Below are 112,191 nucleotides of genomic sequence, written 5' to 3'. Positions count from 1 at the left end.
AAAGGGCCATCTTTTGGCCTAGTGGTCTTTATTAGATCAATGACCCCGACCATTTTTTGATGGGTTTGTTAGATCAATGGCCCCCGTCATTTCACTAATGTGCTACTGCTTCTTCTTGACCTAGACTTCAAAGAGGGCACTTGAATCAATTTACAAATGGGCTGGGCCATTTTAGGAAGCCCACTCTACTTGGGCTGGCTGAGGCCCGACCCGTAAGTTAGCAACCTTACACAAACCAAAAGGTCCAAAACAGCTGACGTCATAAGAAAAATAGAAGTTCGGGTCCCACAACAAAAGGACAAATCAGCCAACGTCAAGCGACAAAAACATTAGTCTTCGCCCCCTTACATGGCCCTGTTTGGAATGCAGGAATTTTCTGGAAAAGGTTGGAAAGGAAAAATATTTCTGAAATTTTCTACTTTTTTTTTACATACTAAAAGGACAAATTGAACCAATCCTTTTCGTGTTTTTATTTAGAGGGGCCCTCAATTTATGATGTTATCCCTCAAAATAAACCATATCCATATTATTTTACTCTAAATTGTCGAAAGAAGAAAATTTTCACAAGAAAATTTTTTCCGTCAAAAATGGGGCAAATATGTCATTTCCCATATTTTCCTTGGTAATTTTTCTTTCTCTCGCTCTCTCTATTCAAGGCCTTTCAGGCCAATCACCTTTTTCTCACCCATCTCTTAATTCCTCTCTTATTAAGTCCTCCAAGAAAGCAAAGCAAAGAGAGGATAATCATCTCTCAATCCTCTTCTACCTCCAGAATTCTTCAAGAGTTGTACAACATCAGGGAAGATAACCACCCTCTTAATTTATAGCAATGGCAAAGGAAACTAGACATGTGCAGACATGGATTGAGGTGGCACCAACTCTCTTCATTTCTCCTCAAAAATCATCAACTACTCTAAAATTGGATACGATTACTGAGGAGGGCATCCATTGCGAAAAACATCAAGATTATTGGCGTTTTTGGAAAAAATTTCTTTCCTTTTTCTCTTCAGCCTCTAATCTTAGTCTATGGGTTGAAGGAATTAAGAGAGAATAGAGACACCAAATGAGAGTAGAGATTTGAGAACTTGCTTTGTACTCATATTTTTGGGTTGGTTGTACTGCTAAAAATCTAGAATTTATCTAACTCATCTTCTCCCTCCATCTTTCCTATCTATCTTACATATATACGAAGAATGGTTATGGTCCTTCCTAGAAGACATTTATTGGGCCCACTTGTGCCCTCGTACATGACCAGATCCACTGATCCGAACATTGATCATGAATCCTTGTACATAATTTTTGTGGACTAAAGATTTTTAGTCCACATTGAGATGAAGATAGGAACTTATAATGAATTGAAGGACAAAATAATAAAAATATAAACATGAATTTTTAAAATAAATATTTTAAAACATATTAAAAGATAACAAAGTATAGAATATTTTTATTAGAAAACTTATAATTAATAAAGGAAAATGATTTCAGCGCTCCAATGTTTTGATAAACAGGCGCTCACTTGTTTGTCGTGTAGTTTTTAAAAGGCTTTAATAGCTTTTTGAGAACCGTAATATCCTCTGACATCCCTTTAAATACTACACGACAAACAAGTGGAGCACATATTTATCAAAACACTCGAGCGCAGAAATCATTTCTCTTAATAAAATAATCTACTAAAAAAACCCACAATTACTATGGCCTTTTTATTTTAATGATAAAACTGATTTGGCATTTTGTCCACTTGGCAGATCCGCTTATATTTGAGTTTTCAGCATGGGACAGTTAACCAAGGTCTATTTTATAGTTAAACGTATCCAAGCCAGACAGCCAATCCTATGAAAATATTATCCTAGAATTTCTATCCCCATTGTGAGCAACCTCAATGGGGATATCTTTTAATATTGTCTAAAGCACCTTTCTCACCGCTTGATAAACTAGAATTTCATGGAAAAAACGTTTACCAAACATATACTTAATTTTTTATGACTAAGAAAAAAAAAAGAATAAAAGGTTCGTAAGGTGGGCCCCATGTAATGTAATAGTCGACTGCACCACGTCGTATTATCCCTTACCCATAAGTACAAGTAGGTCTACATGACTACGTATCTAAATGATCTAAGCCATTCTTTTGTTATCCCACAATACCATAGAGCAATCCTAGCCACTCGATTCGTTGAGTTTTTCCTATTCGATTTCAGCCTTTTCTCGTCCTCTCCTCACTAGTACGTTCCTCTCAGGTTTCTCCCTCTCCCAACTTAATATTCCATGGAAAAAAAATTCACGACTGCCAAACATGGCTTCCATAATTCCTCACAAAATATACTTGATAAACTTCCCATTTTTTTCCTTCTTTTTTCCTTCAGTTTTGTACCACTTCGCACTACTGTAACACGATTAGACTTCCATCAGCCCTTCCATTTCTTCAACACCCCGAACAACCTCCAACGACCAGTCAAATGCCACGTGTCGTTGTAGTTGTCCGGGTCACAAAACTAACCCCCATCTAAGGAGAGCCTCTCTAACAAAATAACCCCTCTCCCTCTCTCTCTCTCTCATATGGTAAAAAAGAATGCCACCTAACCATCCAAATCTTCTTCCCCACCCTCACCATCCAATTCATTCACCAGCCTTTCATGGCTTGTAGGAATGGACACAGAGTTGGAGAAACTTGTGCTTTTCCCCTTACTCTCCATAGATCAAAATGCAAGCATACGAGACCCATATATCAACGATCTCAAATACACTAGCCTAAAAGACATCATTCCCTATTCTTCATTCACCAAAAATGTGCCCACCAACGAAGCAAATGGTTTCAATTCCACCAACATCTCAATCCGAAACCAATTGGTTAAACAAGCAGCCTCAGCTTACCTCCAATCTACGGCCATCCTCGTGACCCGTCACCAAAATTGTCTATCTAGGTTGTGGGACAATGTCACGAGCCAGGGTACCCTAGACTTATGGCGGGTATACGTCGAAAATCCGTTACGGACATGTATCCGATATGTTGCCGAACCGATATGTCGGCTAGTGGCATACTTAGCCAATCAAATTGGTGAAATTTTTGGTGCCAGAAATCCAATTGCATGAGAGCTCGACCCTTGCTTACCCTCACACCTCCAAAAGGAATGGCCTATGAATTTTGTTTTTAGAAATGGACATATATTGTCAAGGTAATTTCTTTACTTTTTCATCTTACTTTGTTAATTTCTGATTTCTATCCATGCTAAGAGTATTAGCATGCATTTGTAATTAATCTAAATATCTGTTTATATTTGTCTGTAAGATATGTTACCTTTACACAGTACATAGATCGGAAGATAGAAGACTATTCTATATGAGGGTGGCTTTTGTCATTGTGTACATAAATGGCACCTGATGTTCTTAAAAAGAAGGGAAAGTTGGGAATAATGGCAAGTGATACATTATTGAATACAATATAGACGATCATATGTAGCTTCTATGTATATGTACAATGCACATGAGGCATTCCAAGTGCATTTGATACACCTGGGACTGCCTTTCCTAAGTCTGAAATCTACTTGATAGCTGAAAAAAAAAAAAAGAAAGAAAAGAAATTCAAAGGTCCCCCTCTCATTCTCAGGATTCAACGGGCCTAATTGCCACGTTCACTGCTGCTGGGTGTCCCAAGCAATATAAAGGGGCGGATATATCACTTCCCTATATTCCGGCCCCGCCCCCCCCCCCCCCCCCCCCAACGCCTTTCTTCCCCCCCACCCCTTCTAGAGTATTTCTTCTTTTTTTTGAAAAGGAAACCCTTCTAGAGTATTTCTGACTATTCTTTTTAAACACCAAGGTGAAAATAGGGGGAATATATCATAGCCATGGGCCTCATTCCTGACGAGACCATGTAATATTTTTATTAATTATTTCATTCGTAGTTTCTGAACATAAAGTGTGCAATTGTGAAGATCAATTTGGTGATCCCCTTACATCTAGGACTGTCCGGGATGGGCAAGCTCGAAGCCCGCCTGTTCAGCCCGCTAAAAGCCCGCCCATAATTAAAATGAGAACAAGCCAAACCAAGCTTGGTCAAAAGTTGAAGCCCAAACTCTAATTTGGGCTGAGCTTGATCAAGGGTAGTCCAGCCCGTTATAGGCCCGGGCCCAGTAATATATTTACTATATAATTTTTTAAGATTTTTTATGCCCTTAAAAATCAGTAGATAATAATTAAATAGGTGACTTAAACATTAATATCATATAGGCTATAGTTCGACATTAAATAGGTTTTTTTTCTTTTTTATTTTGCCCCTCTTCATCCTACTTAATATGATGATCCAAACCGTTGAAGTATACAAATTGGGCCCCTCTTCCGCCCACTCCATACGAACGGTTTGGATCATCATATCCTATAGGCTATAGTTCAACCTCGGATTTATTAAATGAATAAGACAAAATCTGGCAACAAATCAATCGGTGTGGCTTTTCTCACATGCCAAAGCCAACAAATTTAATGGCTTTCAATTAAATTGGCTTTTCTATGCTTGCCTTAGTCTTTTCTCGTGCAGAAAATAAGAGGTGATGGGCAAGCCCGAACTCGGCCTGAAGCTCGTTGTGGGGTTTGGGCTGAGTTTGGGCAAGCAAATTTTCTAATTTAGTCAGGCCCGAACTCGGCCCGAAGCCCGTTGTATAGACATGGGCTGAGCTTGAGCACCTTATGCCCGCCCAAGCTCGGCCCGATTGACAGTCCTACTTACATCCACCATGCAAGAGGATCAAAATTATTCATTTGGCAGGCCACGTTGCAGATTGCCGGTGGAAAAGTCACATCAAATCTGAGGAACCTAGGGGCCGTTTTGGATACGAGGATTTTAGAATCCAGGTTAGTTTGAAAATAGTGCGAAAGAGAGGGTTCATGATGAAGTTGCCGTATGCTGTCCGGACAGCATTTCTTGGAATTTAAGTAAGAAATCAAGGTTTTAGAAATCTCTCCCCCATCCTGAGATTTCTAAAACCTGGAGACATGGAGCGATCTCATGCTCTCTTACTGTTGGAAAGAAGGGCGAGAAATTAGAAAACGACGGCGGGTCTCTTTCTTCTCTCGTCTGCATCTTACACTTTTGAGGAAATCCATGATTCTAAAATCCACGTATCCAAATGGCCCCCTAATGTTTCAACTAGTGGTTTACAAACTGAAAGTAATTTCTACGAATTTTTGGCAATTCAAATCCACACAGCTGGGATTTTTGGCAGATGAACGCCATAATTTCTAGGGAGAAATAAAGAAACTTTCAGTGTAGCCTAAGATAAAGAAGTACAAAAATCAATGGTTGGATTAGCGGAATAGATTAAATATACGACCCAGAATTGTTGTTGCCCAATAAGTGGTCTTTTTGGAAAGCGCATAGAACGGACTTGGTCCATTTGTGAACTGATAATTGAGGGGGTACCGGTAATAAACAACGGAACACAGCTGCTAACCACCATTAAACATATTAGGAAAATGATATGGAGACCTAAATTTAAGGGATTGCTAACTTCACTTGTGAGGATGTGGCAATAATCAATTTGTTGGGTCCCCTTTCCGGTGGTACTCTCGGTTTCAACTATAAGGCCTTGGTACGACGGTGGTACCACCACCCTTGATATTTGATCCAACAGTAGCTTCTAAAAAAGTAAGCTGTTGTTGGATAAAATTAGTGGTACCTCCACCGCATAAAAACTCTGAAAATACTCCTTCATGGTTTTGCAAAGTACAGACAGTCCAAAAAGCACCTAGACCCAAACCATAATTAGAGCATGGCCTAGACAAGGCCATCAGCAATTCTGCTTCCCATGACTTACTGCAAGTAATGGTGTTAGCAGTGACTAGAGGAAGATGGAGGAGTATTTTGATCTATAAACAGACTTGAAGAATCAATACATCGAGAGGGTGGAAAGTGACCCCAAAAACTTTAGACGAGAAAACACAAGGCAGACACCACTTCTTGGCAAGAACACCTACACAATCTCAAGATAATATGTCTACATTCATAAGATAAATAAATCTCCTAAATTCTCCCTCCAATTCGTGCACATCCAAAATGGAACTTTTTAACTTTCCTAACTTCCTTACCTACCCTACAAAATAGCAACCTAAATAAATCTCATATAATTCGGATAATCACAAAAGCTTACTTCTCTTTTATTGACCCTACCTTCAAACGACGCCTTTTCCTATTCCCTTACTAACTCCAATAGTTCTACACGTCTACATCTCTCCCTAATCTTGAGGGCAAGCTCTTTTTAAGAGAGGTGGGGAGGGGGGGAGTTTGATGTAGACACGGAGCCAGCCTTGTAGAGAGGGCTTCATTCTAGTTGAGAGTGTTGTCTCATTTTTGTGTAAGGGGTAATCTGTGATGAATTGTAGGGTGAAGAGGGAAGAGAAGGGGAAACAAGTGAAGAAAGCATGGGATGAAGATGGAACAAGAGAGCATGAAAAGTGAGCTGTGGTTTGGGTGCATGGGCAGCTCAGTCATTATAGCTGTCATTGAGCTGGCAGTCTTGTGGGGTCCATCCAACCAATTTCCATCATTTGCCACCTCAGCCATTACAGCTGTCATTAAGTTGGCAGTAGATGGAAGGATCTAGAACCCTCCATTCATCTATAAATAGAGAGGAAGACCTTTTATTTGAGAGTTTTTGTTTTTGTTTTGGATCCGTGATATTTTGGTGATTGGCGTGTTGTTGTAGAGGGTTGTGGCTCTCAGAGAGGAGATTTCCTCCATCCTTGGAGTCGAGGTGCAGTTTGCCATAGCTGTAAGAACATTTCCCTCTAAACTCCAGTTATTCCCCCAGTTTTTTCGAGCATGACCGTCCATCTAGGGCATTAATTCAGTCAGACGAGATCTATTCATCTCTTTTTGAATACCCTCCTTGAAGACTTGTTTCTATTGGACCAGATAATCAAGCAGAAAGAAATGCAATTTTATCGCGGGAAGATGTAAATCAGCATGAAGAAGTGACTCGGCGGAGGGTTTGGGATCCGCCGGTGCACTAATTGTAACTAATTAAAGAAGCAAGACAGATGGAAGAAAACACTCTGTTTCTTTTCTTATTTTCGAATGAATAACTTGATACACAGGCGTACCAAGAAAACCATAAACAACCCAAAAACCCCCTACCTCAAGGAAAATAAATAAAATACCCTTATTTTACAGAAAACAACTAAAATAACCCTTTTCATATAGAAATGAGCAAAATATTGCCGTGAGGTATGTGTGAATGAAAGATGAGGGAGTCTTGGTCATTTTAATGAGATTCAGTCTTGGCCATTTTTTATGAGATAAGAGGGTTTGGCCATTTTCTATGAGTTAAAGGTATTTTGAACTATTTCTATGAGACAAGGGTGATTTAATAATTTTCCATGACTAAGGGTATTTTGGTCATTTAACTATGAGATAGAGTATTTTGGTTTTTTTTTTCACAAGATAAGTTATTTGGTCATTTTATGTATGGTTATTTTCTAGGGTTTTTTGCTGATTAGTCCCTACATGGCAAAATAGTTGCTTATTAGAGCATATTCGCTGAACAGTCCTACTTTTAGAAATTATTTGCTAAAAGGTCCCTAAAACTCACAAACTTCAATTCTCTCAGTTTAAAATTTTTAAATGGCAAATTTACCACCAACCCATTTAATCCATTTTAGCGTTTTTTTATTTTCCTTCCAATATTTTTGTAAAAAAACTAGGAAATAAGGACCGATATTATCTCTTCCAACATTGACTTTCCCTTTGACATTCTCCCTTCTTCTTCTCCTTAGATTAGAAGCCAAACCCTTGTTCTTATTCCCAAAACAAAAGTTCAGAAAGGAAAACAAATCTAAAATTTCTTATTTCTTACACATAAAAAAATGATAAGGTAAACCAACCCTATTCAATTTTTCAGTTAGGGACCTACAGTTTATGATGTTATCCCTCTAAATTAATCAGACATAATTCCTCAATGAAAAAAAAAATTTCATAGAAATAATTTTCCATCAAAGATATTTTCTTGCAATCCAACCAAGATAGGAATTTCTTAGAAAAGTTAGAAACGAATAATATTCCTAAAATTTCTTACTTTATTTATCTATGAAGAAAAGATAACTCAAACCAACCCTATTTAATTTATTTTAGAGGAATTTTTAATTTATTTAATTCCTAAAATGTTTTTTGTTGAAGGTTTTTCGACGAGAATATTGGAAGAGATAATATTGTTGCTTATTTCCTAGTTTTTTTTTCAAAAATATAGAAAGGGAAATAAAAAAATGCTAAAACTGATCGATTAAATGGGTTGAGGGTAACTTTGCCATTTTAAAATTTTAAATGGAGAAAATTGAAGTTCCTGAGTTTTAAGGACCTTTTAGCAAATATTTTCTAAAAGTAGGACTATCCAGCTAATATGCTTTTCTTTTTTTTGAAAGTTTTTTTTTTTCTTTTCCATTCTTCATATACCCCAGCTCCGAGAATAGAAGTGGTCCGATTTGTTTTTATATGCAATTCAATCTTTCGTTTGTGTTCATGTTGGCGATTTCTGATGTGAATTCGTCGGGTGGAAAATTATTTCATGGAATATTCGTGGATCCAACTGTGAAATAGGTAGCTAATATGCTTTTCTTAGGGACTAATAAGCAATTATTTTACCATGTAGGGACTAATCAGCAAAAATTCCTATTTTCTATGAGATAATTGCACTTTGACCATTTTTTAAGAGATAAGAATATCTTAGTCTATGGGATACTCATATTTTGGAAATTTCCTATAACTCTATAAGATATGGTTATTCTGTTTGTTTTTTTTCCTATAAAGTGTATCCACGTAAAGTAGGGATATCAACAAAAAGTCGGGGGATCCATATAAAAAAACCTAAAAAGGAAAAATCCTTAAAAAAAGAAAAAAGAACAAAAACTAGAAAAATACTTAAATAAGGAAGAACAAAAAAAATGGAAGGTAAAGTCATGGCTTTTGTGCAAAGTCGAAAGGGTCCTGATGTAGTGGGATGGTTCGGATTGTTACAACCTCTAGCAGATGGTTCAGCTGCCAAAAATGCCCTTAGTGTGTACATAGTGCACCACAAGTGCCTACTACTATATTTTTAAGAAAAAATGCCAAAAAGATTGATAGAATTTGTCAATCCAACGTGCAAACCCCACCTTGATCAGATGATCCTAGACTCTTTGATCCATCAAGCACCATTTTAGGGTTCAAAGAAGAAAGGATAAACCATTGATTGTTGTAGTCGTTTATGTTACCCATGGGATGTCAGTTCCGCAAGGAATCAGGACCATAGGCTCCCTTTGTGGACCCAAAATCTACCTTTACACCTTGTTAAGATTCTAGGTAAAATGTTTCCGGTGGAAAATTTTTGTCTCGTGATTTAGGGAGAATTTATATAAGAGGAAAATGATTGTGAGCTTGAACCTCATATAACTTATATGAGCTTAGGGCCCAAACACATGGGTCCCACATCTTTTGTGGTGATCCAAACCATTCATTTGCAAGGCCCATCATAGATAGGGTGTGTACCAAAAATCAGCTCCATTGGATCATCCTAACCCCTCCAAAAGCGGAGGGCAAAAATGGGCAGATTTGTGGCAAACGGTGTCTGTCCATTTTGCCCTCCACTTTTGGATGGGTTAGGATGATCCTATGAAGTTGATTTTTTGTACACACCCTATCTATGTAAGGGCCTTTCAAATGAATGCTTTGGATCATCCTAACAATGTGGGCCCACATGTGTTTGGGCCCTCAAGCTCATATATGCTATATGAGCTTCAAGCTCACAATCATTTTCCTCTTTATATAATTATGGCCAAGGTTTATAATTTCGGTTTCGTACCCATTTTGGACCCCTCCGAAATTTAGGGCCTAAATTCAGTAATAATTAAAAAATATTATTTAATTAATTTTGAAATTTCGGACTGAAATTCCAAAATTTCAGACCGAAATTTTGTAATATATATATATATATATATATATATATATATATATATATATTCTCGAAATTCTAAATTTCGGTTTCGGTCCCGACCAAAATCCAAAATTTCAGTCCGAAATTTAAAACCATGATTATGGCTTATTTAGAAGGATATCATGATAAATTTAATGTCACTGTAAATAAAGCTTGAACTGTGGTGGGTCAAGTTGCTTTTTTATAACAATGGATAAGAATGAAATTTTGGGAAAAAAAATTCTTTTCCATACTTTTCCAGAAAATTCTTTTATAGCAATGGGCCCACTTCAACTGACTTTCCAAACCGTTAATTTCTTAGGCCACTACGTGCTAAACAAATTGCTCTTTGGATATTTTAGACCGTGTGCAGTTGAAGTCCAGTATTTTTCGAAATGTATAGTGGGACCTACTTCAAATTATGATCGAAACCATTCATTTCTTGGGCCACAATGTAAATAAGGCCGTACATGGATCATCACCACAGGATGATCCACAACATCTACAGATCAGAGGGTTAGGATCATCCTGTGGAGATTATCTACGTTGTAAGGCCTTATTTACGTGGTGGCCAATAAATGAACGGTTTGGATCATCCTTTGAAGTGAGTCCCACTATAATTTTCAAAAAATAATGGATGTCATGCGCACTCACCTATAAAAACTCAAGAATTTATACGGTGTAGGCCTGTATATTCTAGTATAAAGTGATACATTATTGAATACAATATAGACGATCACATGTAGCTCTACTGCTCTATATGTACAATGCACATCTTTGGTTGTATTTAAAAATATCATTCAAATCTCTAAATACACGGGAATTGAGAAGATGATACTCGAAGTGGAAGGTAGAAAATATATATGAGCTGGAAATACGGAATTTGGAAGTCTTGTTAATCTCATCTAGATAAATGTAAATAGTTAGTTTGATGTAAATACTGAAGGGGACGCGGTATATTCGCCCTCCCTTTTCCTCCCCCACACGCCTTCTAGAGTAATTTTTACTGTTCTTTTTAAATAACAAGGTGAAAATGGGGTCGGTGTAAAAGTCACATCAAATCTGAGAAACCTTGGGGCCGTATTGGATACGAGGATTTTAGAATCCAGGTTAGTTTGAAAATAGTGAGTAAGAGAGGGTTCATGATGAAGCTGATGTATGCTGTCCCGACAGACAGCATTTCTTGGAATTTAAGTAAGAAATCAAGATTTTAGAAATCTCTCCCCCATCCTGAGATTTCTAAAACCGGGAAACATGGAGCGATCTCCTGCTCTCTTACGGTCGGAACGAAGGGCGAGAGATCCGAAAACGAAGGCAGGTCTCTTACTTCTCTCGTCTCCCATCTACACTTTTGAGGAAATCCAAGAGTCTAAAATCCACGTATCCAAACGGCCCCCTAATGTTTCAACTGGTGGTTTACAAACTGACAGTAATTTCTAGGGATTTTTGGCAATTCAAATCCACGCAAAGCTGGGATTTTTGGCAGATTAAATATACGACGAAGAATTGTTGTTGCCCAATAAGTGGTTCTTTTTGGAAAGCGCATAGAAGGGACTTGATCCATTTGTGAACTGATAATTGTGGTACAAAGTTGGTCCATTTGTGAACTGATAATTGTGGCTTACCGATGATAAACAACATAACACAGCTGCTAACCACCATTAAACATCTAAAAGAATTGCTTAACTAAGCAAAATTTGAGCTTAAAGACAAATTGACATCAAATAATACACAATCTTGATCCGACATTGGATCCATCCTGTTTACAAAATGATGTCGAATAATACTTTTAATCTCTGATCATACACTACCCATCCTCCATCTTAAGCACATCCTCATAATCCGAGGTAGAGCTGACAATGGAACTAGACGGCCAGATAGATGGATCCAAATGTCCCGAATCTAAATGTGGGACATAGACAGAATTTATGGGTCTGTTGGAGTGTCCCAAATCCGAACCGACATGGCCAAAGTATGAAAATACCCCTTTCATGAAAAATCAGTTGTTTTTTTTTTTTAAAAAGAAGGTTTGAAAATACGATAAATTATATGGTGTAAGGCCTTACAAGTATAAGGCCTTGGTACGACGGAGGTACCGCCACCCTTGATATTTGATCCAACGGTAGCTTCTAAAAAAGTGAGCTGTTGTTGGATCAAATTGGTGGTACCTCCACCGTAGATATAGTTGTAAGGCCTTACACCATATAAAAATTCCGAAAATACCCCTTCATGTTTTTGCTACTTACAGGCCAAAAAGCACCTAGACCCAAACCATAATTAGAGCATGGCCTAGACCAGGCCATCAGCAATTCTGCTTCCCATGACTTACTGCACGTAATGGTGTTAGCAGTGACTAGAGGAAGATGGAGGAGTATTTTGATCTATGAACAGACTTGAAGAATCAATCCATCGAGAGGGTGGAAAGTGACCCCAAAAACTTCAAACGGGAAAACACAAGGCGTACACAACCTTCTTGGCAAGAACACCTACACAATCTCAAGATAATATGTCTGCATCTAACCATTGATGTGAAGCAATGCCACAATACAACCAGCAGTACTTCATGGCAAGAACACCTAAAGTCATAATATGCCTACCGAATAATCAGACAGAGAATGCAGGGGCACTCGAAAAGAGAGCAAAGGGCTCAATCAATATGTAATGAACAGTTGATCATAATATGTGCTTCACAAATCAGTGGAGATCGAAAGATACTACCCAGGATGATAACAACTCAAAGGTACTGATACAAAATACATGCAGCACGAGACTTCCTATGCCTTACCATTTAGAAACCCAGAATGGTTTCTTTAAATACCTGGCCTACTCGAAGACTTGTTTCTATTGGACCAGATAATCAAGCAGATGTTCCCTTATGGGGCCTACACGGTACCAATAACTCTTGGGGCTATTTGGAAATGTCAGCTCCAGAGAAGTTTATGGGCACTTGCATCATTCCGATGCTCGATGCTGACTAATCTGTTCCTGATAGTAGAAAAGTTGGGCATGGTAGAACTGATTGTGAGTGTTTGGATGAGGGCTCTGTTAGATGTGTGAGGCAGCATGTGATAGAAGCAAGAGAAAAACTTAGGTTATTGCTTGGTAAGGAGAGATTTATGGAGTTGGGATTCTGTGACATGGGAGAGGATGTAGCAGGGAAATGGAGTGAAGAAGAGGAACAAGTGTTCCATGAAGTTGTGTTCTCAAACTCTACATCTTTGGGTAAGAACTTTTGGGACCATCTCTCACTGGCCTTCCCTTCCAAAACCAGGAAAGACCTTGTCAATTATTATTTCAATGTCTTTATTCTTCGGAGAAGGGCGGAGCAGAACAGGTCGAATCTAATGAATGCCGACAGTGACAACGACGAGTGGCAAGGAAGTGAAAATGATAAGTTTGCAACATCGGGAGATGACGAGAATTCGGTGGAATCTCTGGTTGATCAAGGTGGAATTTATAACAATGATACCCATGAGGAGGATTACAATGATGAGGATGGTGACAATAGTTATGATAATAACGATGATGATGGAGGGATTAATTATATTTCTGAATCACATGTTAATCAGAAACCAAGTTCTGGCAAGCCATTTAACAGTTCTTATCCTATTGTGCAACCTATGGGTGATAATAATCTAGAAAACGGCTCGGAGGATCAAGATATCCGATCCAGGATGACTCATGCACATCTTATGAGTCTCAGCATAATGTCGCGGACTCTCTGTTTGGTTGCTGGGTTTTTTTTGTTCCTGGGAGTTATGTGGGAGAAAAAAAATACCCTGGGAGATAGGTGGGGAAAAATAGTCCTAGAAGTATCCTGGTAAAATAAAAATCCCATGTTTGGTTGACCGGATTATGGTGGGGAAAAAAAAAAACCTTTATTTGGTTGCTTGAACTGTTGGGTAGAAAAAAATTCTTCTCAAGCTTATTTTTGGTTCCTGAGTTTATTTTTGTTCCTGGGGTTATCTTGGGATGGGATGAAAAGGCAATCATTACAAAAGTGGGATTAAAAAATTCACCCCACAAGTAATCATTACAAGAGTGGGATTAAAATAAACCTAGTGCTAAAAGGCAACCATACATGGGATGGGACCAAAATTTAACTAACTCTCCCACATAACTCCCAGGAACAAAAAAAACCCGGCAACCAAATAGAGCACACCCACTGGTGTGGCTGTGATGCAAGAACTTGGCCCCCGGCCCAACGAATGAAGAGTTTGGATCATCCTATGATGTGGGCCCACAATACTTTTTGAAAATTATGGGACTTAAGGTGGACGGTGGCGAATTAAGGGGAGAGACATCCGATACAAAGTGACTTGAAAAAACATCCTAAAATTTAGGAGAGAGCATTAATTTCGAAATTCAGAAGAGAGAGAGAGAGATCATTAATTTAAATATGGACTTTAATTTAGAAACCAACTTAAAGCAAAAATCTCTAAATTTAAGGGGGCACTTTAATACATCTAACTAAACCTATCGACTTAAATTAAGGGGAAAATCCCAAAATTTAATTTACAGAAACACATATCAACAAGAGAAACCTCCCTAATTTCAGGGCGTAAGATATGGTGGAAACAAGTTTCTTATTATTAAAATTCTATAAGTTCGTCCCTATCATTGGAAAGGTGATGGTTTAGATTGGTTGCTTAGGCATTAAGTTACATTTTAGGTTTTCTTTTACTTATAAATAGATGTATATTAACGCATCAGTTTCAGTTCTACTAATTAAAATCAATGGCAGGAAAGTATAACAATGGAGAGGCGACATATAGAAGATATAGAGATGTATTCCATTGGTTTCTATTGCATTTGTTTCTTAGAATATGTACAGATGTTCTATTGGTTCTATTGAATTGGTTTCTTGGAAGATATTCAGATCGTCTAAAGGTTCTATTGCACTGGTTTCTTAGAAGATATAAACATCTTTTTAGAAGATATTCAGATCGTCTAAAGGTTCAATTGCATTTGTTTCTTAGAATATATAAACATCTTTTTAGAAGACATTCAGATCGTCTAAAGGTTCTATTGCATTTGTTTCTTAGAAGATATAACCATCTTTTAACGGTTCTATTCATGGTGCTCTTATCGACTAAGAAACCACCGACACATCTTCCAATTCCAACTGTAATCAGAGCGTTGATCGTTGCTGCTCGATTGAATCTAATCCGGCCAATTCGTAGCTAAACTATGTAGTTTAGCTTCTTCCTTCAATTCTTCAACACTTCCCCAATCATCCTTCTACCCATGGGATGTTGTACTACGGCAAGACCGATTATTGTTTTCTAAGGGACGTAGAGTCACACGAGACTTACATCATGCAACTCCCAGAGTTAATAGGCGCAGATTGCATTGGCTCTGAAGAAGGATGGTTGATCGTCCACCTAGACGCCGGTCTCTTCTTCTTCAATATTTTTTCTCGCTCGAAAATTCTCTTACCAGAGATCCATGGTTTCAAACTTTCCAATCATGTCGCGACCTTCTCCTCCCCTCATACTTCGAAAGATTGCATTGTTTTTGTAGCTAATCATCGTATTACTCCTACTAGTAATACTCTAGAGATCAACACGTGTCGTCATGGACATAGTGATTGAGAGACATACACTTGTATCCCTCATCCCAAATTCAAAGGCATTGCATCTCTTAAATATAGAGATAAAGATGAGCTTTTATATTTATTCGATTTCCAGTGGCTGAGGGTGGTGACTTTCAATCCTGGTAACAAGAGTTGCAGCAATCACAGGCTTTCCGAAGGAGACAAAGAAAATGTACAAATCCATGTGAAAAGGGATTACTTAGAACGTCTAAGGAAACCGAAACGGGTGGATGAATGGGGAGAGGAGGTAAATTACAGGATAAAGCTTTGTGGGATGAGCAAACGTGGGCCGAAGGGTGACATTTTTTATCCTCATGAGGAACTGGATTATGTTCGTTGGCCAGACAGGCAAAAGTATCAGTTGAAAGAGGTGTTGGTGGAGCCTCGGTTTATCGAGCTCACAGAGAATCATAGATGGTTTCTTTAATAATTTCTTTACTTGTTATATTTGTTAGTTTTTAAATCTAGTTGGACTATGTAATCTTGACGAAGGATATGTGGTGAGAGTTTTTTATTTCCCTTTACTTTTAACACTTCTTTGGTAAAGTTTATTTATTCTTGTAAACCTGATTAGAATATGCTAATATTCATGAAGAGGGATTTGCTAGGCAATTTCGGGGAAAGCCATTTCATGGCTCAGTTATACCTCTTAAGGGTTAAGGGTAAGATGAATACTAAGTATCTGTAGTCTCTTGCTTTAATAATGGCTATTAATTGCTAATAGTGATTTATTCTTATGCAAGCTTCTTGATATGTTATTGCAGAAATTCAATTAAGCATTCTTTTGAGATCTTGTTTATTACTATTAACTATGGATTAGGAAATGAACCCTTGGGTCATCAAGGATTAGATTAGAGGTTGTTTGATTAGATTTGCCAACTATGTAGTTAGGTTAGATTAGGGTTATCTTTTCAATGTTTAGCTTATCTTCCCATGCTAATCCCCTAAAGTGCTTTGGTCATCTCATTTTAGATATATGGAACTTTTTTTCCAAAAATTTTCATCACTACACTAGTACGGATGCTTTATTTTATAGAGAAAAATAATTTTTGGTTAATGTACTCCAAACAGTCCCTCACATGAATGGCTGACTTTGTGACTGGAAACCTTTGCTTTGTCAGAAATGTATGGGAATCTTCGATAGGATAATATTTCAGTTTAAGTTTTCCCTTCTTTATTTCTTCTTCCATTTCTTGCTTCATGTATCACACATTCACACTTCATCACTTTCCCGTCTCTCCTGCCCGTAATCCTCCACTCGGACCATCGCAAGGTAACTCATATGGTTCGAGTCCCATGACAGGGTAACATCCCATCCATAATCAATGCTATTGTCAGACCAGCCATTCACAAGGTGGCTTGTCTGACGTGCGACAGACCAGCCGCGAAATGCCTTTTGCGATGGACGCTAGCAATTCCCTCATAAATAATATGTAACCAGTCTTTTTGAAAGGAATGAAAAAACTTGTTCTAGAAAGTCTGATTTTGTGCACAAAGGAGGACTGATTCTTCCCTCAAAATGGATCAAGAGGCTCAGAAAATCAATTCCGTTATGAACCGGAATGACTTCTTAACATATAGGCAATCCTTTGTTTTGAGCTGCTAACAGTGGCACCCTTCTCTTTATTTTTGCACTGTTCTGGTTGGCTGTTTATTTTACAAACTTACAATTTTTAAAAAGCTAGCCACAGGCGGGATAAAAAAATGTGTGCTAGTATTAAATCAAAACAAAAGTGCCAATATCACCTGCATAATTGAAAGTATCAGACTCATTGATATAATATCTGCAACGAGGAGTAATTGGAATAAAATTGTTATCTTTCAAAAAAAAAATAATGATAACAAGGAGATGATGATCAAACTTTCAGGCTCCATTAGACTTAAAGTTGTGTTGAATGTGGGATATATTCAATACAATCAATTACAATACCTTAAAAAAGTAAAGGTCCATCATCTTCTACTGTGAAGGCAAGAAACCTTTCTTGTGGTTAGTGATTTTGTACACACGATAAAAACCCATTTCAGATTGCACTTCTCATTGTTGTTCCATGATTCCACCCCCTCTCTTTTTCCTTATACTGTTGCTTCTGCATTTCCTTTGCTGCCTTGTTAGCATTGCTGACCAGAACTCTTTGTGCCATTCTCCCTTGGCTTCCAAATGAGACTCTCACTTGTTCCATTCCCCTGAGAACTCCACCCCTTCTGATGTGCTGCCCAGGGGACTTTATATAAACCTTCTTTTGAACACTTCTTCTCAGTATACTATTTATCTTCCTTGCACTTTTTGATCCCTTGGAGGCCCAAGGTGTCATATCCAGCAAATCTTTTCCCCCTCTATTTTCATCTTCTTTGATAGTAGGAATCACTGGGAATGGGATGAGTGAGTTACGCCAAGGAGCTGGAACAGTTGGAATCTGGCGTGCAGTTGTGCAGATAGATGCTCTGCCAGTCCTCTTTGGGAGTGGCTCTTCAGTAATATCGGGTTTGTTTTCCTTCTGTACAGAATTGTTCTTGAGAAAGCATTCTGTTGGAGGGAGCTGTGGTTTGTTGCTATCGTTCTCCGTAAGTGGTCGGATGACATTTACTAGGTCCTTAATTAAGGCCGATGATGGTTTGGCAGCATGCTTATGGTATCCAAGTTGCTGGGTTGATGCTAGTGGGGGCTTCATTGATGTTGTTTGCTGTAGTTCTTCTTGTCGAAGTTGTTGCTGTTGCTGTATCTCTGCTAGTTTTGTGTCCACATGCTGTCTTGCTAGTTTTCTTTCTATCATCAGTTGGGATTCTAACTCCTTCAACTGCACAAACAAAACCATTCAGAGAACTTGTGTTCTTTCCCCATTTCACCAAAGATTATGGTTTCTTAAAATAAATGCAGAATCATATATTTTTCATGTGATTCAGTTCAGGACTGATCATGGTTTCTTATATGGTGCTAATTGGGAGACGAAAAAATCAAACAAATTTTTCTTTTTATTTATAATACAAACTTGAATAAGTAAACCAGGCAGTTATTATCTTAGATTTGATGCACCTAAGTTACTTCGAAAGAGTTTGCATGCAGAAGGAAAATTTGAGATTCAAATTGAAAGTTAATGTGAATTAATAATGGTTGTGAGTTTGGAAATTATACTTCTGTTGAGGATTGTCGGCCCAAACGGAGTCTTTTGACCTTATTGTTAGAATCAGGGTGGACCAAAACTGACTTGTTTCTGACTAGCTTGGCTAAAGCATTCTAACAAAACATCCTGAAACATTCGAAAACAAGCCCGAAACAATGGGGGGCCATTTGGATACGCAGATTTTTGAATCGAGGTTTTTAGTTTGAAAACAGTGTAAAAGATTGTTCATGATCTGGCTGCTGCATGCTGTCCTGGCAGAAAACCAGGTTTTAGAAACCTCTCCCCCATCATGAGATTTCTAAAACCTGGTTTTCTTACTTAAAATCCAAGAAACGCTGCGAGGACAGCATACAGCAGCCAGATCATGAATCCTCTTTTACACTGTTTTCAAACTGAAAACCTGGATTCTAAAATCTGCGTGTCCAAACGGTCCCCTGGGTGTTTTCATTTCGGACTAGCTTGGCTAAAGCATTCTAACAAAACAACCTGCAACATTTCAAAACAAACCCAAAATAATGGCTGCTTTCATTTTGGGGTAGCACAAAACTTATTTTGTTTTGATGGATGAAATGACTTGATCTCAGCCAAGATATTAAGCCACTGGCTGTGCGCGCACTTGTAGGGAGACAAATTTGATGATCGACATTGTTTGGCTAAGAGGTGGTTTGAACCGCACCATGTCTGTAAGGTGAGGTGGGAAATAACCTTAAGAGTAAGTTTCAGCAATTTTCACAACCCATTTAATTTGCAGGAGCTCCTTTTGAGAAAAACACACCGGCAACAGCAATAAGTTTGCTAGGGACTTGCATTATTAACCATCTGCCGACAATGGTCATTATGGCCTGCTAAATAACAATTATCCTCAAAAACCATTTTACTTTAACAGTTTAATTTCATCCTTCATTCTAAAATGTTTCAGGTTTTTCTAGTTCAGATTAACTTCGTAACTTTGAAGCATACTTTCCGTGATATGCAATGGCAGCAAACACTTATTATCTATCAGAAATAGATTCCGAAACATCTTGGCAATATCACACATGCTCAAATGCAGATTTACATGGAAAACCACCCGTCATTGAAATTGCATAAACGAAGTTGCAATATGAAATAAGAGCAAGGTTTAAAATTTCGGTTTTGGTCTCAGTTTCAGCCACCACTGAAACGGAAATATTTCGGCCAAAATCATGTAAAAATATGATAATAATTTCACTATTTTTAAAATTCCACCGCAATATCCAAATTTTAGGTGGAAATTTTAAAAATTTCGGTGGAAATCTGGTAAAGGGAGAAAAACGAAATTTCATTCATGGTTTTAAATTTCGGTTTCGGTACCGGTTTAGGACCCCACCGAAATCGAAATTTTGACCGAAATCCGACGAAACAAGAGAAACATTATTTTATTCCATACAAAATTTCGGTCGAAATTTCAGTAAAATATTTAATTAATTGAAAAAAAACAGGTTTTTGAGTGAAATTTCGGAAAAAAATGGAATTTCGACCGAAATTCCAAAATTTCGGACGAAATAAAATACCATTTCGGGTATATGTGATTTCAGTGTCGGTCTCGTTCAAAACCATGATTTCATTTCAGAAATTGGCCAAAGGCCAAAACCGAAAAATCAAAATGACACATTTCAGCCGAAATTTAAACCTTATAAGAGGAAGAGAAGGAAGCTTGGTTGTTTTGTCTTGACATTTTCAGAAGTCAAAATCAGAGAAGCATATGCTTCTCATACCTTGTCTTGTAAGGTCTTATTGCTTAGATCTCTTGCCTTCATCTTCAATTCTAGACCCTGAATGGTCTCCTCCATCTTCCTAATATACCCATCCTTGCTCTTAATATCATGCTTGACCTTCTCAACCTAACAAATGTAGCAAGATACAGCTTATTCAAAGGGATTAGAAAAATAGTAATGAGTAAATGATTCGAGTTTAACTGAAAAGTACTTTTAGGTTGATAATGTCAACTAATGGAGAATGTCATATATGGCCATTGATCTGAAATTAAGTGACTATAAGATTAAAAAAAAAATTAATCTTTGTGGTTAAAATCGCTACTTGTACCATCTGTTTGTATCTAGAAAGCTCGCTAATGTCGATCTGCTTCTTAGCAGGACCAAGCTCTATTCCCCTCACTCTGCTCGCAAAGTTCAGCGAGCACAGAGTCTCACTCACATCATTCTCATTAGGGCTGATCTGCACAAACATCAGAGTCTTCGAATCTCCTCCTGGAAAATCTCGAAAATCAGTGTGTTTTATGATCTTATAAGGTTTTACAAGGAAAAAATTGACAAAAAATACCTAGAGAGTCTTGCAGCAAGTGAGTGAGCTTGGAATTCCTACGCAAGTTTTGAAGAGATCAAAATTCAATAGAAATTAAAGAACTATGCAATTAGTAAAAGAGTTCTGTCTTGAGAACCTGAAAGGAATATGTGGGCTTTTAGTTGCAAGAGAGGATATCACATCACCAAGTGCAGAAAGAGATTTGTTGATGTTTTGTGTTTCCTTTAAACGGTCTCCTTGAACATCCGTTTTGGCTATTCTCTCACTTCCGGCTAGATCGACGAGCCATAACTTACTGTTCGTGCATTCTCCACTCACGAAGTTCGCCCCCTTCACCATCACACAGTGAATACTGTGAATAAAAAAGCACAACATACAGAAATTCAGTAAGCCTCAACAATTTCATAGCAATAAACATGATGAATACATGCTATGTCACAAATCAGGGGCGATGCCAGAAATTTTGCACAAGGGGGGGGTGGAGGGGAGGTTGAATTATAGTAATTTTTTTTCTATCTTAAAATTAAGATAGAAAAAATTTCTATCTGAAATTTTGCACAGGGGCCAAAAATTATAGTAAATTTTGCACAAGGAAGGGAGATAAAAATGGTAAAATTAAAATTTTAAACTTATTTTCTATCTTAGGGATGATTGGAAAGGGAGGCATATTTTTTTAAAATGGGGTTAGTATAAAAAAATATTAAAAAATAAAGGCATATTTTTTTTTTCCAAAAAATTAAGGGGGGCAATTGTCCCCCTTTCCTTTCAAGTGCCATCGCCCCTGTCACAAATGTCTCCGCTATTTTCAAAATATAGCGATTTTACCACGACATTTTGATAAAACGACAAAATCCCGAAATAATCCTGAGATTTCAAAAAATATAGCGATGTTTTTGTTTTAATCATTTACCGAGATAATATCCTTATAATATTGCGATATTTTTATGTTATATTTTTTCTTAAATTATACAGTTTTAAATTATTTTATGTTTACCTTTTTCCCGATATAAACCCGAAAACAAAACAAAAAACAAAAAAAATCTATGCCAAGATTTTCCATTGCCGAGAAATTCCTGAAAATGATATTGGTGACTTAGGAGTTAGGATACATGTTCTTTAGGCCTTAAAAGTCACAAAGAGAAAGATGCACCAGTGTGATCTACTGCTATGCTCATTTGCATTAGTTGAGCCCACAGCTCTCGCGTTGCTGCCTGTCTGTAGAACTTCCCAGACCTCATTCATGTTTGTCACATGGACTTCAACGAGTCCTGGAACGTGATGAACTCCATCCGCCACTTGCCTTATTTCCAGTCTAGTTGTGACAAGAAAAATGGTTGAATGGAACTTAGTCTGAAAATCTGCAATTTCATGTTGGTTATATAGGCTTCATTGAAAAACAAATGGGTTAGTTACCTCTTTGCCCCTACTCCAGGCTGAGAAGAAGAAACAAGTAAATCACGTATTTGTTCGTTATAAACTTCTAATACGCTTACAGAAATATCATATCGAAATAGACCCTGTCGCTCGCTAATGATCTGAAACAGTTCCTTGAGAGTCCTATAGTTAACTCCACGAGCTTCTTCGGTGCCCTCCATTGTAAATGTTTTTCCACTTCCTGTCTGCCCGTAAGCAAAGATGCACACATTGTATCCATCCAAAACTGATGTTGCAAAGGGCGCAGTGTCTTTGAAAACATCGGCTATTCATGAAAAGAATATGAGTAAATACATTATTAGTTAATTTGTAGCTGATTTAGAGCATGTATTTTGAATTTATTACCTTGATCTGCTTCTGTGCTGAATACGGAATCGAACTTGAAGACCTTCTTTGGTATGCCATTGGCTATTACAGTAAGCTCTCCATCTTTTGCGGTTTCAAAATCAATTGCCATTGAAGCTTCCCCTGCTATTTCTTCAGTGTTCAATGGCCGGCATCTGCAGAAAACTCTTATATTTCCTACACCAGAAAGAGCCATTCAGCTAGCCTTCTAAGTTTGTAATTTGTTTCAAACTATGTCAGTTAGTCAGATACTCAGCTAACCTTTCAGCTCCAGAACCTTATTATTAAGTTCTTTCTGTTCCTTTGCCCCTTCAAGGAATTTGACTTTGAGATTGTTGTGTTCCCTTTCTAAATCCACATGTCGATTCACTGTCCAAACAAAATATGGGTGTTTTTAAGTTCTTTTAGTCTCACTGACAGTACCTATTAAATAAATGATTCAAAGGAAAAACTAGAAGGCGTTGAAACTGAAAATTATTATTAGATTGGCATGTTTACTTGTAGATTGAATGGTGATTGTCATATGTGTCACATCTTCGAAGCACTTCCTACATTTCGATGCTTCCTCCAATAGTTTGAGGTGCTGTATCTTTAGAATCTGTTTGTTCCATTTTTTTCCACAGATAAGAACACGTTCAATGCAATTACCTACAATTGACTTTGTGTGTGGAAGAAAGTAGACTGTAAAAGGGTTTCAGTACCTTAAATTTCTCACTCAATTCACGTAGTGAAGAAAACCATCGGCTTTTCTCCTTAACTTGTCCCTCTACAGCATAAGCTGTCAAAACAGAGGACAGTTAAAATACCATCTTACACCAGGACTTATGTAAGCGATATTGTGAAGGAGTAATTTCTTTACCTAAGGAGTCAACATGCATGGATTTGCGCATGAGCTCATTTTGAAGCTCGTGTAGAGACATCCAAGCTTCATGGCATTCTTTGCTCTTTAGTTCATTCTCCTTCCTCAATTCTTCCAGGGCTCTTTTGGTTTCTGCCTGTTCCTTAGAAAGCAAATCGTAATCCCTTTTCAGCTTCTGAACTTCTCTTTCCGAGCTACAATTACAGTCATTACATCCTTCCTGCAGAAAACATCCATTGCAAGAAAAAAAGAAACCCACTATCATTTCAGCAAATAAAAATAATATGAGTAAAGATAATTACTACCACCAATTCCTGCACTCTTATTTGAGACCTTACTTTCTCTTCTCCTTGAATCACTGTGATGCATTCAGCTGCCTGTCTCCAAAATGTCTGGCCTAGTGCAAAAATTTGCCAGCGGTTTGTGAGATATTGAACCTTTGCAGCAAATTTCGTGTTTTTGATTGCGGTAGAAGTTTAGTTTTCAATCAAGTTTTTATATTATATTTTCAATGTCATGAATTCACTGCAATGCAAATGTACTTGTGGAAGCATCTTTACGTATTGAGATGCCGCAGATGAGGGGGCTTCCGATTACTCCTTCGAACCTGATCGATAAGCACTTTTCTTCATCAACAAAAGCTTTCAGATCAGATAAAACCAGAGGTTGATTAGAACCCACTTGGGCATAGATGTCTATGCCAGAAACAACCTGCCCAAACACCAAGAAGAAAGAAAAAATGAGTAATACATGATGAAACTATGATAAATGTGTGATTTGGAATGAAAAAATAAGTTATGAGTATGTTTGAATCATGGGTTCTCACCTTCTCTTCCTGTATAAAAACATCAAACACTCTCATTCCTGAAGGGCCTTCTGTGAATATTATCTCTGCGAGGTGCAGATCGATCAAATAATTTCCAGCTGCCATCATTTCAATTTTATATGAAAAGTTCCCAAAACGAGCTGTTTGATACAATTCAAAACCTTCACTGTTTCCAACCCTGGTTTCTGTTCTTATAACATCACCGCCTGTGAAGAAACCATCCTTTTGGAATTCAACCCCACTTGAAACTACAGCCCTATCTACTCCTCCAACATTTATGCAGACATCCGATATTATTGGAAGCTCGAGCGAAGCTTCCATGTATTTGTTTCCATTTGATGGTTGCATTTTTGGAAACAATGTCTCTGTTGTCGCAGAGAAGGTGTGCTTATTTTCTAATCCATCTATGCCATTTACTAGAGAGAGCTCAACAGAGGCAATGAAATTTTTTCGACAGGCTTTCTTAATCAATTTTGGTGTTTCTTCAAATTCATTGCAAGGGATGTCTGGTGAACCAGAACAGATAACCAGATCGGGCGATGTTAGGGAAAATCCCAACATGGATCGAGCTGAAAACGATACATGAACCAATCATTAGGGAACCCATATTAGATATTGTTGAAGTATAAATGATTAAATAACACCAACTCTGACAGCTTAATCTTGAGGATTAATTTGTTGTTTTCACATGGTATCAAAGCTATTGCCTCACAGCAGGTCCTGGGTTCAAAACCCAACAACTCCTTGATATTAAAAATCCACGAGTACAGCCAACTCAAAAGAGCAGCCACACGTGAGGGGGAATGTTGAAGTATAAACCATTAGGGAACCCAGATGAGGGCACTCATTAATGTGCATCAGAAACTTAATTTTACACATGTTTTGATGGAGAGAGAGTGTGTGTGTGTGTGTAAAACATGTGTGAAAGTCCCAAAACATGTGTAAAATGACTGTAAAATGAAGTTTCCAATGCACCTTAACGAGTAGCAAAACCCATGATTAAATAACACCAACTCTAATAGCTTAAGCTTTTGATCTAATTGGTTGTTTTCAAATGGTGTCTGAGGTTTAGCCTCACAGCAGGTTCAAAGCCCAACAACTCCTTGATCTTAAAAATCCATGAGTACAGCCAACCCAAAAGAGGGGCCACACTTGAGGGGGAGTGTTGAAGTATAACTGATCAAATAACACCAATTGTAACAGCCTAAGCTTTTGGACTAATTGGTTGTTTTCACAGATATTAAAAGAAAAAAGAGATTGGCTAGATATTTCACTAAACAGGAAAAAAGATAATGAAATTACAGCTGTTCTCTTCCTCTGGAAGTGGATCACTGGTCTTTGCCATTTTCGCCATTTCCGAGCTCTGTATTTGCCAAGAAACATCTGAAAAAGAATTGGGTCAATTCATCAGAAAACCCACATGGAAGCCAAAAAAAACGTTCAAATTTTGTTTCAAAAGAACAACTAAAAGATCAATCAAATTACGATTCATCGTGTTGCGCGGATGTATCCTGTTGGTTTTGCCCATTTCTTCTTGCCAACAAGCATCTATCAGAAAACCCAAATGTAAGATTTAAAAAAAAAAAAAAAAAAGATTCAAGATTTCTTGTAGAAAGTGGCATAAAGACGAGTTAATTTACTCTGGCTTGGGCTGTCCTCTTTCTTCATTTTCTCCTGTTCTTGCCGAGACACGTCTGTTAAGAGAAGTGGGTCTCAACAGAGATTTTCCATTGATAAATCATAAAGATAATTCAATCAAAAGCTGTTTTTGAAAAAAAGTTAGATCGTTGAATCATGGAAAGAGGGGGCTTTAGAAAGAAACTTTCCTTTGGTGCCGAAGATTTCTTGAAACGGTCGAGATCGGAAAACATTCATTCGTCGTGCGTTTGGCATTTTGAATTTTGAATTTTTACCGGTCGAGTAAAATAAAAGAGGAATTCTAGACTGAAGGGAGCCTTCCCAAAAAAAAAAAAAAAAAGGTGAAAGGACTCTCCTATTGGCTACACAGCCTGCACATCACCATCATGCATAGGGCTGCAACTCGAGCCGGGTTTTACCCGACCCGCATCGACCCGACCCGAAAATAGCTTGGGTTGGGTTCAGGTTTCATGGGTTTCAGGTCGAGCTGGGTTGAGCATTCAAAAGCCCGCATGAATCTCGGGTCGAGCCGGGTTTTACCCGACCCGACCCGAAAATAGCTTGGGTTGGGTTCAGGTTTCATGGGTTTCGGGTCGAGCTGGGTTGAGCATTCAAAAGCCCGCATGAATCTCGGGTCGAGCCGGGTTTGATGGGGCCCGACCCGACCCGAGTTACATAAGTTATAGTATGTACATTTTTTTCTATTGTTAGCTAAAAGTTAAAAGTGAAAACCCACGCACCCACTGTTATTGTATGTGAGTGTAATTTCTGCTTCTATGAGTTGAGTTGATTCAAGTGTTTGATTTAGCATTGTTTGATTGTAATTACAACATTTTTTATTACAGCATTGTTTGATTCAAGTATAATGTGAGTGTAATTACATCATTGTTTGATTCAAGTGTAATGTGAGTGTAATTTCTGCTTTTATGAGTTGAGTTGCCTTGCCAAACAAGAATTTTCCTTAAAAAATTGAGTCAACGTGAAAAAACCCGACCCGACCCGAGATTTATCATGGGTAGGGCCGGGTTTGGGAATCGTGGGTTTTCTGAAAAAAGACCCGACCCGAGTTGCAGCCCTAATCATGCATTACTATCGGCTGAAAAGTCAAACATGATGGTGATGTGCAGCCAATGGGAGAGCCCTTTCACCTTTTTTGCAAGGGCTGTCTTCAGTTTAGACTTCCTCAAAATTAAAAAGGTCTAGTTTGGAACTTTATAGGGTTAGAATAGTTAGATAAGAGTGATTGGTTCTCATGATTTGGTCCAAATCTTACGAAGTGTAACAATGACTGAAATACCATCGCTCTAATTTATTGCTTATCTGTAAAAAAACACATACAAATTCAATTATAACAAAAGACTTCCTGCTCTATACAATGTTTAAGTAAAAAGACCACTTGCCTTCTTCAAGTAGTTGATGGAAACTCTAATGAGAGTGGCTTTTGCTCAAGGAAAAGTGGAAAATACCCTTTAAGTGGTGAAAAGACAAAATTCCTTCTGCTTATTAGTTTGTTACTTAATAGCATTAGAGAGCTGTTAGGAAAATGGACGCCCATTTATTCGCTTTGACAATTGTACAACAGACAAGAAACATGTTGCTAACTTTCATATTAGGTTTCAGCATGTTAAAAGATCAGCCAATGGTGATGTTGATAGATTAGCCCGTGCCAGGGTTCGTAGAGAGGCGATGGAAATCTTTTATTTTTCTACCGCTATAATGTCAAGTTCTTTTCTTCTTGTTATGTTCTTTTTTGTTGTACCCTCGAACAACTTGGTCCAGGGCCACCTTTTTTCTTTTAAATAAATTTTTTTCCTTTGCCAATCAAATCTCATGTATGACGAGAAAAACCGATAAAGGGTAATTTTGTCATTTTCAATGAAATGGGAGCATTTTGATAATTTCGCAAGGGATATAAACCTTTTTGTTCATTTTCTAAGAGGCGTATTTTATTATTTTTTGTGAGATAGGGATATTTTATCATTTTCCATGAGGTGGGGATATTGTAATTTTCCACAGGAGGGATACTTTGGTAATTTTCCATGAGAGATATTTTCTCCTTTTCCATGATATATAGTTTTGTCTTATTGTGTCGCATAGGGGTATTTTGCTATTTTCTATGGAGGTATTTTGGTCATTCTCCCATGAGATAAGGGTACTTTGGTCATTTTCACGAGATATGGTTTTTTTTTCATATTCTATGAGATAGGGTATTTTGGTCATTTTTCCTTGTGAATGGTACTTTGGTTATTTTTCATGAGATACCGCTATTTTATTTTATTTTGTCAGTTTCCATCAATTTACAGCGAATTATGAAGACTGGTTGGGTCACCAGTCACCATTTCATAGTTATATAATCGAAGTACGAAGTTTCCCAAGGCAATCTATAGGCCATATGGGGAACTCTCGCTAATGAGTTATTTCAAAGTTTCTTGGGGTAGGGGCAGGTCATAAGAGTAACATATGACTGAAGCGTGACAACAGAGTTTTGTGACTCCCCCTTATGGATCGAATGCAGGGAGTATGAGACGCCTAGTGAAGGTGATGAATGGCCTTAGGCCTCCTCAATGGGATCAATGGTCAGGTGATAGGTGACGAGTAGGAACATGTCACTGCCTTAGGTTTCTTCAATGTCATCATGGGTCAAACGATAAGGCTACAAGGGCCTTTAGTGGTCTTAGCCACGATTCTTAACTTCATGTCTAAGAAGGATGCCCAGCGACCACGCCTTCAACTTGCCAAGGAGACCACATTGGTTAAGGCCATCAACTCATAAGCTAAATTCATCGCCAGGATAACCAAACAAGCAAGGATAAAGAGTTGAGGATGGACAGGGACCATCAACCTCGGGACGATTCTATTGGATGACTACCAGGTGATTCATGGCATGAAATTCTTGTACGCAGAGAAGGTAGTTCCCGTGAAACAACCAGTTACTCCAAAAGCTTAAGCTGATGGAGATGGCGTTATTTAATCTTTTATACTTAAAACTCCCCCTCACGTGTGGCCCCTCTTTTGGGTCATGTGTTGCTCAAAATTCTGAAAACTCTTATGTGGTTAGAAATCCTTTCATAAGAAGTTGTTACTCTATTTGAAAATGTTAATGACCTGGAATTATAATAGAGTATGCAATTGCTTCCGAATGAACAGCAATTGCATTCTCTGGTATAATTTTAACTTCAGAATGTGAAGGCTCCATACAGACCAAAACAATACTTAGCTACTTATTTTTCTTCCTGAAATTGATTTCCATTTGTCAAAGAGATTTAACGCGCTCTGAAATTTATTTGATTATATTCGAAAACCAATAATGTTTTATATTAGAAGAGAGGTCAAAGAATATACATTGCGAGCCAAAGAATATACATTGTGAGCAGGACATCAGTTTCAAGCCATACTCTATCTGTGAAATCAGTCGATCAGATGTTTTAATCTCCACATAATTAGGTAAAATACATGCAGCTTTGATTTTGATACCTGTTTGATTGTCCGAGCATAGAGGTTTCCCAATGGTACTTGCAATTCAACTTAGTCCCTGTGGCAGCAAAACTTTAGCTGAATACCTCGAAAACAAATCCGGATGTGCATGGAAGAACATTTATCTTTTCTAGCTTTATATCAGAGGACCACGATCTTCGAACTAAGCTCATCTATTGAAAGAAGGGGTGCCCAATTGAAGAATATTGATAGTTTTCACTTAAGTTAAATTTAAAGACTAAAAAAAAAAACTCCTTCCAACAAAAATATAGATAAATTTGGTATAGTCTGATATTCCTAATTACGCATGGTCAACACTGCAGATTACATGACTGTACACTAATATACAAATAAATTTGGTATGGTGTGAAATTACTAATCAGTATATGTAGCTTAGGATATATGAATGGATCTTTTTGGCCATGTATATGTTGTAATCCATAGTTTTCGGAAGCTCCCAAGTTGGGTCGAAAACTCGTTTCAGCAGCTAATTTTTCTTGCTCCCAAATTTAGAGGAAGTGCCTTCCCACACACTTCTTAATTAAGAATTTCCTTCCTATTTAAGTAACTATTATTTCCTAAAAGAGTGTTTTCCCTTTTTAATAATATCAAGGGAGTATATTTAGAAAAGAGTGCAATCAAAATGCATTAAACTATATCAAGTTTCAACTAAAACTCATGAGAATTCTTTTCCAGAAACTTAGCATTAAATCTAAATGAATAAATACTGTAAAACTATATATCCCTAAAACTTGTGATTCTTATCAGTTGTGAAGTTCTCTCCACTACTTATAACCCTAACCTACAGTAACCCTTCCTCCCTAACCCACCAGAACCCCATCTCTTTCTACATGCTTCTTGTTCACTTCCAATGAGGCTTATTATATGCTTCATATTTGACTTCCAATTATGCTTCCAACATGTTTCCTCTTTAATTCTCATAGATTATGTTGCTTTTTGCATTTTCTCTTTTTTCAACCACTCGTTACATGCTTCCACTTCTCGCATTGCTTAACACTATAGCAACCATGGTCTAATCATCATGGTTTAATAGGCAAGACACAAGATCCATCCTTTTCATTGTTAAAAACACATTTCATTACAGCCAAAGAAAATAAAAGAGTAAAAGATAGTTATGAACCATAAGGAACCACAAACTTATTAAAATATTTCATTTGACAAGTTTGTTAACTAACCAACTTCTCCAAAAGCTAAGCTTTTGGAGAAAGGCAGTATTTAATCTTTTATACTTTTAACACTCCCCCTCATGTGTGGCCCACTTGGCAAACACGTGGCACATGTGGTCCCACTTTGGGCCGACCATCGCATGTGGATTTTTGCTATCTAGGAGGTTTGAACTCGAGACCTTTGGCTCTGATACCATGTTAACTAACCAACTTCTCCAAAAGCTTAAGCTTTTGGAGAAAGGCAGTATTTAATCTTTTATACTTTTAACAAAGTTGTAGTCTTGCCTTCCCCCTATTCTATAATATAGCCATAAAATGTTCCTTTTTAGTAGGCAATAATGTCATAAGCATCCATCTTTTTCCATTGTTAAGAAAATAATACAGCCAAAGCAAATAAAAGAATAAAAGGATACATATGAAACTGAAATGAAAACAATCACAAGTCAGGTCACTCAATCAGAAGGCTTTATGATTTCAATTTCCTAAGACACAGCTTACAAGTATACCAATTTTCTCTTTCTTCTCTTCATTTTGTATAATTTAGACACAAGTAATGAATACCAGAGCTGATTATAGCATCAAGATTGACTGCCAAGCTATGATGCAAATAAGGAAATAAGCTATTTTATGGCCTGAAGCCAGTACTACAAGTCAGAAGTCAAGATAAAAGTTCCATACCAACAGTAGCATTTACCTTGATCTCTAACTCCATGTTCCTTAACATGTTATAAATGTCTTCTGACTTTGGATGAGACCGATCTGCCACACGGAACTCATGTACGTGACCATTTATCTCTAGCCAGCTACAGCCAGGGGTTTTCTTCAGTCCTCTATCTCTAAGAGATACCCTCATCTTGGCAACACTATCCCATTTCCCTGCTGCCGCGTATATGTTAGAAAGCAACACATAGTTCCCCGCATTTTTTGGCTCCATCTCCAAGAGCCTTTCTGCTGCAAATTCTGCAAGTTTCGTCTCTGAGTGCATCTTACAAGCACTTAATAATGGGCCCCACACTCGTGAGTCCGGTTCAAATGGTATTGTTCTTATAAGCCTCATGGCTTCATCAAGTTTCCCCGTCCGCCCGAGTAGATCCACCATACAAGCATAGTGTTCTTGTTTTGGTTGGCAACCATAGGTTTTAGTCATCTGATTAAAGCACTCCCAACCCTCTTTTACTAATCCTGAATTAACACAAGCTGTCAACAGTCCGACAAAGGTTATATGATCTGGTCTCAGTCTTGAATTCTTCATTCGATTATACAGTTCAAAGCATTGAGACCAATTGCCATGCTTAGCATACACACTAATCATTGAGTTCCAAGACACTATATCCTTATCATCAATTTCTTCTTCATTGAAAATCTTTCTTGCCATCTCTATGCACCCGCATTTTGCATAGCTGATAAGTAGAGCTGTAACTACGGAGACTATCAAGTTTAAACCATGCTTAATTGAATACCCATGAATGTTTTTGACCTGTTCCAGTGCCCCAATATGCACACAAGCTGGCAAGATATTTATTATCGTAATGGAGTCAGGCCTCTCTCCACGCATTATCATTTCACTGAAAAGTGACAAAGCATCGTAACAGCGATCATGATTGACATATCCTTTTATCATAGAGCTCCAAGATACCACAGTTTTGTTCATTAAGAAATCGAAAATCAATTTCGCTGTCAGTAAACTTCCACACTTAGCATACATTTCAATGAGCGAATTATGAACTGATACTTGACAATCTGATCCATTTCTGATCACATGAGCATGAATCTGTTTCCCATGCTTGAGAGATTCCAACTCTGCAGCTGAAGAAATTGTCGCTATTGCCGTAAATAAATCAGTCCTAACGCCCGATTTTCCCATCTGAAGCAACAATTCTAGTGCTTTCTTTGGATACCCATTTCGGGAATACGCATTAATCATTATGTTCCACACTACACAATCCCTCACATTCATTTTATTGAATACTAATCTTGCTATTTCAAGACTACCCAACTTTGAATACATTGTCAAAAGAGCAGTATTCACAGCCAAATCTCCCCCTAAGCCATTCAAAACAATCAAAAGATGAACATAATGTCCCGCTTCCAAGCATTTCAAATCAACACTCGACCGCAACAGACCAACCATAGTAGCCGAATTGGGTTCGACACCATCCAATCTCATTTTCTTAAAAACCTTAAAACTCTCCATTGGGTTCCCATTTTGACAAAACTCGTAAATCAATGTATTCCAATAAAGCAAATCTCTCACAGACATTTCCTCAGTCACTCGCCGTGCATCACCAATTTCACTATATTTGTCATACATTTCTACCAGAGCAGAACCCACAAGGGCATGTGATTCAAAACCAAGTTTAACCACATGGCAATGGATTTTCATGCCATTTTCAAGAGCAGAGAGATCAGAACATGATTTTAGAACAAAAGGGTAAGTAAGTTCATCTGGGTACATGGATTTAAAAAGCATTTGCTGATAGAAGAAAAGGGAATTCTCAGGTTTCCCATGTATAGAAAAATTTCTGATGACTGTGGTGTATAAAAGAGCATTTGGGTCATTGACAGACTCGAAGACACTTTGGGAATAATCGAGATATCCGAGATTCGCATAAGTATCGATGAGTTTAGAAGATAGAGTTGGGTTTTGGTGGAGGCCGTATAATATAAATCTGGCGTGGATTTGTTGGAGAAATTCGGTTTTGTGGCAGAAGTCCAAGAGAGAAGGTAAGGAGCTGAAAGTTTGGGTTTGTTGAGTGGGAAGGTGTTTAAATTTGAAATGAGGGTTGTTGTACCGTTGAATAGGTGGCAATTTACAGAGCCTATAGCGCATGGTAAGGGCTGCCAAATAGTAAAGAAAAGTGAAAAATGAAGCAACTCATGGAAAATACAATTTAAGCTCTAGAGCATACATACATGACTTCTCTCTTTTACTAATTGGTTGTTACAAATGAGCCCTTGAGGGCCCTGTTTTTTAGTCCAACAATCAGTTTTGGGCTCATAATCGATTATCAAAATCTAAAACAAAGAAGGCCTAAACATAATTTTGAGTCTAATAATCAGTTTTGAACTCAAAATGAATTCTCAAAATTCAAAACAAACATGACCTTTTGTAATCTAAGGCCCAGTTCATTTAAGATTATGACAAGCGATTGTGAGTGGTAAACCGATTAATGGACTCAAATTTAAACGTAATTTTGAGTTCAATAATCGGTTTGGCACTCACAATCATAATATTAAGGCCCTGTTCGTTTAATATTATGAAAAGTGATTGTGAGTGTGAAACCGATTATTGGATTCCAATTAAAATGTGATTTTGAATCCAATAACCAGTTTGGCACTTACAATCAGTTGTCATAATCATAAACGAACAAGGCCATGTTCGTTTTAGATTGTGGCCACCAGTTGTTAAAGTTGATTTTGAGTCCAATAATAAGTTATTTTGCTAACAATTGGTTATCAAACTAAGAGGGCTTAAACAAAGGTGGCCTTAAGATTGTGACAACCATTCGTGAGTGCCAAACCGATTATTGGACTCAAAACGAACAGGCCTAGTATATTAAAATAAGCACTTTGACAATCACATTAGAAATTTTGTAAGCTTTAGGCATTATAAGCATGAACGTTTCACTCATTTAAGGCAATTTTTAAAATTTTTGGGAAATGACTTGAACCTACTTTTTAAATTTGGATTTGCTGGGGAATTGGCATTAATGCTCTTCAAATTCGGAAAAAATGGATGGAGCAGGAGGATTCGAATTGTAATTTGGTGGGCCCTATTACGGACGAGAATTAACGACCATTTTCATCTGAAACACTGTAAACGGTCAAGATCATTGATAAGTACGATCTCAGGCAACACTGTGGGGCCTACTAGATGAAGAATGTACGTTCTCTACCGACTTTCGTTATCTTGCACCCTATAACAACAATCAGATTCTCCTCACTTCTCCTTTCAAGGCAAAGAATGTCAAGAGAAGCCCCTTTTTTCTCCGAAATCCACCCCTATTTTGTAGCGCGAAAACCCTAACCCTCTCTCTATCGATCGTAGAAGTCGAACGATCGAGATTCTCTGTCATTCCCGAAATTTCATGAAAATTTGTGGAAAAATTAGGTTTTGATTTTTAGAGGAACTCGGCGAAGCTAGATCTCGTTTAGAAACTGTGATTTGACGCTGATTGTGGCTATTCGGTGTTTCTCTGGGTTTTTGTGGGTTTGGATTTGGATTTGAAGGATTAGATTGGAATTTACAATCGAAGATGGTGTTTTAACGTTGAATTGAGGGGTAGGGATTGAGTCTGATGAAGTTTCTCTGAAGTTAGGGTTTTATTTATTCATGTATATTTAGGATTGAGGGAATTGATGGTAGGATTGAAGTTTTGGTGGTGATGGATGTGGAGGTGCGGAGTACATCTGGATCAGGTGGAGGAACTCTTCCTGTTCCTATCTATCGGAGGCGATCAAATGGTACTATTTGTTCTCCATTGATACTTTCACCTGAATCTGTATTTCTTTATATGTTCTGTAGTGCAAAAATGTTTTGTGCAAAAAATTTAATTTGGAAACTCGTAAAGAAAACATCAATGAATGCTGGCACTTAAGCCAGACTGAAAACATGTGACATTGATTTGTAGCTCTTGAATTGCAAGTTAGAAACCAGATGGGAAACACATGATATTGATTTGTAGCTCTTGAATTGCAACTAAGAACGATTTTGGGAGGACTTTAATGATTAAAACCAATAGAAAAAGAGAGACCCAGTTATGGAGTGTCGCTGCTTAAAATGCTTCTTAGAATCTGTTGGTGGCAATCTTGTTACTTGACGTAGTAAGAAGTAGTTTGTGGTTGCTAGATCTAGTGCAGAGGAAGAATACCATGCTTTGAAAAAGAGACCTGCGAGCATGATTGAACGAAGTACATTAAAGTAGACAGACTCTTCATTTGCAAGCATGTTTTATCTAAGGAGATTTGTTTTCCATTTGTTCATATTGGTCAACAACTTGCGACTGCCTTGATAAAAGAAGTTATGAAGTCTCATTTTGATTTTATTTCATCCATGCTGGGCATAATTGTTACTTATGGTCAGCTTGGGAAGAGTCTGGGGCATAAATGTATTTGTGGGGTATTTATTTATAAAGGAATAGCCCCTAGTGAGATCTATTCCCTTCTTTCCAATCTTCTTCTCTCTCTATTTTCCTCTCTGTTTCTACTTTGTGTTGCTACATCTTTTTCAAGAGTTCAAACTCTTTTTATTATTTGAAGAAAGGAGTGAAACATAAAATTATGCTGAAATGGATGCTAATATGCTGGTTTTGCAGCTTATTATAGGTTTACCCAGCAGAATCTCCCAGCTTGTAAACCTGTTTTAACACCAGGATTGGTGAGTTAATGACTGTTATGAGTTTAATATTTTTGGTCCACTGTTCACCTCATTTGTTGTGTTGCTTATTGATATTTTAAGTTGCCTTTCACAGGTGATCACCATATTTTTGTTGACAGGGGTCATTTTTATTCCTATTGGGCTTATGGCTCTTCGTGCTTCACAGAGTGTAATGTCTCCACTTATTTATATTAATCATGTACCTGACCGATGAGATTATTTTTCCTGCACTAGCACATAACCCCTTACAGTGGGATCTGATATGTCATAAGATTGTTTTCAATTTACAATCTATTTTTCAGGTTGTCGAAATTGTATACCGGTATGACACTGATTGCATACATGAATCATTTAGAAGCAATAAAGTGGCCTACATCAAAGACAGATCAATATCTAAGAACTGTACTCAATTCTTAAAGGTGATTCTGTTCTTCCCGTGAATCTTTTTATCCTTATTTCATTTTCCATATTAACCGAATCACTGGTTACTTTTTAGATGCAATTTCTCTGTGCTGTATATAAATTTCTAAATACCCTTGTTTATTTGATGTTCAAGATGAGAAAAGAAAAAGTTGGGATTTTTTAACACTAAGATTAAGTTTTTGTTATAATGATTAATTTTCTTTCAGATGCAAATAAAATTTACTTTTTTTTACATAATAAAGAATAAAAGCTGGAAACTTGCCAAATACTCACGCAATCTCTCTCTCCCTCCCCCCCCCCCCCCCCCCTCCGGTCGTCCCTTTCTCTCGGGTTGCCTAACCTGGGCCACATAGGCTACAAATAAGAAACCCCTACCTCTGCAGGTAGTATAAATTTAACTAATATTACAACCCAAGCGGCACGGACCTCCCCTTGTTCCAGAACCCCAACTAATGGCATTTTGAGAGGCCCCTTCAAGCTGAAGTGTCCCATCAAACTTGAAGATGAAAATCTTCAGACCAATGTGAGCTTTGCCCTCTTCTTTGTTTGCAACAGGAATACCGATGGGGCCTGAAATTTCCCACAGTGTGTCACCTTTGCAGTTCCTGAAAAGGCCTCTGATTCCAGAAGAACCTGGTTTGCCAAGCGAGCACCCATCAAAATGTAATTTGATTACGGTGGATGGCGGGGGAATCCAGGTTGCTGGATTCCTTCTTTTAGCCATGCGACCGACGTACCTTCTTCCGTTTTCTGAGAAATCAAGAGTGGAGACACCCCAGAACTCGAGTCTATCTGGATGAACAACTTGGAAGAAGATAGCTGACCTCCCATCTGATTCAGTTGCAGAAGTAGCAGTCCTGCTGAAGGTCTGTTGGTGGATGGCGGGTAATCCAGTTTGCTGACTTCCTTCTTTTAGCCATGCGACCAGCGAACATCTGTCCATTTTCTGAAGAAATCAACAGTGGAGACACCCCCAGAACTCAAGTCTTTCTGGATGAACAACTAGCTAGAAGATAGTTGACTTCCCATCTGATTCAGTTGCTAAAGTAGGAAGTCCTGCTACTTAAGCAACTGAAAGACCTTGACTTCCCAAGGTCTGTTGGTTTCTTCCTTTCTGCAGTGCCCAGATCACTGTGCACAGAACCACTAACCTGAGAAAATATCTCCTTTCAGAGAGAAGGGTCTCCGCGAGCTTTCGTCAAGCCCCAAAGAAAAACCTATAGAACGCCAAACTAGTGTAGGACCGATCTCCACACGTGCGAGGCAAGATTGCAATTGAAGAAAATGTGGTCGGAAGACTCTTGTCGCGATTGCAATGAATACACCTTTTCACCAACCTGAAGCCTTTGGATTTAAGAAAATGCAAGGTGTTAATCTTGCACAATGTTGTGAGTGGAACTTTAGTCATCTGATAATGTGTCAGTTTTGCTACAACTGTAAGTTTGAGAAGGACATGCTACACAATCTTTTTGAGCATTCTGTTTTTTTTTTCTTGAAATGGTGATAGCATCTATATTTCTCATCGATTATCTGTAATGTACACATGTGTTTTGGTTTAATTGGGTCACCCTGCCGCTCTCTTTGGTCTCCACTTCCACAGTCTATGAGTCTGTGAAAGCTACAAAGTTAGAACTTTGGAAGGGGCGGATTAAATGAACTGCAATCAACACTCTGCTAAACTGCTTCTGGATTTTTGGAGTCCAAATCTTTACTATGCTTCCTGGTACGCCGGTTGATTTCATAAATTCCCTCCCCCCTTTCTCCTTCTCCACACGTTAGCAGTCTATGAGTCCATGAAAGCTACACAGTTGGAACTTTGGAAGGGGCAGATTAAATGAACTACACAAGTCTGCAAAACGTGCTTTTGGATTTTTCGAGTCCAAATTTTATCCCATTTGATGGAACAACAATTAATTTTGGGAATCCTCAAGCCTCATCCCCAAAGTTTAGAATGCTGTTTGAGAAACACAATAATAGAGGAACATACTTTCTTTTGTAACTGTCCATCCGTTGTTTTCTAATAGAAAACAATGGATGGAGATCGTTGTTTTCCATTTGCAATCCACATCAATATTTAGAGCTGGCTGCTCATCGTTTTGTCCCATGCAGAAAAAATGGTTAGCCATTTTCTATAGAAGGTTTCCTTGTGAATCTTCCCTTAGCCTAGGTAGTTACTTGATTCTATTTTCTGTAGAAAAATATTTTGATGCTGCAGTCTTCTTTGGCTTTTTTGTGATTAATTCTTTGCTCATTCTTCATATTGATTGCAAATGGAACTGATTTTGCAGGTGCAGAAACACATGAAAGCTCCAATTTATATTTATTATCAGCTCGATAATTATTATCAGAACCATCGGAGGTAAGATGCTCTTCATTACTTCCCATGGTATTGCTGGTTCGAAATTCATCAAGTACTCGCCAAAGCTACATGTGTTGTTATTTGGTTGCTCTTACTATTCTTTCATTCCTTTTTCCATTCATGCTTTGTTTCTTTGTTGCTGATCCTTTTCCTGGTTTTTGCCCACGCAAACAATAAATTTGTCCTTACTTTTAGATCTTTAGATTATTGTGTGCTTGACCTTCTTTTTTATGATATATGCCATGGTGATCTCTGCAAGAGGGTTGGTAAAAATCCCTATTCATGGATGATGAATGTTGTGACCTTTTCTCATTTACTCTTTCATCAGCGGTCTCTTTATGGGAGAATCATTCTAATTGTATCTGTTGAATATCTTATCCTTGAACATTTAACATTGGCGTTTTTGTTTCTGAATGTTTGTGTAGGTATGTTAAAAGCAGAAGTGATCGCCAACTTCTGCATGGATTGAAGTACAATGACATAAGCTCCTGCCAACCAGAGGAGTCAAATAACGGGCTCCCCATTGTCCCTTGTGGTTTGATTGCATGGAGTTTGTTCAATGACACATACACTTTTTCTCGTGAAACAGCAGAATTAAAGGTTAATAGAAAAAATATTGCGTGGAAGAGCGATCGGGAACACAAGTTCGGGAAGGATGTGTATCCCTTCAATTTTCAGAATGGAACCTTAGTTGGTGGTGGAAAGCTCAACCCTAATGTTCCTGTGAGTATTAACTTTGAAAAGCTATTTATGGAACATGTTCTTTTAGAGTTTTGGACTTCTTAGGGGAAATCTTCAAAATTCCTTGGTTCACTTTAGTATAAAAATGCACTTGTTCTATTCAGGTTTTTTTTGGAAAAAATATCACAACCATTTGGTTAAGTTGAAACTTGATAAGTACGTCAGAAAGTTAAGAACTACTTTTGAGTACTGTCTCAAGGTTTTTCTTGGGCTATAAAATATTGAGTTACCGGTGTAACACGAGCGGACTCTTGGTCTAGTTAAGTCAATTCTCCAAGGTTTTCAAGTATTTGATTAGATTTGTAAAAGTTGATTTTATTTTTCCAAAAGTTGGCTTAGATCCTAGTTTTGTGATGTGGGTAGAATACGTGCCTTGGGAAAAATAGTCTATTTTCAGGCATTGTGTTAAGACATTTTGAAAGAACTTTCTTCCATATTATCAATTCTGCCTTTTGTTTAGTAAGTTTCCTACATCTTGTGTTCTGACATTTTCTTTCTTTTGTTTTGTAACTTCTATTATATTAAATTATTACAATAATTATAGCTAAGCGAGCAGGAGGATCTTATTGTGTGGATGCGTACTGCTGCTCTTCCCAGCTTCAGAAAATTGTATGGTAGAATTGAAGTGGATCTAGAAGCCGGTGAATTGTTATCAGTAAAGTTTGTTAACAACTACAATACTTACAGCTTTGGAGGAAAAAAAAAGCTTGTTCTTTCGACATCGGGCTGGTTGGGAGGAAAGAATGACTTCCTGGGTGTAGCTTATATTGCTGTTGGGTGCTGCTGCATTTTCATCTCCCTTCTCTTCATGCTACTTCATGTGAGAAATTCAAGGTAAAAACTCCATGTTTACATAGTTCTTAACCACCTCTATGAAAAATGGCCGAGAGGTTCATTGCCTTGTAGGACTTTTGCCTTAATAGGTTCCTATGGACATGGATATGCATGTTGATGTGTGTATAGGTTTTCCTTTTGTATTGTAACATTCCTAATATTTTTTCATATCTCTATTATCCTTTGGGTATTTTGCAGTACTATTATTATTTGTTATCATGGTCGTTATTGTTTTCTGCAGTGCTTTTTGTCTAATATTTAATATGCTTTTTTTGGATGTCTCAACACCTATAAGTCGCTGTATCGGATGCCCTCTATATACCTTTATTCTCTTCCCCATGTGTCCTTCCTCAAGTTACCTTGCTCCTTAAAATGAGATTGGTACCTGAAGATTTTGTTTTGTCATTCTAACATATAGTTAATTATTCAAGTTCCCAGGGATCCAATGGCACAAATCTTACAGCTATTGATGAGTACATTAGATTTCCATAGTATTTTTAAATTATGGGAAATGATATTTCCACCCCATTTTTGGCAGTTCCACCCTCTTTTTTTTAAATGAAAAACCCACCGTTGTGCTTTCCACCGTTGTTTCCTGTACACATGAATTGAGGAAAGAGAGAGACGAGAAGAATAAAAACAAAACCGGAAGATGAGAGAGAGAGAGAGAGAGAGAGAGAGAGAGTCTTTTTAAGAAATAAAGTGGAGCCGGCTACTTGTAGTTGAAATTAAAGTTTTATTTTAAAGGCACGTTAAAGGGGTGAATACATACTCATGGGGGGTGAATTTATGAGCGCCCTATCTAAGCCATAGTATTAATTTTAAATAATAATTCAAAAGTTCCTCATTTAATCGCACTTTGTAACAAGGATGCCCTCATTTTCTTAAAAGGTTGCCTTACATATGAACACGAGATTGAGGCAGTTTATATTTTTTCCCTTTTGGGCTTATGATCTTATTTTTAGGTCTCAAGGCACGTCTTTCACTGATTTATACCTTCAAGTATCATCATATTTCTGTACGAATGTATTGGCATGTCATGCGGTTGGCCTGTTGGTATTTGATGCGGACACACATGTGAGTTCAGGTGTTCCAAGTGGAGTAGTAGTATCCTTGTAATTTAGCAATCAATTAGGTCTGGCCAAACTAGAAGACACCAAGTAAACATCCCATGCGCTTCTCTGGGTTTTCTTCTTCTGCTAAAAAAAACCAATCTTCTTCCTATTAGTAGTACCTGCAATTAGGTTTGTATTTTCTTTCTATTTGCAGGCCTTATGGGGATTCAGCTTACTCACTTTGGAACAGGAAAGCAATGCTAATTAGAACATGATGTATCTGTCAGGATTTTCTTTGGTAAATATCATTAAAGATCCTTCCTCATACATTTATCCTTAGGCAAGAAAATCAGAGTAGCCCTCAAGATTCTGAGACGACCCCAACTGGGCATTGATGCTATTCTTCTGCCATATACTTGGTTTCTCTTAAGAAGTATTGTTCAAAGGTAAAAATGACAACAGCAGAATCCTGGTTATGCTTTCTCTGGTTTTATACCCAATCTTAAAAATCTACTGACTGAATTTTCGATCTTCTGGGTTAATCAATGGTCAGAAACTATGGCAAGCAAGCGGATGGAGCAGTGGGATCATGCGGAATCATGTTAGCTCGTTCATTTATGATTTCATATGGCTAATGTTGAAGTTTCGATTTATTGTTCTTATATATGTAGGCATGTTTTGGTGTTCTATGGAAAAAAATGGCAATAAATCACATATATTTTTTTCTAAATTCTCTTTTCATTGTCCCCAAAGTGAGTTTATGGTTGCAACTTTTCATTGAATCCCTGCAAACTTACATTGATAAGAAGAGAATGATAAAATGTACAACTCTTACAATGAGATGCATGAGAAACTTGACTTGGGCTCACCCACATGATGTTAGCATGATTTTTTTGGTAAATATCAACAAGTCCATATCCTAAATTTTTTTCTTCAATATTCACTTGTACGCTATTAATCATACAGTTGGGTTCTTTCGTTCATTCGACGGTGAGATTCTCTGCTTATTTCATCTTCATGACAGGATCTAGCAAATGAAAGGTCTTGATCCCTCTAATGTGATGTGGGTGGGTCTAGTAGACTTCCATGCACTTCTCAGATTAAGACCATGTAGGCTTCCATGCACTTCTCAGATTTAGACTATGTATAACATTCTTTGTGTGAAACAAAACAGGCTTTGTGGGTGTTTTAATATGGAAAGCAAAATTTTCCAACAATAAATAAAGTAATGAAAGAAATCAAAGCCGTTTACTGCTTTATAGAACTAGCCTAATAAATGTAAAAAAAAATCACTTAATACGTCAGATATATGGTCATGCATTAGAAGAGATAAAACTGAGAGAGAGAGAGAGAGAGAGAGAGAGAGAGAGAGAGAGAGAGAGAGAGAGAGAGAGCTAATGTACAAATCTCTATATTAGAAGAGATAAAAAAAAGTAGCAATTATTGTGATACTTCTTTGCTGTTGTTACCCTCTTCAATAATCATAGGAAATTATTTCGAATCTTCTTCCCCGTTGATATTTTCCTCAATAATTGTACACAATTTTGGAATATTAGAGGATTTTTTTGGAGAAATGAGCAGAGGTGGTGCCACTTCAATCAATGGCACCACATATCTAGCTTCCTTTGCCATCTCTGCACTGAGGGTTCTTCTACCTTCCTTTGCTATGTCTGCACTGAGAGCTATTCTCTCCTTGCTCTCCTTTGCTATTCTGAGAGCTCTTGACTACCTTGAAAACTTTTAAGAGATTGGTGAAGAATAGAGATACACTTCTCCCCTCCCTCTATTTTCTGTCCTCTTGTTGTATATAGAAGAGGACCTTAGGAAAGACTAATGTTGTGTTTTGAGGAAGAAGGGTAGGTAGTGGAAGAACATATACAGGAGAGGTGTGAGAAGAAATTAAATTGTGTGGCATTGGCTGTTTTAACTTTGTGTGTGTGGGTTCTAACCTGGACACACGTAATGGGCCCATATTATTCACTTGGTGGGCTCACCTTAGATTGCCCACCGCCCAAATTTTGATTTGTCATTACCCGTCAAATGAACGGCCAGAAATAGAGGCTCACACCGACATTCGACGACTGGAAATATACCTTGACAATGATGGTTAGGATCTTCCGAATCAAGACAAAATTTGAGCACAGACAAGGCGAGATTATCTTAATGGGCGGTAGAGATAAGTGATTGAAACACTCACATACGTGGTAGGATGTCCATTCTATTTGTAGCGTCCACTAAAACGTTTGGAAGTAACCATTTTAAATTTTTCTTTCAAAAATATCTGCCAGTTACACTTTTAGGAGGAATTTGCTAGGGACCATTGCAGAAAGGCATTTCGGGGAGGAATTTGCTAGGGACCATAGCAGAAAGGCATTTCGGGACTGGCTGTTGCACGTGAGAACAGCCACCACACTTGAATTAAATGAATGAGACAAAATCTGCTGAAAAGTGAGCCAATGTGACCGCTCTCACATGCAACAGCCAGCCACGAAATGCCTTTCTGCGACCATAGCAAATCCCTTGCTATAAATAGGGAGAAACCGCTGTACAACTCTCAGATATTCAGGCCATGTTTGGCAACCATGATTTTACCATGAAGATTTAGTTTATCAAGTGATGAGAGAGGGCTATGAAGGGTGGGAGATGAAGAGACTTGAGATTGCATCACTTAGCAGTCTGTAGCCCAGATTTTATATGATCGTGAATCTACAGCTCAAGTTGTATATGATTATGACTACGTTTCAAATCGCATTCAAATACAAGTCTGTAGTCTAGATCAGACTGGGCGATTATTTGATTATTAGATTGTGTGACTGGTCATGAATCTGTGGTTTAGATTGCTCTCTCCTGTTAGTATTTGATTGATTCCAATCCTGTGGTCCAAATCACGTGTATTCCTTATCGGTCTTATCAAATTGTCATACTATCTCGTGTGAAGTATAAAGTGCGAAAAAAGCACCTCTAGTGCCATATAGCCCACCACCCATGCTTCACATATCTGCATGTGGGCAGCATTGCACTTTCCTTTCTCCCACAAAGTGAGAAAAAACATGTAAATCTTTATTCATCTCTCTCCCCTCTTCTAAGTTGTTCATACGGGACTAAACTTTCAGTTCCAGCTTGGTTGCATGTAGAAAATAGGTGAAGAGAAGAGCGAAATAGTTTCCTGATATTTTTCTGGTAAATGTGTTGCTTGGTTTCTAACTTTCTATTAATAGGCTATAGGAAAAGACTGAAAATGGTTAAGTTTTATAATATCACCTTATACCACCACTTTTTAATGAAAAACAAATTACAAACTAGACGAAAATGAAATGTAATTAACCAAAACCAGAGGGAAATGAAAACCCATTTTTACTGGTTTGTAAAAATGAAAAGCAGACAAAATGGAATGTAATTAACCAAAACCAGAGGGAAATGAAAACCCCTTTTTACTGGTTCGTAAAAATGGAAAGCAGACAAAAATGGAAACCGGGCGTTATTGGAATCCGATGAAAACCAGGACAAGAAGAAAATGGAAGCCGAGCGAAAAATTGAAACCAAGCAAAGATGGAAATATCAGACAAAAATAACCATATGAAACAAACAACCGGTGAAACCTTGACGAAAATGGAAACTAGGTGAAAACCAAAACCATAAGACGATGAGCATATCTGTAAATCCATGGGTTCGTTTTTAAAAGACCATAAGACGAGAACTACTGTTTTTTAAAAGACGAAGAATAGAAAACCACTGTCTTTGAAAAAAAACTGAGAGAAGATAAAAACCAGAAAACCAAAGCCAGGAGACGAAGACTAAACCCGATGAAAACCTGACAAAAGACGAGAAGACGATGCATGTATCTTTAAACCCACGGGCTTTACTTGAAAAAAACCATCGTTTTTAGGTGTTTTCTACTAAACAGAGCAAGTCACTGACGTGACACCCCAAAAACTGGTATATTCGGGATATTGGCAACCAAATAGAGCTTTCCTACATGCCTTTTAATTTATAACATTTGAGAAAGAGCGATGATATTTTCACTCCTCATGCATTACGCTCACGCTCCACTTATAATGTGATTTGACGTGAATCCCCACCCCAATTTTTTCGGGAGGAAACAATTTTTTGAAAGGGAAGTGATAAATCCGCCCCGTTTGGACACTTGGGACACCCAGCAGCAGTGTATCAATGACTGCAGAGGGGCTGATGTACCTCATGTCAAAAGGATTCAATGGGGTTGATTGCCAAGTACACTTATGCCGGGTGTCCTAAGTAAATAAAAGGGGCGGATTTATCACTTCCCTTTTTGAAATTATAGAAACACATCTTTTAAATAATTGAAAGCATCCAGATTCCAGAATGGGTTCATGCACATTTTTTAGAAGGCAAAAAATAGGTACAATTACCTTTTTTTAGGAAGTACGATGACCCAAAGATTTACCTAGTAACTAGGGGCAGACTTATTTCCTGGGTGGCAACAAGGTATACCCAAGCCCTCTTTGATACTCTTTAAGCCCAAGCCAAACTCAAGTAAGCCAAAACCAGCCAAATGTTGCATTTTTACCTGGGTTGCCCAACTCAACTTCGGATCGGATCGGATCCACCTGTCTCATTCATGATCCGTTTAGATCGGATCATTTTTGGAGTTTGGGTCACATGCCATTTCGAATTAGACTGTCCATTGGAGGTCCTACCTATGTTGTATATCGTTTTGGGTAGGATTTTTAAATATTACAAAAGACCCAGCCCTCATAAATAGACATAAATGAGTAGATATATACAGCGTATTTCCATACATTGGTGCCCTCCATTTGGATCAGGATGTTCCATCGGATTTTGGAACTACGTCTGGGTCATGATTCAAAATAATTTTAGACCTTAGGATATGGATAGAATGGATACTATTCAGATCTAATTGTTGTGCCCAAAATTCTGTTCATCAACGTCCGATTCCTTTGAATCCATTGGATTGTCTGGGTCCACTGACACCCATAGTGGTAATGACAAGTTAAGCCTTGTCATTGCCTCGGTTAACATGGTTAAATAAATGGCACTTTTCTTCCATTGTTGCTCAAGAATGAGAGAGAGAGAGAGAGGCCCAATAAGTAGGGGTGCAACTTGGGTCGGATTTTACCCGACCCGCATTGACCCGACCCGACAATAGCAAGAGAGAGAGGCCCAATAACTCAATATGCCTACCATTTTTGCGAGGTGGCTGTTCTCTCCGGTAAAAGTTAGCCGCAAAACGGCTTTCCTCAAAATTGCCTAGCAAATCCCTTTTAAAAACCATGTTCTTGAAGCTTTAACAAGTTGAGGAATGATGGATGCAAGGGCGCCTTGCATGAACATCACAAAAAGTGCTCTTGATTGGATCCACCTCATTTTTAGTAACCTTTTAAAATCGGTTGAGAAAGTAAAATCAGTTGGACTCAATGAAGTGGATCCAATCAAGGGCCCTTTTCCGATTGTTCGTGCAAGGGTGCCCTTCCATCTATCATTCCTCTAAAATGTTATAGAAAATTGGACGGTTAGGATAGCCTGATTGGTGTGCTTAGTGGTTTTAAACTTTGCACGTCAAATACGTTGAATCTGTAAGAGGTGACATGTTTTAGGGCAACACAGTCTACTTTGCGTACTTTCACCATGTTGAAGGGGTGCAAAATGTCATACTTTGCATACGTGTATGAAGGAATTAAAAAATGAAAAACGAGGCGTACGTGTATGAGGGAATTAAATAAATGAAAAAAGACGAGTATGCGCACAGTGCGCACCTTAGACCTGGCCATTGACAAAAGCTAGAAATCGAGGAATCACGATCGGACGGTGTTAAAGGGCTATAATCTGTTATCGGACAGTTATTTATTGCCGTTAGATCATGATCATGTAGTGATACATTTGGACTCTTTGTCACCCTTCGATCACAATCTGGTGCTGATAAATGTTGGCGTTTTTGTTAACCATTTTTTTTTAGCTTTTAAATGAGTGGTTAATACTATCCAATGTGGAGATTTGGAGGGCAGTGATTTATCCACAGTAGGCCCTACAAGATGAATGGCCTTCATCAATCATCACTAGAAGATAGACTCACTTGGCTTACAAGTTACAAAATTCCTCCAACGTTTACACATTGGGGGATTTTTTCGCCCCACCTTAGGATAATGCGCCCCTCTTGTAGCGTGAATTGTAAGCAGACTTGACGCTTTTTAACGTCAAATCGCGATAACGGGGGGCGCATTATTCTACAGCAGGGGCGAAAAAAAATCGCCTCTTTGCCAGTTTGCCGGGCTCAAAAGCCGCAAATATCTAACGGACAGGAATAAAGCTGAGGGCATTTCCGAAATAATTAAAACAGATGGGGTTTTTTTTTCAACAAATGCACAAGATATTTCTACAGTGGGGTTTAAGCGTAGGGTTTTGAGGGATAGAGTATAAACCATAAAACGTTTGGAAAAACTCCTCAATCGCCTTTCAAATGGATGTGGTTTTCGTCACCCTTCCTTTGCAGAGATAATAAAAATCTCTAGAATAAAAAAAAAGATTGCGGACAAAAACAAAACCCTAAAAATCTCTCCACCGCCATTAAAAACCTCATTTTTCTCCTACTCTTATCGAAGTCTCTGCCCTAATCTCTTTCTCACTCTCAGTCTCTCTGCTTGCCTTGATCACATTTCCAGGTACTAATTTCTCTCTTTCTTATCCAAAACCCTCACTTTTTTTTCCTGTCGAGACGAGGATTATCTTTACCTAACTTTTTATTTTATTTCAGTCTCTGTTCACTTAGTTTCTGTTTGTAATTCTACGAATCTGGTGGAAAAAGCATTTGTTTTTATTTTAATTTGTTAGAGTTTAATCCAATTTTATGAGATATTAGTGCTTCAGTTGTTGATTTTGATCAAACATAGTAACAATACTGTAAAACTCTTTCTAGAGTTATGCACATTTTTTTTTTCTTGTTTTGGTGATGTTTGGAGTGATGATTTTTTCATATTGGATTTAAAACTGTGATGAAATGTCGTGTTTTATTGTTTTATATGTTTTTATCAGTTCATTCTTATATCTTGTTTTGATTTTTGGTATTGATTGGAAACAGTAGGATATTTTCAAGAGAAATGCTTTTTTCCCCTATCTTTTTTGGTTCGTGGACTGCTTGATCGGTATTCGTAACATTGCAATGAATTAATTGTGATATCTGATTGCATTGCTGTAATTTGGTGACCTTCAGATTTCTTCCTCGTAAAAATGGATTTTTTTTAGTGTTCTGCTGATGCTTGGAATGAGTAATGTTTTTTTTTTTTGTTTTTTTGGTTATAGTGTTGTAATCTTTGACGCCGTTAATCGTTTGGGAAGATAACATTTTATTTCTGCTTTTAATTATGTGAATTTGGCAGAAAATACTTCTTTCAGGTTTGAATAATTAGCCTGATGCCCTGTTCTGTGCGCTATTATCTTCTGACAGAAATGATTCTTCGTTATTGCATTTGAGTTTGATGGAATGCAGTGTTTTTGTTTTATTTTGGTTGCTGATTTTTATGTGGTCATGCATATCTTGTTGGTGCAATTTCTTTCTGTAATGTAGTTTCGTGTTTTAGTGATGCTTGGAATGGATTATGGAAAGAACTGCCATTGATTTATCATTTTTTATTGTTTTGAAACTGTATCAAGAAATCTATGAAGGACAGGAGGGAAAAACTACATGTCTTTAACGCTTTTGGCATTCATGTCTGAGATTTCATTGGCACTAAGGGGAATATAAAAAAAATAAACATGTCTCCATGTACACAAATCCAAATATCTGTTAATAAACATCACTCCATGAATAATTAGATTCTCACTAGATGAGCCCTAGCCTCCTGTTAGTTGGACTCTGCAACTCCAATCAGCCCTGAGAAAGGCAACATAACTTCCCAATTGATTGCCGAAAACACCTCCAATCCCGGCTTGGCCTGGGTTTCCCAAAAGCTGCCACATTAAGTTTGCTTAATTTCATGAAGCAAAGGTGCATTCCTCCTAATGGACAGAGATCCTATCCATTATGATAACCTCTCATTTCATTGATAGTTTTTGGAGGGAGTACCCTGCAACTCTTCCCTTCCCTTGGCCCAATTTAAGAGTGAGATTTTCACCTCCCAAATAAACTTAGCCACTGAGGCTTCTTTGCCTTCATACGTTTTCTGATTCCTTTTCTTCAAAACAATCCAAGTCACTATAAGGGGACAATTGCCCTTCAAAAAAAAAAAAAAAAAAAACCCATAAAGGGGACAATGCTCCAAGAAGGCAACCTTTTTTACCCAAATGTCAGCAAGGCCACTCTTCCACAATGCGAGGAGCAAGGGAAGACCTGGACTTTGCTCTTCGTTATGGACCATGCTGAACCATAATAGCATGGCATACAAAACTTTCCTAACAATCGAGAAATGGATGAAAAAAATGAGAGTTTCCTCTCTCATGCTGATTGACCAAGTGACAACTCTTTGTTTTAGGACTATCTTTTAGGGATTTCTTTTTCTTCAGTTTATTTATTTCCATCCACTTCTTTAGTGAATGGAGAAAATTATGTCATTATAATTTTGGCTTGACATACGATTTTTTTTGGGTTCGTTTTGTCTGGTTAATTTAATTGAAAGAGTTTTAGAAGTGAGCAGAAATTGATAAAATGAAACTGCTTGGAAATATAATTTTTATTATGGTTGTTGAGAAAGATATTGACATATGCATTTTATTATGACATATTTATTAGTCATAATTGTGATTATGACATTAGTTAATTTGCATTCTGATTTTCATCATAGGATAGTTACACTGGAATGCTATTGGGCTTATGGAAAATGACGAGGCTACCGAAAAGCAAGATAATGGAACTAAGAGGAAGACCCACTTCCAACTTAAATCCCTGGAGAATTTCTATTCAGGTACCTTCGTCTATCCTACATATACTGTAAGTTACTACTTTACTAGTTTGACTTGGTAAATTTTCATTTCTTTCTGTCCATCTTGGTAGTTTATGTTGTCTTCCAAATCTTTAATTCTGTGTTTCTTTGGTAAGCTTCTGAAAAGTGATCTTTAGTTGCCAGCATGTTTGCAGTTCAAATTGTAATTTGTTCTTCTTACTCTCAATTGCAGAGGAGAAATATCCCTCGCAGAAGGCGATGGAGGACTATGCTGTGTCACTGAAGTTGACATATAAGCAGGTCCGTGGATGGTTTGTTGAGAGGAGGAGGAAGGATAAAAGGGAGAGGGAGCTAGCTTGTTACATCGGGAAAGCCTCAACTAATAGTAGGGCTTGGGCACTGTATGGAAGAACTGCTAAAGGATCTATAAACAATATGAACAAAAAAAGTTCATTGGGATTGGGAGGAGTGCTAACCCGAACATATTCAAAATGCAAGGGAAAAGGATTTCATGTGTTGGACCTTTCAGGGGAAAAGTATGGTACATCAACTTCCAAAAAGCAGCAAGGTGGGCGTGAATATCGACAAAGGGCTCCTGGAGGACATATGAAGAATTCTGCTGCTGGAATCCAGAACAGTAAGCAAAGAAAACTGACTTTTCGGCTTCAAGATGTGTTACCTTCAGATTATATCCTGAAAAGAGTATTCCGCAAAGATGGCCCTCCCCTTGGTGTGGAGTTTGATCCTCTTCCTGCAGGAGCATTTGGAAAACGTAAGGGTAGTTTCTAGTTTCTACTTGTTCCATTGCTTCTCAGTCTCATAGAAATTACAATGCAGATATTTGAGTTTATACATTCATTTGTTTTTTAGGTAGATGATGATCCTGATTCCATTAGAAAGAGGAAAAGTACTGTTGATGATGAATGGAGTTATATATATGTGCATGTATGTATGTATGTATGTATTATACATATATCAGATATCCCATTAAAAAAAAAATACATATATCAAATATCATGTAGCTGACATGGCCTGGGGCACGTGGGCAGATGCACTGTATTAGTACAAAATTATATATTTTTGTTCCTTTTTATGCATGCGAATTGGATCTCTCGAAAACGCCAATTACCATTTACATCAGTTCATTTTCGTCATCAGATATCATGTAAGGTTGGCCTAGTGTGCCAAAGCTTTTCCAATATTTATTTCACCAATAATATCCCTTTGGACATTGTATATGATTTTGAGAAATACTCAGGTGAAGAACTTTAATGTGGAAATGCATCAAAGGGTCGTTAAGACCTATTACAAGAGAAAAAATATAGCAAAGAGGGGCCAACTAGGCCAAATTGGCGAGATCATGCTTACATCAGCACATGACATTGTTGATGCCAATAAGGAAACACGTTTTCAAAGCTGACTTGGAACCCCCATACACTTGCCTTGTGAATAAATTTTGACCATTTTTAGAATTTTCTAAATTTATTAGGATGGCTTTTAGAAGTATAGCTTCAAAACTCTGCCGCACCATCGTTGACTTGCCAGAGTCAAGTCCCTTTTACCTCGGCCATGTTTTGTCCAAGTATGTGTTTTGCTTTACAAAGTCAACCAAAACACCTTTGACTCTCCCGAGTTATGACAGCATCAACCAAGTACTCAATTGCATCACATTGAGGCGAATAGGATTTGTTTTGGCCTGCATCCGCATTTTGAATTTTTTTAGAAGTTTCCTATTTGGGATGAAAATCACGCTTACGTGTGAATGCATTGGTAATAGATTTTGAGGGGATTTTTTGGTTCTATAGATTCTTTCATTTTGAGCAATAGGCATGGTTTTAAACTTTCATTAACATGGGTTGATTTCGCCCGACTTGTGGTGACCTTCCTGGAGGCCAAAGTTAGATCGGTCCAACATTTGATTCCTTTTGGTGAACCCACATATTAAAAACCCCATATATCTGGGAAATATTAATACTATTCCATTAATATAATGAGTAAGCTGAAAAGTAAAAAGAACTGAAAGGATCAAGTTTCATAACATGTGAAATATCTATGTTTAGAATGAACCTTACTGTTCCATACATGCGCGACGGTGCATATCACTAGGTGTTTATGGATGATTGTCATGCGTATGTGATGGTTTCTAGGTGTGTATTCTTGCATTTTCTGAAGTTTCATCTTAAAATTTCCTCATTTCATGATTCTTATAGGATTTTCATAGACTTCCATAGATTTCCGCAAGGTGCTTTCACTTTTGTGGGACTGAAGTTTATACTGACTGGCATTTGAAACCTTAGGAATAGGTTAGGGTTGTTTTCCTATATAAATAAGGGCTATGTGAAGCTCCAGAGGACTTATATTGGAGCATCCAATCGTCAATTCGTCATTACGAGATTGCTATTTTGAACACTTCGTTTATAAAAATCTGCCGAGTTTTTCTTCTCTTAGATTGTGGCAACCACTATTTGTTATCCTCTTCTTTATGTGGTTTTGGTGGTTCTGGTCCGAAGATGCCTAAGGATTTAGTTTCAATCTAAGATTCATATCAGATTTTTATTTCTCTTCTTGAGCTTGAGTTCTTTGAGGGTCTACGCTGTTCTGAACCCTTTTGTTTTTGCATGGTAAAATTTCATCAAAGAAAGGGAAGACCGAGATGGTCTACCCCAAAAGGGTTACAGTGGGATAAATTACAAGACTAGTGAAGAAAAAATACAATGAGAAAAGGAAAAACCGTCAAGGGGGCATGAACTCAAACATCTCTATGCCCAATCTTCCAACCCCTTCCTGCGCTAATCTATCCGCTTCACTGTTATCCGACATAGGTAAAAGTGATAAGTGCATCCTTCAATCCGATCTTGCATCTCGTAAAAAAGGCACGCAAATCTCCAAGGAGCACAACCGTCCCTTTGAGATGTACGGTGTTCTGAACCTTCTTGGGATTGAGATATACTTTGGCTATCGAGTTCTTTAACCACCTTCGGTCTCTAAATCTAGCATTTTGGAAATAATTCTCTTTGGTTGCTTGCAATGTTCTCAGCTTTTTGCTTAGATTGTTATCGCTTGCGGTTTATGCCTTTCTGGCAATAGTTCCGTATATCCTAAAATTTCAGAGATCTTTGATTTATTGTACAAACCCTGATTTTTAGAGGAGACTTAAGATCAACACCTATGCTGAGAGTTCAACTGATCAAGTGCTGAATTTATAGAATCAATTCTATTGGAAGGCCTAACTTATTGATTTTTGATATTTATGGACTTATCATGATCTGAAATCCAGAAAATTTCAGAAAATTACCTTAATTAATCCTTGGTTAAGTACCCCCTTACTCGCATCACACTTGATTAGTGGTTTCGAATTTTCTTGATTATATATAGTTCTTTGCTTCAAATCCAGACATTTACAGCAAATTGACTTAATCACCAGCACTTTACTTGCATCGCACTTGCTCAGCGGTTTCAGGTTCTTCTGATTATATACAGTTCTTTGCCTCTAAAATTTAAGGTTATTGCTCATCTCCCATCTCCACCGACACATACCAGAAGTAATAGGAAACTTGCCATTGGAATTGATTACTTTTTTGATGTTGACATTGACAAAATGTCATTTAGATAAATTTATTGACAAAACAATAGGGCATTTAGACTTGTTGTAATAAGGACTCCTATTACAACAAGTTGAGGAGAAGATGAGAAAGCACCGCTTAAGATGGTTTGGACATATCCAACGTAGGCCTTTGGATGCTCCGGTGAGAAGAGGCGACTCGTGCCAAATTGATGGAGTAAAAAGAGGGAGGGGCAGACCGAAAATAACTCGGGTAGAAACAATGTGGAAAGACTTGATAGCTAGGAACATAACAGAGAACATGACCTTGGATAGGATAGAATGGAAGAAAATGATTCACGTAGAAGAACCCAACTAGAGCCAGGATTAGAGCCGGGTAGATTCTTTTCACCTTCTTCATGAAATTTTTCTAAATGATTCATTTAGCCAACCCCAACTAGTTTGGGACAAAGGCTTTGTTGAGTTGAGTTGAGTTAAGTTGTAATGAGGACTCCTATTTGTTTTTTGATCTGCTCCTCGACCCATTCATCTAATTTAGAACCTGTGTGCCGTTACTCTCATCTTTTGTTATAACTTACAACTTATAGGGCTGTTGTATTACAGGTCGACTCAATAGTGTTCTTTTCAAGTTGATATTACTTTCCATTGATAATTGATATTAATTTCATCATGCTGATGCAGTAGTGTTCTTATTAAGTTGATATTACTTTCCATTGATCATTGATAGTAATTTCAGCATTAATTAGGCCTTGTTTGTTTTAGATTGTGACAACTGATTGTGAGGCCCACATCTGATTATTGGCTGAAAATTCAACATTATTTTGAGCCAACAATCGGTTGGGCGGCTCAGAATCGGCTGTCATAATCTGAAACGAACAGGGCCTTTGTTATCAATGTTTCTTTCTTGTTGCTCCAATCAGCCTTGGATGTTTTCAGTTCTAACTCAAATTCTATTGATTTTGTGATCAGGTTCCAACCATTTTCTTACTGCTTGTCGAGACAAGCAAAGAGTGCTTGAAAGGAGAAAGGTAGTAAAAAAATTCATAGTTGGTTCACTTATGGGTCTTTTTTTTAACTTTAGGAACTTCAAGATCATCATATCATGATCTCCATTTCCGCATTCTGGTCATTTAATGCTTGGGCAAACAAGTTGGGTTATGTTTCTGATGCTTACCAGGCAATAATGTGGAACCTCTTTCTTCTGTTCTTGTGGCTTTATGTGATTCATAAAAATTCTTGGTGTCTGGCCCCATTTTTCCAAATAAAAAATGGGGGAGGTGAATATGCAAATGGATCAACTTTTCAATGATTCAAACCATTATTTGTTGGTCCTCATAATAGATAGGTCTGTGCCCCGCAGATCTACAGTGCACAGTCCTAACCATCATGATTGTGGGGTGTAAAATGGATGTCTCAGAAAGTTGAAAATTCAATCTTATCATTGGCTTCTGTTCATTTTCTTTGTGCTATTGTGTCATTCTCTTCTTTATCCCATAAATAGATCTAATCATCATCTCAAGTTTCAAAGCCACATGAAAAGCATTGCACTAAATAGCCTTGAAGATATCTGCTGTTGATATACGTCCCTTACATTTAGCACAATGCATTGTACCATCATGTGTCCATTTTTTTGTACACGGGTAAAGAAAAGAAGTAGATGATGTTCTGTCTTCTTTTTGCCAGAAATCTTTTCTCTGGGTTTTCCTTTTTTGTTTTTGTGTTGAAGAGTTTCTTTTATGCCTACAACCTCTCAGTGCTGATGCTTTGCGATGAGATTTATAGGATGTTACTGTTGACGAGTGTTGTTCGATCCTAAGTTTAATGTGAATGTATAAATAGTGGCTGCCTGTAATTTGTTAGTGCTAAATTTAATTGAACAGCCAACCCCAAAAGATGACAGAATATCTACTTATTTATCTTATGCTAATGATCTGAGTATGACTCTTGGTATTTTATCTTTAACCAGATGTATCCTTCCTTCTTTTTGTTACAAGGAGAAGATAAATCTCTCGATAGAGCTTTATATATTTGATTTGATTTATATATCCATCTATTCCCATAATTTGCTTATCTTGTGAATGATCTGGTTAATTTGATTTAAAGATTCATCTATTCCCATAATTTGTTTATCTCGATAGAGCTTCCTATATTTGAAAGCTCCCAACTCTCTCTCTCTCTCTCTCTCTCTCTCTCTCTCTCTCTCTCTCTCTCTCTCTCTTTGTGTGTGTGTGTGTATGTGTGTGTGTGTGTGTGTGTGTGTGTGTGTGTGTAGAGTAAATAATGAAGGATTTCTTTTCCTTCAGTTTTAACACATACATTACAGGTCTTGAAATTGCCTACCTTGGACTCCCCCGCTCAGCAAAGGAAGAGTGCACCAGTGAAGAAATATGGTATGGGAAAAGGTTTAATGACTGTCCGGGCTCAGCAAAGGAAGAGTTCACCAGTGAAGAAATATGGTATGGGAAAAGGTTTAATGACAGTGTGGCAGGCAACAAATCCAAATGGTGGAACCTTTCCTACTGGTGTCAATTTTGGTGTCAGACAAGCATCCAACACGTCCTTCAGTTCTACCTTTCTTTTTCCCTCTAAATTACTACGCCAAGAATCAAAAAGATCCAAGCATCAAATGCTTGCCGTGGTAATCATTTAGTTTGATTCGCTTTGCCTCTATGCATTAGTGACATCATCTCTGTGCCTGCAGTGATATTTGAACCAATGTTTTGTGTACTGAATTTATTCACGTGTGTCTCACGGCATTTTTTTTTATTGTAGAAGCAAAGAATGCTGGGGAAGAAATTACCAGATAAGAGGAAGCCTATAAAAAAACGAAAGGTAACTTTGCCACAACTATTTGAATGTTTTTGAAGTAAGGGTGAGTGTTAGGGATGCATTTGCAGTTCCTTACACTTTGCTTCTGCATTCAGGTGGAATGTAATAAGAATGAAATTCGAAAAAAGCCACGTAGAGCAGAGTGCAAACTTGCAATTGAAGGACTGAGATCCCAGGAACAATTAGATGCATTGACAGTAGTAATGGATGATGAGGAGCTTGAGCTTAGAGAGTTACAGGCAGGTCCAAATCCATTGACGTGCTCTGCTCATCTTGCTACAAATGGAAGGCATGGTTGTTCTCTTTGCAAAGGTTAGCTTTTGATTCTATGCTTCTTACAAGAATCTGAAGTATCTCTCTCTCTCTCTCAGATTCAGAATGGAAACATCTCTTTATATGCCTTCAAAATCTGATGTTCTGATGTTTTGGTCTTCAACAATAACCCTGTTCTTTTAGATTTGCTGGCTAGGTTCCCTCCGCAATCTGTAAAGATGAAGCAGCCCTTGTGCACACGACCTTGGGATTCTTCACCAGAGATTGTCCAAAAACTATTTAAGGTGAGCAGAATGCACAATTGTACATTGTCTCTCTTGAGTCTGTTTATCACTTCTTGCAATCTTGAGTTGCACCATCTATTATTGGAATAGTAAGACACTGCTCATATATATATATATATGGGAAATGTGTGCGTACTCGGTCGAGTAGATAAGCTTATCTACTCGGTCGGGTTAAAAACAGTGGGGGCCCACATTTTTGGGGTGATCCAAACCATTCATTTGAAAGGCCCTTACCTAGATAGGGTGTCCACCAAAAATCAGCCCCATAGGATCATCCTAACCCATGCAACAGTGGAGGGAAAAATGGGAAAAAATGGACAAACTGTGGACAAGCTGTGTTTGTCCATTTTTTCCCATTTTTCCCTCCACTGTTGCATGGGTTAGGATGATCCTATGGGGCTGATTTTTGGTGGACACCCTATCTAGGTAAGGGCCTTTCAAATGAATGGTTTGGATCACCTCAAAAATGTGGGCCCCCACTGTTTTTAACCCGACCGAGTAGATAAGCTTATCTACTCAACCGAGTACGCACACCTTTCCCTATATATATATATATATATATATATATAGGGATTTGCTGGCGTTCATCGTAAAAGGCATTTCGCAGATGCTTGTCAGAGCAGCCACAGAGGTTTACTTTTCAGCAGATATTGTCATCACTCACGAGGTGGCTGCTCTGACATGCGACAGTGCATCTGCGGAATGCCTTCTGCGATGGATGCTAGCAAATCCCATATATATATTTTGTTTACTTACCAACTTCTCCAAAAGCTCAAGCTGTTGGAGAAAGACATTATTTATCTTTTATACTTGAACACTCCCCCACACGTGTGGCCCACTTGGCAAACACGTGGCACATGTGGTCTTACTTTGGGCCGACCATCTCATGTGGATTTTTGCTATCCTGGAGGTTTGAACTTGAGACCTTTGGCTCTAATACCATGTTAACTTACCAACTTCTCCAAAAACTTAAGCTGTTGGAGAAAGGCGTTATTTAACTTTTATACTTTAACACACACACACGCACACACACACACAGAGAGAGAGAGAGAGAGAGAGAGAGAGAGAGAGAGAGAGAGAGAGAGAGAGAGAGAGAGAGAGAGAGAGCCAATACACCATCCATAATGTAGTAGGAACTGACACTTCATAAAACTGTTACCATGCTACTCACAGCCGACACAGCTATATCTACACGAGTATGTGCCTCGATGAATCCTGTTAAAATGACCGGAACAGTTGACTGTTTAAAGGATATATAATATCTAGTAAGCTAATGTTGCATATTCTTGTGAGATTTTGTGCAACCCTTACCAATGAAATATGGCTACCAACAAGGGAAACACACCTAGCCGTGCAGAAAAAGACGTGCCAAAGGAAACCATTTTACTGTGTTGAATCAGATTGATTTCCAACCATGGGCTTGCCACCCTATAGCATGAATCTGTAACCCAATATATTTATGTTGTTATGGCTACCATTCAAAAAAAAAATGTTGTTATGGTTGATTTGTTATTAGATTTTTCATGCAAGTTGGTTTTCTATGGTGATATCGGCCCATTTGGTCCATGCTTCTTATTTTTTACTTTGTCTGCTTGTCCCTTTCCACCAGGAGAATCCTCTGTGTCTGTAGGATTAACCTCTTCAAGACTTGAAGTAATCGATAATAACACTTTTTTTTTGGCATTCATCTTTTCTTTCAAATATCTTTTTGACACAAGTAAGATTTTGATGTTATTTTCAAAAAAAAAAAAAGAAGTAAGATTTTGATACTGTTTTGCGGAGACCTGCAAGCCATTTGAATTCCATAATTTGTGAGACCTGTTGTGTCCTACCAATCCTAGGTCTGCAGTGGAGACCATAGTTAGCAAGACGTGATTCAGCAAAAAATAAGGGGATGAGAAGAATTCAAATTTAATACGGTATTGGTTCAATAAACGTAGTAAAAAACGGTCAAATACACAGAAACACGAAAAAATCATTTAAACATTTACAATTTTGTCATTTACAAAATATAGCATCGGTAAAGTTGAAAAGTTGGCCAAAAACACATTTAATACGTTTTTTTTGAATGACGTACACATTTACTATGTTTAAAATACTAGTTAATTCTCAACAAAACTAATTATTTTTGACGTGCAACAACTCCAATTCCCATGGAATTCTTCTATTTCAAGACAACAAATCCTCTTAAAACATATTTGGAAGCATGTACTTATGTACTTTTTTTTATGGCTCTAACATTCGTTTATAACTGTGGCTGAGATTTTCTATTGGAAACTTGTAAATTTACCCTTTGCCGAAACTTTCAAGGACTTCTTTCAAGTAGGTGCTAATTTGTCATACCTTGAGCAGGTCTTCCGATTTTTGTACACTCACGCAGTAGCAGTTGATGTTTGTGATTTTACTCTCGACGAGTTTGCTCAGGCATTCCAAGATAAGGTCGCTGCTAAGCATCTTCATTGAACTTTTAACTTCGATTTCTCTGGCATTTTCTGAACACACATAAATCTTTTAATTTTTTTTGTGGGTTCATCTACATGTTTGTCAAATATTGTATCAGGACTCCTTGTTACTTGGAAAGATCCATGTGTCTCTTCTCAAACTATTTATGTCAGATGTTGAAAAGGAGCTTGACAGTGGATTTCATCCACGTGCTGCTAAGGACAGCAGATTTCTTGGGTTTCTCAACTTTGTAAGTTCAAGATCATGAAGGAAAATGCCTTTGGCAGAATTTATTTGAGCTGTCGATGCGTTTCTTGTTGTGCTTCTTTTTCCTTACTATATATGCTTATTCTCTAAGTGCACATTCATATTGGGTCTGATAGCTACTTTACTATTGAGTTTCTTACTATCTTTATTTGACATTTTTACATCATTATTCAGATTTTCTATACTATTTGATAAAGAACTGCTTCAATTCTTGAAACACATTAAGTCCTTAAAAATAAAATTCTGCTTGATCTCAAACTGGTGGAAGAACTTTCTTCTCTTTACTTAGGTAGTAGATGGTGTAAACTTAGATCTTGAAAAAATGAGGCTTACTTTGACATTTTGAAGTGCTTAATATACTTAGCCCCACTAATCGTGAGAAAAATACAGGGAAACATTTATTGTCACTTCCCTGGTGTGTGCTGTTTGTTCTCTCACACTTAAAGTAGTTAGCTTGTGTGATAATTATGAATTTTTGATAAACCATATGGTAATTTATTTCAACGTTAGATTTAAATATTTGGTTCTCTGTTAGGATTTTTTATTTATTTTCGGTTTAGAGAAGAGGGGATCTTATACTTTTTATTTATTTATTTTCTTTTTAGAGAGAGGGGATCTTAAACTCAAGATGGAAACAAATCAAACTATTCTATGGTACTGACCTTTATTAATCACCAGGGGTAGGGTGGGGGTGGAACACTGAAGCAGTAGGTTGTAAAAATGATGTTCTAAAGCTTTTGTTCTTATACCATTTTATTTTTAAACATTGTGGGGATCTAAGTACTCTTCTTCTTCTTCTTCTTCTTCTTCTTTTTATGATAAAGTTTAAACCTCAATATATTCTATCTAGTTATCTGCCTCTCTTTATATACACATCTATACATATTTATCTACTTCCCAATTTCCAATTGGTTGTAGCATGGGGCTTAATGATGCCATTTATTCTTCTGGAAATTTATGAACCAGCTATTTGAATATTTTCCCAATAATCTCCAATCTCGCAAGAACTACAATTGTAGATAGATAAATAGATAGGTAGATGGACACACAGGCAGATAGATAGAGGACTGGCACTTGGTCACTTTTTAGGATTTAGGGTTTAGGTTTTAGATTATGGTTTGCACTTAAGATTTAGCCTTGATTACAATGGTTGGGGAGCCACCTTGCTGTTAGGATCCTCTCGTAACATTGTTTTGGCTGAGTGGTTAGCAATGAGGTTGGGGCTAAGCACCTGTGTATTTTGATAGTCGGACACCTTCCAAGAGCAAAACACTGACAGGGGTTTCATGGTCATCTTGTGAAGATGATGATTGATGGGCCTTAGAAACCAATTTTTGTGGTTCCTGCACGCACTAGTTTGAATTTTAGTTCATCCTGTGCAATGGCGGGTATGTAATTTTGATGAAAAGGACATTATTATTATTCTCAAGGTAAAATAAGACCTCCTGGAGCGGTCATTCTGTTTTAGGATGAATTGTTGGTGCCTTCCCAGCACTACTGATATATGGGAAATGATATTTGTACTACATTGTTTTAGTATTGGCGCTCCTCCATTTTATACTGTTCTGATTATCTGTTGAAAGCTGTTAATATTCCAAAAGGCTGTCAACATTCAGTAAAAAATGTTTAAAGTGATAAATGTCGTTATTAAAACAATTCTGTGTGGATATCATTTTCCTATATCTATATTTATATATTACTTATGTGGGATTTGCTAGCGACTATCGCAGAAGACATTTCGCTGACCGGCAGTTGCATGAAAGAGCAGCCACCTCAGATGAATTAAATGAATAAGACAAAATCTGAGTCTATATGGCTTCTCTCTCATGGAACAGCCAGTCTGCGAAATGCCTTCTGCGATGTTCACTAGCAAATCCCTACTTATTAGTGGATTGAGTTATGCTGTTATTGTATCCAATTTGACCCGACTCCATCATTGTGTAGGTGGCACATATTTGGCATTTGACCCTCAACAATAGATGAGGCACACCGTGGATGGTTGATGCAGTGGCATTAACAACTGATATGTTTATGGATTGGTGGAAGTGCCAAAAATTATTTCACAAATAATTTTTGGAATGTCCGATAGTGTCCAAAATACCATGCTAACATCCATAGTGGTCTCCATATGCATTCATTCCTCACGAAAATTGGCCAATGTAGATATATGTAGATTTTTAGTATTTTTATTTAATTTTTGAGCAAAGTTTCAACAGGGCTTTCATGGGCTTTATGTAGGGAAAACATGAATAGTATGTTTAGGATGGCAACATGTAATATACTTTTGATTTTTATTAGTTATATTAGTTTATGTAGTTTTTTAATATTTTTTATTTAATTTTTTGGCAAAGTTTCGATAGGTTTTGATGGGCTGTATGTAGGGAAAAATGTGAATAGTATTTTTTGGATGACAACATGTAATGTACTTTCGATTATTATTTTGGGCTGCTCTAAAGTAGAAGTTAGGCTTTATGGGGTTGATCTAATAGTTGATCGATTATTATTTTGGGCTGCTCTAAAGTTGAAGTTAGGCTTTATTGGGTTGATCTAATAGTTGATATTGATCCTATACTAACGGTTTGGATTAAAGTATGGTTTTAAGGTTTTTTGGGACTATAAATATGAAGTTTTGATTTGTTTTTAAGGAGGTTAATGAATAGTTACGAGTTTTTCCTTTTGCGTTTTGGGTATTAACCCCAAAATATATCAAAACATCATATTTATTGTCCCAACACACCTTAAAACCCTAGTTTAATCTTAACCAGTTGTATATAATCAATCTCATCCTTTAAAGCAGCACCCTCCCCCTCTAAAAAAAAGTGTATTACATGTTGTGTTCCCAAAAGATACTATTCACCTTTTCTACACATAGGGCCGACCAAAACATATTAAAACTTGAGATTGTTTCACCCATGTCGCGACTAGGTGGGTCACCCCAAAATTATCCTTTTCCCTCTTTTGTGAAGGGCTGAGATTCAAAAACATATTTTTCAGTGAGATTAATCTCATCCCTTCACAAAAAAAGTGAAAGACTGATTTCAGGTGATGCACTTAGTCGTGAATCGTGATGGACGTGAAATTTGCTCTTGAAACTTTACCCAAAAATTAAATTAAAAATCACTACAAATCTACATAAACTATTATAACTATGGTAGCCAATTTTTGCAACAAACGGAGGCCCGTGGAGCTCACTATGGATGTTAGCATGACGTTCTGGAGACTTCCTAGACATCTTGTAAACTTGTGAAATGATTTTTAGCACTTCCATTGATCCACAAACATATTAGTTGTTAATTTCACTCCATCGATGATTCACGACCCCAAATTTTTACCAATATGTAAAGCATCAGCTGTCCCATCAAGGGCTATGTATGTCGACAATTAACAATTGTTAAACAACTAGGATCTCATCAGTCGATGAGATATTTGGATCATGAGTTCCATTGTGGTGTCCATCTCTTTGGCATGGTCCCACTTGCCATCTCTCTCTCTCTCTCTCTCTCTCTCTCTATGTATGCATACATGCTCATCTCAACTCAACTAAGCCTTTGTCCCGAACTAGTTGGGGTTGGCTAATGAATCCTTTAGAAAATTTTCATGAAGGTGAAAGGATCTACCGGGCTCAAACTGACTAAGTCTAATCCTAACACTAGTTGGGTTCGTCTACATGGATCATTTTCTTCCATTCTCTCCTATCCTAGGTCATGTTCTCCGTTATGTTCCTAGCCCTCAAGTCTCTCCTCACTGTTTCTACCCAAGTTGTTTTCGGTATGCCCCTTACAAGTGTATGTAAGGGCAATAATTCTCATTGTATGGTGCTTCTATTGTGCTAAACATCTGTTGGGAGTCTAAAGCACGAGTTTCTCCTCTATAATGAAATGAGCTAATGAAGCTTTGATATTATTTTTTTAAAATTTTGTTTATCATTTCTTTTGATGGGGAAATGGAAAGTTTATATTCTTTTCTTACAATCGTATGATAGTGGTATTAGGCCCAAGTTGCCTCAGTTTTGGACATATTGATTCAATCAAAAGCTTCACCAACTTGCTCAAGTCAATAAAAAACGTGTCATAAACTTGTCATAGTTGACTCTCTTGATTTGACTCTATTTTTACCCTGTGCGAGTTATTGTCCAACTATGCTTCATTATTTTTCAGTATTACTTTCCTAGAAAAAGAACAACTCGAACAATCCTAATGGCTTCTCTTAGAAAAAGAGGATCGTATGATCATTATTTGTGCTCGTCTTGAATCAAGCATAAAAAAAATGGGTAGAAGCATAGGCCAATGGATTAAAGATGGATCATGTTATTTTGGGATTTTCGCCATTCCAAGGTAAGTGATCTATTCTTTCTCCTTTCTCATTAAAGATTTGTTGTCTTTCATAAAAAAATCTGCATGATTCATTGAATATGCATGTTTTTGCGATATTTAGTGGTTTCTTAAATATATTATATTTCATTATTTCAATTTTTTGTTTTTTATTTTTTCATATATTATTGCATCCTTTGTTTTTATTTGTCTTGTATGTTTCTACATTGTTTTGAGTTTCAATTCATGTATTTGTGGTTCTATTTGGTCGTATTTTTTTCTTGTTTTTATTGTTGTTTTTTTTTTCATAATATTTTCATTTTTTTATTTTTCATTCTCATTTATGTGTGTTGATATTTAACTTTCATTGAGCATCATTCAGTGATATAGAGTACTAAGTTGATACTTAATAGTATATATTTTGTTGTGTAATTTGTCTTACACACATGGTTTGTTAATTGGTTCTTCACTTGTTCTAGACTTCTAGTTCTACAACTAGGTACTAATTAATGACAAACTTATGTTTTTTTATTTTTGAATGGTACCCAAAATTTTATCAAGAGGAAAGAAGACCGAGATTGTCAAAGTACAAAGTATGAGAAGAGAAAAGAAGACCACTAACTCCCCTTAAAACAAAGAATCAGGGAGTAAGAGCATCGTATAATGCTAAAACTTCTAGAAACTCCATCCCTCGCTAGACTATCCGCCACAGAGTTGGCGGATCGTCGAACATGCCGATACACTATAGGAGATGAACCAACCCATTCAAGCATCTCATCAAAGAACCTATCAAATCTCCAAGGGTGCTTTTGCGATCCTTTTAGCCATCGGATATCATTTAAGGAGTCACCTTCAACCACTATGTTGGCCATTTGATATTATGCCAATAGTTTTAAACCTTGGTGAGCTGCACGAACTTCTGCTTCTGACGTATCTGCTACAGTGCTACCCCAATTGGCCCTGTAAAGGCCCATATTACCTCCCCCATATCATTTCTAAGGACTCCTCCAATCCTGGCCAAACCAGGATTCCCCATGCTAGATCCATCAAAGTTCAACTTAAGAGTTAAGAAAACCCAGGGGTGGGTTCACCCATTCTTGAACTATTTTATGTTATTCCATTAAATTTTGATGAGGGCTTAGGATTTAGGATATAGAAAAACACAGACAAGCTAACAGATGCCAGGCTTGATAGACTTGCCAGCATACAAGGACCATTAGAAATTATAAATTACATTAAGTTTTTTTTTATAAGTATAAATTACATTAAGTATTTTTTTGAAAGATTAAATTACATTAAGTTAATCACAACTTTGATATTTGTTGAAGAATACTGGCCAAAGATTCCCCAAAAAACAGAATTATATATGAATCGCTGGTGGAAACAATAAATACCTTTTTGTATTTTTGGGACCATGTGAGTGGAGAAAAAAAAAAGAAAAAAAAAGAGACTACAGCTTATACTCACTCCATCACTTGTATAACTAAAACCTCTCAGTGTGCAGTCTTTGGCCAAACTGTTCTCTGAACTGAAGTACTGAGTTTGTAAACCTTTATTAAGACCGCACCTTACACTTACCGTGAAATATTCTAAATTGCTACCAAATATCCTTCAAGATTTTACTGAAGAAGCATGCATGAAACCATGCCTGGAATCATATTCACCCCTCGTATACATGTACCAATTACTTTGGAAGCTACGCTAAATTTCTTGCTGAGCAGCGTATTAAATGGACCTTGGAAGCTTTTCTGTTGATCTTATCATGATTGACAACTGACTACGGTAACAGTGTCAGCCTATTTTTACTTGTTGCGTTACTACTTAGTTCTTACATAAAGTTAGTGTAATAGATTCCTGTTATTTTACTGGTATTTACCTTTTTATATATATATATATAAAAAAGTATTGATTTCTGATGTTTTTACTATAGTTCAAATGGTCTCAGAAGCTTGGATGCTCAATTATAATGTTTACGCTGTGAAACTCTGCAACTTAGATTTTATCTGTTTGGTTTGCAGGTAAGACATCAGGAGTTGGATGTGAAGTTCTGGAATAGATCTTTGAATCCTCTTACGTGGACTGAAATACTGCGTCAGGTTTTAGTGGCTGCAGGTTTTGGTTCAAAACAAAATTCATTTCGAAGGGGGATTCTTAACAAGGTGTCCCTACATTTACTGCTTTGATGCATTCAGTTATACTAGTAAATTTTATGAAATCATGTGACTCATCATCAGCCATCAATAAAAATCTGTTTTAACCATGGCCCTTGAAAAATTCCACATTCATGGTTCTCATTAATTGAACTCCAGTTATATAGCTGCAAGAAGTATTTGTCAGCTATAAATTAGGTTAGATATCTAGTCATCATCCTAGGCTGAGAACTATTTTAGTTCTACAAGGAGATAGTGTCTCTACAATGTTACCTAAGGGGCCTTATGTTGATATCATGTATGACATTGACATTACACATTGATAAACAATCATAATGACTTACACTTTCTACTGCCACTGGCTGTATTTGATTACTAGTGTTAATGTACATGTCTTCCATGCATGGTTTCATTCTTATTAATGATTTCAAGGTTTCTTGCTATGTTAAGTTCAATGACGAATTGCATGTAAATGTGCAAGTCTTTCAATTCTTCATGCATATAAATTTTGCCTTGTCTTTGATCTCTTTCATCAACATTTTGTAGGGAGGGGATCGTATGGCAAAATATGGTTTACGTCCTGGTACTTTGAAGGGTGAATTGTTTAGCATTTTGTTTAGGCAAGGATGCAATGGGATGAAAGTTTCGGAGCTGGCAAAAGATTTTCAGGTAAATTGCGTAGTATGATGTTCATTCTTTGGATGAATAAGTGTTTTAAAAGGAGAAAGTTTGAGGCGAGGCATTCAGCCCATCTGAGTGTGAGGCGTGAGGCCTTCTTTCTGTTGATTTTAGGGGTCGGAAAATAGAGAGCATAAAAGAAAATAGTAGAAAAAGAGATGTCCTTCATAATCCAAGTACCAACCATTAAAAGACTACTTACCATACAGTGCTTGCAGTAGTTGTACAAATCCTTCAAAATATAATGTATTATAAAAAAGAAGAGTACATATACAATGAAAATCCTTGACCATCCCCTGTTTTAAAAAGGGTATAAGAAGAGTAACACAACTTGTAAATCAAATCAAGTGAGTGAATTAAACTTAAATGCTAGCTGAAATGCTCTGCTAATGACTTAGGGCCTGCTTGAGTTGTAGTGCTCCTTCCTTGAGAACTTTGCACCCGACTGCTAGGTCTTGATGAGAGAAATCATAAATTTGTCAATTTTGATTTTGTTCAATGGTTGCATAGATAGCATGAAAGCTGCGAAGCATGTAACTGAAACCCCAGACACTTGAAAAGTAAGTTTTATCCGAATGAAGATGGAAGCGGAGAAATCCTATAGAATTTTTTTATGCATTCTCTGCGCTGAACTTATATTTTCCGAAAGTAATAGTTAAAACTAAATATTAAGAAAAACAAAACACGGGTGGTTACCAAGCTCCTTATGTTATAATCAAAACCCGTGTACCTCATTCCTCACATAAATTGATAATGCCTCTGGTGCAGGGCCACTACGCCTATTGGACATTGGGGTTATGCCTCACCTCAAAGTGTTTGGCTCTTTTGCCTTTTAAATGCTGACCAGAATATAAGAATGTTGTTTACCAGATAACAAATGAAACTTTGGCATGCAAGTAACATAATCTTTGTTTTTTCTTTTTCTTTTGAAGATTGTTGAATTGGATCTCCCCAACACAGCTGATGGACTGGAACATCTAATCAGTTCAACACTTTCGAGCGACATTACTTTGTTTGAAAAGATCTCACCTTATGCATATCGTTTGCGTCCTCAAATTTCCATAGGAATGGAGAATTCCCAATCCGACACTGAAGACTCAGGAAGTGTCGATGATGACTCCGGGGACTCCAGCAATAACAGCAGTAGTGATGATTCTGATGAATCCGATTCCGAGGAGTTGGATTCTGCTATATGTGAAAGCAGGATAGTTAGGCATAAGGTCCGTCGTAAACAAAAAAACAACAAATTGATTGAATATGCCGAGATTGATGAGAGTCACTCAGGAGAAGCATGGGTGCTTGGATTGATGGAAGGTGAATATTCAGACCTACGCATTGAAGAGAAGCTTAATGCTTTAGTAGCATTGGTTGATCTCACTGCTGCCGGGCCCAGTATAAGAGTGGAGGTAATAAAAATTGCCCTAAACCAGTTCGTACTTTGGGGCCTTTTCTCATCAACCTATGCATGTTGACATTGAAAGTAATGTTCAAAATCTCTACTTTTCTCGTTTTATCTGAAATTTCTTGTGTGCTGCATTTCACATTGGGCATTTGATTTTCCATGCAAAATTGCAAATGATGTTTATGGATCATCTGGATGATCTTAAAGGTAGGGATACGGTAAATGAGAATGGATTTCGATGCGCTTCAGTTAGAGTTTTTAAGAAACCCTCACTTATTCATTGTTTTGTAACATTATTTTTAAAATTTCTGTTTCCTAATGGAAATAAATAATACTGTGCCGATTGTTGAAGGTTATTTTTTTGTGGTTTTAACGTGCATCTGTGGGTTAAAGTCCAATGGTCGTTAATTATGTCATGACCTGCTTTTGACAATTCATATTATAAATGAGTGACGTTTTTTTTGTTGTCTACTGAATATTGATCAACTGGTAACTTAATACTCGGTTGCTTCTCTCCTTGAAGACTTATAATTTGTTACCTGCTTTTTGCATTGATGACTCCCACCTTTCCATTTGGCATCTCATCTAGTCTGTTCAGCCATTTTGATGTTATTTACTATCTTACTTTCTATGAGATCCAGAAAAGCTAAAACCAAACTGCAGGGAACCACTAGTGATACAAAATTGGAATTTTTGTGGTTATGAACCTTTGGGTTTAGCACTAGATTTGCTATCACAGTTGGTATGATATTGTATGGTTTGAAGAATATTCTTGTGATCTCACACTGAGATTAAAGGAACGGCTTTATGCAGTTGCTTAAAAAGATTTTACTATGCTCAAAAGATTTAGATTGAAAGTCTAGAGGTTTCTATAGGAGGTGATGGCATTGAGGATAATGTTTTCCCTCCTCCCTCTATTTGCCCATGGAACAGGAAAATGAAATGGTAAAACCTTTACGGCAGATGAATTGATCTGCCTCCTCAGCATATTATGTAGAAGGAATGTGTTTATGAAAAAGTTATATAATAATTAATAAGGCAATGTTGATGCCATTGAGTCACATTGAACGGTCACTTAAATTTGTTAAAGAAACAAAAACAGCAATAGTTTTTTTTGATGGACAAAAATAGCAATAGTTACGAAATCTTTCTTCTTTCATTTAAAAAAAGCAATAGAACCAGGAAACGGCAGTACCAATGGGGATTAGCTGGCCTCAAACAAGAACAGAATAAAAAAACAGAAAAAAGAACAGAGCCTGAAAAGTAAAGTTGGAAAATAAAAAAGGCCTGAAATTTACGATTAAAGTACTGAATTCACTGCAACAAGGAAAGTTCCTGAGTCCCGACCTTCATGGCAAGCTAGGCGAACTTCTCCTTTGTGCTTTGTGGAATATGCCTGACAACATGCGGAAAATTCTAACTTTCAAAGTAGGGAATATGCCTGCAAACATGTGGAAAATTCTAACTTTCGAAATAGGTCAAGATTTCTAAAATGATGTTTGCCAACTTTCACAGTCCCATATTTGCTTGGGAAGAGACACCACTTCCACTTCGAAGGAATCCTTCTCTCAAATTGGGCCCCAAAAAGGTGTAAGAACCTCTGTCCAAATTAAAAATCATATCAATCCTAGAGGGATCCGGATTACCGCAGGAGCTTCCATTGAAATTCAGCTCGGAGGTACCAACGGCTGTAGCCTGTAGGGGCCCACTTTGCCATGATGGTGAACAACTTGTCCTCTCTTATCATGAAAATTCTGTACAGAACCTGCTGACTGGTATTGCCATGACTAGTACTATTGAATCCATTCTTTCTTGAGGTTATCAGAATTGTGAAAATCACTTACCATGCATGTTATTTCCTATGGATCTATATAATTGTTTCCTGTACCATTCTTTTCATAATTGTCATTCACAACTGTTCTTTTTGTGTTTACCAATTTTAATGCAGCCGGACTTAGGAAGATATGATGCACTTGGCTAGTTGGCTGTTTGTTTTCTGCATTGTTGTTGTGAATAGCTTAAGTTAACATCCTGTGAATTAGATGCAAGGATTACCATAATTGATGTGATTATTTTGTAGGATCCGGTAAGATCTATTTCAGAAAGTATCACAACCATCCAGCATCGTGGATCAGGAGCAAAAATAAAGAGATCATTGGTAAACCCACATGCATTCCCAAAACCATCCTGGGATCATGCTGCCTCTAGCAACCCAACTGGTTATCATAGGTCAGATGGTTCCAGAACAAAGCATACGGAAGCATTAGAGGAATCAGGATATGACACGCACCCACTGCAATCCATATGTTTAGGATCTGATCGTAGATACAATACCTATTGGCTCTTCCTGGGCCCTTGTAATGAAAAAGATCCAGGGCACAGGAGGATTTATTTCGAGTCTTCTGAGGATGGTCACTGGGAGGTGATTGATACTGAACAGGTATGGTATTCCTTCCAGTGCTCACCATTCGCCAATGTATTTCTACAGTCCTATACGAGTTTCGCTATGTCACAAATATCGTTCTCGGGGATTTCTCTGCAAGGGAAGATCTTGGGATATAATTTTTTTTTCCGGGTTTATATCGGGAAAAAACGATAAAAATAAAATTATCTTAAAAATATATAAAAATATAAATTTTATGAAAAAAGATAAAATAAAAATATCGTAAAAATATCGGGATAATATTGTGATATTATCATGATATTTTATGATAAAATGAAAATATCTCTATATTTTGAAAATCTCGGGAGTCGGGATTATTTTGGGATTTTGTTGATAAAAACGCAATCTTTGAAAATATCGGAGATATTTGTGACATAGGAGTTTCGAGTTGATGATTCATTAGAAGATTACTATAATTCATCAATTGGTTGTGATATTCCTGTTCTTAAACTGTATTGCAGGCTTTTCGTGCTTTGTTGTCAGTTTTAGACTGCAGGGGCACTCGAGAAGCCAACCTTCTTTCATCTCTGGAGAAGCGGGAGGCATTTCTCTGCCAAGCGATGGCCGATAACATGGCTATTTTAAATGATCAAAGGCAGCTTACAAGATCTGAACGATCTGACATGGATATCACTAGTGGAGATGGCTCGTCACCAATTTCAGATATAGACAACAACCTAACCCCTACTGAGAACTTAACCGATCCTTTGGCTTCGGCTGGTGCTATTATTCTTGAACTTGGGAGGAGTGGGGAAGAGAAAAGGCGAAGTTGGGACCGGCATCGTGAATTTGATGTATGGATTTGGAATTCTTTCTACTCAAGTCTTAATGCTGTAAAATACAGTAAAAGGTCTTTCCTGGAATCACTTACTCGCTGTGAAAGTTGCCATGATCTTTATTGGAGGGACGAAAAACATTGTAAAACATGTCATGCTACCTTTGAGCTCGACTTTGATATGGAAGAAAGATATACCATCCACATGGCCACATGTAGAGAAAAAGAGGATGTCGGCAATATTTTTCCAAGACATAAAGTTCTGCCATCACGCCTGCAATCCCTGAAAGCTGCAGTTCATGCAATTGAGGTGGCATTTTAACTTGTTTTTGACTTATTATTCACAGTAGTGCTTAAAAAACTTTAGATTTCATGCTGTTGTCTTGAAATATCATTGGTACTTGAAATTCATGGGTTGGGCATTCATACTTCTTTTGTCTGGATTAAGGCTCATTAAAATACATGTATATGTAATTGTGTAGAACGTATCCATCCCAAACAATTCTAACTCTAGTACAAGGCAATAGTTTTCTACCCACTCAAACACAAATCACTCTTTTTCTCTACCTGTTGATGTCATACATGGCCACTCTATAAAACCCATCACACACACACACACACACCCATACAGTTTTATGATTACTTTGAAAATATACGAGTCATATAAATGTCATTTCATGAAAGTATCATATTGAGATAACAAGGTGTATGCAGAGAAATAGAAATCATTACCATTCAAAAAAAAGAAAGAAAGAATAGAAATCATTAGAATTACATCTTGTGTATTGCGTCAAACCAAATTTAAGCACAAAATGGTAGCTTTGGGTTTTCCTAATAGTTGTGTATGCATGTGTGACGCCAAATTTTCTTAGAAATGGAGCCCCCTTATAATAGAGTTTGTACTCATATTCTTCATTAGGTCTAGTCCTCTGTGAAAGTAAACTAATTCCTCCCTTTTTCTGATTTTCTGCAGGCGGTTATGCCCGAAGGGGCCTTAGTGGATACATGGAGGAGGTCTGCTCACAAGCTTTGGGTCAAACGGCTCAGGCGCACATCCTCTCTGCCTGAGTTTTTGCAGGTTTGGTTTCTGACTAAGAGTTTATGGCTTCTTTCCTATTTCCATCACTTGTTTCACTAAGAGTTTAGGACTTCTTTACTATTTCCATCACTTTTTTCTATGAATGATCATTAAACACATTGGTAAGGCTTCTAACATGCTACATTTTTTTCCCCTCTAATATCTTCCAGGTTCTCAATGATTTTGTTGGTGCCATCAGTGAGGACTGGTTGTGCAAATGTAATTTTGATCTAGCTGTCAACACAGCTGTTGACGAGATTATTGTATTTTTCCCAACAATTCCACAAACAACATCTTCGGTTGCACTTTGGTTGGTCAAACTGGACACCCTAATTGCTCCTTATTTGGAAAGAGCTCAATCTGCAAAGACGCCAGGAAACAAATCTAGAGTAAAAGGTATGTCTTCATCTCGATATGTTTCTCAGTGAATTTATTTTATCAGTCCTCAAAAACTTGGGTTTGATTTGGATATTGATCTTTTAGTCCAGAGTTTGACTCATTTGAGCCACTGAAAAACTTGCTGATTTTATAAAAGAAATTGAAGTTGAGACATAGTTCTTGGAGAGTTTTTAGTTTTAATTCTTGGCGAAGAGGCTACTCCCCTATTCTGAATATCAGATGCTGGATAGACTTGTTTGAGTAATCTGGAAACTCATCTAATCGGGTTATACTTGATTATAGACTCAACTTAAAAGGGTATTTGAGTTTTTCCGAAACTTAGAAAAAGTTTATTGAAAGTGTGATAACTAGTTCTTGAAAATTTTATAACTAAGCTTCTTAAACCCGATAAACTCGATAGTGGATCTTTTCGCTTAAAAAAAACTTGAGAAACTCGATTGTGTACCCATCCTGGTTAGGTCCATCGTCGGATTATTGTTGAATGAAGCTATTAACCTTGCACCTGTACATATGCTTGCAGTAGTGATTGTATTTGCTTAGTCTAGTAGTAATTGTCTATATTTATTATTCATCTTCCATAGTGTAGCGAAATAATCATTACTTTAGTTCAGAGTTAAAAATTTCATTTGGTTGTCCTTACTCTTCTGGGATGTTAAAGTGATAGGAATCTAAGGCAGCCCTTGAATTGAAAGTGTACTAGAGGAGGCAAGTAATCAACGCCAATGCTCCTGTCTTGATTTGGCATTAGAATGGTGGAGGAGGGGCCAATGTGGATGATTGCCTAGCTGATGCAGATATTTGTCTTTCCTTCTAGCTGTAAGGGTAGTTTCATCTTTAATTTTAATTCCCTCTAGTCACTTAAGTGATCCAATAGGGTCTACATATATTTAATTCACTTAGGTGAACCAAGGGACCACAAAACAATTGCAACAGGAGGGAAGGTCCTTTTTCATGGGGTTAGACTCCTATTGTTGCAAGGAGTTCATCTAGAGTTTTGTTTTACCTGTTTAGTCAATAAAGAGTCCAATTCATAGGTGAATAAGAGTCCAAGTCTTTGGGGAGTTTTATGTTTAAAAAGTTCCAAGCTTAGCCTTGCCTATGTGGCAGCTTGAGTGTCTTATTAAGTTTTGAAGTAGGAGTATGATTAGAGTCCTAAAAGCCCACAACCGGATTTTCATGTTGCCCATAAATATGTAAGGCCTATGTCCCTTTATGATAAAGAATTTGAATGATATTATCAACTGCTAGCCTGCTACAACCTTGCACTTTGGAGTGTGATACTCTACCCTAGTTATGACTCCTAGGAAACATAGAGTGATTCTAGCTATTCTCCTCTCCCTTTCTCCTTGATTTAATCTCCCTGTTCTCAATTCTTGAATTTCTAAAGTGTTCGCTTGTGCTTACTGCTCAAGAAAACCAATCCACAACTCCCTGTTACCCAGCTGATCACTAACTTGCTTCCACCCTCTTTGGCCGAACCTGTTTCCCTTGTTTTTCCACAGCCTACTTTTCCCTTTAGATCGTTCTTGATCCTGATCTTGAAATGGTCTTGATCTACTCAAGGGATCTACTCAAGGGAATGCTGCAGCCAAAGAGATTGGAGATTTCAGTGGCCAAAGTGATGCAGAGCCTGTTAAATTTTCAGCCAACTAGGGAGAAGGTCAGCCACCTGCACCAAACCCTAGGATGACTACTAGGGCTGCATGAGTCAGGTACCCCTAGTCATGAGATGCTAGGGTGGGACTGATCTGATCATGCCGATTCCATGGGATATATCAAAAAGTACTTGCGTGTAGGTGTTACCCGAATTTGTTGGCTATATCGATCGTCAATTATTTATTGATTGGCCTGATACCATTGACCAATATTTCAACTAGTATGACATGTTGGTCGATCAGATGGTTAGATTTTCCAGGATGAAATTGGTAGAGCATGCCAAAGTTTGGTGGAGGAATCTGGAGATGAAACAAAGCTAGTTAGGGCATCTGCCGATTACCCTTCGAGATGAGATGAGGATTCATCTCAAAGATGAGTTTTTACCACCTGTCTTTTATAATCTCTGTGATCAAATGTTTACATTTTTCGAGATAACTTGTCTACCATTGAGTGCATGAAAAGGTTTGATGGACTGTCTATTTGGTGTGAGACTTCTGAAGATCCAAAACAAACCCTTTCTCGTTTTAAGAATGGGTTGAGATCTAAAATCCGCAAGGAGATGGCCATCATATGCACATACAATATGGAAGATGCCTTCCAGATGGCCTTGAAAGTAGAGAAGAACATGAGGCAGTCCACTGTGAAGAAATTCAGCACCCAAGGTAGAGAAACCATAATTAGGAGAGCTTCAGATGTGGGGAGAAATCTTAGGCCAACGCTCAATAATGCTAGTAACTCCTAGCCTTGTGAATCCAGAGATGCACAAGCTGTTCAACCGAGAGGAAAGGCGCCCCTAAACGAACAAGCAAGGAAGGACAACAAAGTGACATGATGATGTTGTTTCGAATTCAACATGAGCATTTTCTTAAAGGAGCTTTTAAGAAGCTAAATACACATAGTGCTAGGCGATACAAGATCGTGAAGAAAATCAGTTTAGATGCCTATGATTTGGAGCTTCTAGACAACATGAGAATCAGTCGAATCTTCAATGTGGAAGATCTCATTACTTATTAGGTACCCATGTTGATTCTCAAGCAATGCAATCAACTCCACAATTGCCTTCTATTCCTAAAATCAAGGCGAACACCGGAGATGTTCTATATAAGCAACTTATTTTTATTAGGACTGGTGGTTATTAGAAGTTCTCCGTGAAGTAAAAAAGTTGTCCCTTATCAGAATGCACCTGGATTACCACGGAGAAATTCCAACGTCCCTGCCCCAGTATCTATGACTAGTATAATACCATGCTTTTAATCACCAGGGTTGACTTCTTTTCAGCAGGGAGGGGGGATGATAGGAATCTAAAGATGCCCTTGAATAGACACCATTTAATAATAATAAAAGACGTTGAATGTTTGCCAAAAGGACTCAACAACAAATCCCATGTCTTGATTTGTCATGAAAATGATGGAGGGCCCACGTGGGAGATTCCCTAGCTAATGGGGACATTTATCTTTCCTTCTAGTGTAAGGGTAGTTGGGTCTTGTATTTTTAATTCACTTAAGTCATTTAAGTGACCCAAGAGGGCCCACATATATTTAATTCATTGAACCTAGGGTCATCAAACACTTGCAACATGAGGGGTAGTCCAATTTTGTGGTGTTAGGCTCCTATTGTTATATTGAGTTTCTTTAGAGCTTTTTTTACATGTTTAGTTAATAAGGAGCCTAATTCCTTGGTGAATACAAGTCCAGGTCTTAGCAAAGTTTTATATTAGAAAAGGTCCAATCACAGCATTGTCTCTGTGGCATTCAAGGTTTTATATTTCAGTTTCTGTTTTGGTCGCCGCAGAAATCAAATGTTTCGAGTTCGGTGGAAATCAAGTAAAATCAACATTTTCCCAAAAAAAATAATCCAGTAAAATCAGGAAAATGTATGGAAACCAAGGTTTTAAATTTCGGTTTCGATACCGGTTTCGGACCCCACGGAAATCGAAATTTCGGCCGAAATCCAGCTAGACAAAGAAAACATTATTTTATTAAATTAAAAAATTTTGGCCGAAATTACTTAATTTCGGTAAAATATTAAATTAATTAAAAAAAACAGGTTTTTTGGGTGAAATTTCGAAATTTCGGACGAAATAAAATACCGTTTCGGGTTTATGTCATTTCGATGTCGGTCTCCACTGAAATCAAATTTCGGATTTCGGTCGAAATTTAAAACCATGATGGAAACATATGCATATGATAGAATTTTAAGATGGAACTTTGGGAAATGCTAGAATAAACACAAATACACACTTGAAACCATCACATAAGTAAGACATCCATACATAATGTTTTAATAATGTCATTCGCCTAGTGACATGCGCTGTCATGGATAATTCAGTTCATACCACATTTTACATATAATTCATATCAATATGTATACATACTATATCGGTGTATCACTATAAACTATAGTGTCCTAAGAGCCCACCGCCAGATTTTTGAGGGACTTGTTTTACCTGTAAATATGTAAGGCATATAGCCCTTTCAGATATATAATTTGACCGATGTTTTCAGCTACTACAGCCTTGTGCTTTGGAGTGTGATGCTCAACCCTGGGTGTGACTCATATGAAACCGGGAGTGATTTTAGTTATTCTCCTCTCCCTTTCTCCTTACTTTAATCTTCATGTTCCCAGTTCTTGAATTTCCAAAGTGTTCACCTGTGCTTATTGCCCAAGACAGCCAGTCCACCACCCCTACCACCCCTACCACCCAGTGGGCTACTACCTTGCTTCTACGCCACCTATTTCCCTTATTTTTGTACAGCCAACTATCCCCTTTTAATCTTTCATGATCCCAATCTTGAACTGATCTTGATCTGTTCACATATTCAAGAAACAATTTTAAAACCTTGTCTCTCAGTCCTAAACAAACTCCGCCTTTGATAACTTGGGAGAACTTGATAACGCTTTTGATGATACAACCCGGAGGTTTGTTCGTAGAATCCAAACATAAGAGGTAAGAGTAGTTATGAAAAATATGAAACTAGGTAAGGCTAGGGGGCCTGACGATATTCCTATTGAGACTTGGAGATGCTTGGGTGATGTCGGTTTGGTTTGGTTAACTAGATTATTTAACAATATTTTGAAGACTAAGAAGATGCTTGATGAGTGGAGGAAGAGTACATTAGTACCTATTTATAAGAATAAAGGAGATATTCAGGTTGCACCAATTACCGGGGAATTAAGCTAATGAGTCACACCGTGAAGCTTTGGGAGAGGGTAATTGAGCATAGACTAAGAACAAAGACTAAGGTGTCTTATAATTAGTTTGGCTTCATGCCCGGACGATCGATTATGAAAGCTGAGAGATTTAGAGAAAATAAAAAAGACCTTCATATGGTTTTCATTGATTGGGAACAAGCGTATGATCGGGTTCCCAGGAGTGTTATGCTGTGGGTCCTTAAAAGGAAAAAAAGTGCCTACTAAATATGTTGATGTGATTAAGGATATGTACGATGGAGTAGTAACTAGTGTCAGAATCACGGATGGCACGTCTAGTGAGTTTCCAAGTACAATAGTACTGCACCAAGGATCAACTCTAAGCCCTTATCTTTTTACGCTAGTTATGGATGAGCTTAGAGAGGGTATCCAGGATGAGGTGCCGTGGTGTATGTTATTTGCAGATAACATAGTATTAATCAACGAAACCAAAGCAGGAGTAAATGCTAAGTTAGAGTTATGGAGAATTACTTTGGAATCCAAAGGTTTTAGACTGAGTAGGACTAAGACAGAGTATATAGAGTGCAACTTTAGTAAGGTAAGGAGGTGGGACGAGGATGTAGTAAATATGACTGGACAGGGGGTACCTAAGAGGGATATCTTTCGCTATCTTGGTTCAATTCTATATAAGGAAAGAGAGATTGAAGAGGATGTTAACCATAGAATAAGAGCAGGTTGGTTGAAGTGGAAGCTTGCCTCAGGAGTTCTGTGTGACCGTAAAATCCCTACCAAGTTGAAGGGAAAATTTTATAAGACAGATGTGAGGCTAGCCATGTTGTACGGCTCTGAATGTTGGGCCACCTAGAAGCAGCATGTGCATAAGATTAGTGTAGCGGAGATGCGATTGCTCAAATGGATGTGCGGCCACACAAGGTTAGATAGAATTTAAAATGAAGACATTCGTAAAAAGGTGGGGGTGGCACCAATTGAGGAGATGGTTTGGACATATCCAACGTAGGCCTTTGGATGCTCCAGTGAGAAGAGACGACTCTTGCCAAATTGATGGAGTAAAAAGAGGTAGGGGCAGACTGAAAACAACTTGGGGAGAAACAGTGAGGAAAGACTTGATAGCTAGGAACATAACAGAGAACATGACCTTGGATAGGATAGAATGGAAGAAAATGATTCATGTAGAAGATCTCAACTAGAGCCAGGATTAGACCCGGGTAGATTCCTTTCACCTTCATGAAATTTTTCTAAAGGATTCATGTAGCCGACCCCAGCTAGTTTGGGACAAAGGCTTTGTTTAGTTGAGTCTCTCAATCCTAAACACCTACCCCAGTCCCTGAGCTCCCTACCAGCAAAACTATAAACCAAAAATCCATATTCATTCAACTACCCAACAGTCCTGCAACATTTAGGAGAACCCCAAATTATCATTCCCTTCTCGATCTTCCCAGGGATTCATGAACAGTCCCAGACCAGACCTAGAGCTATAGTCCCTAACTGTCAACCTAATACACCAAACCCATTCCCCATCCCATCAGCCATCACAACCAGTTCCTTTGACTGGCCCTGCAAACTTTCTTTCCAGTCGCACCTCACAGTATAACCATCCTATTTAAACAGTCCCAGCAGTCCACCAAAGTTGTCTCAACAGGTCATTCTATTTATTATTCCAGCAGTCTTTTCTATTAATCCTGTTAAAGTATAAAAGATAAATAACGCCTTTCTCCAACAGCCTAAGCTTTTGGAGAAGTTGGTAAGTTAACATGGTATCAGAGCCAAAGGTCTCGAGTTCAAACCTCCCGGATAGCAAAAATCCACATGTGCCACGTGTTTGCCAAGTGGGCCACACGTGCGGGGGATTGTTAAAGTATAAAAGATAAATAACGCCCTTCTCCAACAGCTCAAGCTTTTGGAGAAGTTGGTAAGTTAACAAATTCCACCACTCATTCCTATTAATTCGACTGTCAATCTCACCAATTCCCTAAGGGACCGTTTGAATACGCAGATTTTAGAATCTTGGATTTCCTCAAAATCATGGATGGGAGACAAGAGAAGGAGACCGTCCGTCGTTTTCTAATTTCTGGCCCTTCTTTCTGTTGAGCGAGAGTAGGAGATCGTCCTGTGTTTCTAGGTTTTAGAAATCTCAGGATGGGGGAGAGATTTCTAAAACCTGGATTTCTTAAAATCCAAGATAATGGATTGTAAAATCCAGAATTTTACACCGCTTTCAAGCTAAAACCTAGATTCTAAAATCCAGGTATCCAAACAGCCCCTAACCCTCCAGTCCCCTACCTCTTTGCTAGACCCCCAAACCTTAGTATTTACATTCTATATTTACTGCTACGATTTAAGTCGGCAGACTTGAGCATATCTTCTCTAATCAGCATGGTTTTAAATTTCCACCGAAACCGACATGAAATGACCGAAATGTTTTCGTTTACATCCCCACCGAAACTGAAACTGAAACAGCCAAAATATCGAAACCGACATGAAATGACCGAAATGTTTTCGTTTACATCCCCACTGAAACTGAAACAGCCGAAATGCATAAAACAAAACAAACCAAAAATAGTAAGTGTACTAGTGGAATACTATATCAGTATGTATTACATAATATATGTATATAAATTGCTTGTAAAATTTGGTGTATGTATTATGTATAAATATTTATATGAATTACATGTGAAATTGGTATGCACTAAATTATCAGATATGCGTGAGTGCATGTCACTAGTTGTTTGATGTTTTTGAACCATTATGGATGGTCCTCTTGCTTATGTGATGGTTAATAAGCGTGTATTTGTGCTTAGTCTAGCATTTTATGATGTTTTATCTTTAAATTCTATCATTTACATATATATGTTTCTATGATGTTATAGGATTTCCACCAAAATTTCCCAACTGAAACGGAAGTGTTTCCATTTCCTTGGCGACCAAAACTGAAACCGAAACTAAAATTTAAAACCTTGGTAATCAGTCATACATCATAAAGACTGCCCTCCTATAATTTATTAATCTGTATAATTGTCCTGTATTAGGTCCTTTACTAATATGTGTGTAACATAGACGTCAAGTTCTCAACACAAGGTATGACACATCACAACAATTGAAATCCGAAAACACTGATATATGTGTACTTCTTTATGGTAATCTTGGAAGTTGTATTATTATGCAAATATTAAATGAGAAAGCACAAGGCTGGATATAGTTACCGGAAACTTCCAGGTTGGATAGGAAGCTCGCTTCGCCAGAAACTCGCTTCGGAAGCTAATTTCTTCTCACTTCCCAAATTTAGGGGAAGCACGCTTCCCAGACGCTTCATACATGTTTCTTCTTAATTAATAGTATGCTTCTTGTAAGGTGATTATTTCTTTCAGAAAGAATAGTTTCCCCTCTTGATAATGCTGAAGGTGAGTAGAGTGCATTTAAAACTTGAAAAGTCATCTTTAGTTTCAAATGAAATTATGTGGATCCTTTTCCCAAAGCTTGACATTGAATATACATGAATAAAACATGTGAAATTGTAAATTTTCTAAAACTTGTAATTCTAATTAGTTGCGAAGTCTTCTTTTCTACTTGTAATCCCTTACCTATATGAACCCTTCCTCCCTAACCTGCGGCAATCCTACTTTTTTTATCTACTTATTCCAATGAGGCTTCTTACATGCTTCACATTGACTTTTAATGATGCTTCCCACACATTTTCTCTTTGCTTGACTTAGAGCTTTTCGCTTCCCGCATTCTTTTTTCTAAATCCCTCACTTTCCGCTTTCGCTTTCCACATTGCTTCTCGCACTCGCTTCCCACTCTTGCCATTTTGGGTTGGAAACATGTATCATCTAAATAATTAGGGTTACATGAAATAAAAGCAACAAACCAGAAAAAAGAGTTTGTGTTTTTTGCTCCCACGTATTCAGCACTGAAAATAAGGGCATTATTATGCTGAAAAAGTGTTTTCCCTCCCCTCTTTCAATGGTTGCACTCTATTTCTTTCAGCTCGACCCAACATAAGCAATAGCATTTCACTGCATTATTGGCTGTCCTACTGCAATTTAAGTGTTTTCATCAGGTATTTGATTTTTTGCCACTTTTATTGACATCGCAACTTCTGTTGCTCTTCAGGCAGGATTACTTCAAATCGATAGTCTTCATCTGGAGATCAATTGGATAAGGATTTTTTTGTTTGTTTTGTATAGCTGAGGTCAGGGGTGGGAAACCACCTATCAATCTGTTATCAGATGGGCATAGCCATTCCAAGGTCTTTCAATGTTGTTGATTTTTTATCAGGAGGTTAGTTATCGAGCAAAAGACTGCAAGCTATGTTGGCCCGGAATCAAAGCAACTATCTCTGTTTTTTTCTCAGGCCCCAATGGAGTAAGTGTTTTGTACCCTGTACAATAGAGTTCTTCGGGGATGTTCCAATTTTGATGGCTTTGGTAAAGCCTCTGGTACGAATCGTATCACCTCGGCTTCCCTTTTCAGATTTCCCAGCTCACATTTCCATTTACTGTTACAATGTTGACGAACTTATAGGTATAGATGGCAGAGGAATGTTTGTACTCATGGTTCATGTGAAACTTGAACCTCTTCTTCTTTTGTTTCCATTTGATGTGATTATGTAAGTAGCAATAATCTTGTAACTTTGGTTGGTTCAAATGGAAATCTTCAGGAATATTGAATATCAGTTTTTCAGATGCTTTATTTTATACTAAAATTAATGAAATATTGCTTGTGACAACAAGCAATTGGTATTATGGTCTCGTAGATGAGATTGTCTCTTAGTTTTGATAATATTGTTTTAATTCATGATATAAAATGAATGACATGTTTCTTGATTTTATACTAAAGAGTCGTAGATACTTCGTCTTTTATACATAGTATTTGCAAGGACGATTGTATATCTTCTTTGGTTCTAGTTACAGAATAACAAAAACCCTTCTGTGCTTTAGCTATGAAGCCTATGATAGAACTCTAAGGATTATTGTTGCTTACCAGTGTGCATTAATCTTTTGAGAATCACCTTGTTGCTTTATTGAGGCTGATCAATCATAACCCTTCTGTATAACATATATTATATTTTGATAAAAAAAAAAGAACAAAAAAAAGGGAAATGATATCTGTGCCAAGGTGTTCCGATAAACAAGCGCTCCACTTGTTTGTCGTGTAGTATTTAAAGGGATTTCAGAGGGTATTATGGTTCTCGAAAAGTCTTTAAACCCTTTAAATACCACACGACAAACAATGGAGCGCATGTTTATTGAAACACTCGGCGCAGATATCATTTCCAAAAAAAAAAAAAAAAGGTCTTAGGATGCTCTAATCAATTTAAGAAATGCAGTTCTTAAAGGAAGATCAGCTAAAGTAGAAATGCTGTTACTTTTCCAAAAAAAAAAAAAAAAAAGTAGAAATGCTTTTTGATTTGACAGCTTATATCATGTGGCTCTGATTAGTGCCTGTACCTGTGTATAATCTGATAAAGAGACCAAGATACTTGGACTGGTATCAGAAAGTGCACTTTATTTCTTATGTGGGTCTCAGTGTCATGATCCAAAATAGAAAGCAGAACCACCCAGCAAAAGAAAAGTTGAGATAAGTGTTCATTGAATTCAAAAAGTATTCCGAGTGTAGGTTTGAATCAAATTGCTCTTAAAGTCCAAGAAACTTAAACATCATCAAAGATTCAAAGTATAGAGAGGAATACGGGTGTGATTCTCTTTGAAAAATCAAAGATGATTGGTAGAACTTTTTCACTTTCTTTTTGCATGTGTTTGTTCACGTCTTTGAAGTTTAGAACCTGAGTAGAAATTTTGAATTTGGCAAAGCTCGCATGTTGCGACATATATTAAGGGGAAGTACGGTGTAAACCGTTTTTTTTTTTCTTTGGCTCTTGCTTCATGCTGTCAACGACTCTGATCTAGTCCGAGTGACACTCGGATGTGAGATCTGGATCGTTCAACTGGTGAACTCTCATGGTGGGGCACATAACTATATAGTACACTCCCTTAATTATTATAAACATCCCCATGGCAGAACTTTTCACTCGAGAGAATACGTGGTTTTGTGACTAAACTTTTGAGAAAATATAGAGCCAACGCTTAAAAAATGTAATGTATTTAATCTATAAACAAATTTACATGTATATGGCATTTAATAATATCTATTGAGAAGTTTACATGTATAATATATTTAAGGACCATGGCAGAAAGGCATTTCACGGCTGGCTGTTGCATGTGAGAGCAGCCACAGAGGCTCACTTTTCAGCAGATTTTGTCTTATTCATTTATTCATATGAGGCGGCTATTATTATATGAGATTTGCTAGGGACTCACTTTTCAGCAGATTTTGTCTTATTCATTTATTCATCTGTGGCAGCTATTTTTATATGGAATTTGCTAGGGACCAGACCCATTGCATCTGAGGTGGCTCCTCTCACATGCAACAGCCAGCCGAGAAATGCCTTTCTGCGATGATCCCTAGCAAATCCCATATATTTAATAACTGCAAAGAGATTAGAATCAAATCACATGGCTTGTGTGGTCCTCGAGCAGCATTGGTTCTTCCGATCACTACCGATGGGTACCGCAAAGCTATTTCTCCTTAACATCTCAGCGTATCTTTAACCTTTGCGGCATTGATCAAATGTTCATTTATAATTTGTAGGCTCACTATCGCCCCTCTGTTACAGCCTGCGCCCCGAAAGCTCGCACAAGTTGAGCCTCGCTGCCCGCAGCTCAAACTCCGCATCCTGATCCAGATCCAGCTACGGACTTACTAGAGCTACTACGCATCCTAGAATTGGGGAAGGCGTCTAGACAAGGTCTACATTTGGAAGTATATGAAGAATGGAATTATAGTGGCCCACAAAATGGACGATTTTGATCGCTACCCCACCACATGGTATACAGTTTAATTGCCTAGAAGAAGGATAACCCGAGCTATCGCTACAAGAATCTCTCAGAAAAGTAAGTAGAAATGAAAAAAATAGGAAAGTTATATGTACTAGATGAAAGGTATTGGGAACTAACAACTCGAAAGAGGTTACCACAACTACCATTGATCCCATTAAGACACAAGTAAGGAATTCCGCTTTATTCTACCGGATCAAATGAAACAAAACTGAAAACGACAGAATTTTGATCTGTTTTGGCATTCTAACTTTTCTGATCTGTTTTTAATTTTATGATTTTTTAGCTATTGTGATTATTTAGCTAGTAACATAACAGAGAACATGACCTTAGATAGGATAGAATGGAAGGAAATGATCCATGTAGACGAACCCAACTAGTCAATTTGAGCCGGGCAGATCCTTTCACCTTCTTCATGAAAATTTTCTACAGGATTCATTAGCCGACCCAACTAGCTTAGGACAAAGGCTTAGTTTAGCTGAGCAGAGCTGAGTTGTGATTATTTAGCTAGGGATATTTGATATCTTTTAACATTTTCAAACGAATAATAGGAATGGAGTGCGTCTGAGGGAAAACAAAAATAAACACCTTTACGCTGGTCCTCCTAAATGAAACCAGAACCAGCTGTAAGCCATGTGATTCACTGATTTGTCCCAAGCTATGTGGAGCCCACTTTTTAAGGTGCTGCTGCTGGATCAACTATCAAGGGTGGTACCGCCTACACTGATCTTCATGTGCATCCACCATATAATTTCTCTCTATTTACAAAAAATATCACTAGTCGTTTTCATTTTATGCTACTTTTTACAGGCATGCTAAATTGAAGGGCACCCTTCGAAAAACCCAGCCTCGAGAGCACTCCCATTGGATCAATCTTATCTATAAAAGACAATGAAAAATGTTAAAATAAAGCAAATTGATTTGGAATAGCATCACTAAAGTGCATTTATAATAACACTGAAACATGAGTAAAAGAATAATAAATGTAATTTGGTGATGTGGATCTAATGGGGAGCCCTTGCTGCTGAATTTTACAAGGGCACCCTTCAGTTTAGCATTCCTCTTTTTTCAATTCACAAAAACCTACAACAGACACGCCAATCATACACTTGTAACCTACAACAGCCAATCCAATCATACACATGTTGAGTAAAGTATGGAGTGCCGTTATCAAAACAAGCGGGAGCAACATTTAACCAGATGCTTAATGTGAATCTTTAAAGGTGACGGGTACCTCTGAGGTGGGACCAACAGGATGAACGGTCTTGATCATTATGGCATCATATGAGTATCCATATCGCCTAGCTTCTCACTGTTACCTATATAGCTACATCTCCCCCAAAATAAAATAAAGGAAATGTTTTCAGCACTACTGTATTTTGATGAGGGCACTCCTCACTTTATTAAAAGTACGGTATGGCCGGCACCATAGGATGATCCAAACCGTCCATTAGATGGGCCACAGCCTAAATAGGTTATGCCCCAAAAATCATTTGCATAGGTTGATCCTAACCCTCCGATATACTGAGGTTTAGGATCAACCCTCTAACATTCAGATCGGAGGGTTATGATCAACCTATGAAAGTGATTTTTGGGGCACAACCTATTTAGGCTGTGGCACATCTAATGGACGGTTTGGATCATCCTATGGTGCCGGCCATACCGTACTTTTAATAAAGTGAGGAGTCCCTCATCAAAATACAGTAGTGGATAACATTTCCCTAAAATAAATATGAATTTTTTTTCCGAGATAGCTTTGTTAATGTCATTTTCTAAAACCAACACTTTTCTAACATTGAGGGAATTTTTTATGGGAAATGTTATCAGCCCTACTATTTTGATGAGGGCTCTCCTCACTTTATTAAAAGTACGGTATTGCCCTTGCCATAGGATGATCCAAACCGTCCATTAGATGGGCCACAGGCTAAAAAGGTTGTGTCTCAAAAATCATTTTCATAGGTTGATCCTAACCCTCCGATCTGAATGTTAGGGGGTTGATCCTAACCCTCTATAGATCGGAGGGTTAGGATCAACCTACGGAAATAATTTTTGGGCACAACCTACTTAGACTGTAGCCCATCTAATGGACGGTTTGGATCATCCGTACTTTTAATAAAGTGAGGACCTCAACAAATACAGTAATGCTGATAACATTTCCCCTTTTTTAATTGGCTATTCTTTTGGGACCCACTTCATGCTTATCTCTTCTGCAAAAGGGAAGTGATGTATTTGTCCCATTTTTTACTTGGGACAACCCCCTCTAGTGTATTTGTGAGAACTCTTTTACACTAGAATGGGCTGTTCAATGTAAAAAAAGGGGATGAATATATTATCTTGGATGTAAAATGGCTTAATATAATAACTGAGCGACAAAGGTGACTGACTTGCTGACTTGCTGACTTGCTGACTGTTGACTTAATTTCGTCCTTAAATAACACACTCTCATCTCCCTCTCTCTCTCTCTGCTTCAAGCCCTCTATTTGTCTGTCTTTCCTGGCTTCTTCTTCCATTACTGAAATAAATGCCGTCTTTTCTTTTATTTTCTTTACTCTTTAGTTTGGAAAATCTTCCTTCTTTCTTTTCTCTGTTTTCTTAGGCTTTGATATTTGTCAAAGATATGGAGATTGAGTGAAAGAGCTCAGTTTTATTCTTATTTTCTCTCTATTTCTTATAAACTGTCAAAATATGGAAGGTGGAATTCATCCAGGAACTGATGCTTCTGCTTTCAGAGACTGCATCTCTCTTGCATGGAGAAATCCATATGTTCTTCGCCTCGCATTCTCCGCTGGAATAGGTGGTTTGCTCTTTGGTTATGACACAGGTATTTTTTTTCTTCTTCTGAGGTTCCTATGTTTCATGTCTCAGTTTTGATGTGGTGGGTTTATGCTTTCTATCTCCAACTTAATCCTTTTCCTTCTTTTTTAATTCTAATTTCTGGGTTTTTGATGGTTTTTTTTGTAAAAATATTAAAAACCTGAAACTCAATTTGTAAGGGTGGTTAGATTTATGGAAGAATTGGACGGTTTCTAAGCAACAGATTAAATAATTGAATTAGATTTACTGTGTTTGTACTTTGTAGTTTATTCTCTTTCTGATATTGTAAATTTTTTACTTATAGAAGATTTTCTAAATTTTGTTCTTCACTTTCAGTTTTATGTATTTTTTCCTGGGGATAATTACATTTACACCCCCCTCTCGTTTCTGACACATCCACTTCCACCCACAAATACACCCCTTTTTATTTTCTTTACTCTTTAGTTTCAAACGCTTTGGATTCAGGTATGGGCCCACATTATTTGGATGATCCAAAGCGTTCATTTGATGGGTCCTGACATAGTAGGGTGTGCCCAAAAAATCAGCTCCATCGGATCATCCTAATCCTTCAATCTATGGACGAACCTTCAGCTGAGAGGGGGCCTGCCTCAAACAAATTGAAACTACAGGGTGTATTTGTCACGTTTTAAACTATAGGGGTGGAAGTGGATGTGTCGGAAACTAGAGGGGGTGTAAATGTAATTATACCTTTTTCCTAATTATTTTGATACAATGTGAATAACCCATGTCTTATTTTATTGAGAAAAGGGAACTTTCCCAAAACGATTGCTCCTATTTTTTATGCATTAGAATATTGATTTTAAAGACCTTTTTTCTTAAAAAAATCATACTGGTATGTCCTCATGATTCGAACCTAAACAGTAAACTTGGGCTAATGCTTTCAGTAAAATTCGTGTAATTAGGTGTTATTTCTGGGGCCCTTCTGTATATTCGAGATGACTTCCCGTCTGTGGATAGAAGTACATTTTTGCAGGTGAGATTACATCATTATATTAATTTAGGGAAGTGTTATCAGCACAACCTTATTTTGATATTTGCACAAACCCAGCTGTCTTTTCTCCTTTAATTGGCGCCCGATAGCTTTTTGGGAAATGTAACAGCCTTTTGAGAGCTGAACATCGGGGCAAAATCAGTAACCTGGGTTTATGTACTTTGTAATAAAGCCAAGGCTATTTTCGTCTTTTGAAAGCATCTAAATTGGTCATTACATTGCAGCTGACTAGGGAAACCACCACTTTCTGTCTGTGTTCTTTTCTTACTTTTTGCCATATTCCTTTCAATACCCACAATGCCGTTTACAATGACCAAAACACCCCCCTCCCCCAGCACCAAGGAGATTCAATAACCATTGCCACAATTTTTTCAAGAGTTCAACACAGAATACCTCTTCATCTTTTCTATAAAAAAATATCCTCATCAAGTAAATGCATACTGTTGAATACCCCTTTATCTTTTATAGTGACCAACATGATCTCATCAGATAAATGGACTAATTCCTGCCATAACCTTCAATACCCGAAACACCCTTCTCATCCTGCATATTCCTTCTTGGTTCAACCCAAATTCTCTAACCACCATGTTTGCTTGTTTACTTTTCTCACGAATCACACTTTTCTTTTCTCTAACAAAGATTTATCTGTCTCATTCCCTGAAAAAAAAAAAAACAATTAAAGGAGATAATTGTGAGCATGGCGGTTGCTGGGGCGATCATAGGAGCCGCGGTAGGGGGATGGATGAATGATCGGTTCGGGCGAAGAACTTCGATCTTAGTAGCAGACTTCCTCTTCTTTGTTGGCGCCATTGTAATGGCCTCAGCTCCCAGCCCTTCAGTCCTCATCGTGGGCCGAGTTTTCGTTGGCCTGGGTGTTGGAATGGCATCAATGACATCCCCACTCTACATCTCAGAAGCTTCTCCGGCCAAGATCCGAGGCGCACTAGTCAGTACCAATGGCTTCCTCATAACAGGAGGCCAGTTTTTATCTTATCTTATCAACCTGGCCTTCACCAAGGTAAGAACAAAATGATAGTTTTGATGTTAGAAGATAAACTTACATACTACTTTAGGAGGTAACAGTGTAATTTAGATTAGTTTAATTGGTGATTAATTAATGGAGCTTGCTTTCAGGCACCTGGAACATGGAGGTGGATGCTCGGAGTTGCAGGAATTCCAGCTTTGTTGCAGTTTGTACTGATGCTATGTCTTCCTGAATCACCTCGTTGGCTTTACAGAAAGGTTTTCATCTAGACTCTTATTTCAATCTGATTTGTTTCTGCCATAAATTACTTGCATTCTACCAGAAGTCAGAAATGCATACACACCATACTTGTAATATTCAATAGTGTTTTGAAAAAAAAATGCAAAATGTTCAAGGAAAACATTTTATTTCCCCAATTTTTTTCCAAATTTGTTCAATGATTAGGGAATTCTACGAGAATGATATGCAAAAAATTTCAGAATAACATTTCACATTTCAGTTTTCCAATTTTCTTTTTAAATCTCCAAAATTTTCCCAAAAGTAGACTGTTCTTCCCCAATTTTTTCCCAATCCTAGCTTTGTAATAGTTAAACTTAAACAGATAGGACCCAACTGCCATTAAATTTTGAAAATGATAACTTTATTGCCATTAAATTTTGATATCCACCATACACAAAAAATTTCTAAGAATGATTGAATGAAAACCATAAATGACACTATGACAGTACAGTTTCCATAAATTTTGCGATAAACCAGGGCTCTGTTTTAATTTCTGAATTTCAGGGAAGGGAAGAGGAAGCGAAATCCATACTGGTGAAAATCTACCCACCCCATGAAGTTGAAACAGAAATTCAGGCTCTCAGAGACTCGGTCGAAACAGAGGTCAGGGAGGAAGGTTCTTCTGAGAAGATCAACTTAATCAAGCTATTGAAAACCAAGACAGTGAGAAGAGGGCTTATCGCAGGGGTTGGGCTTCAGATTTTTCAGCAGTTTGTGGGTATAAACACTGTCATGTATTACAGTCCAACCATAGTTCAGTTAGCTGGTTTTGCATCAAACCAAACAGCACTTCTACTCTCACTTATAACGTCCGGTCTCAATGCCTTTGGTTCCATTGTCAGCATTTATTTCATAGACAGGACAGGGAGGAAAAAGCTCCTTATTATCAGTTTATCTGGTGTTATAATCTCACTTGGACTTTTATCAGCTGTTTTCCATGAGACTACTTCACATTCTCCGGATGTTAGTAGGTTGGAGACCGCACATTTTTCGGCTCACACTTGCCCAGATTACCAATCAGCTTCTACTTCTTGGGACTGTATGAAATGCTTGAAGGCTTCGTCTCCGAAATGTGGGTTCTGTGCTTCCGGCGCTAATAAGGTGAGAACACAATTTCAACCCCCCAAAAAAAATTAGCAAAAAGAAAAGGGTAAAACATTTCCATTTTTATGGTGATTTTTCTTCTTTTTAAAATGTTTTATGTCAAATAAAGAGATGGGTATTTATTTTCTTCTGTGATTGTGTTTTTTATTTTCTTTATGAGCTTTTTTCTTCGAGTTAAAAGCATCTTATTGATAATTCATCTGAATTCCAAACTCCTTGCTCTTCCATCTTATGAACTTTTTCTTCAAACTTTTTTTTGAATGATTCCAGATTTTCAAGTTATGTAGCCATCATTTCTTGTTTTCATTTTTCTTATCACTTTTTTTTTTTTTTTTAAATGGAATTTTTCCTTATATTTTTCTTTTGGGTATTACCAGGCTTTGGAGTTCCTTCATTGGATTTTTTTTTTTTTTCCTTCTGAGCTGTTCAATTGATCCACAAGGATTTTAGTGTTAGTCGTAATAAACACAATTATCTTTTATCTCAGCTGTTTCCGGGAGCGTGTTTGGTTTCAAATTCGACAGTGAAGGATCTCTGCCAGGGGGAACACAGGCTATGGTACACAAGAGGGTGTCCAAGCAATTATGGTTGGCTAGCATTGATCGGATTAGCATTATACATCATATTCTTTTCTCCAGGGATGGGGACTGTCCCATGGATTGTGAATTCTGAGATCTATCCCTTGAGATTTAGAGGAGTCTGTGGCGGAATAGCTGCCACTGCAAACTGGGTCTCAAACCTAATTGTCGCACAGTCTTTCTTGTCTTTAACAGTGGCAATTGGGACTTCATGGACATTTCTGATTTTTGGGGTAATCTCTGTCGTCGCACTGTTTTTTGTGCTCATTTTCGTACCAGAAACCAAGGGGTTACCGATCGAGGAGGTGGAAAAGATGCTGGAGCAAAGAGCAATACAGTTGAAGTTTTGGAAGAAACGATCAGATAAGCTCCAAAAGAATTCAGATGTATGAACAGGAGACATGTAGTTCCAGAATAATTCAGCTGTATGAGGGTGTCATTGGATGATATGTCAAAGGATTTGTACACTTATATAGAAAACTACTAAAATGATAATAGCGAACAAAAGACAGCGATTGAATTCGCCATATTGTACATTAATATCTAATGTTAGTGAAAAATAAAATATTGCATGGCATTTCTACATAGTAGCAAAAACATCAATACTTAAAATTATCTGCAAATATTAGTGAAAAATACAATATTGCATGCAATTTATACAGAGTAATTCATCAACAGTTCAGATATTTTTTTTTAAATTATCAACAGTTCAAATATGTCATTTTTTATACACAATTTCATTTCATCTCACTTCATTTCAGGAGTTTTTCTATAGATCGGACGGTTGGGATCATACTGTGGAGATGATTTTTGGGGCACAATCTATTTCCCTTGTGGCCCATCAAATGGACGGTTTGGATCATCCTATGGTGTATGCCGTACAGTACTTTTTGATAAATACTGGACTATAGGGGGCTTACACCATATAAAAGCTCTCATTTCAGAAGGTAGAAATAACCATAAGACCATTTCAATAACTTAAGCTCATGGCCATTCCATATTGAGTGAGTTCTATCATTCATGCCTATTTTTGTCAAACATGATTCAAGTTGAATCTAGAGTTGTCATCAATTGCATTCAAATAAAAATGTTGGATTTGAATCCGAAGTTGTACAATTCTAACAATACATGAAAATCTCACCAAAACTTGGTAGTTCCCTTCTCTTTAACAAGACAATAATGTCCAGCATGTGTTAAAAACCACAATTCCTCCCAAAGTGCACTCCACAAAACCACTACCAAAGGCTTAAGATGCATAACTCAAGCAATATGCTCAGCCAAAGTAAGGATTTTCACATGCTTTTTCTTTCTGAGCTCATGGGGTACGGGTCCAAAAACTCGAGTCCCTATTGGCTCCCCTTGCTTGTTGACAAGGACAACTGCATTGTCATCAAACTTGATTTCACTGCCATCACAACGCCCTCGTTGCATGGCAGCACGCACAACAACACCGTAGACCACCTCTCCCTTCTTAACTTTGCCCCGTGGTTGCGCTTCCTTTACAGAGGCTATTATAGTGTCTCCTAATCTTGCTCCCTTCTTCCCCTTCAGAGCTTGAATGCACATGACCCGCTTTGCGCCCGAGTTATCCACAACTTTGAGGTTAGTCCTCATCTGTATAAATGTTCTTTGCTGCTGCAAGGAAAACCTTTACCTGATTTTCATCTCATAGATATGTATAGAGATAGAAAGATAATAGATAAAAGACTGCTTAAAAAAAGTTTATGAACAAACCCATAATTCAGAAAAGATGATCCAATATTAGTGGGGATCAACCAACATCATGAAATGCCAATAGTGGACGCCACAGAGCTCCATTCATCAAAAAAATTGACATGCTGGGTCATTATGATTTACTGTGATTTTTATTTTTTGACAAAGTTTAATTAGGATTGGGTGAGCCCTGTTTTAAAGAGAAACTGAATAGTGTTTTTAGGACAGTAACAGGCAATAAACTCCCTAATTTTATTTCAATTGCTCTGAAATATAAATTAAGTTTTTTTGTGTGTGTTTGTGTGTGTGCGTGTGAACAAAGGTCTTGGTCCTAAAAAATAGATACCTCAAGGGGGAAAAAGGGAAAGACTTGAAGGAAGTGAGTTAAGGTTAGGGTACAAGTTAGGAGAATTCCATGGTTGGTTATGGCCTTATGGGTACAACTTTAGGGATTTATAAGTTTCACACTTTTGACCTTTTATCATGTAACATTAAATGTACTCAAAAATTATAGTTACGATAAATTTTTTAAGAAAAGTACACATAAGTTTTATCTCAAATTTAAAATGAAGGAAAGGATTAAATCCACTTTTTAAATTCCATTTAAAGGAGTATTTAAGTTTTAAATATACTCCTTTAGCAATTAGCATTACCAAAAGAGAAAACACTCCTTAGAAAAAATATAATTCATTCAATAGGAAGCGAGAAGAATTTAGAATTTAGATTCCGAAGCAAGCTTCAACCTACTAGAAATCAGAAACTGCTAATTTACTTAAATAAGTGACAAGCTTGAGAAGCCAAAATTTGAAGTGCTAAGGTTGGCACATAGAGAATGGAATATTGAATACACCAATATAAGAAAACTAAAACAAACCTGAGAATAGAAATTGCAGCAACTCAGCTTTGTAATCATTTCTTGAGAAGCTCTCAGTAAACCTGATGAATTGTTGCCAAGGCTCCCCCACAACGAACGGCCCACTTCATACAAATGCAATAAGATAGAGTCAGTAAATTCCTTAAAATATCATTATCCCATCATGCATGTGTGTCATTTCAATTCCCATGATGATGATGATGATGATAATACTACCAGCAACCAGCACGTAAGAGTGTGGAATCAACATCCAATCACATCCTTTTTTTTATATATAAAACAGGAACTTTATTAAAATCAAAGGGCTGCCGAAGGTTGAGGTGACCCCGAAACAGATAATACAACCAGATCACATTTTATATGTGGGTTTCTACCATCAACCACATCAAGCAGGAGCATGGCTTCAAACACTTCATCATAATTCAAGGAAAGCTGCACCCAGTGCTAGTCCTACATGTTAAATGTTTTCTTGGCCAATGTTTACAGAAAGGAGCAAGGAGTTAGATCACTGAAAGAATGAGCCGCATCATGGAGTTAAAATGAGTGATTAAAGTGTTTTATGAAGTCCTCAAGTCATAGGGGTAGCGAGGTCTTTTATTACTAACATATTCAGTTATTTGAGTTTAAGAGTGTTTAGAATGGGTCCATTCATGCATTACCAAACAGGCTTTCCTATTTGGGAAGTTGGAGTTTTTTTTTTTAATGGTAAGGGAACTTGGAGTTTTTAGAAAGTTAAAGTGAGTTTAAAGCCTTTAGAAAGTCTTAGTGTCTTTTATTTAGATAATGAAAAGGGGTCAAAGGAAGTTACTTTCTAAGTATATTAATCCTCAAAAATTAGATTAGAAAGTGATTAATTTGAAAAGTCTAAGAATAGAAGTTGCTTAGCATGAATAGCTAATTTCTAATTTTCGTGGGATTGTCTCTCTGAACAGTGCACGCTAAGAGCCCCGCAATATATTTTCAAGAAAAATATATTGTAGGCCTCTTAGCCATCTCTTAACCATCTCTTAGCCATATTTGAACATGAAATGAGAATAAAGATTTTGAAGCTTCTGATCTTGCGTAGATGTGACATCCATTGCTCTAAGAGATGAGTGCAATGCTCATGATCTAGCTATTAGTGTGAAGCCGTTTGTGCCAGTGCGATGCCTCAACAGCAGTCAGTGGCACAATGAATAGGTTCTCTCCTGTCCTGGTGGTTTGTGCCCAAACTACAGCTTTTTGGCTGGTCACTGTCTCATATCCATAGAGAAGGACATTAAAAGGAGGATAAGCTTGCAAACCATGGAGAGGAAACTTGAAAATGTGGACTTATGATATGAAACCATATGCAGGATCTGTAATTTCCAGATTTGGTTCCTTATTGACCATACTTTTTTCTTTTTTTTTCATAATATTCAATTTATTTTTATTGGAAACTAGAGATTCCAAAGAACTAAAAAAGAAAGAAAGAATGCTTGACATAGTGACAGTGAAGATCGCTTGACATGGTGAACAGTGGAGATCCAGCAATGGGGAGAAAAGGAAACTAGATACAGCTTTATAAGTCAAGAAAGCACGTTTCCTTTTATCAAAGAAGATGTGGGGCATACAGTATCGATAAAGTAGAAGAACAAATGAACCACATTATCGATATTAGACATCTATAATTGTGGCACTAAACATTAAAAAATTTAAATAGAAAAAGATATGGCAATAGCAAGTAGCAATTACACATGGTGATGAATTATAATTCATTCTTAAGCAAAAAAAAAAAATACACCATTTAGCAACTTATGATAAGATGTAATGTGAGAGAGAGAGAGAGAGAGAGAGAGAGAGAGAGAGAGAGAGAGAGAGAGAGAGAGAGAGAGAGAGAGAGAGAGAGAGAGAGAGAGGATGACAAATACCCGTTGCGCATTTAGAAGGAAAAAATGCAGTCATATCTGCAGGTACAGGCGACAGCAACAGAAAAAAGATCCTGCGTCTCTCCTCTCAAGATGGAATCTGGTGATGGCAGTGTTATATCCACCTATAGCATCTGCAAGAATAGGCATATAGAATATCCACCTATGAACAAATGGTGAAGAAAGAAATACGGCGATATTCTTGAAACTAGGTTTCTTTGAGCGAATATGTAACAAGAAATCAAATGTGACACTTTTACTAGGTTGCACAGCAACACACTGCTGCTTAGTTTTATTGTTCTGGTCTACAAAGCCAGTGTTGACATCAAAGTGGGTATCACCACAATGGCATGTCTCTCTTTTGTTTTGAAACCTTATTTCACAGAGAACAAAACAGGAAAATGCTAATGTCAAATACAATGTTTAGAATGAAAAATTGACCCTATTCCATGCGTATTTGCCTTCAACTTATGAAAATGTTGAAACACCCGAGAAACATCAAAGAAGCAGATCCTATACCTCATAAAAAATATAAAAGAGCAATATTTGCCTTCATATTATGAAAATGTTGAAACACCCAAGAAACATCAAAGAAGCAGATCCCATACCTCATAAAAGGGAATAAAAGAGCAAACAACAGAATATCAGAAACAATTGAGCACAAACCTTGCGTCTACCCATATACCCCAAACCATGCAGTTCATCAGTAGAGTGCCCAATGTGGGAAAAAGAAGTTTTTTTTTTTTTTTAAAGTAACAAATTTATTCATCAGCCAATAAACGGATTACGACTAGGGGACGAGGCATCCCCCTCATGCAATGGCAGCTACGCCGAATCCATTTTGTGAGTGGCATTTATACTCTCATGCCAGCCCAGGGAACTTGAATCCCATGTCCCTTTACAATGTATCCCACCCTATAGATCATCAATATTAAACTCTGTTCTCTCACGATGTGGCATCTCCAAATCCGCAACTTTTCCCAGTATCAAGTTCAACATGCTGACAACCTGAAGAAGCACCCCAAAACTCCGCAGATTCCTTGATCAGCCACTCCCTCCTGGAGTCCGAATTAGAGAGACCAGCACCATCAACTATGGATAGACTTTTCTAAATAACCGGGAGCTACCATTCAGAGATAAAACCAGCACTTGCTTAAGTAGGCTTACAGAACGCAGGCATCCTGAGTTTTGAAAACCCAGTCTGTGCAGTTGACGACTGAGATTTTCCTCAAGTCTAGAGATATTGGACAGCAAAAATCAACTGAGGCTTTAATGTACAATCCGGGCCCAGATGCACTGAGACACTGATTTCCTTGGACTTGAAAAGGACCAAGTGAACAGACAACTGCAGAAGCTTCTTCTGGCAGGGGATTACGTGACTGCTGTAATTCTAGAAGCTACAACCGACCAGCAATGTCCCTGCAGGGGTGCAACTAGGGTCAGGTTGGATCAGGTTGAGGCCAACCCTAGCCCCACCCGAGATAGCATTCCCTCAACCCTAACCCCGACCCAAACAGAGTCTCAGGTTGAGAATGGTCAACCCTAAACCAACCCCTCTAACCGATTTTTTCCAAATCGGGTCGGGTTGGGTTAGGAACACCTACGGCGAAACAAAAAAAATACAAAAAAAAAGAATATAATCCTAAGAAATCATGATAAAATTAGAGGACGGAGGTCGGGTTCGGGTTGGGTTGGGTTGCCCATGGCCTAAACTCAAAGCCAACCCGAAATTAAATTTGGTTGGCTTTTCCCAACCCCTACGCAACCCAACCCGAAGAAATGCCAACCCAACCTGAGCCAAAATCGGGTTGAACTCGTCGGGTTTGGGTTAAGCCCGACCCAAGTTGCACCCCTATGTCCCTGGGCCCGATGTGGGAAACAGAAGTTGAAATGAACAATAAAGCAAATCCAGCAGAGACTAAACCATGTTAGGCATAGCGATCTAAGTCACGTGTATCAGTTCTGTAATCAATGGTACGACACTAAGTTACTTGAGTAAGCAGTGGCCTCATGGGTACAACACATTGTACACTTAAGATTGACATGTGGAATAGAGCAACACAAGTGACACATTTGGAAACTCAGTTACCTGGAGGAAGCCCAAATTAACAACTCATTGAATCTAATGAAACTAACTGAAGCCCAAACTAACAATTCAATGAATCTAATGAAACTAACTGAAGCCCAAACTAACAATTCAATGAATCCAATGAAACTAACCTACCACCGAGCTGGGTCATGCGCATGAGTTTATAATCAATGGAATTATGGAAAAAATATTTCCAGGGAAAAAATCCATAAAAAAATCCAAGGTCTAGTAGAGTAGAGCAATTTTCCTACAAAACAAGGGGAAATTTTCAATTTTGGCCCGTTTGTTTCAACACTTCAAACAAAAGGGGCATAAAAGTTTACAGAGGTAAAAAAATGAACCAGATAATCTTTTTTTTTTTTTGAATGGCAGCAAACTTCATTAAAACGAAGGGGGAATAAAACCAAGATGGTCAATACAAAGGAGGGAAAAGAACAAAGAGAAAAAATACACAGAAAGCGAACAATCCTCCCAAAAAGAGGAGAAAATCTCAAGGAGGAAGGAAATCAAACAGCTCCAGACCCTCCTTCGGAACCCCAGCCCTGGCTAGCTTATCAGCATCCCCATTTACAGATTTCCTAACATGTTGGAATGCTACAGACGAGTCCCCCACTCGATCTTGAATCTCATCAAAGAGCAGAGAAAAACTCCATGGATAAGCATATGAACCCCTAAGACATCGGATAACATTTAAGGAGTCCCTTTCCACCACCACTTTGTCCATGATCTCTCATCTCCAGAAGCTTGATGTCATGATGTACTGCCGCACCTCCACCTCACTGGAGTCTCTATCCCCTATGGGTCCAGAGAACGCCCATTTCACTGACCCCGACTCGCCCCTTAGGACACCACCAATTTCTACCAGTCCCAGATTTCCCAAGTTGGACTCATCGTAGTTGAGCTTTAAGAGGCCTTGAACAAGAGGCTCTCATTTCTGCAAATGTGCCCTTGCTCAAAGCTGAAGCAAATATCTCTCCACCCGTTCCGTAGGTCGAAAGCACACCCAATTCTGACTTAAATAGCCTCAATCTCCCTAGAAGCACACTTGCCTCTTCCTTCGTTGAGACTATGCATATAGGTCACGAATAAGATAATTTCTCCGTTTAAATCCTTGAAAACTACAACAATGCCCATTGGACCTGGGTTGCCAGGGGAGCAAACATCGAAGTTCAACTTAATGCAATACGGAGGGAACATGACCACTGAGCTTTAATTTTATTTTCTTTGAAAATCTTCCTAGAAGAGTTTCTTGCCACTACCTCAACAAAGTTTTAAGTGAGTAGCCTCTGAATTCTTTTCTACCTAAGGCTCAACTGATTAGATCCAATCTTCAACTTAATCTTTAATGTTAATGCACTCAGTAAGATTGATATTTTCCTGAAATGTGTGCTCATTTTTTCCTGTTTTTTTTGGTAGAGAAGCTGGGATCGAACTTGCGACCTCAAGTTTTGAGATACAAAGCCTCAACCATTGAGCTACAGGCCTCAACCATTTTTTCTTTCCAAAGGCCCCACAAAATAGTCAGAGTGATTATCTTCAATATGATCCTGCTCGAGCTTTTAAGATGTTTATATTGCCAAGGTTTCTATGCATCTTTAACTGATTTTGGATGCACCCATGATACCCCAAAACATTTTTAAACCTGTGTCCATACCAATGTTGTGCATTTGCAATGTAAATAAAAATAATTGGTTGATTCTTCTTCCTCTCTACGCCTCACATCTGTTAGCCAGCTGAAGTTTCCTTCTCTTTATCCTGTCCAATATGTTGATCTTACTAATAATAGCAGTCCAAGAGAAGTCTTGTACTTTGGTTTTTAATTAATATATCACAGGTTCTAAACAAAAGGTATGGAAGATGAGAACTTATCTTACCTATGCCTTTTTAAGCTTTGTAGTTGTATTGTATATGTCAAGTGGGTATAATGATGTAGCATCTACCATGTATGCTTCCAATTATAAATTACTTGTGGCAGATTATAAAGTCCTTGTACCAGCTTTCAATTAAGATGAGTAACAACTAACAAGGGCAAAAGAAATAATAATTTCTCAAAAAGGATTTCATTGGGCTACTCTTGGAGGTCGCAAATTTATTGAAACTTGAAGGAATTCCAGTTCATCTTCATCCATGAGAACTCTGATTTTCTATAAATAAGAAGTATGAAAAGAAAAGGTGAGCCCATTAATTGAAGTGAGCTGGCAGGAAAATAAGAAGATGGCAAGAGAAACGAAACCATTAATAATGAAAATTGCTGTCAGAGGACAGTTTATCATAACATGTATACTGTAACAGTGAGAAGATTTGAAGGAATCAGCCTAGGAACAGTTACTAACAAAACAAATAAGGGAAAAAGAAAAAAACAATTGGTCAAATATTCTTCATAGAAAGGGGGGCAAAAGCCATAGCGAGAGATACCTCAATGCGACCGCCGGTGAGAGATCCTTCTTAGAGCCGATCAGTGCCGGAGAGAGAGAGAGAGAGAGTTGCAATCCTGGAATAGGGTTTTTAAATTGAAATCCGGGGATATTGAAATTGCAGCTGACCCTATTCAAGGATAAGAGTTAAGACAGGATAGCAAACCTTATTCTAGGACAAGCTATTCTAAAGAAAGCGTTAAGCGCCCAGGGAGATGATGGGGTAGGTGCTGCCATTCCCTAAACGCCACGTGTACATCAGTCTTCATCCTCATATCATTTTTTCAGTTCCATTTCCTAATTTTTAGGGTTGTTTTTGTTAAGTAAACTGGTTTTTTTTTTTTCTTGAGTTACATATATAATCAGGTAGCTTGATGGGAGCATGTTGGGATATTTGGAATGTCTTTGGCAATTCTTCCTTGGAACCTTCTGTCATGGTTCAACTTGGGAGAGGGATACTCGGTACTCTCATTAACTGTCCTCTTGCTCAATTGGGATCAAATTGACTAGATGACGCGAATACACCCATGTAATTTGTGAGTTTTGACAAATTATTGAAAGGGAAATGATATGTTTGCCTCTTTTTTACTTGTACAGACTCCAGTAGGTAAAAGAATAGTCATAAATACACTAAAGGGGGCTATCCCAAATAAAAAAAGGGGGGAGGAATATATCACTTCCATTATTGAAAACTAAACATGTGTACCGGCCTGTTTGTAATAAAGTCTCATTAAGCAAACCAGATAACCGCATTTTTTGCCGAGTTTGTTTCTGTAAATTTGTTTAGTTCTTATCTTTAAGCAAACGAGACACATCTCAAGAGGCCAATCATGTTTATATGCTCTACATGCTAACATGGCGGATGCAGTCATCAAGTTCATCTATATATTGGGGGTGGACGCAAAAGCAAAGATGAAAAGTAAATGGATGTGGATGGCATATAAGGAATTGGGCACCCTCCCCTTAATGGCTAGCTTTCAAAGGTGAGTTCTACCTTATTCCCAACACCATAGATAAATCAACTAATTGCTTGATCTATAACCTTCATCAAGGGCTTTTGATTTGTAGGTGACAACTACAGAACAAAATAAAGAAACAAAAATACACCATCTCATCATTTGAAGTTAATCCTTATTTAGAAAAGGGATTTGTTAGGCAATTTTGCAGCAAACCATTTCGCAGCTCACTTTTGCAGGAAAGAGAAACCACCTGGAGTAGATTTTTATTCATTTATTAATATTAATTTACCTAGTGTGCTTGTTCTTTCCTCCAGAAGTAACCATTTCGCGGCTCACTTTTGCAGGAAAGAGTAACCACCTGGAGTAGATTTTTATTCATTTAAATCATCTGATGTGCTTCTTCTCTCCTACAAAAGTAAGCTACGGAATGGTGTGCCAAATTGCCTAGAAAATCACATCAGAAAAAAGCAAGAAACAAGAAATTGATCAATAATTAGAATAAAATGAAACAAAGAATGGAAGTAATTAAATTGTCTTATGCTTTTAAGAGAAATCCCTATAAAATAATGGATTTGCTAGTGCCCATCGCGAAAGGCATTTCACAGATTGTCTGTTGCATGTCAGACTAGCCACACATGCTCACTTTTCAACAGATTTTGTCTTCATTCACTAAGTGGCTGCTCTGACATGCAACATACCATCCGTGAAATGCCTTTTGCGATAGACGCTAGCAAATCCCATAAAATAATATGGATGGTCATACACAGACGTATACATTGCGCAACACGACCAATAGTCCTTTTTATTGCTATCGGACCCACCATGATCAAATTATCCTAGCCCATCGGTAGGAATATTGTCTTTTGGGGACTTTGTCTTGAAAACATTTACAATTGATTTTCGATAACACTGATCTTGCCTGTGGAGCATTAATTTGGCAAGAAAATTGGGCCCACCAAGTTAAGGTGTGGCCCATTAGCTCAACCATTTGGCCCACCACAGATGCGTAGTACACTAGTACGTGGAGTAATAGGCATATATGGACAGCTAAACTAATTCATACAGTGTCATTGCATGGGAACCCAGATGAATATATGTTATTTGAGTGTGGGATTTATTTCTTTTGAAAGAGAAATGTTTAGATGATGTTTGTCCGTGGTAATGTCAACGCAGTAGGAAGTCCAACGTATGTCATGCTGACGGCAATGATCAAAGTAAAGAAGGCCTAAATTTGGCAATGACAGAGCATGTTTTTCATCATAATAAATTCAATCTTCTTGTAATCACGAGTCAAAACTCATATAACTTTCTACGTGTACATGCAAAAACACACTCACAAAGAATGCAAAAATGGCCAAATTTGCTTATGGTTGCAATTTGGGTCCCCTAACGGGCATAGTTGATAAAGAAAATTTGTCTTTCATTCATTTTGTATATACTCTATTCTGTTTTCTTTCTTATACCTTCCCTTTAATTAGAGGGAAGTTACCTATCCAGTTAGACATGTATGAATGTACTATGTTGGGTTTATACTTGTGTACAAATACCTCTCTTCTATTCTTGATTCTGGCATGGCTTTCATCATGTCATCCTAGAGAGTAATTTAGTATAAAAATCTATTGAATCTCGATTCTTCTCTGGGGAATTACTAGCGTCCATCGCAAAAGGCATTTCACGGCTGCTCTGTCGCATGTCAGGCTACCACCTTGTGAATGAAGACAAAAGCTGTTGTCTTCGTTCACGAGCTGGCTGGTTTGACATGCGATAGACAAGCTACGAAATGCCTTTTGCGATGGACCCTAGCAAATCCCTTTTTTTATATTTATAATGTCTAGTCTTCCCTGTGACTCCTACTTCCCTCCTTATTCTCAGTTTTGGTTTCTTTTCTTTTCTCTAATTTTGATATGTGCAATTGGTTGCTCTGTGTGAGTGATAATGTTGATTATCCTTTCATCAAACGCATCAACCATGCCTAATTGTGTCATCTTTTCCATCTCTTTACACTCAATCTGGATAGCACTAACTATCTACTGTGGGAAAAATTAGATGGAACCTATCTTTCTTAAGATCTCAAGATCTATTGTTACAAGGGGGTCGAGGTTTAGGAAATAACTGCCCCATTCCGCTTAATGATACACTTAATTCACAAAGGGCAGTGATACATTCACCCCATCGAAAGAAGAATACAAACCCTTTTAACAGAAATCATTAAGCTTAGGCCACATTTGGATACCCACAAGATTTGGATTTGGATTTAGTTGACAATTTGAGCTGGATCAGATCCTAAAAATTTCCAAATCAGCTACGACAGTGCAAAAAATCCCGATTTTCAAATCTGTTCAGTTGTTCTGCGAGACATTATTTGGAAATCAATATTTGTGGCAACTCCCTTCACCGTCGCTGCTCCTCGACGTTGCTCCGGCAGCAGTGAGACATCCCTCCCTCTCTCTCTCTCTCTCTCTCTCTCTCTCTCTCTCTCTCTCTCTCTCTCTCTCTCTCTCTTAAAACATGTTCATGAAGATGATGGATGTATTTTGTATCCAAAACTCAAATCCAAATCAAAATACAAATGCATCAGGTATCCAAACGGGCCCTTAATGCTTTTGGAGTTAACGCTTGCTCCTTCAGCTTCAGCCCTTAAAGATATCCTAACGATTTCCGTTAAAGGGGGTGTATTTTTCTTTCAAGGGGGTGAATCCATCTCACTGCCCTTCACAAAATGCTCTCTTTGAATTGTTTAAAATTTAAAAGGGGCAAAGAGATTTCACGTTTTTTTTTTTTGGTGAGAGAGAGATTTCACGTTTTTGGCGGACCAACATGCGAAGGCTTTGGGAAAGGACAAGTGGACCACATTTATTTTAGGAAAACACGCGCTTCTTCTACATCGAAATTTGGCCATGCATCGTGCCTTTATTACTGAAAGTCGCGCAAATAAAAAATTGAAACAAGTGTCTGCCTTGGAGCAAGCTCAACAAGGCCAAGCGCACTTGTCCAAAAATCATGGCATATAGCTAGTGCTACCGATTTTTTTGTCTTTTTTCTTCCTATTTATCATTTTTTATTCCTTCTCACACCAAATTTTTTATTATTTTTATAATGGGTTTTGCTAAGAAGTGGATATCGGGGCGATTTTTAAGAAATCTTTGGCACTTGAGTGGGAGACATGGCTATGATTTGGGTAAGAATCAGGGCGCAGACATAGGCACATATAGGGCTGAAATTCAAGAAATTCGAAAGAAGGAAAAATAGAAAACAGGAGTGGATATATCGCTTCTTTCCCAGTGATGTTGGCAAAACCATGTTTTGATAATTGCACTAAGTCATCTTGTCTTTTTTTTAAACAGCTGTCAATGTTTTCACAGTTCCCAAAATGCTATCAAAAGCTAATTGAAGAAGGAAAGACAAGATGAGTTTGAGCAGTGACTAAACGACAGTAGTGCCAATATCTGTATCCTAAAAATAATGTTCACTTACACTATTGAAAACCCAAATTAGCTGTTAGGCTCTTCACTAAAACCCAACGTTTCTATCCACTTCGTATGTAACTGGTGCACATTAGTCCGACCAAATGTTGTTAGGAACACCTTGATCGGACGATCCTAGGTCCTTGATCCATAAACCTTTTTTAGGGTTGCACTAAGAAAATCTCAACGGTTTATATGTGTACTCGCTTGAGACCAAAACCATATTGGTCACCTTCTGATGTTTTACATGATCAATGGTCTCGAATGGACATACATGTCCCATGTGGATCCAAAAACTACCCCTGATTTTGAGTCCAAAACTGATCATTGGGCTCGAGTTTACGTTTAATTTTTAGTCAAATAACCAGTTTCTGACCTACAATTAGTTCTCAAAATACAAAACAAAGAGTCTCAGGGCATGTCCTGTACTGAAATTTCAGATGAAATCCCAAAATTTCGCCCAGGAAAAAAAAGAAAAAAGAGGCAAACTTTAATATTTACGAAATTTCGGAAAAATAATAAATTTTCATAAAAAAATTAATTTTTTTCCGAGATTTCGCAAAATTTCGGTTTCGGATTAAATTTAAAACAATGGCATGAACAACCTAAGAATTTGGACAACGCATTGTAAAATCAAAGATTTCTATTGAACTTGATTGATTACAATTAACCCTAACTAGTACTTATATATAGCACTTTAGGAGAAAAAATAAATAAAGAGAAAGATTACTATGAAAAGAGAAATCCTAATCTTAGCAACTACCCTAATCTTAGTTGCTAATCTAGCACTCCAACTACTAAATCCATACACATCAATCCAACAATCAAATCTTAGATCTCTCTCTCTCTCTCTCTCTATGTAGAAACCGTTTTCTTATATATATATATATATAATAATGACATCCCCTACCACTATTTTATGAGATTGACAACCAAACACAATTTACCACTACTCTACACTTCCGGACAAATCCAATGCTTGTCTCCTCCCTATTGATTACTTATTTCATTACTCTTCCGGTCTATGCTGTGCAACCAAACAAACCATAAGAGAAGGCTTGATTGATTAACGGCAAGGATCATCTGCTCAACGTGTGGTCAATGGCAATAAGCACAATTTGTGCCTATCAATCAACATATCCAATGTCGCACTTGTGGGGCCTAAAAAAAGTTACCGTTTGAAAAAAAAGAGGCTACGCTACCCCTAGTGATTCTAGTTTGTATAAAAGTTGAAACTTTGAAAACCAGAACCGAAGAACCACATAACACAAGATCTTAAGGAAATCCAAAAACGGCTGAATTGGTACAAACAAAATCCGATACCGATTCTGATTCCTAATTCGGGCAATCCAAAAACGCACTGTGTGACAGTGATAGACTAGAAGTTATGCAACTAAAAATAATGGTGTTGAAAAGGGAGCTAAAAAGTGTAAAACAAAGTCATTAGTGCGATTATCAAATTATGGGATTAAGGAAATTAGGCCCCTCCAATTTTTTTTTTAAAGTATAGATTGCTAGAAGACCAATGAAAAATCGACAACAAGCATGTATTATATCCATACAAACATCATATTAAATTGCGTTGTGATTATTTTAATAGAATGCGTTTAAAGCCTTAAATGACATACTTTGCATATAATATAATATGATTACAATTAAATAAAATGCTTAGGAATATAAAAAATGCATTAAAGTTTGTGATTATTAAGGGAGAGTGAGTTCTGGACTCGACATATGGGTGGCGGTGAAGAGTGAAGACCATTACTAAAATAACCATTGCATTTTACCAAAATCTACCAGAATGCCCCTATGTCCTTACCAAGCAGAACACATGCTTAACTACCTAATTAATTATTAATTCATTTTGTCAGATCCATTATGTAAATATACGCATGATGCAAATAATAAATAAACCACGAGTGCTGAAAACGAAAACATGATTTTTTGTGGTCCGGCAAGATTCCTATATCTATGAGTAGGGGTGCAACTCAGGTCAACTTTTTGGAATTTGGGTTGAGTTTTTACCTTAAAATCGGGTTCAAGTTCAGGTTGATTCCAATTCATTTTTCAGCAAAAAAAATCAACCTGGCTCAACCCAAATTATACCCTATCTATGAGAGAGAAACACGATCTTCCACTATATAATAAGGAAATAGAGATTGCAAAGAGATTCATATTGGTCTCTTAAATGATCCCGACCCCGATCCTCACCCTCTCATTCTTACAACACGAAGATCACCCCAAGAAATCCTCACCTCTAAGAGAAGAGAATTTATATGATGGGTGGCCGTGAAAACGCGTGAAGTCTAAAAAAAGTAGGTACGGCCCACTTTTTTTTATGATCCAAATCGCTCATCTGTTTGGGCACAACTTAAATAGGTTGTGCCCAAAAAATTATTTCCATACGATGATCCTAGCCCTCCGATATGTAGAAGATTTCATAAATGATTTTTGGAAATATAAGTTCGGATCGGAGGGTTAGGATCATCCTATGGAAATGATTTCTGGGGCACAACCTATTTACTTTGTGCCCAAACAGATGAACAGTTTGGATCATAAAAAAAAGTGGGCCATACCTACTTTTTTAGACTTCACGTGTTTTCACGGCCACCCATCATATAAATTCTCCTAAGAGAAAGCTCATGAAATGCCAACTCTAATTTCCTCAAATCTCTCTGCATAAGGTACAATAATTTGGACGGAAAATGGGCATAAAAAGTTTTACCCCTACTTGTTCACTTAAAAATGGGTGCAAAATTTGTTGTACAACCATTTTACGTTGAAGAAAGGGATGGTACTACTAGTCTCTAGTGAGAAACTAGATGCAATCCTTTGCATAACATTTTCATTTAGGATCAATTACTGTTACATGCTGGACAATTGAAAAAATGACGAGAAAATGTTGAGTTTTGAAAAAACACTAAGAAATGCTATTTTATTAAAAAATGACTTTTTAGGACGAAAATACTCCTAACCTTACTTTATCTTTCTCTTCTTTGTTTTTACACTTTATCTTTCCGGCGATAGAAGCCTTCTTCTCCTACGAAACATCTTCATTTCTCCGGCATATGCTCATTTGTCTTGAGAGGTTAGAAGGAGTTCTCTAGAGACGCCCCTTTCTCATTTTCTTTTTCCTCCTCCAAATATCCAAAATCTCATTATCTTTGTAAGTATTTCTCCTTTTCTAGTGGCTGTAGCCAAAATCAGTTGCCCAAAGAGCTTTCACTAGGCAAAAGGGTAGTGGAGCCAAAATGGTACTCGCACGGGTTATTCATAGCCAAAAAATAGGTTACTTGAAGCTAAAAAAATGTAACTCAAATAAAAAATCGATAGCTCAAACCAAACAAAGTGATAGTCGAAGCCAAAATAAGAAGCAAGGCACTCGAAACAAAATGTAAGTTAAGCAAAAATGATAGTGGAAACCCAAAAAATGCTAGTTAAAGCCAAAAAAAAGTTACTCCAAGCCAAAAATGATAGTCGAATCCAAAAAATGATAGTCGGAGCAAAAAAAAAATGATAGTCGAAGCCAACAAATATTTCTCGAAGCTAAAATATATTAGTTAAAGACGAAAAAAGTTCCAAATGTTACTGGAATTCAAAAGTTTTAGTCGCAGCCAAAAACATGTTAGTCAAAGCAAAAAAACCAGTTATTCGAAGCCTAAAAAAATTTAGTCGAAGTGAAAAACACAACGGCGAATATTACAGGAAATACATTTTTCACTTCGACCAAGTAATTTTTGGGTTCGACCAAGTAAATTTTGGCTTCGAATATCCTGTTTTGGCTTCGAGTACCTGTTTTTGCGTTGAGAAGAAGAGGGGGAGATCTCGAAACCCTTCGACAAATTTTCTTTGGCTTCGACTAATTTTTTTAATTCCAGTAACATTCAGAACTCTTTTTGCCTTCAGTCAAGTAGATCTCGTTCAAATATCAGACGGTGGTAAACATCACCTACCTTGGACCGACCACTCTAGCAATCAAAACAGGGTAGTTCTACAAATTCTAGCATAAAGATTTTGTCTTCTCTGAAAATAACTAATCATTTGATGTCCATTGGATAGCACGAAAATGATGAACATATGACTTTGCCATAGCATCTCTTTTACAAGTTTAGAAGTTAAGAGAGGTAGTGGAGTTTTCCATTAGCCACAGTAACACAACAAAAAATTATCAAATGGGGTTTCTCAACATGTCCATAATCTAATTTCTCCTTCTCATCTTTCAATTCTATTTTATTTCTCTGCTCACATGACGATATAAACACTGATAGATCGGTGCTCTTGGCTTTCAAAAAAGGCATAGTTGTTGATCCTCAGAATCCCTCAGGACAAAGGAACATCTGCTGCCAGAGAAATGAGATGTTTCGCCGGAGAAGAAGGCTTCTATCGCCTGGAAGTAAAAGAGTAAAACGGTAAAACCAAGAAGAGAAAGATTAAAGTAAGTTGAGGGGTATTTTCGTCCCTAGCAACATTTTAACAAAACAGCATTTCTTAGTGTTTTTTCAAATTTGCAGCATTCAAGAGTAATTGATCCTTTCATTTATAATTACTTGGGAAGCACGAAGCACTCTCCCTCTATGATTTGTTGTCTTTAATGGTACCCCTGACCAATTGAAAAGACATGAAGTCCTTATCAAGGTTTACAAAGATCTAATGACCCATATGGTTTAGGGCGTGTTGGAATGTATGTCTTATGGTCCCTACCATGAAGACCATAGACTAAATTGAGTTGTCAAGGAATTGTAAATTCATGATTAAGGGAAAGTGAGTAACAATCACATTGAGAAATTATATTAGAGGATATCTCTTCGGATGATCTAAACCAGTCGGTTGTTGGTCTCTGCCGTAGATAGGAAGTGCCCCACAAATCTTCTCCACAGGATGATCATAACCCTACAAAATTTTTAGGTAACAATAACATCATTTTTGAAATTTTTTGAGCAGTCCATTTTACACCACATATATCCCTACGTTAAGAACATTAGATTCTTTGGAGAAGATATTTAGGGCAACTGTGAAGATAAATGAATGGTCTAGATCATCCAAAGAGATGCGACCCGCTATACTCCTATGATCCCAACCGTCCATTTGATGAGCCACGACTTAAATACATTGTGCTCTAAAAATCATTTCCATAGGATGATCCCAACCCTCCCAAGATATAGAGATTTTCAAAAAATGTAGTTCCTCTGTAGATTGTAGGGCTAGGATCATCCTATATAAATGTTTTTTTTTGGGCACAACCTATTTATGTGGTGGCCCATCAAATGGACGCTTCGGATCATCCTACAGGGTAAGCTGTATAGTTCTTTTCGAAAAATAATTGACTACACAGGTGCCGTATAAAATCTAAAGACTCCCATAGTCAAAGTCTTCCTGTTGGACGGTCAGGATCGTCAGATGGTACAATTTTTCACGTAATCTCATCTTCACAACATGGCCCACCAAACAATCGTACCTATGTGTTGGTACTGTTTCATTGAATGTGGGGGAAAGCAGTAAAAAGACGAAAATGCATGTTTGGGAATTAAGAATATGTGAAATTTAGTGGCATTTATGTTATTTCTCTAAATGACAGGAGTAGTCTTATAATATGCATTATTAAAAGGCAGAACGGCGGAGTGTCGGGCCTTTTCCGATAAGCCCGGTGATTGCTCGAATGGGCGTGGAACAACGAGTTTTCACTCAGATTTCGGATAAAAACCGCTCTTTTTTTCTCAACTTTTCGATTTGCCCACAGAAATCCAACCTTTTTTCCTTCTCTTTCCCTGCAAAAATCTCGACAAGGGAGAAAAGAAAAATTTAATAAACGAAAGCAAGGGTAAGAGGCAACATGTGGAAAGAAATTCGTGGATTTTAGAGCATAAATCCTTCAATTTAAGGCAAAATCAATGGCGGTTTCATGTCTGGAGCGGTTAATTGCAGGAAAGGTAAAAATTTTGCAGTAGATTTTTCATGGCTAGATATATTGACTGATTTTACTGAAAAGGAGTTTGGAGTAGAATAGCTTTGAAGCTGAAACACGCAAGGATATTAGCACACGAAATATGCGTTCGTGAGGGAAATCAGGAAACTAACACGTAATTTCTTGTTTATTTTATTTTATTTTGTTTGAGGTGAAGGAATGCAGATTTTAAGCTAATTGATTTCGCTTTAATTTGTAGGTCTTTAGCTGTTTTGAAGTAATTTTTTGAGTTCAATTTGTAGAGTGAGAGAAAAATCAGATCTCCGAGGCTTTTGATAAAGTATTCCGTTTTTTATTTCATTTTCTTGGTTGTTTTGTGAGGGATCGATCTTTGAATTCATGGATCTTGATTTTGCAGGAACAGATCTGTGAGGTTCTTCTAGTTCTATGGTCGATTTGCGGAGAGTAGCGAGCTAAATATCCAGATCGAAAGAGAAAAACGCAAATCCTTCATTAACTCACAGCTTCTTCATTATCGACATTTTTACCGACAGGTAGCTTTTATAAGATGTTCAAAGCTATTAATTAGAGCTGAAAAGGCAGAAATTTAACGTGAGATCGATCATTATAATCTTCTCGCTAATACTTCTCTTTCAGTGAAATATCCGACAAATTTTACGTTATTTCCGCCCTTTTTTCCACAGGACGCTTAAGGCTGCAGCAAGAACATAAAATCGGAGCTGAAATTCAAGGCCAGGTGAGCCTTTTCTTACATTTTTTTCCTGACAAAAAAATGAAAAGGAAAATTTTTACGCCTTAGTTGTTGGCCACTTTCTCAAAGCTTCCTCATTTCCTCCATTTGTTGACCTTCAGGTAGCTAGCTCAAATCTTGCAGCAAAAAAGATGAAGATCGTAAGAGCTGAAAATGGCAGGAATTAAAGGGAAGGTAAGCTTTTTTTTAGGTTTTTTCTTCATCTTTAAAGCTAGGGTTTAGAGAATAGAGATCTAGGCTAAAAGAACCGTCCGATCTCGATCTCAATCGCTTTAATTAAGCATCTGATGTTTTTTCTCTTCTCAGTCTCAGCGTGGCAGAAGACTGAGTGGTTTCTGTAATCAAGCAAAGGAAAGAAAGCACAGCTCATATTGCTTTTGAAAGT

The 112,191-nt window shown here is 37.6% G+C and overlaps 7 protein-coding genes across 16 annotated transcripts in view; 4 read left to right on the top strand and 3 right to left on the bottom strand.

The window, feature by feature from the left end:
• Positions 1-17,378: 17,378 nt before the first annotated feature.
• Positions 17,379-26,335, bottom strand: LOC143884224 (kinesin-like protein KIN-14Q). Of its 2 annotated transcripts, none has more exons than XM_077387671.1 (19): positions 26,220-26,335; positions 26,032-26,087; positions 25,877-25,939; positions 25,694-25,774; positions 24,392-24,960; positions 24,108-24,276; positions 23,904-23,962; positions 23,566-23,785; positions 23,408-23,484; positions 23,205-23,304; positions 22,968-23,075; positions 22,707-22,883; positions 22,341-22,626; positions 22,078-22,239; positions 21,064-21,279; positions 20,946-20,983; positions 20,709-20,872; positions 20,381-20,506; positions 17,379-18,320 (listed from the first exon to the last, which is right to left on the bottom strand). In XM_077387671.1, exons 1-19 carry the CDS (start codon positions 26,282-26,284, stop codon positions 17,547-17,549), a joined length of 3,510 nt encoding a protein of 1,169 aa, XP_077243786.1. In that variant the 5' UTR covers positions 26,285-26,335; the 3' UTR covers positions 17,379-17,546. The 2 variants fall into 2 exon arrangements, with proteins under 2 accessions (XP_077243786.1, XP_077243787.1); XM_077387672.1 differs by having other exon boundaries at positions 24,126-24,276.
• A 3,116-nt stretch (positions 26,336-29,451) lies between these two features.
• Positions 29,452-33,591, bottom strand: LOC143882654 (pentatricopeptide repeat-containing protein At4g19191, mitochondrial-like). The gene is made up of 2 exons (XM_077386114.1): positions 31,385-33,591; positions 29,452-29,561 (listed from the first exon to the last, which is right to left on the bottom strand). The coding sequence occupies exons 1-2, from the start codon at positions 33,518-33,520 to the stop codon at positions 29,550-29,552; spliced, it is 2,148 nt and encodes a 715-aa protein (XP_077242229.1). The 5' UTR covers positions 33,521-33,591; the 3' UTR covers positions 29,452-29,549.
• Positions 33,592-34,611: 1,020 nt separating this feature from the next.
• On the top strand, positions 34,612-42,209 carry LOC143884222 (putative ALA-interacting subunit 2). Of its 3 annotated transcripts, XR_013252773.1 has the most exons (9): positions 34,612-35,154; positions 36,006-36,067; positions 36,162-36,236; positions 36,370-36,486; positions 38,779-38,849; positions 39,275-39,572; positions 40,135-40,424; positions 41,820-41,925; positions 42,033-42,209. XR_013252773.1 is itself a non-coding variant. In XM_077387669.1 (8 exons), exons 1-8 carry the CDS (start codon positions 35,076-35,078, stop codon positions 41,752-41,754), a joined length of 1,053 nt encoding a protein of 350 aa, XP_077243784.1. In that variant the 5' UTR covers positions 34,612-35,075; the 3' UTR covers positions 41,755-41,831. The 3 variants fall into 3 exon arrangements, 2 of the variants coding, with proteins under 2 accessions (XP_077243784.1, XP_077243785.1); XM_077387669.1 differs by lacking the exon at positions 42,033-42,209 and having other exon boundaries at positions 41,694-41,831; XM_077387670.1 differs by lacking the exon at positions 42,033-42,209 and having other exon boundaries at positions 34,613-35,154; positions 41,767-41,899.
• Positions 42,210-47,875: 5,666 nt separating this feature from the next.
• LOC143884221 (Homeodomain-like transcriptional regulator) lies at positions 47,876-82,816 on the top strand. 2 transcript variants are annotated; one of them, XM_077387668.1, is made up of 18 exons: positions 47,876-48,135; positions 50,256-50,370; positions 50,582-51,121; positions 54,881-54,939; positions 56,235-56,549; positions 56,684-56,743; positions 56,836-57,052; positions 57,197-57,297; positions 59,650-59,736; positions 59,858-59,989; positions 66,335-66,475; positions 67,013-67,135; positions 68,077-68,550; positions 70,627-70,986; positions 71,451-72,074; positions 72,738-72,842; positions 73,013-73,238; positions 82,179-82,816. In XM_077387668.1, the coding sequence occupies exons 2-18, from the start codon at positions 50,280-50,282 to the stop codon at positions 82,199-82,201; spliced, it is 3,678 nt and encodes a 1,225-aa protein (XP_077243783.1). In that variant the 5' UTR covers positions 47,876-48,135; positions 50,256-50,279; the 3' UTR covers positions 82,202-82,816. The 2 variants fall into 2 exon arrangements, with proteins under 2 accessions (XP_077243783.1, XP_077243782.1); XM_077387667.1 differs by having other exon boundaries at positions 50,251-50,370.
• A 4,606-nt stretch (positions 82,817-87,422) lies between these two features.
• Positions 87,423-92,310, top strand: INT2 (inositol transporter 2). The gene is made up of 6 exons (XM_077387664.1): positions 87,423-87,782; positions 88,699-88,769; positions 89,470-89,805; positions 89,922-90,029; positions 90,556-91,152; positions 91,643-92,310. Exons 1-6 carry the CDS (start codon positions 87,647-87,649, stop codon positions 92,123-92,125), a joined length of 1,731 nt encoding a protein of 576 aa, XP_077243779.1. The 5' UTR covers positions 87,423-87,646; the 3' UTR covers positions 92,126-92,310.
• A 466-nt stretch (positions 92,311-92,776) lies between these two features.
• On the bottom strand, positions 92,777-101,024 carry LOC143884220 (large ribosomal subunit protein uL14mz-like). Of its 2 annotated transcripts, none has more exons than XM_077387666.1 (5): positions 100,876-101,024; positions 100,711-100,786; positions 96,210-96,340; positions 94,321-94,424; positions 92,777-93,365 (listed from the first exon to the last, which is right to left on the bottom strand). In XM_077387666.1, the coding sequence occupies exons 3-5, from the start codon at positions 96,241-96,243 to the stop codon at positions 92,994-92,996; spliced, it is 510 nt and encodes a 169-aa protein (XP_077243781.1). In that variant the 5' UTR covers positions 96,244-96,340; positions 100,711-100,786; positions 100,876-101,024; the 3' UTR covers positions 92,777-92,993. The 2 variants fall into 2 exon arrangements, with proteins under 2 accessions (XP_077243781.1, XP_077243780.1); XM_077387665.1 differs by having other exon boundaries at positions 92,777-93,368; positions 100,876-101,023.
• Positions 101,025-110,748: 9,724 nt separating this feature from the next.
• LOC143884218 (transcription factor TCP2-like) overlaps positions 110,749-112,191 on the top strand; it is a 10,890-nt gene continuing 9,447 nt past the window's right edge. The window contains exons 1-5 of one of the 5 annotated variants that reach the window (XM_077387663.1): positions 110,749-111,059; positions 111,459-111,588; positions 111,739-111,791; positions 111,908-111,980; positions 112,113-112,191. The exon at positions 112,113-112,191 is cut by the window's right edge and continues 1,531 nt beyond it. The gene's annotated coding sequence lies outside the window, so the exon portion shown is untranslated. The other 4 variants (XM_077387658.1, XM_077387659.1, XM_077387661.1 and 1 more) reach the window with 4 other exon arrangements.

Source organism: Tasmannia lanceolata, unplaced genomic scaffold, assembly GCF_043159265.1.
Source record: "Tasmannia lanceolata isolate RefF3 unplaced genomic scaffold, GAP_Taslan_0.1 ptg000008l, whole genome shotgun sequence".
Lineage (NCBI taxonomy): Eukaryota > Viridiplantae > Streptophyta > Magnoliopsida > Canellales > Winteraceae > Tasmannia > Tasmannia lanceolata.
Note: the sequence above shows the minus strand (reverse complement) of the source record. Positions and strands in the feature narration are given on the sequence as shown.

Coding starts and splice junctions, on each gene's coding strand:
- INT2 (XM_077387664.1), top strand. CDS start 87,647: ATGGAAGGTGGAATTCATCCAGGAACTGATGCTTCTGCTTTCAGAGAC. Junction 89,806..89,921: donor TCAACCTGGCCTTCACCAAG/GTAAGAACAAAA, acceptor GCTTGCTTTCAG/GCACCTGGAACATGGAGGTG. Junction 90,030..90,555: donor CTCGTTGGCTTTACAGAAAG/GTTTTCATCTAG, acceptor TCTGAATTTCAG/GGAAGGGAAGAGGAAGCGAA.
- LOC143884220 (XM_077387665.1), bottom strand. CDS start 96,243: ATGACTGCATTTTTTCCTTCTAAATGCGCAACGG. Junction 94,425..96,209: donor TCCTTCTAAATGCGCAACGG/GTATTTGTCATC, acceptor ATTTGTATGAAG/TGGGCCGTTCGTTGTGGGGG. Junction 93,369..94,320: donor GCTGCAATTTCTATTCTCAG/GTTTGTTTTAGT, acceptor TTTTCCTTGCAG/CAGCAAAGAACATTTATACA.
- LOC143884224 (XM_077387671.1), bottom strand. CDS start 26,284: ATGCCAAACGCACGACGAATGAATGTTTTCCGATCTCGACCGTTTCAA. Junction 25,940..26,031: donor AGAGGACAGCCCAAGCCAGA/GTAAATTAACTC, acceptor GTTTTCTGATAG/ATGCTTGTTGGCAAGAAGAA. Junction 23,485..23,565: donor CATGCATGTTGACTCCTTAG/GTAAAGAAATTA, acceptor CTGTTTTGACAG/CTTATGCTGTAGAGGGACAA.
- LOC143884221 (XM_077387668.1), top strand. CDS start 50,280: ATGGAAAATGACGAGGCTACCGAAAAGCAAGATAATGGAACTAAGAGG. Junction 70,987..71,450: donor AGGTGATTGATACTGAACAG/GTATGGTATTCC, acceptor ACTGTATTGCAG/GCTTTTCGTGCTTTGTTGTC. Junction 72,075..72,737: donor CTGCAGTTCATGCAATTGAG/GTGGCATTTTAA, acceptor GATTTTCTGCAG/GCGGTTATGCCCGAAGGGGC.
- LOC143882654 (XM_077386114.1), bottom strand. CDS start 33,520: ATGCGCTATAGGCTCTGTAAATTGCCACCTATTCAACGGTACAACAAC.
- LOC143884222 (XM_077387669.1), top strand. CDS start 35,076: ATGGATGTGGAGGTGCGGAGTACATCTGGATCAGGTGGAGGAACTCTT. Junction 36,487..38,778: donor ACTGTACTCAATTCTTAAAG/GTGATTCTGTTC, acceptor CTGATTTTGCAG/GTGCAGAAACACATGAAAGC. Junction 40,425..41,693: donor CTTCATGTGAGAAATTCAAG/GTAAAAACTCCA, acceptor TTCTATTTGCAG/GCCTTATGGGGATTCAGCTT.